The sequence below is a fragment of the Gorilla gorilla genome, chromosome 15 (assembly GCF_029281585.2).
Source record: "Gorilla gorilla gorilla isolate KB3781 chromosome 15, NHGRI_mGorGor1-v2.1_pri, whole genome shotgun sequence".
Lineage (NCBI taxonomy): Eukaryota > Metazoa > Chordata > Mammalia > Primates > Hominidae > Gorilla > Gorilla gorilla.
The window spans coordinates 108,993,290-109,137,468 of record NC_073239.2 but is presented as its reverse complement, the minus strand read 5'-3'; the positions used below and the strand labels follow the sequence as shown (position 1 = coordinate 109,137,468).

The 144,179-nt window shown below is 41.6% G+C and overlaps 3 protein-coding genes across 16 annotated transcripts; 2 read left to right on the top strand and 1 right to left on the bottom strand.

Moving 5' to 3' along the window:
* Positions 1-38,636: 38,636 nt before the first annotated feature.
* Positions 38,637-79,178, bottom strand: CPSF2 (cleavage and polyadenylation specific factor 2). Of its 4 annotated transcripts, none has more exons than XM_019010060.4 (16): positions 78,994-79,178; positions 74,940-74,998; positions 70,240-70,422; positions 67,210-67,369; positions 67,025-67,130; positions 65,884-66,013; positions 63,030-63,145; positions 59,022-59,209; positions 58,075-58,365; positions 46,924-47,024; positions 46,059-46,259; positions 44,743-44,895; positions 43,461-43,686; positions 42,064-42,363; positions 40,098-40,232; positions 38,637-39,692 (listed from the first exon to the last, which is right to left on the bottom strand). In XM_019010060.4, the coding sequence occupies exons 3-16, from the start codon at positions 70,386-70,388 to the stop codon at positions 39,600-39,602; spliced, it is 2,349 nt and encodes a 782-aa protein (XP_018865605.1). In that variant the 5' UTR covers positions 70,389-70,422; positions 74,940-74,998; positions 78,994-79,178; the 3' UTR covers positions 38,637-39,599. The 4 variants fall into 4 exon arrangements, with proteins under 4 accessions (XP_018865605.1, XP_004055637.2, XP_055217238.1 ...); XM_004055589.5 differs by having other exon boundaries at positions 78,773-79,156; XM_055361263.2 differs by lacking the exon at positions 78,994-79,178 and adding an exon at positions 76,754-77,555.
* A 160-nt stretch (positions 79,179-79,338) lies between these two features.
* NDUFB1 (NADH:ubiquinone oxidoreductase subunit B1) lies at positions 79,339-85,101 on the top strand. 2 transcript variants are annotated; one of them, XM_063698132.1, is made up of 4 exons: positions 79,392-79,474; positions 83,200-83,480; positions 83,580-83,724; positions 84,995-85,101. In XM_063698132.1, the coding sequence occupies exons 2-4, from the start codon at positions 83,390-83,392 to the stop codon at positions 85,029-85,031; spliced, it is 273 nt and encodes a 90-aa protein (XP_063554202.1). In that variant the 5' UTR covers positions 79,392-79,474; positions 83,200-83,389; the 3' UTR covers positions 85,032-85,101. The 2 variants fall into 2 exon arrangements, with proteins under 2 accessions (XP_018865606.1, XP_063554202.1); XM_019010061.2 differs by lacking the exon at positions 83,200-83,480 and having other exon boundaries at positions 79,339-79,474.
* A 9,581-nt stretch (positions 85,102-94,682) lies between these two features.
* On the top strand, positions 94,683-142,752 carry ATXN3 (ataxin 3). Of its 10 annotated transcripts, none has more exons than XM_019009801.4 (11): positions 94,683-94,788; positions 104,419-104,583; positions 105,121-105,165; positions 107,426-107,511; positions 107,936-108,002; positions 112,441-112,528; positions 118,035-118,167; positions 118,825-118,991; positions 120,226-120,322; positions 130,204-130,313; positions 136,836-142,752. In XM_019009801.4, exons 1-11 carry the CDS (start codon positions 94,765-94,767, stop codon positions 136,928-136,930), a joined length of 1,077 nt encoding a protein of 358 aa, XP_018865346.4. In that variant the 5' UTR covers positions 94,683-94,764; the 3' UTR covers positions 136,931-142,752. The 10 variants fall into 10 exon arrangements, 9 of the variants coding, with proteins under 9 accessions (XP_018865346.4, XP_018865347.4, XP_063554196.1 ...); XM_063698126.1 differs by lacking the exon at positions 136,836-142,752 and adding an exon at positions 121,821-121,874 and having other exon boundaries at positions 94,696-94,788; positions 130,204-130,295; XM_019009800.4 differs by lacking the exon at positions 136,836-142,752 and having other exon boundaries at positions 94,696-94,788; positions 130,204-132,175.
* Positions 142,753-144,179: the final 1,427 nt, after the last annotated feature.

Below are 144,179 nucleotides of genomic sequence, written 5' to 3'. Positions count from 1 at the left end.
ACCCCAATTATTTTCCATCATAGCACCTATTTATTACCATTCTAGCAATGATCACTAATCTGCAATGGTCCTATTAGTTTACTTGTTTATTGCCAGCCTCTCCTACTGGAATGGAAGCTCCACAAAACCCCAGATTCATCAGTCTCCTTTGCATTACCTCCCTAGCCCTTGGAGGGTGCTCAACATCATACAGGAAATGCTTAATACATTTTGCTTTTCCTTAGAGCAGAAGTTTCATTTCATCTCTTTTTTTAGTTCTTTGGGGATAAAATATACACAACATACAATTTACCATTGTAAGCATTTTTAAGCAGACAGTTCAGTGGCATTAAGTGCATTCACAGTGTTGCCCATCCATCACCACCATCCAGCTCCAGAACTTTTTTATTTTCCCAGACTGAAACTCTGTACCTGTAAAAAGTAACTCTCTGTATTAGTCTGTTTTCATGCTGCTGATAAAGACATACCTGAGACTGGGTAATTTATAAAGAAAAGAGGTTTAATGGACGCACAGTTCCACATGGCTGGGAAGGCCTCACAATCATGGCAGAAGGTAAAAGGCACGTCTTACATGGCGGCAGGCAAGAGTGAGAATGAGAGCCAAGCAAAAGGGAAAACCTCTTATAAAATCATCAGATCTCATGAGACTTATTCACTATCATGAGAACAGTATGGGGGAACCTGCCCCCATGATTCAATTATCTCCCACTGGGTCCCTCCCTCAACACATGGGGATTATGGGAGCTACAGTTCAAGATGAGATTTGGGTGGGGACACAGCCAAACCATATCACATCCCGTTCTCACTCCCCTAGTCCCTGGTACCCACTATTCTACGTGCCACGTCTATGAATTCAACTACTCTACACATAGTTCATATAAATGGAATCATACAATGTTTTTCCTTTGGTATCTGGCTTATTTCACTCAGCTTTCAAGCTTCATCCATGTTGTAAGATGTACCAGAATTTTCTTCCTCTTTAAGGCTGAATAGTATTCCATGTATGGATAAACTGTACTTTGTTTATCCATTCATTTGTTGATGGACAATACATTTTGTTTTGTTCTGTTTTTTAAGTCACAGTAGCTTAGAGTCCTGCCTCTGGCACCTAATTTGTAACCTTGTGCAGGCTATTTAACCTAAGACTCTATTTCCTCCAATGTAAAACAGGGGTAATGTACCAATTACCTTATATAAAGCCCTGGCACAGTCTTACAAACAGGGAAATTTAGCAAATACTGTTTTTCTCTGTGTCTGTCAGAATATTCTCAACTGGCCGAGCATGGTGTCTCACACATCTTTGTAGTTTTTTAGGCAAAAAACTAAAAAAAAAAGAGATATAATGAAACGTCTGCTCTAAAAAATGTGTATTAAGCATTTCCTGTATGATGTTGGGCACCCTGCAAGTTCTGGGGATGTAATCCCAACATCTTGGGAGGCTGAGGCAAGCGGATCACTTGAGCCCAGGAGCTTGAGACCAGCCTTGACAACATAAAAAGACCTTGCTTCTACCAAAAATAAAATGAGCCAGGTGTGGTGGCACATGCCTGTGGTCCCAGCTGCTCAGGAGCCTGAGGTAGGGGGATCACTTGAGCCCTGGAGATTGGGGCTACAGCGAGCTATGATGGTGCCATTGCACTCCAGCCTGGGACAAAATACCCAACTGCTAGGGGATTAGACAATAAGGGGCTTTGCTGTCTCACATAATCAGAAAATCTACCTTAGGGAAGCTCCAGGGTTGGTTCTCAAGGATGTCATTGGAGACCCAGACTCTTTTTCCTTGTGTCTGCTCAGCCTTCCTCAGCATAATGGCTTGGTCCTAAGCTTGTCCTTGTGGTCCCAAGACGATGGTTCCAACATCACGTATGGATATGACAGTATTTGACTAGAGAGGAAGAGCATTTCCACCCAGGCATCTCCTTGAATTAGGGAAGAAAACCTTACCCAGAGGACACCAAGAAACCCCTCCTCCTATGGGTCCCATTGGCCAAGATTAGAGCATATGCGCCCATTTTTGTTGCAAAGGAGGATGGTAATGTCATGTATTTGGCCATGTCAGCCCTCTGCTGGGGGAGAGGAAGAAGGGCTGAGGTGGTGGTACATCCAAGCGCTTCCCTGCATCTTTCTTCCCTCTCCTCTCTGCTCTTCTTGGGTTCCCTTTTCCCGAGGCACGCTCAGGCTCGTTGATTTTGAATTAGGGAGTCCGCACCTTTCTCACAGCTGTGTTATTCTGTTTGAAAAGAGAGGCTGCAGGTGTTGTTTTGTAGGTGTGTGGGCGTTTGGAGAATGAGGCCCAGGACTGTTTGAGTATTGAGAGGATGCGCTGAGGGATAGAAAGAATTAGGCAGAAAGAAATCCAGCTATCGCTGGAGGGAGGAAGCAGACAGATCGCTAAGCAGCGTCGGGGGTCAACAGAGGCTGAGACCGGAGGAAGGGGGAGAAGCCCGGCCGGCCTTAAGCCAGAGCTTCTCTGGGAACAGGCTAAGGAGGACAGAGGGGAGGAAAGCCCTTTTATTTCAAAACCTCAATTTGGCCTCTTCTCTTCCTCCTCATACCACCCTGCCCTTCGTCTCCTCCTTCCTGTTCCTTCTGGATACTGATTAGACTCAAAGCTCCAGCCTCAGGCATGTGGGTGCAGGGAGGAGGTGCCTCTCCTGCTCCTCCTTCTGTTATTAGGGGACTTGTCTGCTCCTAAGCCAAAAAAGGACATACCTCTTTTTTTTTTTTTTTTTTTTTTGAGATAGGGTCTGACTCTATCACCCAGGCTAGAGTGCAGTGGCACAATCTTGGCTCACTGCAACCTCTGCTTCCCAAGCTCAAGTGATTCTCCTGCCTCAGCCTCCCAAGTAGCTGGGATTACAGGCACACGCCACCACGCCTGGCTAATTTTTGTAGTTTTTGTTGAGACAGGGTTTCGCCATGTTGGCCAGGCTGATCTTACACTCCTGACCTCAAGTGATCTGCCCACTTCTGCCTCCCAAAGTGCTGGGGTTACAGGTGTGAGCCACTGAGCCTGGCCTAAAAAAGGACATTCCTTACATGGTAATGAAGGGCCCTGATGAGATCTCAGTGTGGGCAGGGCTGACAGGACCAGCTGAAGCCATCGGGAGGCCCTGAGCTCTCCACTCTCATGGTGGACAGAGTGCATGTGTATATTTCATAAAGACTTATGAAAATAAAAAGACAAGCCACAGACTGGGAGGAAGTATTTCTTTTCTGGGAGGAAATTCTGTCTTTTTATTTTCATAAGTCTTTCAAAGAGCAGAAGTTTTAAATATTGATGAAGTGCATCTTATTATTTTTTTCTTTTATGATTCATGCTTTTTTACCTAATCCAAAGTATCAAAGATTTTCTCCTGTTATTTGGAAGTTTTATAATTTTAGCTTTTACATTTACATCTATGACCTATTTCAAATCAATTTTTTTTTTAGATGAAGTCTCGCTCAGTCGCCCAGGCTGGAGTGCAGTGGTGTGATCTTGGCTCACTGTTAACGCCCATCTTCCAGGTTCAAGCATTTCTCCTGCCTCAGCCTCCCATGTAGCTGGGATTTCAGGTGTACACCACCACACCTGGCTTATTTTTATATTATTAGCAGAGATAGGGTTTCACCATGTTGGCCAGGCTGGTCTCGAACTCCTGACCTCAAGTGATCTGCTTGCTTTGGCCTCCCAGAGAGCTGGGATTGCAGGTGTGAGCCACTGCACCCGGCCTCAAATTAGTTTTTGTTTGTGGCATGTGGTTGTCTGTCCACAGCTTTTAACCTGGAACTAAGTGGCTCTGGATCCTGGGAGCATCATGTAGGCATTGCCTTAAGATCTGCTACGTAGCATGCAGTTAACTGCTTGGTCCTTGTTGGAAAGATACAGTTGGAAAGATACAGTTGGAAACCCAACTTTCATACTTACTGGCCATGGTGGACATTTATTATTCTGTTTCCCAGCATCCGAACCCCTTTATTTTATGGTGAATCTCCCATCTGAAAAGGTGGAGCCTGCCTCCCACTCTAGCAGTTGAAAATGCCAGATTCTGGCAGGGTGTGGTGGCTCACGCCTGTAATCCCAGCACTTTGGGAGGGCAAGGCAAGCAGATCACCAGATCAAGAGATTGAGACCATCCTGGCCAACATGGTGAAACCCCGTCTCTACTAAAAATACAAAAAATTAGCTGGGCGTGGTGGTGTGCACCTGTAGTACCAGCTACCTGGGAGGCTGAAGCAGGAGAATTACTTGAACCCGGGAGGCAGAGGTTGCATTGAGCTGAGATCACACCACTGCACTCCATCCTGGCAACAGAGCAAGACTCCATCTAAAAAAAAAAAAAAGGAAGAAAATGCCAGATTCTTCCAGTCCCTGCCTCCCTCGCTTCTAAGGCACGGGAGCATGACCCAGGCCCCATGTATTCCTTGAATTCAGCCTATGTGTTGACTTTCTCTGCTTGAAAACCTGGGGTGTTTTCTGCTTTCCTGGCTGAACACTCGCTGATGCTGGCTGAGCCCGTGTGCACTGTGATTCAGGCATTTTCATGGCCTTTGTGGCTTCTCTGGCCCACCCAACAACCTTTCTTTTTCTTCAGGTTCATTACAGTATATTTCATATGAAGTGATATTCACTCTTTTTAAGTGTACAGTCCTATACATTTTGGCAAAATTATACAGTTGCATAACCACCCCCACAACTGAGGTATAGACTATTTCCTTCACACCAAAAACTTCCCCTTTGCCCCTTGCAGTCACTCCCCTCTCCCAGCCTCCAGACCCTTGCAACAATTGACCTGATTTCCTTCCTGCAGTTTTTCCTTTTCCAGAATGTTATGTAAATGGAATCATGCCGTGTGCTGCCTTTTGAGTCTGGCTTCTTTTACTTGGCATCATGTTTTTAAGCCATTCATGTTGTTGCATATATAAGTAGCTTGTACCTTTTAACTGCTGAGTAGTAATTCCATTTATTTTATGAATTTATCAGAATTTGTTCATCTTTTCACCAGTCGATGGACGTTATGAACATTTAGGTTGTTTCCAGCTTGGGGTGATTATGAATGAAGCTGCTGTAAACTTTCACATATAGGTTTTGGTGTGCACACATCTTTATTTCCTTTGGATACATACCAAGGAGTTGAATCACTGCATCGTATAGTAAATATATACATATACATAACTTTATAAGGAACTGCCAGTTTGTTTGCCAAGATGGCTGTACCATTTTTCATTTCCACCAGCAATATATAAGAGTTCTAGTTGTTCCATATCCTCACCAGTATTTGATATCATCAGGTTTAAAAAATTTGAGCCATTTTATGGCCAAGAAACATATGAAAAAATGCTCAACATCACTAATGATCAGGGAAATACAAATCAAAACCACAATGCGATATCACTTTACTCCTGCAAGAATGGCCATAATCAAAAAATTAAAAAAAAAAATAGGCAGGGTGCGGTGGCTTACGCTTGTAATCCCAGCACTTTGGGAGGCCGAAGTGGGCGGATCACTTGAGGCCAGGAGTTTGAGACCAGCCTTGCCAACATGGTGAAACCTCGTCTCTACTAAAAATACAAAAAATTAGCCAGGCGTGCTGGTGGGCGCCTGTAATCACAGCTACTCGGGAAGCTGAGGCAGGAGAATCGCTTGAACCCAGAAGGGGGAGGTTGCAGTAAGCTGAGATCACGCCATTGCACTCTAGCCTAGGCAACAAGAGCAAAACTGCATCTCAAAAATAATAAATAAATAAATAAATAGTAGATGTTGGCAGGGATGCAGTGAAAAGGGAACACTTCCACACTGCTGGTGGGAATGTAAACTAGTACAACCACTGTGGAAAACAGTGTGGAGATTCCTTAAAGAACTAAAAGTAGAGCTATCATTTGATCCAGCAATCCCACCACTGGGTATCTACCCAGAGGAAAAGAAGTCATTATACAAAAAAGATACTTGCACACACATGTTTATAGCAGCACAATTCGCAATTGCAAAAATATGGAACCAGCCTGAATGCCCATCAGTCAATGAGTGGATAAATAAATTGTGGTGTATATATATATACCATGGAATACTATTCAGCCATAAAAGGGAACAAAATAATGGCATTCGCAGCAACCTGGATGGAATTGGGGGCCATCATTCTAAGTGAAGTAACCCAGGAATGGAGACCAAACATCATATGTTCTCACTCATAAGTGGGAGCTAACCTATGTGGATGCAAAGGCATAAAAATGATACAGTGGACTTTGGGGACTTGGAGGAAAGGGTGGGAGGCGGCTGAGGGATAAAAGACTACAAATTGGGTACAGTGTATACTGCTTGGGTGATGGGTGCACTACAATTTCACAAATTAACACTAAAGAACTTACGTAACCAAATACCACCTGTTCCCCAAAAATCTATGGAAATTTTAAAAAATTAAAAATTAAAAACATTTTTGAGCCATTTTATAGGTGTGTGGTGATATTTCATAATGATTTCAATTTGCATTTGTCTAATTACAAATGCTGCTGAGCATCTTTTCATGTAATTATTTGCTGTTCTCATATCTTCTTTGGTGAAATATCTGTTCAAATATTTTGGTAATTTTTTATTGGGTTGGTTTTTTTTTTATTTTTGAGTTTTAAGAGTTCTTTATATATTATTCTTACCAGCCCTTTATCAGATTTTTTTTTTACAAATATTTCCTCCCAGTCTGTGGCTTGCCTTTTTATTTTCAGAAGTCTTTCGAAGAGCAGAAGTTTTAAATCTTGATGAAGTTCATCTTATTATTTTTTTATGATTCATGCTTTTTGTTTCCTAAGAAATATTTACCTGACCCAAAGTATCAAAGATTTTCTCCTGTTTTCTAGAAGTTTTGTAGTTTACATTGACATCTATGACCTATTTCAAATTAATTTTTGTGTATGGTATGGATGGAGGGTTTTTGGTTTTTTTGCTTATAGATGTCCAATAGTCCCAGCACCATTGTTGAAAAGACTATGCTTTCTTTGTTGAATTGCTGTGGCACTTATGACAAAAATCAATTGATATATGTATGGGTCCATTTCTGGGTTCTATTTTTGGTTGTATTGATATATGCATCTACCCTTTCACCAATATCAAACTGTACTGATTATTATAGTTATATGATAAGTCTTGAAATCAGGTAGTATGAATCCTACAATTTTGTTCTTCTTTATCAACACTGTTTGGGCCAATTTAGGTCCTTTGCTTTTCTATATAAATATTAGAATCAGCTTGTCAGTTTCTCCAAGAAGCCTGCTGAGATTTTGATTGAGATTGCATTGAACCTGGAGATCAATTTGGGGAGAACTAGCATCTTGACAGTGTTGAGTTTTCAGATCCATTAACATGGTATATATCACTTAAGTCTTTTTTTTTTTTTTTTTTTTGAGACAGAGCCTCACTCTTGTTGCCGAGGCTGGAGTGCAATGGCGTGATCTCAGCTTACTGCAACCTTCGCCTCCTGGGTTCAAATGATTCTCCTGCCTCAGCCTCCCGAGCAGCTAGGATTACAGGCATGAGCCACCATGCCCGGTTAATTTTGTATTTTTAGTAGAGAGGGGGTTTCTCCATGTTGGTCAGGCTGATTTTGAACTCCTGACCTCAGGTGATCCTCCCACCTCAGCCTCCCAAAGTGCTGGGATTATAGGCGTGAGCCACCTCACCCAGCCCACTTAAGTCTTTTTAAAATTTCTCTCATCAGTGTTTTGTAGTTTTCAGTTTACAAATATTGCACATTATTTATCTTTAAGTACTTCATGCTTTTTGGTACTATTGTAAATGGTACCTTTTTTTAAACTTTCATTTCTAATTGTTCATTGCTAGCATAAAAAAATCCAACTAAATAAATATGTAGATTTTAGTATATTTATCTTGTATCCTGCATTCTTGCTACACTGACTTGTTACATCTAATAGTGTCTGGAAATTCTCTGGACTTTTCTATGTAGAAAACCATAGTGTTTATAGTTTTATTTCTTCCTTATTCTTATGCCTTTTATTTCTTTTTCTGATCTCATTGTACTGACTAAGATATTAACTAGGAGTGGTAAAAGCAGACATCTTTGCATGTTCCCCACTCTTTGAAGGAAAGTGTCCAGTGTCTCACCACTAAATGTGATGTTAGCTATAGGTTTTTTTAGATGCTCTTTATTAGAGTGAGGAAATTTCACTTTAGTAAACTCTAGTTTTTATCATGAATAGATGTCCAACCTTTTAGTACATTTCTTTTATGCTTAAATCAGCCAGAGATGGTGTCTGTTTCAAGTAGAAACCCTGACTGATATACCAGCCTTGCAATGTTGGGTAAGTTCCTTAACCTCACCTGATCTGAACAGAAGCCTAATGATGAAAATTTTAAGTCCTCTTAATTTTACCGCCCAAACATAGTCACCATAACAATCTCCAAACGTATCCATTGTGTTGTATAAATAGCTTGACTTCAATTTATTATTTTTCTCCCACTCCACCCTCAGTAACTTTACTGATTATATGTAATTATGTAAATAATATATACCCATTGTAAAGAACCTGAACAGTTCATTAAGATATAAAGAGAGCGAAGGTCACCTGGATGTCACCATCCTGAGATAACCGCCATTAACAATTTGGTGACCATCTATCTTCCAAGCCCCTCTTCATACATGCTCACACATACATATATGATCTTACTTAAATGAGCCCAGGATATACATGCTGTTTTATCCTCGGTGTGTTGCCGCCTCCCCTCCCATCCCACATCAGAACCCCACTTGCCTCTCTCATGGTCCTTTGGATTGACTGGGCTCAGCTGGGTGGTTCCCATATGGAGTTTCTCATGTAGTTGTAATCAGATGTTGGCTGGAGCTGTGGTCATCTGAATTCTCTTCTGGGCTGGATGTCCAAATTGGCTCACTATTGTGACTAGCAGTTGATGCTGTCACCTGGGACCTCTGCTGTAGCTGTTGACTGACGTGCCTACATGTGGCCTCTTCATGTGCCTCAGACTGTTCAAAGCAAAAAGGCCAGGTTCTAAGAGGGAGCATTCCCGGAATAAGAATTTTAAGAAACCCCAACGGAACCTGCAATGCTTCTTGCGACTTGGCTTCAGAAGTCCCAGAACATCACTTCTGACATGTTCTATTGGTGATGCAAGTCATTAAGGCAAGCCTGAATTCAAAGGGAGGAGAATTAGACCCATGTTTCAAATGAGAGAATTAGCAAAGAATTTATGGCTATCTTTAACTTGCCACATTTATCAAACAATATGTATGTATTGAGCACCTACTACCTGCCAGGCACTATCGCAAGTGCTGAGGATACAGAGGTGACAAGACAAAGTTCCCGCTCTTATGGAGCTTACATTTGAGTGTGGGGCCACAGACAATAGAGAAGTGAACAAATAAAGCTAAACAAGCAATATATGGCCAGGCACAGTGGCTCACACCTGTAATCCCAGCATTTTGGGAGGCCGAGGCGGGCAGATCACTTGAGGTCAGGAGTTTAAGACTAGCCTGGCAAACATGGTGAAACCCCATATCTACTAAAAATACAAAAAATTAGACATATATGGTGGCGGGCACCTGTAATCCCAGCTACGTGGGAGGCTGAGGCAGGAGAATTGCTTGAACCCAGGAGGCGGAGGTTGCAGTGAGCTAAGATTGTGCCGTTGCACTCCAGCCTGGGTGACAGAGTGAGACTCTGTCTCAAAAAAACAACAACAACTAAAAAAACAAGCAATATATATATACTTACACACATATATATTGAATTAGCTAATTAAACGTGTCTCCCTTGCTCCGAAGTCCCAGAAGCTTTAGCTATGCTTTGCTTTGGGCACTGTTGCCTTTCTCCCTTGTACTTCGGGTATTGATTTTCTGGTTAGTATATATTTTGGGGGATTGGCCATTTCTATCCCAGCCATCTCTAAGGGCTGCGTGGGAGCAGACTTTCAACAGTGACTGCACAGTGTGGCAGTTCCAAGCATGAGGGCTCTGGAGTCAGATACTGTGGGTGAAATCCCAGCTCTGCCAATCTGCCAACCGTGTGGCCTTGGGAAGTAACTTCATTTCTCTGTGCCTCAGTTTCCCCACCCATAAACAGAGGAAGTGGGGACAATCACAGAACCAATTTCCAGAGTTTTTATGAGAACTAACATTCCTGACCCTCTCACAACAGTGTCTGGCACATTGTGGGTGCTAGATCAGTGTTTGTTGAATGAGTGAACAGCTCTTGAAGCCTCTGACAAACCTGAGTCAGCTCTTCTGCTGCAGGTGGTCCAGCCAGCATGTAGAAGCCGCCCACCCACAGGCTGGCCAGCGCAAGCGTGCACAGGAGCCAGGCTAAAGTGGGCTCCATGGCGCATGTTCCCAAGTGAGCCTTTACAATGGTGATGAGCAGGCATGCTGCACCTGTCATTTCAGGAAAAATAAGCAGACATTCCCCTCAGGGGCTGCAGTGAGGCCAGCTCCACGGCCAGCACATCCCCAGGAAGGCAGACAGGCTTCAGGAGCAGAAGCAGGCCTCACTGATAATTAACACCTCACAGCGAGAGATTTTTTGCCACAGTCAGAGCTTCGTAGTGCAGTGTCAGAATCCAAATCCCAGAACTGCATGGCCCAGGACAGCGACTTAGTCGAGCACAGCCTCAGTTCCTGGTCTGTGAAACGGGAGTGCCAGCACTCGCCCTTCTGGGTGGTTTGTGCCAGCAACATGTTGTGAGTTCTGAGTGTCTCCACACCAGCGTTAAGCTGAATGGCTTACCTCATACGCCTTACAGGCCCGGGGAAGTAGGCTAAGGCCAGCCTGGGAAGATTTGCAGGGAATTAGAGTGGGAGAGAGCAGGATTAGGGCAACCTTCCAACCAGGGGCCCAGTAGCTCCCATCTGCAAAGGACTGGTGCTCCCTTTAGCTGAGAATAGGCACTTGCTGCTCTAAATGTTTACAAATGGTTGACAGGACGAAGAGTCAGTCATGAGGCAGAGAAGCCAGCTGAGGGGATACCCTCACCTAAGGACGCAATACCTTTAAGGCCAGCACTGCCCTGTTCCCCACCTGGCCCTCCTCCAGGACCTCTCACCAGCAGGGTTACAGCCAGCATGCACCAGTTCCGCAGACGATGGCTGGTGTCATCCGGAAATGAGGAGACCTGGCTGGGTCCCTGCCCTGCCACTCACCAGGAGACCTGGGCAAGCCACCTTCCCTTTCTGGGTCTCATTCCTCACTTGTATAATGAGAGTGCTGGGCCAGTGACCTGTTCAGCTGCCTAGATTGCATGCTCTGAGACAGCATGATTCAAATGGGAAGGGAAAGGATTGAGAAGAAAGGATCCATCTGGAATTCCTACCAGGTTTCAAGGCAATAACAACAAAAAAAGAGACCAAATTGTCACCTGCAGAGAAACAGAATTCACAGTTGAACAATGATATGGTTTGGATCTGTGTCCCCACCCAAATCTCATGTTGAAATGTAATCCCCGATGCTGGAGGCGGGGCCTGGTGGGAGGTGATTGGCTCATGAGGGCAGTTTCTCATAGTTTAACACATCTCCCTTAGGGTGCTGTTGTCACGATAGTGAGTTCTCATGAGATCTGGTTGTTTTAAAGTGTGTGGCACCTCCCTCCTCTCTCTCTCTCTCACTCCTGCTCCAGCCATGTAAGACGTGCCTTGTTCCCCTTAGCCTTCTGCCATGATTGTAAGTTTCCTGAGGCCTCCCCAGAAGCAGAAGCCACTTTGCTTCCTGTATAGCTTGCAGAACCGTGAGCCAATTAAACCTCTTTTCTTTATAAATTACCCAGTCTCAGGTAGTTCTTTATAGCAATGTGAGAGTGGACTAACATAAATGAATAAATGATGAATGAATTAACAAATGCATAAAAGAGGAGATGAGGATGATGTACAGGACTGACCGCTAACAAGCAACAGACTTTCCTCCCAAGGACATGCAAAGGATGTAACTCAACTTACCTCCAAAGGTAAATTACAGAATCCACATGAAATCAACACAATCAGAATTATTCAAACTTTTAATAATATAAATAATTTGCATTTATTGAGCACTTACTTTTCCAGAAGACATTGTTCTTTGTGTTTTACAACTATAAGCTCATTTAATCCTTGCAATAATATAAAGTAGGTAATATTATAACCCCAATTTACAGATGATAAACTGAAGCACAGAAACATCTAAGGCTAGTCTTGTAGTCTTGCTTCGGAGCTAATGAGCTAACACTCCCAGTACTGCTTCATGGTAGTCAGAATGGCACTGAGCCCAGAGTATCCCCTGGCTATGATATTACTGAGGAGGGCACTGTTTACCTGTGCCCCCACCTCCATCATTCTCTCAAGAGTCAGAGTCCTCCACACCAAATGGGGCCAGAGAAGTTCTGAGCTTCAGGCCCCCTGGCTTCTCCAGTTAGAAACCCTGGGGTTCCTCACTGTCCTGCACCAACTCTGCCTGGTGCCACCCTCATAAGTCTGCTGGCCACAGGGGCAGTCTGGGACCCAGAGCTTCCTCCCCAGGCACCAGCAGAGGCAAGGCAGAAGCCTTCGCTTCCCTGCAGCACACACAGGCCCGGTCCCCAGCCAGGATCCATACCCCACCACCAGAAGTGCATTCCCTCAAGATCAGGGGTGCCAGGCTTCCTGCAGGATGATCCCACCAGCTCAGAGACCCCCAAGTCTTGCATAACAGCTTAGGGGCCTAGAAGGGTGGATAAGAGTTCCTGTTGAGTTAGGTTCTTCATGTTAGTTCCAGTACTTAAAACTGACTTCAGGCTGTAATCTCAGCACTTAGGGAGGCCAAGGTGAAAGAACTGCTTGAGGCCAGGAGTTCAAAACCAGCCTGGGCAACACAGCGAGACCCCATCTCTATTAAAAACAAAACAAAACAAAAATCTCTGAATTCAAGTAAGTCACAGGCCTTTCTCTGACTACCAAGACACACTCTCCTGGTGAGACTGGAGAGGACTGAAATATCAGGTGAATTCTTCTTTTGTCACACTCTTGTGATTTCAAGCCCACACAATAACTCTAAGGGGTAAATACATTACCATTTCTCATCAACTCTACGACGCACCATTATTTTATATACCACTAAGAAAAGGGAGTGAGAACGTCTAATGAAACTTTGATGTGCAAACAATTGTAACACTTTCCCAGTTTCAGAGGTGCTGTAATATGGGCATATGCGCTTCCTGGAATGGATGAAATGTGGTGTAATCCCTATTTTATGGATTAGGAAACTACAACTTTGGTATAGGTTATTGAGTCAAGTTCATGGGGAAAATAAGGGCAAGCGGTTTTTGAGGTTTTTGCTGTGCCACCAAATCCCATGTCTTCCACGACCTGACCCGCCTTCCTTAGGGGTGTGTAAGACAGAAGAAATGGGCAGGCCATCTTTGCAGAGACACACACATCAGTGATGGGCTATTTATGGGGAATCAGACTTTGCCTCAGGCTACCTTGGGACACTGTAATTGCAGCGAACTCAGAGAGCAGATAGAATGGGGTTGGCATGCAGCAGGCAAGGCCAGGAAGGGATGATTGAAGAGCAGGGAGGAAAGGCAGGAAGAGCCCTGGGAGGAAAGAGAAGAGGGATGGTGGAGCCCTGGACCCCGCCCTCAGCTCTCCCATTCATCAACTGGGTGATCCCTGCCCTGAGCCCCATTAACAGAAGAGGAGCCAGGCATAGTGGCTCATGCCTGTAATCCCAACAACTTGGGAGGCTGAGTCAGGAGGATCAGTTGAGGCCACGAGTTTGAGACCTGCCTAGGCAACATAGTGAAATCCCCATCTCGGAGCGCCTCTGCCCGGCCGCCCCGTCTGGGAGGTGAGGAGCACCTCTGCCCGGCCGCCCATTGTCTGGGATGTGAGGAGCGCCTCTGCCCGGCCGCCACCCCGTCTGGGAAGTGAGGAGCGCCTCTGCCAGGCCGCCCAGTCTGGGAAGTGTACCCAACAGCTCTGAAGAGACAGCGACCATCGAGAACGGGCCATGATGACGATGGCGGTTTTGTCGAAAAGAAAAGGGGGAAATGTGGGGAAAAGAAAGAGAGATCAGATTGTTACTGTGTCTGTGTAGAAAGAAGTAGACATAGGAGACTCCATTTTGTTCTGTACTAAGAAAAATTCTTCTGCCTTGGGATGCTGTTAATCTATAACCTTACCCCCAACCCTGTGCTCTCTGAAACATGTGCTGTGTCCACTAAGGGTTAAATGGATTAAGGGCAGTGCAAGATGTGCTTTGTTAAACAGATGCTTGAAGACAGCATGCTCGTTAAGAGTCATCACCACTCCCTAATCTCAAGTACCCAGGGACACAAACAGGGCCGAAGGCCGCAGGGACCTCTGCCTAGGAAAACCAGAGACCTTTGTTCTCGTGTTTATCTGCTGACCTCTTCACCATTATCCTATGACCCTGCCACATCCCCCTCTCTGAGAAACACCCAAGAATGATCAATAAATACTAAAAAAAAAAAAAAAAGAAATCCCCATCTCTAAAGATACACTTAAAAATGAGCCACATGTGGCGGCACACATCTGTAGTCCCAGCTACTCCACAGACTGAGGTGGGAAGGTCACTTGAGCCCAGGAGTTCGAGGCTGCAGTGGGCTATGACAGCACCACTGCACTGCAGCCTGGGCGACAGGGCAAGACCCTATCTCAATATAAAACAAAACAAACAAAAACCAGAAAAAGCCACGGGAAATCCATTTGAGGAGAATCTTCAATGAGATGCTGAATAACAATGCACTGTAAAAATGATAAAGCATTCTGGCTGGGCGCGGTGGCTCACTCCCGTAATCCCAGCACTTTGGGAGGCCAAGGCGGGCAGATCACCTGAGGTCAGGAGTTTGAGACCAGCCTGGCCAACATGGCAAAATCCCATCTCTACTAAAAATACAAACATTAGCTGGGTGCAGTGGCTGGCACCTGTAATCCCAGCTACTCGGGAGGCTGAGGCAGGAGAATCGCTTGAACCCAGGCAGAGGCTGCAGTGAGGCGAGTTCACACCACTGCACTCCAGCCTGGGGGACAGAGTGAAACTCCATCTCAACATAAACAAATAAATAAATAAAAATAAAAAATAAAGTAAAAATTATAAAGCAGTCAGCAAATTTCAGTTTCCTAAAATAATAAGTAAAAATACACAAACCCAAGCAGCATGTGGGACCCATCTCACAAAAGAAACCCCAAAATGAACTGGAGGATAGAACACTATCACACTTAAAAGAAACCCCAAAATGAACTGGAGGATAGCACACTATCACACTTAAAAGAAACCCCAAAACGAACTGGAGGATAGCACGCTATCACACTTAAAAGAAACCCCAAAATGAACTGGAGGATAGCACGCTATCACTCTTAAAAGAAACCCCAAAGTGAACCGGAACGCAAGTTAAGTTTTTTTGCTTTTGTTTTTGTTTTGAGACGGAGTCTCACTCTGTCGCCCAGGCTGGAGTGCAGTGGCACGATCTCAGCTCACTGCAACCTCCACCTCCCAGGTTCAAGTGATTCTTCTTCCTCAGCATCCTGAGTAGCTGGTGGCACAGGCATGTGCCACCACACCTGGCTAATTTTTTGTATTTTTAGTAGGGATGGGGTTTCACCATGTTGGCCAGGATGGTCTAGATCTCCTGACCTCATCATCTGCCTGCCTCGGCCTCTGAAAGTGCTCAAAGTGCAGGGATTACAGGCGTGAGCCACCGCGCCCGGCCAAGTGAAGTCTTTATTTACTCTCATCTTTTGAAAATTGCCAAAAAGAAATTACGTTCTCTTGCTTGTCTTGTGTGACACAAGTTGTATCTCTTGCAACATCAACCGGAAGCTGTGCTGAAACTCCATTCAGGCTCAATCTGTGTCTCCCTCCCTCCCTTCCTTTTTCTCACCTTGAATTCCCAAAACTTAAAAGAAAACCTAACCTAACCTAACCTTATGAAGGCCTTTCTCACAATTCCTCACATTTCAGAATCTACCCTTTTTCTCTTGCAGGCAGATTTTTGCCCTTTAGAAAAAAACCCAACTTTTTTTTTTTTTTTTTTTTGAGACAGAGTTTCGCTCTGTCGCCCAGGCTGGAGTGCAGTGGCGCGATCTCGGCTCACTGCAACCTCTGCCTCCCGGGTTCAAGTGACTGTCCTGCCTCAGCCTCCTGAGTAGCTGGGACTACAGGCGCCCGCCACCACGCCCAGCTAATTTTTGTATTTTTAGCAGAGATGGGGTTTCACCATGTTGGCCAGGCTGGTCTCGAACTCCTAACCTCATATGATCCACTCACCTCGGCTTCCCAAAGTGCTGGGATTACAGACATAAGACACTGCACCCAGTCTCAATCTACATTTTTTTGACCCTTAAAACTTATTTGATTTCATCCACCATCATAGTTAGCACACCAACCACCTAGGCCCAGAGGCTGCCCACTAGGCGAGGGTGTGGGGAGCATGTTAATACTTCTTGTTCCTGGCATATAAACATAAGCATCAAGGATCTCTTGACCTGTCACAGAGCAGCTGTCAGATTCCTGATTGGGAGGTAGGAATAATGCAAGGTCTAAGTTCTCCCAGTGACTGTTTTTAAGCTATTTCTATGGACACACAAACTTAAGATTTCTCCCCAAACTATCCCTCAGAAAAAGGGAGCTGCCTTATATTCAAGTCCTTACAAAATCTAGCATGTTACAGAAAAAGCTCTCTTGTTATCTTGAACATTAAAATACTAAGAAGATACATTAGTCTGAAGAAAATCAGTCAATGACAATTTGAAATGCTTGTAAAGATGCTAATAATCGCACAATAGAAACAATGAAAAAGGAGACAGAAATACTTAATGCTGATTTAGTCCTTACAGGGAAGGGCCTTACAATTTTGTGAGAAGCTGTTAAAAAACACACACACACACACACACACACACACACATACACAGCCGGGCGCAGTAGCTCATACCTGTAATCCCAGCATTTTGGGAGGCCGAGGCGAGTGGATCACCTGATGTCGGGAGTTCGAGGCCAACCTGACCAACATGGAGAAACTCCATTTACACTAAAAATACAAAATTAGCCAGGCATGGTGGCTCATACCTGTAATCCCAGCTGCTCGGGACGCTGAGGCAGGAGAATCACTTGAACCTGGGAGGCAGAGGTTGCGGTGAGCTGAGATCGCGCCATTGCACTCCAGCCTGGGGGACAAGAGCGAAACTCCATCTCAAAACAACAACAACAACAACAACAAAATAACACACACACTTTTAAAAGACTATAGTGCTTATGATATAGAAGTCATAAATATGTTTCCACAGGAAGAATCATTCCCTGTATTTCTGATGACAGCATCATGTATAGTTTCAAAAGATGTGGCCTCTCAACCAATGTGTACTGAGGTATGAAACTGTTAGAGGACTCCAGGGAATGAGGATGAAGATGCTGATGTCAGCCAGGCACCGTGGCCTGTGCCTGGAATCCCAGCATTTTGGGAGGCCGAGGCAGGCGGATCACCTGAGGTCAGGAGTTCGAGATCAGCCTGGCCAACATGGTGAAACCCCATCTCTACTAAAAAATTTAAAAAAAATTAGCCAGGCGTGGTGGCATGTGCCGGTAATCCCAGTTACTTGGGAGGCTGAGGCCGGAGAATAGCTTGAACCCAGGAGGCGGAGGTTGCAGTGAGCCAAGATCACGCCACTGTACTCCAGCCTGGGCAACAGAGTGAGACTCCATCTTAAAAAAAAGAAAAGAAAAAAATTAATGTCTTAAAAAAATTTTAAGACATTTGGTTTTGCCGGTTGCGGTGGCTCACGCCTATAATCCCAACACTTTGGGAGGCCGAGGTGGGCGAATCACCTGAGGTCAGGAGTTCGAGACCAGCCTGGCCAACATGGTGAAACCTGTCTCTACTAAAAATACAAAAATTAGCCAGGCGTGGTGGCGGGCGCCTCTAATCCCAGCTACTAGTGAGGCTGAGGCAGGAGAATTGCTTGAACCCGGGAGGCGGAGGTTGCAGTGAGCCGAGATTGTGCCATTGCACTCCAGCCTGGGGGACAACAGCGAGACTTTGTCTTGAAAAAAAAAAAAAAGACATTTGGTTTCATCTTTTGAACTATAAATATATATATATATATGGAAAATATCTGATTTGGCAATATTTCTGCTCTACTTAGAATTCTCTGAAGACTTTTTGGTTAGAGAGAACAGTTTACTGCAAATTATCTACCACTATTGTTGTGTGATGTTTTGATTTTTCAAAGTGTTTGTTGGTCTGTCATATTTGATTCCCATCCCCAACAACCCTGCATGGTAAACAGGACACTTATCTCCAGTTTACAGGTCAGAGGAAGCTTAGGTTTAGAAAAATATAAAAACTAACAAACGTTTGTGTGGCTCTCACAGTTGTTTGGTTCTATGGGGTGGGCACTTTTTAGTGAGAACTCTTCTATTGCAAATTTTGGAAAAACCAGCTCAAACTAGCTCATACGAAAAAACAAACAAACAAAGGCCGGGGGAATTCACTGGTTCATATAATAAGTTCAAGAGGTGGATTGAGGGGACCTCAAACAATATCATACTCTCTCCCTGTCTCCTGTGTGGTGACATTCTCAGGCAGGCTGCCCCCAAGATGTGACAAAGAGGCAAAGATGATCACCACCCCCAGGATTGGATCCTGCCAGCTTTGCAGCCTGGTGGAAGACAAGGTCCTCTTCCACCACTGTTTTGGTTTGTTTGTTTGTTTGTTTGTTTGTTTGTTTTTGAGATGGAGTCTGGTTCTGTCACACAGGCTGGAGTACAGTGGCGTAATCTTGGCTCACTGCAACCTCCACCTCCCAGGTTCAAGCGAATCTCCTGCCTCGGCTTCCCAAGTAGCTGAGACCACAGGCGTGCACCACCATGCCCAGCTAATTTTTGTATTTTTGGTAGAGAGGGGGTTTCACCATGTTGGCCAGGTTGGTCTCGAACTCCTGACCTCAGGTGATCTGCCTGCCTCGGCCTCCTAAAGTGCTGGGATTGCAGGCATGAGCCACCGTGCCCGGCCCACCCACCACTGTTTTTAAAGGTCTGGTGCTGGGACTCTTTGGCCTGGCCCAAGTCACGTTCTCAGCCCTGAACCAACCAGGCAGCTCTGCCTTGTGTCTGTCGCAGGCTCACCGCTGGCACTGGGGGTGTGGTCCTTCCCCTCAGTGCAGGGAAAGGATTGGTTTCTCAGAGGAAAACCAGGTGTTGTTACTAGCAGGAGGAGGAATGGATGCTGGATAGGCAGAAACTGCAGATGTCCATTACAGTCACCATGCTCACCATTCAAATGAAGCAAAGCAGCATTGCCCTGGGTCCCATAACCAGATCGCAGACTCCAGATCTCGTGGCCCATTTCTATATGGGTGGAGACAAATTCATTCACATGCCTTAAAATGGCTGAACTGATAGCAAAACTCAGTCCATCAGCTCTCTGGCTTTAAACTCACACTCATTGTCAGAAATCCCAGCTTGCCCCCATCCTACCATGCCTTGCATTTCTGGCAAATCACCCACGACCGCCCCTGTAAAGCAACACCTTTCATTTAGAAAGAACATATTCCCAGGTACACAGTAAGTCAATGGTCGAGCCTCCCTAAGTTCTTCCTTTAGATTTGCTGGGAGGCAAAGGGAAAGCCATCCAGGGCCCAGCCTTGATTTCTACTTCTAAGGTTACCCCAACCGAGGTACTTTAATAGTTCTCCCTGCTTCCCTGTTTGTTTCCATTGCCCCGCTCTTGAGCATCTATCTATCTGTCCAGTTCTGATTGATTGAAGAGACTGCTCTGTCCATGTTCTTACACATACAACTATTCAGTGCCAAGACTGTGCCTGATTTGTTTTTCCTCCCCCAGAGTCCAGCACTCTGCATGTAGGCCACTTTCAATAAACGGTTCTAACTTGCACCAGCCCCACTTTTGGGGTAACTTGAGGGTTAAGAGGCACAATGTAAGATAGACATTAGTCATTTCTATTTCTAGATTTTCTGATAACAGGTTGTTCCAGAGTGGATGGGAGCAGTTCCATAGGCATTGCATAGGAAGCAAATCTGTCTTCGGGCTGTTTTGTTAATCAAAGCATCCTTTGGTTGCTTTATGGTATTTTTTAAACAGCAATTTCTCTGGATGGTGTCCTTCTTTAGCCTAGCTCTTCCCAATAAAAAGCTCTTCTTTTGTATGTCTACATTCTTTCCAGAAGGGGATATTGATGAACTGATATATTTCGTTTCTCTCAAATATTTAAAGGGCCAGGCACAGTGGCTCATGCCTGTAATCCCAGCACTTTGGGAGGCTGAGGCAGATGGATCACGAGGTCAGGAGTTCGAGATCAGCCTGGCCAATATGGTGAAACCCTGTCTGTACTAAAAAATACAAAAATTAGCTGGGCGTGGCGGCACATGCCTTTAGTCCCAGCTACTCAGGAGGCTGAGGCAGGAGAATTGTTTGAACCTGAGAGGCAGAGGTTGCACTGAGCCAAGATCACACCACTGCACTCCAGCCTGGGTGACAGAATGAGACTCTGTCTCAAAAAAAAAGAAAGAAAGAGTTTAAAGGGGGAATTAATGTTTTTGAAGCCCTGCATGAGTTTTCAAAAATCTGTAGGATGGTGCATTTTTAGTAACTCCAACTAATTACCCTTCTTAAGATCAGGCTGAAACCTTTAGGTTTAGCACCATTGAAAACTACCAATAAAACCAATGTATTATGAAGAGAATATGGTTTCAATATGAAAATACCTCCAGGGGACAGCCATTTGTACAAGATTTTCCCTTGTTCAGGTTTGAGGAGATCTATAGTAAATCCATCCAACAAAGGAATGTTCTTTGTAAGTGTTAAAATTATGTACACAGCTTTCTTCTTTGCTGAGAACAGTGAGCTGAATTAATGTAGTATTTGTTTTCTACTCAGTCAATTATGATGGTAATGAGGAAGGGGAGGGCCGTGTGGAGGATGGCAGCTGTGGAGACCCAGAAAGGCACTCTTTTACCAGGTTTCACTTTGATTACCTATTCCCCAGTGTCTTGGATCTAAAAAATACGTGCCCTATCTATTTTTGGCATGCGCTAAGCAGCACAATATATTTGTCTTAGATGACAGAATCATAAGGTAGAAAAAGATCTCATAAATTATCCAGTTTAACCCCACCTGTATTAGTCCATTTTCACCTGCCATGAAGCAATACCTGAGACTGGGTAATTTATAAAGAAAAGAGGTTTAATTGACTCACAGTTCTGCAGGGCTGGGGAGGCCTCAGGAAACTTACAATCATGGCAGATGGGGAAGCAAGCACATCCTTCTTCAAAAGGTGGCAGGAGAGAGAAGTGCCAGCAGGTGAAATGCCAGATGCTTATAAAACCATCAGATCCCATGAGAACTCACTTCCTATCATGAGAACAGCATGGAGATAACCACCCCCATGATTCAATTACCTCCCACAACACATGGGGGTTATGGGAACTACAATTCAAGATGAGATTTGGGTGGGGACACAGCCAAACCATATCATCACCCAAGGTCCATTTTACAGATAAATAAACCACGAGTCAGAGACGGCAGAGATTTGATCCCATAGAAAGTGGGAGCATCAAGCCTTCCAAATATCTAGTCAGTGTTCCTTCTACACCAAGTACTCATCTGTTCTCACTCACCATGACTGCCATTCATTTTGGGTAGCCAAGGCCTACAAGACCCTAAATACTGGTGCCAAAGAAAGTGTACATGTTCTTAAATCATCTCACATAAAACCGTATTTAATATCAGAACTTGTCCAGACTTTTAAAAATGCAATGAATCATGTATTGGAAATGAGAGAGGCATAGATTGGACTACATCGTGATGTCCTCAGAGACAGGGGTCCACTTCATGCAAGGCTAGGCAGTGGGGGACCCTGGGGGAAATGCCTCCAGGCAGTCTCCTCTGCCTCCTGCTCATTCTTCTTCCTCCCCTCTTTCTCCATCACCTCCTCTACTGCCTCTCTTCAGCTCCATTGTATACTGGCACTGAGGACAGAGGAGGTAAGGATTTTTGTGTGACATCCATATCATTTTCTTTCAGCTTAGGTACTCATTGAGGAAAAAGAATTAGTAAAATTCATTGAACATGTGGAAAATTTTCATCGTTAATGCAGACCTGGGTTAGAATCTTTCCTCAGCCATTTAAATATATAGGTTCTTTCCCTTTCTTTCTTCCTTCCTTGCTTCCCTTTCCTTCCTTCCTTGCTTCCCTTTCCTTCCTTCCTTGCTTCCCTTTCCTTCCTTCCCTCCTCCCCTTCCTTCCTTCCCTCCTCCCCTTCCTTCCTTCCCTCCTCCCCTTCCTTCCTTCTTTCCTTCCTTCCTTCCTTTCCTTCCTTCCTTCTTTCCTTCCTTTCTCCCTTTCTCTCTTTCTTTCTGAGATGGGCATCTCACTTTGTTGCTCAGGCTGGTATTGAATTCCTGTCCTCAAGTGACCCTCCCACCTGGGCCTCCCAAAGTTTTGGGATTACAAATATGAGCCACTGCACCCAGCCTCACACACATCTTTAGAAATATATTACTCTGTCAAGACCAGCCTGGCCAACATGGTGAAACCCTGTCTCTACTAAAAATATAAAAATTAGCCAGGCAGTAGTGGCATGTACCTGTAATCCCAGCTACTCGGGAGGCTGAGGCCAGAGAATCGCTTGAGCCTGGGAGGTGGAGGTTGCAGTGAGCCGAGATCACACCACTGCACTCCAGTTTGGGTGACAGAGTGAGACCCTGTCTCAAAAAAAAAGAAAAAGAAAAAAGAAAATATGTTATTCTGCAACTTACTGTCATTTTAACATAAACATCTTTCCAGATTAGTATGCAATATCCATCTCTCAATCTAAACTATTTTAATGTGTTACATATCCTGAATATAGATATACATTATCAGCTCAACTACTCCCCTATTTATGAATGTAGTTGGGCTTGCTATTGCAAACAATGCCGTAATAATGTGCCTAGCCCTGCATCTGCCATATAATAAGCCCAAATGTTAGGTTTCCTATCTTCCTTAGCTATTTTGACACCTTCACAGTCAGAAAGGGAATTAGAATGGACACTGAGGTTAGCAACTCCAAATACCCCACTACTAATTGTTTTGTACATCTCTCCTTGCTGAGTCTGGAAGTTTCCTTGGTTTCTGAATTTGCATTTGGCACTAGTCCTTTCCCTACTTTATTTCAAAGGCAGAGATCTCAAAATGCTACATCTGTCTGGAGTAACTCTAACAGCAGCAGAAAAATGCTCCAGAAGCGGGACAGGTGGAGCAGCATCACGCTGTGAAAGCATTTAGAACAAAGAAAACACCATGCAATTCTGGATTAAACCCCGGCTTTAACTAAGGTGACCATTGTTTCTATTTGAAAGGGTGGTGAGGAAAAGCAAGTCAAAGCCCTAGACATAAAAAGATCCTGAATTCTCAATCCAACGACCAGAGAAGCATGGAGGTTTCCTTTTCATAAGTATAGGAAATACACTCGTCTTGTTTTATGAGTCTCCTTTCAATCTATACAAATGATTCCTCTTTTTTGAATGCCTATTTATTGCCACATTAGGTCTACAATTGTAGTTACTCCCTTGAAAACCTTAATTATCATAGCCCAAGAGTGTGAACTTTGGAATACACAAATATTCGAATCCATATCCTGGCTATGGCTCTTATTTACTAGTGATTGATACCCAGAGAAATGCTCAGCCTCTCTGGGTCTTCACTTACTCATCTGTATAGTGGGGATAACTGGTTAGATCTGGCATGGGCTACTAGCAAAGGATTAAACCAAAGTAATGGATGGTAAGTATATGATGCATTTGTTAAGTGCTCAGTAATAGTGCTCTTCAGTCTAGGCCAGCAACTAAATGGAAACACTGGGCCTAGCGTATTAAAGAATGTATAACGTGCCCTATCACATGGCTTACAATGCATTTGCTGTCCTTTGATTTCCATGGAATTGCCAGTAGAAGTTAATCCTTTGAGAGCACTCCAGAGCTAAGCTGACACTGGCCTCACATCCAAGGAAACCTAAGCTATAGAATGAAGAATTCACCCAAAACGTGAGCACTGGCATTTCTTGGGATATCTGCTTGAGGCTAAAGCCTATGGGTGAGTTTTGGACAGTTCCACAACAGCCCTGCTTGTTCCCATTGTGAAACATATTAAATAATAATTAGGGCTGGGTGCGGTCGCTCACACCTGTAATCCCAGCACTTTGGGAGCCTGAGGCAGTCAGATCATCTGAGGTCAGGAGTTTGAGACCAGCCTGGCCAACATGGCAAAACCCCGTCTCTACTGAAAATACAAAAATTAGCTGGGCATCATGGCAGACACCTATAATCCCAACTACTCAGGAAGCTGAGGTAGGAGAATCGCTTGAACTCGGGAGGCGGAGGTTGCAGTGAGCCAAGATTGTGCTGTTGCCTTCCAGCCTGGGTGACAAGAGCGAAATGCTGTCTCAAAAAATAGTAATAATAATTAGCAATAAGGTAATGAGGAAAGTGACAGTTCTAACAAATCTTTTAAAACCTTGTTCTGTCTTTCCCCGGCTGATCAGGGTCTAATATGGTCTCATAAGTTTTATGAGAGAGAGAAAGAAACCTTTAAAAAATAGGAGGAGGAAAGGCAAATGGAGATAATTAACATATAAAATGCTGGCACAGGAAGCAAATTCTTCAAGCAGTGATGTATTTGGGGATGACAGTGGTAGACTACTGATGCTCTCATTTAGTTGGTAAATGTTGAAGACTTACCTCCTCTTTCCCAAAGAAAGAGAGTTTACTACATGTAGAACACACAAAGCCAGGGCATGACTGGGCATGAAGGAATGCTGCAATTTACCTGATCAGCTTCGTGGATGCTTTTAGTGACCCTGAGCTCATTCCTTCATAAGGTTCTCTCTCTTCCAAAAATGAACCCTACTGCCTACTCCAACCTAAATCAAATACCCTTACTTCCTCTTTGTTATTGTTGCCAGGTCCTTCAACAAGCTAGTTTCTCCCCTCTAGGCCTAAGTCCGTTATTAATGTTCCTAAAAAGTGGGACTCAGGGGCTGGGCACAGTGGCTCACACTTATAATCCCAGCACTTTGGGAGGCTGAGGTGGGCAGATCGCTTGAGCCCAGGAGTTCGAGACCAGCTTGGGCAACATGGCAAAACTCCATCTCTAAAAATAAATAAATAAATAAATACAAAAATCAGCCAGTCTTGGTGATGCACACCTATAGTCCCAGCTACCCAGGAGGCTGAAGTGGGAGGATCACTTGGGCACGGGAGGTAGAGGTTGCAGTGAGCCCAGATTGAGCCACTGCACTCCAGTCTGGATGACAGAGTGAGACCCTATCTCAAAAAAAAAAAAAAAGAAAAAAGAAAAAGAAAAAGAAGTGGGATTTACCCTATTTGCAATGATTTGCTAGTATCCACCATGAAGCATAATTTTATTCACAAATGTCTGCATTTCAGATTACAGAGAAAAAATTGGAAACCATCCAAAAATTGAAGAGAACTGAATAAATAACGATATAGCCACATGATGGAGTATTTGCAGCCATTAAAAGATGCTTTAAAGACAAAAAATGTTTATAAACATGGAAGATTTTTTAAAGACATGATACAAAATTATATACATATTATATAAACATTTCGCAGAAAAAAAGATGGAGATACAACAAAATGATAAAAGTACTACATTTAGTGGCACTTTCCTGTTTGTTTTTCTATGCCTTCTAAATTTTCCATAATGTGCATTTACTACTCGTTAGAGTGGAAAGTAAAATAAAGGAAGAGAGAGTGTTTCCTGAAGGAAGGGCTTTATTCAGGGTCTTTCTTACCAGTAGAATGAAGCAGCACCACCACAACCTTTATTTTAAACAGTGTATTAGCAATTACAGTCTGTTCGTTTCTTAGTAATGTGGCCCTAAGTCCTTTACCTTTTTTGGCTGCTATCTTTATACTCAGCTTATAGTCCAACAAAACCTTTTTTGTAAAACCTAAAATTCTAGACTTTATCTCTCCATTATTTGGTACCATTGGTTTAGAAAGACAGGTGACATTTCATTTTATTAGGTTTAGCCCATTGTCCAAATTTGTCAGGATCCCTTTTGGTACCAACTTTGTCTTCTCATACAAGAGCTACTTCTTCCAGTGGCAGGTCATTTGCAAATTTTCTTAACCTGCCACCAATATCCTCAAATCAGAAATTTATTAAAATGTCACATAAGGTAAAATGAGCACAGAAACTGTCATTTCACACCAGCATAGATCCATCAATGAGCAACCTTTGAAAACAGCTTTGGAAGGGTTAGACACCCACTTCATTAAATCCCTACCCAACCCTCATCTCTCCCTCTTATCCAAAGATTTTATGAGAAATTGTTCAATGACTCTTTGGAACCAACATACAAGCATTCCTGGATAAACATGTTATAAGATTCTCATACAGCCTGTGGATTTTCTTATTTTTGACTAAGGGATACTTGTTTTCTGCTATTCTATGGGAAACAGCATAAAATCAGCAGTAAAGATAAGATTCAGTATCTCTAGATTCATGCATTACCACATTGACCAAACCAGAAAGTTTGCTGTATTTAAATTGTCTTAGGGCCAGGCATGTTGGCTCACACCTGTAATCCCAGCAGTTTGGGAGGCTGAGGCAGGCGGATCACCTGAGGTCAGGAGTTCGAGACCAGTCTGGCCAGCACAGTGAAACCCCATCTCCACTAAAACTACAAAAAATTAGCTGGGTGTGGTGGTGGGTGCCTGTAATCCCAGCTACTCAGGAGGCTGAGGCACGAGAATTGCTTGAACCCAGGAGGTGGAGGTTGCACTGAGCCAAAATTGTGCCACTGCACTCCAGCCTGGGCAACATAGCAAGATTCTATCTCAAAAAAAAAAAACTGTCTTAGAAAATGTCTAAAGATAAAAATGTGTTAGACCTCTATTAGGTCATATGGTATAAATTCCACTGTTATCTAGAGGAAATTATAATACATTGGAAGTTATCTTAAAGGATTCTTATCTACAAGCTAAAAGGATAAATACTAGAGCACTTATTGGTAGGTAACATAGCATGGTAAAGGTACTGATTCACCAGTGGTCAGCTGCGTGACTGAAAAGGCCACTTGGACCCCCTGCCCCAAGAGCAAGCTTCTTTAAATTGCAAAAATGGAGATGATACCTAGCCTTAGGAGATGTACTAAAGACAGAATGAGGCAATTAATAATTGTTAACATATATTAAGGTGCTGTGTGCCACACTCTACTACTTTGCACGGTTCACATCATTTAGTCCTCACATGACCCTAGGAAGTGGTATGATGACCATCCCCATATATTCGACATGCTAAGATATAAAGTGACTGGCCTGATCCACACAGAAAGTGGTGGCCCTGGCTTTTGAAGCCCCTGACTCCAGAGCCTGCATTCTTAGGACTACATCTACAGAGTTAGTATTTATTTTTTGCCTCCCAGCATCCATTTTTCCACCTTTTGGTAATAGATCCTTAAATTCTTAGAGTCCCCCTATCTGTGTCTAATCCTGGTAAGACTAACAATCAGGATGTTCATCTCTCTAGCCATGACAAAAGCCAGGCTGGATTTCCCTCATGACATTATACATGGAGGGACCTGATTCATTCCCTCAGGAATGCCTTGAAAGCCTACTGGGGGAGGCCACAGTGGTTCACACCAGTAACCCAGCACACTGAGAGGCCGAGGCAGCAGGATCACTCGAGCCCAGGAGTTTGAGACCAACTGGGCCACATGGTGAGACTCAGTCTCTACAAAAAATACAATAATTAGGCCAGGCACAGTGGATCAACTGAGGTCAGGAGTTCAAGACCAGTCTGGCCAACATGGCGAAACCCCATCTCTACTAAAATACTAAAAATACAAAAATTAGCAGGGCATGGTGGTGCACACTTGTAGTCCCAGCTACTCGGGAGGCTGAGGCAGAAGAATCGCTTGAACCCAGGAGGCGGAAGTTGCAGTGCGCCAAGATTGGTGCCACTGCACTCTGGCCTGGGCAACAGAGTGAGACTCTATCTCAAAAAAAAAAAAAAAAAAGGATATATATATATATTAGCTGAGCATGGTGGTACATGCTTGTAGTCCCAGCTACTCAACAGGCTAAGGTGAGAGGATCATTTGAGCCCAGGAGGTTGAGGCTGCAGTGAGCCATGTTTGTTCCACTGCATTCCTGCCTGGACAAGAGAGTGAGACTGTGTCTCAAAGAAAAGACTATTGGGCCTGCTGCCTGGATCCAAAGAGCTACCTGTGGTTACTGTCCCAATAAACCCTTTTTCCCTAAGTTAGCTAGAGATCGTTTCTTTTGCTCAAAACTGAAGAACTGATATGTCAAAACCACTACACGCTGTAATGCGTATCATGTGTGAGAAGTGGAGGACTACCAATGACTATAAGCCTCAGTTTCCTCATCTGTAAGTGGAAATAACAGTACCCAAACTGCCCACAACTGTCATGATTAAATAAGACAATGCATGTGAAGTGCTTACCACAGCATTTGGTAGGTAGAAAATACTCCGTGACACCTACTACTGCTAAGTGCTCAGTTATTTTTTAGAAAAAGGGCACTTGAGCAATTATTCCCATTAGGTGAACCAAATCTCTGAAATGGAAATAATTATGGCCAAAGACTCCATTTTCCCACAGGTAGAGATAAGTTTGAATGATTATTATGCAGGTTACCCACAGTTGTTACGTAACTGGACTCCAACCTGAGCTTTCCAAGGAATTACTTGTCCAGGGGCATATTATTCCTCCCACTACAAATTATTAAGATTGAATAGCTGACTGTTTAATAAAAGAACACCTCAGCACTCAATACAGCTAACTTGGTCCTGACACTCCTAAAACTTAAGAGTTAAGTGGGTGGATGATCCAAATGAACTGACAGGCAGTTTTGTTTTGTTTTGTTTTGTTTTTGCAAGGACAGTTATAAAATAATATTAACACATTACTTAAGATCTCTAACTGTGAATGTGTCCTGGCTCAGACAGCATTTCGGATTCAGACGGCTACTCCTGTCATACCCACTTCTCCTCTCAATACTGGCTTTACACCTTCTTCCTTTTCATCTTTTCCTTCCTAACTCCTCTCCACAATGATCATTATTTTGTCTGACGCCTGCTTGAACATTATGTATAAGGCTTAACTTAGAATAGAAAGTCATCAGGAAAACATTTTAACAAAATAAGCAAGACAAAAACCCAAAGACTATACACAGTCCAGGACAGACCTTCAGAATCTGTTTAGTTCACAATTGCTAGAGCACCATGTGAATTGGAATGCCTGTTTTGGCACTGCCATCTGAGCCAAAAGTGCCTTCTTTAAAATTCCCACTGTGGGGTTCAACTGGCAGGTGCTGTCATGGATCGAGGAAAGGGAGGAAACTCGGTCCTCACAGCAGTGATGTACGGTAGGGGGTGAGGGGCAGAGATGGAGCAAAGGAGCCAGCCACGTGGTCAGGAGGTTGGTTAATCACAGGGAAAATGAACAAATAAGCCAATGTATTGAAGACTTTGGAAGTCCAGTTTTTAAATATAGGGTGGAGAAGATACAATTGTGGAAAGGGAGAAGACTAGAATAAACTCTGTGGAGTAGATGTGAAATAGGTATCAGTGTGTACTTGTTTTTAATATATATATGGATGGATGAGGTAACAAGCATAGACGCATATATTTCCAAATTTGTCCACTGGGAGAACGCACAGTGGCAATGCTAGCACAGGGGCAATGAGCACAGCCTTTAGCATCCGGATCTTGGTTTTAAATACCATTCTCCACTAATATGAACCAGGACTCTTTGGAGAAATGGCTGATGTCAGGAGCGGGGTAGGGAAAATAAAAGACGAGCCTGGAACATCTTGTGGTGCCAGAAAGCAAGGAAGTGCTCAATGAACCATGGGGTATGTCCAAAGGACACAGGAGCTAGCTGGAAAGTGCTCTCGCTAGTCAAATCTTGGACAATGGGGGCATCAAAATAAATAACTTACAGATGATAAAACAGGAACCCATGTTCTATACTGATATAAATACTGAATAAATGGGGAAGAAGAGACCCCGTTTCTACAAAAACTTTAAAAATAATCTGGGTGTGGTGATGCATGCCTGTAGTCCCAGCTAACTCCAAAAGCTGAGGGGAGAATGGCTTGAGCCCAGGAGTTTGAGGCTGCAGTGGGCTATGATCTCATCACTGCACTGTAGCCTGGGCAACAGAGCAAGACACTATCTCAAAAGAAAAGAAAAGAAAAGAAAACTACCATTTGGCAATAACTGATCCAGACAAGGATCATCAATGGATGCTAAAAGTAAAGGGTAAAATTTTGAGAAATAGGATATTGACAGTCTCAAAATAGCTACCCACAAAATACGTAATTCCTCATTAATTAATAAGTACCTGTAATAATCATTTCACTATGGATACATATACCAAAACATCATGCTGTACTTTTTAAGTTTATACCAAAAAACAAATACAAGTGGAGAAAATATTAACAGTGGAGAAATCCTGAAAACATCATAACCAACTGTTAAAAATTAACATCACCAGTAATGGAAAAAATTGACATGATGTGCCTCCTGATACAATGCAGAGAAGAAGACAGCATCACCTCTCTGGTATTCCTGCCAAAAATTCACAACCTGAATCTAATCTTGAGGAAATATCAGACAAACCCAAAGTGCACATCATTCTACAAAGTACCTGGCCTGCATTCTTCAAAAATGTCAAGGTCACAAAAAAGGAAAAACCAAGGAACCGCTCCAGATTGAGGAAGACTAAAGGGAAAATGTAACTAAATGCGTGCTTCATCCTGATTGGACTGTGGACCAAAAAAGGAAAGGGTTATTGTAAGGATATTTTTGGAGTAAATGGCAACATTTGAATGGGGTTCGTGGATCAAATGGTAGAATTTTATCAATGCTGGTTTCCTGATTTTAAGTACTGTGGTTATGTAGGAGTGTCCTTGTTTTTAAAAAGTATACACTTAAGTATTTAGGACTAATGGGACATCACAATTGCAACTTAGTAACAAACAGTTCAAAAAATAATGTGAATACATAGCTAGAGAGTGGTATGGAAAATATGGCAAGATGTTAACAATAGAAGAATCTAGGGGAAGGATATACAGGATCTTTTGAACTATTCTAACTTTTCTGTAAGTTTAAAATTATTTCAAAATAGTTAACAAATAAGACAAGTAGTATTTGAGCTGTTAGGAATTTGTCACACTGAGATTTTTGTTGTTTTTGAGACAGGGTCTCACTCTGTCACCCAGGCTGGAGTGCAGTGGCACGATCATTAGCTCACTGAAACCTCAATCTCAAGGGATCCTCCTGCCTCAGCCTCCTGAGTAACTGGGACTACAGGCATGAGCCACCACACCTGGCTAATTTTTCTGATTTTTAATAGAGATGAGTTCTCACTATGTTGCTCAGGTTGGTCTCAAACTCCTGAGCTCGAGCAATCCTCCTGCCTTTAGCCTCCCAAGGTGCTGGGATTACAGGTGTGAACCGCTGTGCTGGGCCTACACTGATTTTTACACTATTAGAAAAATCTCTACTTAACGGTTTCATTATCTTAGGTAAAAGTATTCAATAGAATAGTTGAAATAAATGTGAAGCTTTTCTTAATAGGCAGTAATTAGATAAAATGAACAACATTCTCAATCCTCCTCATGCCACATAATTCTCTCCCTGCAAGTTTGTCTCAAAAAAAAAAAAAAAAAAATCACATATAAGAAAAACCTTGAGAATTTGAATTTGGTTTTTCCTTATAACTGATAAAGAATTTACACAATCTCTTTAGACATTTATGTTTTGATATTTAAATATGAAATTTCAACTATACCATGACCTATGGGTGAAGTTGGAAATTATAGTAACCTTATAACTTCATCATTATCTACATAATTTGATACTTTATAAAACTATAATTCCACTACTTGTATTTTAGTTATAGTTTGATATTAAATAGTTAATGTAAAATTAAAAAATCAACCACGGTAGCAAATGTTTGTCCTGAGAGGGTTTTTAAAGTCCTTTTTCTTTTTTAGGGGGTGTGGGGGGGTCATGTAGTAACAAGTGGCAATGCCACATGAGGCCAAGACCACAATGTGTTTCTAAAATAATTTACAATATTCCTAACAAGCTTATTAAATAGACCTGAAGAGAAATGAAGTTCCAAAAATATTTAAAACAAGGGCAGTGGCAGCACCCTTGGAATAAAGTTTCCCACAGAGTTACGTCTGATAGTTTTGAATGTACAGTATGTGGTTCTTTTTGTTTTTAACATAACAATTGTCAGAGAAAAAAGAAAACACCTATGATATATTGGATATTAAAGTCAACATAACCTCAGAAAATGAGGTAGGAAGGCCTCACGAATCCTTTATATATTCTCCACTTGAAATTATCACTATCAAAAATTTTAGTAGGATCATGGAATCCTTAACAATTTCACAAAAAAAGCACATACACTTTTGGTTCTCTTTGACTATATGGAGAGAGAAAGAGAGATGGATTCATTCATTCAAGACTCAGTGCCGTCTCAACCTCCCCAGGCTCAAGTGATCCTCCCACCTCAGCCTCCCAAATAGCTGGGACTACAGCCACCACGCCCAGCTAATTTTTCTATTTTTTGTAGAGACAGGGTTTTACCGTGTTCCCCAGGCTGGTCTTGAACTCCTGAGTTCAAGCAGTATGCCTGCCTTGGCCTCCCAAAGTGCTGGGATCACAGGTGTGAGCCACAGCGTCCAGCCACGAGGAGAGATTTCAAACTCTCCAAACTTCTATTTTGCTCTTTGGAATCCCATTTTGACTTCAAGAGCTAATATGAAATGGAGTGAATAATGAATGAAAAGCACCAAAAAATAGAGCTGTGTGTGCATGTGCGTATAGTGGTGGGGAGGAAAAGGGAAAAGCCAAGAAGATACCCTCACTTCCAGCAAAGCCCTGGGTTTTTAAATTTTGATAAATTTTTGGTATTTTCCCATAAACACAAACTGTTTCAAGTGAGACAAAAACCAAAGAGGAGGTAAAAAAATAAACATTTGCTTGGAACCTGCCCAAGTGGGAAGATTTGAATGTTCCTTCTCTAGCCGCTCCCCCTGCCCTTTTTTTTTTTTTTTTTTTTTGGAGACAGAGTTGCGCTCTGTCGCCCAGGATGGAGTACAGTGGTGTGATCTTGGCTCACTGCAACTTCCGCCTCCCGGGTTCAAGCGATTCTACTGCTGCTTCAGCCTCCCAAGTAGCTGGGATTACAGGCACCCGCCACCACACCTAATTTTTTGTATTTTTAGTAGAGATGAGGTTTCACCATGTTGGCCAGGCTGGTCTGGAACTCCTGACTTCAGGTGATCCACCCACCTCGGCCTCCCAAAGTGCTGGGATTACAGGTGTGAGCCACCATGCCTGACCTTAGTTCCCATTATTGAATCCAAATTCATTCTACATTCATTCAATGGTTACCAGAAAAAAAAAAAAACCTGCAATCAACCTCTCAATCACTGAATTACTACCCACTGTTTATACCCTTTAAGTGATAATTAGTCCATCAATATTTTAAAGGACAATAATCTTCTGATAAAACTCTAGACTCTTACATTAATCAAAGAAAAGTACAGAAGAAGATAAGATTTACTCTTTCTCCCCCGACCTTTACTGGACACAGTATAGAATAGAAATCAATCTATTTCTCAGCATGCCATTGTCCTAAATAACAGCTGCCATTCTTAGAGAAGATAAACTGAACATATTACTCCTAAGCGAAGTGAATGTACACTAGGGAACCAAAGCAATAATGCAGTGTAGAAGCAACAATGGATTCTCTAAGACTTGGTTCCAATCCCAACTCTGCCTTTAAACAGCTGTGTGGATCTCAAGCAAATCCCTTTCCTTGTACAGGGCCATTCATTCAATACTAAAATAAGTGGGTTGAATTAGATGAGTTCTCTAGTCCCTTTCAGCACTAACATTAAAAGACTCTAAGTTATAAATGTCAACTGCTTTTTACCTCCTATTAAAAATGAGTGGGCTTTTTTGCAGAAATTGGTAAGCTGAATCTTAGGCTGAGTATGGTGGCTCACGACTGTAATCCCAGCACTTTGGGAGGCTGAGGCAGCCGGATTACTTGATGTCAGGAGTTCGAGACCAGCCTGGACAGCATGATGAAACCTCATCTCTATTAAAAATACAAAAATTAGCCTGGCATGGTGGCTCGTGCCTGTAGTCCTAACTACTCTGGAGGCTGAGGCAGGAGAATCTCTTGAACCCAGGAGGTGGAGATTGCAGTGAGCTGAGATTGAGCCACAGCACTCCAGCCTGGGTGACAAAGCAAGATGCTGTCTCAAAAAAAAAAAAAGAAAAAAAAGAAATCGATAAGCAGAATCTAAACTCACATGAAAATGCAAGAGACCCAGAATAGCCAAAACAATCCTGAAGGAGAACTAAAGTTGGGGAACTCACACTTCCCCAATTTCAAAAGTTACTACAAAGCTACAGTAATGAAGACATGTGGTACTAGCACAGATATATAGATCAGTGAAACATAATTTCAAGTCCAGGAACAAACCCATACACTCATGGGCAACTGATTTTAAACAGGGGTGGCAGAAAAAAAATCAATGAAGAAATAGTCTTTTCAACAAATGATGCTGGGACAACTGGATATCCACATGTAAAAAAATGAAACTGGACCCCTACCTCACACCATACACAAAAATTAATGCCAGGAATGGTGACTCATGCCTGTAATCCCAGCACTTTGGGCAGCCAAAGTGGGAGGATTGTTTGAGTCTGGAAGTTTGAGATGACCAGCTTGGGCAACAGAGTGAGAACCTGTCTTCACAAAAAAATTTTAAAAATTAGTCAGGCATGGTGGCACACACTTGTACTCTCAGCTACTTGGGAGGCTGAGGTGGGAGGACTGCTTGAGGCCAGAAGGCTGAAGCTGCAGTGAGCTGTGATTGCACCAATGCACACAAGCCTGCGTGACAGAGTGAGACCCTGCCTCAAAAAGAAAATAATAATAATAATGATAATAATTCAAAATAAATGAAAGACCTAACTATAAGAGCCTAAACTGTAAAACTGTTAGAAAAAAAAAGAGTGTAAATCTTCCTGACTTTAGATGAAGCAATGGTTTTTTAGATAGAAAAAAATTAAGTGTAAACCTTCGTGACTTTGAATGAAGGAATAGCTTTTAAGATATAAAACCAAGGCCAGGCAAGGTGGCTCACACCTGTAATCCCAGCACTTTTGGGGGCCAAGGTTGGTGGATCACTTGAGGTTAGGAGTTCAGGACCAGCCTGGCCAACACGGCAAAACCATGTTTTTACTAAAAATACAAAAATTTAGCCAGGCATGGTGGTGGGTGCCTGTAATCCCAGTACTCAGGAGGCTGAGGCAGGAGAATCACTTTAATCTGGGAGGCAGAGGTTGCAGTGAGCTGAGATCGCGCCACTGCACTCCAGCCTGGGTGACAAAGCGAGACTCCATCTCAAAAAAAAAAAAAAAAAAAAAAAGATATAAAACCAAGCACAAAGAACTGAAGGGAAAAAAACAAATTGGACTTTATCAAAATTAAAAACCTTTGTGCTTCAAACTACACTATGAAGAAAGTGAAAAGACAAGCCACAGAATGGAATAAAATATTTGCAAATCAATATATAATGGTTTAGTATCCAGAAAATATATAAAAAAACTCTTACATCTCAACAGTAAAGATAAACAAATTGAAAATGGACAAAGGATATGAACATAAAGACAAACAAATTGAAAATGGACAAAGGATATGAACAGATATTACTCCAAAATATATAAAAAGTCAATAAGCACATGGAAAGAGGCTCCACATCATCAGTCATTAAGGAAATGCAAATCAAAACCTCAGTGAGACACTTCTTCACCCACACAATGATGACTAAAATTTAAAAAGGGAGTAATAAATGTTGTCAAGAATGAGGAGAAAATGGAACCCTCAAACACATGCTGGTGGAAATGCAAAATGTTGTAGCCACTTTGGAAAACAGCCTGGCAGCTCCTCAAAAGGTTAAGCAGAATTACTGTATGATCCAGCAATTCTAATTCTTAGATATATATCCAAGAAAATTGAAAACATATGTACAAACACACACAAAAAAACTTGCACATGAATGTTCAGAGCAGCATTCTTAACAGCCAAAATTTGGAATCAACTCAAATGTACATCAACGGTTGAATGGATAAGTAAAATGTGGTATATCCATTCGGTGGAATACTATTCAGTCACAAAAAGGGTACTGATACACGTTACAACAGTGATGCACTCTGAAAACATTATGCTAAGTGAAAGAAGTCAAACATAAAAGTTCATATATTGTATTATTCAATTTTTATGAAATGTCCAGAAAATGCAAATTCAAGGAGACAGAAAGTAGATTAATGGCTGCCAGGGGTCATAGGAAGGGGGCATGAGGAGTGACTGGTAGTGGGTATGGTGTTTCTTTTTGGAGTGATGAAAGTGTTCTGGGATTATATAGTGGTAATAGTTGTACAACTCTGTAAATATACTAACACCAATGAATTGTACACTTTAGAAGAGTGAACTTTATGGTATGTAAGTTGAATCTCAATTTTTTTAAAAAGCCAAATAGCTCACCTTAAAAAACTGATTTCCTCACTTCTGTTTCAGGCCACCCAAGATATTTCTAAAAATATAGAAATGTTTACAATGATATTTGACATTTATAATCCTACAGCAACAAATACTACAATCAAATTTCTTTTTAACCAAATTATTTGCAGATATCAGTTGATAGTCCACGTTATACCTATACTTGCTTCTAAATAACAAAGATCTGAAAATTCCATCTACAGTCATACCACCCTGAACGCGCCCCATCTCATCTGAAAATTCCAGAGTTCATGATTTATCTCACAGTCATTTTTAAAATTTATATTTTCTGAAGTAATTGAAGCTAAAACAAAGTCTTCATTTGAGAAATTTTAGTAATATTGTCATCTAGAAACAGGTAAAAGTATTGCTCTTGCAATGATTATTATTTAGCACAGCCATCTTAAGGCAATACTTTAAAATTTAATTCCTGTTCATAGGACAAGGTGAGGCAAGAAACAATTTTTCAGTACTGGTATTCATATTGGTCTGTTCTCACACTGCTATAAAGAATTGCCTGAGACTGGGTAATTTATAAAGTAAAGACGTTTAATTGACTCACAGTCCCACAGGCTGGGGAGGCCTCATGAAACTTACAATCATGGTGGAAGGGGAAGCAAACACGTCCTTCTTCACATGGCAGCAGGAAGAAGCGCCGAGCAAAGGGGGAAAATTCCCTTACAAAACCATCAGATCTTGGGCCAGGCGCAGTGGCTCATGCCTGTAATCCCAGCACTTTGGGAGGCCCAGGCGGGCGGATCACCTGAGGTCGGGAGTTTGAGGCCAGCCTAACAAACATGGAGAAACCCTGTCTCTATTAAAAATACAAAATTAGCTGGGCGTGGTGGTGCATGCCTGTAATCCCAGCTACTCGCGATGCTGAGGCAGGAGAATCGCTTGAACCCAGGAGGCAGAGGTTGCGGTGAGCCAAGATCGTGTGCCATTGCACTCCAGTCTGGGCAACAAGAGCAAAACTCCATCTCAAAAAACAAAAAAAAAAAACAAAAAAAAAACCACCCATCAGATCTCATGAGAACTCACCATCACAAGAACAGCATGAGGGTAACCACCACCATGATTAAATTACTGCCCACTGGGTCCCTCCCACAACACGTAGGGATTATGGGAACTATTAACACAATTCAATTTGGTGGGACACAGCCAAATTGTATCAGTATTACAATACAATATGTAAACCAGATGCTTTAAATCATAAAACAAATTCAGATTTTCGTTCCCCTGGAATATAAATAGCATTATAGGGCTTAATCTACACAGTAATAAAAGTTTAAGTGAAATTTTTCCAAAGCACTAAAAAGAAAACATACTCTTTATATTTGCCTTTTGTAACATTGTTTTGTTTATCTCATTTTCCATATCAAAAGTCTGTAAACTTTGCATTAACACTATCATCTACAATAGTAGCTTTGTAAGCATTTGAAATAGAATGAAATAGTAATTCGAGTCTGATATTACTGGGTTGTTCCACACATAGTTAAATAAGATCGATCCTTCCAAAAATCTAAGGGTAGGCTAGTTGTGGTGATTCATGCCTGTAATCCCAGCACTTTGGGAGGCCTAGGTGGGTGGATCGCTTGAGGTCAAGAGTTTGAGACCAGCCTGGCCAACATGGTGAAACCCTGTCTATACTAAAAATATAAAAATTAGCCAGGTGCAGTGGCATGTGCCCGTAGTCCCAGCTACTTGGGAGGCTGAGGTGGGAGAATCACTTGAACCCTGGAGGAAGAGGTTATAGTGAGCCAAAATCTCACCACTGCACTCCAGCCTGGGTGACTCTGTCTCAAAAAAAAATTAAAAGCAAAGAAGAGGACTTAACCATTTGAGAAATAAACATCAAGGTCTGCCATTCTAAAAAAGCATTAATGGATTGCAATAGTTTCAATAGTTTACATGGTTTTCACTCTTTAAGTTCAATGAAAATTGCATATATTGTTTTTACTCTTGAACACAGTGGTTAATACTGTATCAGGGTGGTTAGTCACAAGAAAGACGCAAACACAGAAAGGATAACCTTATCCAACACTTCAGTATTATTTTAGTAGCAATGTGTATAAAATCCAACCACTGCTTGGGTGACCTTAGGAGACAGCAAGCCTAAGAGATGAAAACATTTACACCTTTTAATTAAATTACACTGTCACCACATAAAAGTGTGAGGTTCAACATTTGTTTTCTTAAAAAACAGAGCACTAAACAGTTTAACACAGGAGCTAACTTACAGCTAAGATGTTTCTAAAATGTATGCAGAACCCTTAAGACTATACTGTATCAAGTAGTTCTTTTGAATTATGTATACTCAAATGATGGTGTTATAATTTACATTGAAATGCCACAACAAAATCTTGATAAAACAAGATATAGGAGAAATAAAAATTAATTTCTGAACCAAATGTGTACTACCTTACCCTAGAGTAAATCACTGGGAAATACAGGCAGAAAACAGATATCCTGCCTGTGAAAACAATTGCATATTCAAACTGGAGAGAGTCATAGCACGTATGCTTTTAAAAATAAGCTTCGAAAAACTGTTTTATCAGTTTTGTTTTTTTTTTGGAGCATGTCTTTTCTAAATAATTCTCACTTATCATTCCAGAAAATATAACAAACAGTTTGTAAGAACTCATGCAAAAATGTTTCTCTAAGGCCATAAATTGGTTTGCTAAGTTGCATTGTTTTATTCAAGTAAAAAGCCCTTCTAGAACAAGGAGTCTGTAAAGAAAACCAATCACCTTCAACTCTTGGGCCTGTACACCTGTTAGGAGCTCTATCACTCTGAAAGCCAAAAGATAGAATGCTCATTTGAGCATTTGCAAAATGTCCTCTATTTATATTTTTAAAAATCTAATACATGAAAGTTTTTCTGGCAGATTCTTTTTGTATGTTACAAAACAAAACATCAAAAGCTCAGAGTAAGATAAGAATCCCTTTTTCTTAGAAAGGTCAAGCAGATACTTCTTGACATCATGTCCTTTATACAATGGCATATTGTTCATATAAAAGGTCTCTTATCCTATAAAAATCTTGACAAAGGCAGCCTTCTAATCCAATGCGTCCAGTTTCCGTCTAGAAACCAAATAAAAAAAATTCTTTAGTACATTTTCTATTCATTAATATGCAGACATAATAACTGAAATATATGAAATAGATTACTTTATGATTGGTCAGGACATGGGTTGCTCTGATTCACAGCATATGGATATAATATTGAAGTCATGAATTTTACATAGACATAAATGTCAGAAGATTCAAATAATTAAAATTTACAATAAAATTATATATCATTTCTTCAAGAGTCTTTCATAAGCCTTCAAGTCAATAAGACTTCTGTAAGCCTTCGAGGTCATGATCATGAATACAAATTACTGATCTTCAGTTTTGTGAAAATACCAATCAAGAATTACAGAATTTCAAAATGACAAAACATCAGACGTATGTGTTCAATTTAGCCCTTATTGAAAACACACTTACTCTGCGGACTGCTACTTGATTGTTGCAAACAAGTACACCTCCTACAAATTCAGCTTGAATCCCCTCCCGTAAGAGAACTTGCTTGAAGTCTGACAGCCTTGGTTCATTCATAAAAACTGACTGATGTCCAGGAACCTTAGATAAGGTCAAAGGGGAAAGAATAACTTCAAGTAAAACACCAGACATACAACTGTACTGAATAAAGTAAAATACTACATTATCTCTAAGAGATTTTCTATTATTCCCTGAAGTCCTTTGACAGATCATTTCAAGACTGTAAATCACATTCCAAGTTGTTATTCTAAATTTTACCCCATTATTTAACATTATTTAACAAAGCCCTTCACATTTTCTGTTTCACAATCAGTTTTGTTAGTCATGCCTCATCATAACAGAGACGTTTGGTAATGTTAGGCTCTTCACTCACCCACTTGCGTAATGGGGTCAACTAGAGTGCCATGGGCAGGACTGAACCAAAAATTCATTTTCTAGATCCCAGTCATTTGCTTACTTCAAAAGATATTTCCTCCCCAATCCCATTTTCCCTGTCCCTCCTTCCTCAGAGCAAATGTAATGGATGCCATAGGTTCTACAATCAGTAATGAAAGTGGTTCTTGCCTAATGCTGCTGCTTTCTGCTTTGACATTACTTTGAAGAGCATTAGCTTTAGCACAGAAGAAAAAAATATTCTTATTCCTCCTCCCAATTTTGAGGGTTGTACTAGAAGGGAATCCAACAACAGAGGCTGTCTCTCTATTCTTAATTTCATAGTAGGGCTGAAGACATCACTTGACATGCATGTAGGATTCATAGTTTTAATATTTTTCCAAGTTTAATTACCTAGAATCTTGCTAGTTAACTAGATACCTCTCAAGAATATGTAAATGCTAGACTAAATTATATCTATACTTAAAGATTTCTAACTATATCAAAACCAAAAGTTATTTGAACTGAATAACATAAAAAAATGGAGGTATGACTATTGGCTGGGTGCATTGGCTCACGCCTGTAATCCCAGCACTTTGGGAGGCTGAGATGGGTGGATCACCTGAGGTCAGGAGTTCAAGACCAGCCTGGCCAACATGGCAAAACCCCGTTTCTACTAAAAGTACAAAAACCAGCTGGGCCCAGTGGCTCATGCCTGTAATCCCAGCTACTTGGGAGGCTGAGGCAGGAGAATCGCTTGAACCCGGGAGGCGGAGGTTGCAGTGAGACAAGATCACACCACTGCACTCAATCCTGGGCAACAGAGCGAGACTCCATCTCAAAAAACAAAACAAAACCAAAAAAAAAAACAGTATGACTTTCTTAGAAAACTATAAATCTCCTGACTGGAAGCAGGCAGGTGATCCTCACAATCATCACACTTAAAATTTAAAAATCCAGACCAAAAAAAAAAATCATGAAACAATTATGTACCTTAAAAGATTTGCTAAAGATATGTTATTCCTTAGCTATATAGAATTAATATATACACAGAGACATACACACAGAAGCATGTGACAAGTTCTCTTTTTTAAAAACTCCAAAATCAGCCCAAATGTGAGACATATTTTATGTTCAAGACAGGGTCTCACTCTATCATATAGGCTAGATGCAGTGGCACAATTGTGGCTCACTATAGTCTCGAACTCCTGAGCTCAAGCAATCCTCCTGCCTCAGCCTTCTAAGCTGAGATTACAGGTGCACGCCACCATGCCGACTAGGTTTTTGACAGGGTGTCCCTATAATCAGGCTGATCTAGAGCTCCTGGCCTCAAGCAATTCTCCCACCTCGGCCTCCCAAAGTGCTGGGATTACAGGCGTGAGTCACTGCCCCCAGCTGACATATATTTTAAATGGTTAAAAATATAAAAGGTTCCACAGACCCACTTAGTTTTAGAAGGGGGGAAAAAAAACCAAAAGACATGAAAACTAGAAGGATGACAAATTCAGGAAGAAATCAAAAAAGCACATGCTTTTTTTACCTCATGAGGTGGCAAGGGTTCCAAAGTAGGAATGATCTCACTTTCTTCACCTGTTTCTTTTTCATCATCTCCGAACAGACTTTTCATGGCCTTTTGTTGTGCTATAACGCTAGAATCTGAGGGAGCTTCCACTTGCATCTCTGAGTCTTCTCCATCATCCTTTAGTTCTCCTTCTTCTAAAATAACCCCTGTGTCCACTTTGGAAACTCTCATATCTAAGACACCATCTATCCAAGCTAATTCAGCATCTTTTGCCTTACAAAACTGAAGAGAGCTGACAAGTGAGTCTTTTAACCTCACCTAGATATGCAAAGGAGGGGGAGAGAAATAAAACCCACAGAATACATATTAACAAATTAAATATAACCTATTATCATTTTCTACCTCTGGTAATATGTTAAAATTGGAAAATCTTTCACTCATCTGAGTCCCACAATGACCTGCAATGACCTCATTACCTGCAGATCATTGGGCCCCTGCCTACTTTCCAAAATAGAGATTCTTAACCCTGACTACAAAATGGAATCACATGGCAATTAAAACAAAAAGTATATCAGAGCCTCATATCCAGTGTTTCTAACATAACTGGTAAGATTAAGACCAGAACACTGAGTCCCTCTGACCCTCACAAAGCTCCCCAGATGATTCTTACGTGCAGTCAAGGTTGAGAACCACTGATCACTCCCATCCTCTAGTACTTGGCATACTTCAGTAGGTACTGAACTGCTTGTCCTTTCCTGAATATACCACAGAATTTCACATCTCCATATTCTTGGAAGGTTGCTTCTTCTTACTCTGCCCAGAATAAATTTCCTGCCTGGTATGTGCACATCCATTTCTTCCAGATATAGACATCACTCTGGCCTTAAACTGACACCATCTCCCATTACCAGACAAAATTTATCTCTCTACTGTGCTAGTCCTATATTTGGTATCCATCTCCATTTGTTCCAATTAGGAGTAGAACCTTGATATCCGGGAATTCTTCTAAAACTTTTGAATTCTTAATCATTTTCCTCACCTCTGTACTTTTGCAAATATGGTTCCCTCTGCCTAGAATGCTCTTCCCCCCCTTTCCTACTCTGTCTGTCCTGACAACCCATCTAAACATCAGTTAGGATTAGTTATCACTTCCTGTAGGAAACCTTTTCTAAACCTCTAAATGTGGGTGGTTTCCCCTCTTGATACTCTCATAGCATCCTGTACTTCTTCTCTCAGTGGCACAACAACATGATAAATGGTATTTCCTTGTTCTAAGCCCCATAACCTATGAGGTCTGCTAGGGCAGGAGACCATCCATGTCTGTCTCACACATCTCTGTATTTCTAATATTATCTGTCCTAACCTGCAACAAAAAGTACTTATTTCTACTCAGTGGCAACTCCTGGCATGTTTACCTGGTAGATGTGAGTTTCACTAGTGGCATCAACTGTTTCATGTAGCTTTGGCATGTACACTTTAATATCTTTCCCACCAAAGGCACGACAGCACTCTGCCAGATCTTGACTGGCCTCTGGTGGGCCATGGACGATGATCAACTGTCGTGGTTTCATCTGATTAATGATTTTTTTAATGGAATCCCCATCAGAGCGTCCTTCATAGTCTATGTAGGTAACCCGGGCTCTGTAATTAGATATGATTATTCAAGATAACTTTTCTCATAATTCTAAAAAAAAAATGGCTTTTATCATGTATACAATATATAACACTAGGATTTGAGAAATACACGTGTTATAGTATCTGTATGATTTATTTATTTATTTATTTATTTATTTATTTATTTATTTATTTATTTTTCTGAAATTGGGTCTCACTCTTTTGCCCAGGCTAGATCGCAGTAGCATGATCTTTGCTCATTGCAACCTCTACCTCCCAGGTTCAAGCGATTCTCCTGACTCAGCCTCCCAAGTAACTGGGATTATAGGCATGCACCACCACGCAGGGATAATTTTGCATTTTTAGTAGAGATGAGATTTCACCATGTTGGCCAGGCTGGTCTCAAACTCCTGATCTCGAGTGATCAGCCTACCTCGGCCTACCAAAGTGCTGGGATTACAGGCATCAGCCACCGTGCCCAGCCCTATCTGTATTATTTAGATTTTATCTACACCCAAAAATATATACTAAATGATATTACTGGACAAATAAAAAACTTTGTTCTCTGATGACTTAAAAGAAATTCCAAAATGATCACTTACTGGTATTATTTAACTAAGTAGAAAGCGGGAGAAAAAAGGTTTCTAACTACTTCAGATCACAACAGTATTTTCCAGACATTAGGGTCTTAGAGATGTTTAAGTCAAGGAGTATATTTTATGAAACAAGCAGTTACTCAGAAAAATTAAACTGTGAGTCACACTATTCCCTTTCACCTGCTTACAGAATAAAAAGGCCAAAAATAATTTTTCTTCATATAAATGTACAATTTAATGTTACAATTTAAGCATCCCCCACCACCACCAATTCAATTACTTTGGCATTCAAATACCATTAATGAAGAGAAAATATCATGCCACCATACTTCACAAGTCTCTCCATACAAAAATAAATTAAATTTTAAAAGCACAAACTTACTAAAGAATATTCAGAAATTTTGCTTGAAATAATGTAAATTATATAATTCAAATGCTTGAAATTTTATCTTATAATCTATTTTCAAAATGTCACAAAAGCACTTACTTTATTTCAATAGACTCTGTTGTAGAAATACATTTAGTAGGAACATCAGATAAATCCTGATCCATAGGTTCATCTCCATTTGTCAAACCAGATTCTAATTTGCTTTTTTCTTCTTCAGTAGCTTGAAGCTCTGGCACTAAGAAATCCTCTGGTCTAAATAATAAGTCTCTAATTAGAAGCAGTAAAAAGCAAGCTAATACTACATAACATATATGACTAGTAGGTGGCATAATTTTTGGAGTCCTCACGTATCTCAAGATTTAAATATACATTTCATCCAAAGCTGATGTAACTTCATATCAATTACCAGATGGCTGTATGTATTGCGTTTTTTGTTTTTTTTTTTTTGAGGTAGAGTCTCCCTCTGTCACCCAGACTGGAGTGTGGTGGCGCCATCTCGGCTCACTGCAACCTCCGCCTCCCTGTTCAAGCAATTCTCTGCCTCAGCCCCCAGAGTAGCTAGGATTACAGGTGCCTGCCATCACGCCCGGCTAATTTTTTTGTATTTTTAGTGGAGATGTGGTTTCACCATCTTGGCCAGGCTGGTCCTGAACTCCTGACCTCATGATCCACCTGCCTCGGCCTCCCAAAGTGCTGGGATTACAGGCGTGAGCCACCACACCTGGCCTGTATCACGTTTTTCTTTTTTTATTTTTCACACAGGATAGTAGTGTTTTCAAATTTGCAATTACAACATGTGATTGCAGTTGTTTTTCTAATAGTCAGTATAGATTTTGTAGATTTTTCCATGATTTCACTCATGCTATCTCACATTCCTCTTAATCTCATAAAACTTGTATAATACTTAAGACATAATCCATTGGTAATGCAATCACCAGCCATCCAAAGTTCTTTTTTTTTTTTTTTTTAAACATAGAGATGGGGGTCTCACTATATTGCCTGGGCTGGTCTCAAACTCCTGAGCTCAAGTGATCCTCCCATCTCGGCCTCCCAAAGTGTTGGGATTACAGGCATGAGCCACCACGCACAGCCCCAAAGTTCTTCCTATCCTACATCTTCCTCTCTTTTTAAGTGGGGAAAAAAAGTCTTGATCACGTGATCATGTTTTTAAACCTTTACAAAACTAAGTCATAAACTGCCAGTTTTCTCTCAATATTCTCTAGATGTTTCTCAGCATCTCTATTTTTATGTTTCAAGTTACAAGTCTTCTGTGTCTTCAGGCTGAGGTACTCAGAAGCTAACCCCATACATGTGACTAGAAAGATCAAGTGAAAGATCAAGTTCACTGAAATGAAATGATAACACAGTTAATACCTCCAATTTGTAAGAGAGAAAAGTTTGTTTTGCTCACATACTTGATAATCTCTCCGTATTCATCCCATTTAATTCTTTCTTCTGGGGCAGGAAACATAGGATAGGACTTTTTTGCCTGTTTGAAAAAACTTCCTTTACGACTGCCTTCACCTTTCATCATCAAGTCATGCTTCGTCTTATGAGCTGATGGCTGGTCAATATCTTCCTCAATGTCACTCTCATCACTGGAATCTATATCTGCCCTAGGAGGATTTTAGAATAGATCAAGGTCATAAAGTTTCAAAGATATTTTAAATTAATATTTATCCATTTATTACTGAATCCACACTCAATATTATTAATTCAATATTAAATGATAATATACAGTTATGTCGGTAAACAACAATAGACCACATATACAACAGAGGTCCCATAAGATTACTGTACCTTTTCTATGTTTAGATACATTTAGATACACAAATACTTAACATTGTGTTACAATGGCCTACAGTATTCAGTACAGTAACATGCTGTACAGGTTTGTAGCCTAGGAACAATAGGCCATATCATATACTCTGGATACACAGTAGGCTATACCATCAAGGTTTGTGTAAACATATATCCTAATGTTTGCACAATGACTAAATCCCCTAACGACACTTTTCTCAGAACTGTCCCCATCATTAAGTGATGCATGACTGGAATAACATTCAACATTATTGGACTGACATTTTATAAAACATAACAAATAAATGCATAATAATATTAGCACTGACAGGATCTGGTACTCTAGACATTTGAAAGATGTCTGTAACAAAATTAAGTCTTACGAAAATTTAAAAATATTTTCAATGAAACATTTAAGTCAAGGACACATTCTTCTCAAATTGCATCCATAAATTTATAATCTGTCTGAAAATGACTCACTCTTTTGACTGCTCAAGCTTTTTGGCAGCTTCTTTCTTTAGTTTCTCTTTTTCCAAGTATTCTTCAAGTTCTTTCCCTTCAAGCTTCACACGTTTCCTCAACTAAAAAAAAAAAAAAGACAAAAGGAAATGTTAATATCAGGGGGTTAAAGCAGTGGGATATGAGATACATCACATCTCTAAATTGCTCCATCATCTTTAAACTGATTGTTTCCTCTGAAATTAATCAAGTTTCCATTACATACAATTATAGGTCCTATTTAGATTAGTATTAAAATTGAGCTGTCACACATCATCTAGAATGGGTTTAATTTAAATCAAACTGGTTGGCCAGGCACAGTAGCTCACACCTATAATCCTAGCACTTTGGGAGGCCAAGGTGGGAGGACTGCTTGAGGCCAGGAGTTCAAGACCAGCCTGGGCAACATAGGTTGACTCTGTCTCTAGGAATAATTTAAAAATTAGCTGGGAGGCTGGGCACGGTGGCTCACACCTATAATCCTAGCACTTTGCAAGGCAGGAAAATCACTTGAGTTTGAGACTAGCCTGGGCAACATAATGAGACTTTGTCTCCACATTAAAAAAAAAAAAAGCCAGGAGTGGTGGCATGTGCCTGTAGTCCCCGCTACTCAGGTGGTTAAAGTGGAAGATCACTTGAGCCTGGGAGGTCAAGGCTGCAGTGAGCTGTGCTCACACCACTGTACTCCAGCCTGGGTGACAAAGCGATACTCTATCTCAGAAAAAAAAAAAAAAAAAAAAGCCAGGAGTGGTAGCATGCACCTGTAGTCCCAGCTACTCAGAGACTGAGTATTACTTGAGTCTGAGACTGAGGAACACTTCAGTCTGACAGAGCAAGACCCTGTCTCAATCAACCAAACAATCAAACTGGTTAAAAATCACCAATCAGGAAAAGAAAATACAGATAAGCATTTTTATAATTTGGAGTAGGTGAGGCCCAAAAGCCATAATGGGAAACATAAATAAATACAGCAACATGAATAAAGAAAATCTCCCTTTGACATTTTAAATCTCATAAAATAAGAAACTGAAAAGAAAAACAAAAAAGAAACAAAAATATTTTCAGCACTATGACCAATAAAAACGATTTTTTCCTAAGAGCTCTTCCAAATTAGTTAAGAAAAGGATGATCAACACATGAAAAAGCACAAGATACTTAAAAAGGCAATTTACAAAATAAGAAAGACAAATAACTACTGGCCATGAAAAGATCCTTAATTTTACTAATTTTTGAAAAGCACAAAATATAAAAAACAATTGTTTTCATCTATGAGATTGGCAATGCCATACATGGGGAAAGAGTACCTTCTTCCATTATCTGTTGGAAAATTAGTGCAACTATGTTAAAAGGCAATTTGCTAACATCTAAAAATAAAAATTTGTCATTTGACACAGTATTTCTACTTCTAGGAATTTATCCTACTGAAACAATCACAAATGTGTAAAAAAAAAAAAGTACATTCGTACATTGCAGCAATGCTTATAATAGTAAAAAACTGGACAAAATTTTAAAATCCATCAAAATGGAATGATTAAATCAGTAGTTCTCATATATTTATCTCAGGACTACCTTAGACTCCTAAAAATTAGAGAACCCCAAAGAGCTTTTTGTTTTTGTGGGTTATATTTATCAATGTCTACCTTATCAGAAATTAAAACTGAGCAATTTTTAAAATATTTATCTGTTCATTTAAAAAATAATAAAACCAGCAGGGCATGGTGGCTTATACCTGTAATCCTAGTACTTTGGGAGGTCGAGGCAGGCAGATCACCTAAGGTCAGGAGTCCGAGACCAGCCTGGCCAACATGGTGAAACCCCATCTCTACTATAAATATAAAAAGTAGCCAGGCATGGTGGCACATGCCTGTAATCCCAGCTACCCAGGAAGCTGAGGCAGGAGAATCGCTGGAACCTGGGAGGTGGAAACTGCAGTGAGCCATGATTGCACCATTACACTCCAGCTTGGACAACAGAGTGAGACTCCAGCTCAAAAATAAATAAATTAATAATAATAATAGGCCGGGCGTGACGGCTCACACCTGTAATCCCAGCACTTTGGGAGGCCGAGGCGGGCAGATCACCTAAGGTCGGGAATTCGAGACAAGCCTAATCAATATGGAGAAAGCCCATCTCTACTAAAAATACAAAATTACCCGGGCATGATGGCACATGCCTGTAATCTCAGCTACTAGGGAGGCTGAGGCAGGAGAATCACTTGAACCTGGGAGGCGGAGGTTGCAGTGAGCCGAGATGGCACCATTGCGCTCCAGCCTGGGCAACAAGAGCGAAACTACATCTCAAAAATGAAAAAATAATAATAAATAAATAATAAATAAAACCACATGGCAACATTAACAGATTTTTACAAAAAATAATTACATTTTCCAAAGCAAAAAAAAGACAGTGGGAAGAACGGCATTTTTTTTTTTTTTTTTTGAGACAGGGTCTTGCTCCATTGCCCAGGCTGGAGTGCAGTGGTGCAATTACAGCTCACTGCAGCTCAATCTTCCAGCCTCAAGTGATCCTCCCACTTCAGCCACCCACCACTCCCAGCTAATTTTTGTATTTTTTTTGTAGAGACCGAGTCTTGACATGCTGCCCAAGCTGGTCTCAAACTCCTGGAGTCAAGCAATCTGCCCTCCTCAGCCTCTCAAAGTGCTGGGATTACAGTCATGAGCCACCGCACCTGGCCTATAGCATTATTCTATATTTTTGCAAATCTCTTTAATGTCTAGCTCAACAGAAGACAGCTGGATTCTCACATTTGCTTCTCCATTCAGTCTCTTGCAATATGTTGTTTTGGTTAAAGTATATGAAGAAAATCCAGGCTTATACACATGTATAGTTGGAAAGGGAAAAATACGTAAATAGTCCTTTCATGGATATTATTCTTTGATACTACATTAAAACTCAGAAAGTGGTAGTTTCTTCAAGGTTAGTTTTAATGCAGAACCTGAAACCATACTAATAGACTTTTTGTACTCCGTTGCGTTAATTTTTTTTTTTTTATGTATCTTACACTCTTGTTTTTTGTTTTGTTTTGTTTTGTTTTTGAGACAGGGTCTCACTCTGTTGCCTACGATGAGTGCAGTGGCATGATCGCTGCTCACTGCAGCCTCGAACTCCCAGGTTCAAGCAACCCTTCTACCTCCCAGCCTCCTGAATAGCTGCGACCACAGATGTGCACCACCATGCCCAGCTGATTTTTTATTTTTTGTAGAGACAAGGTCTCGCTATGTTATCCAGACTAGTCTTGAACTCCTGAACTGAAGCCATCCTCCTGCCTCTGCCTCCCAAAGTGCTGGGATTACAGGCGTGAGCCACTGTGCCCAGCCCGTATTTTAAATTTTGAATGGATCTTTTAATTTGTGCATTATTTTCTAACATAATTAATTGGTTATTTGGAAAATACTAGTTCACCAAGTTATCCAGATCTTACAAATGTTGACAATATTTTTAAAATCACATTTGTAAATATCACCACCAATCTTATCAGAAGTCTTTTCAGTTTAAGTTGTCAATCTCACAGTGCTGGCTATAAGTTTTCCAAAATTCTAAATTTTCATTTGAAAATTAGAATTTTATCAGATTTAAGACAACAAATGCTGTCAATTGTTTTCTTTAGAGTGACAGGCTCAATGTATTAATTTTCAAGAAAATGTCTGCCAAATACCCAAATCTGAATAACCCTGTCATTATTTCACATAAAAATGGTGTTCCAGACTGGGCACAGTGATTCATGCCTGTAATTCTAGCACTTTGGGAGTCGGAGGTGAGAGGATTGCTTGAGGCCAGTTCCAGACCATATGGGCAGCGTAGCAAGACCCAGTCTCTACAAAAAAGAATTAAAAATTACAGGTGTGGTGAAACACACCCGTAGTCCTAGCTGGTAGGAAGGCTGAGGCAGGAGGGTCATATGAACCCAGAAGTTCAAGGATGTGGTGAGCCATGATTGTGCCTCTGCACTCCAACCTGGGCAACAGAGACCCAAACTCAAAAAAAAAAAACACACACACACAAAACAGGGCCTGGTGCGGTGACTCGCGCCTGTAATCCCAACACTTTGGGAGGCTGAGGCAGGTGGATCGCCTGAGGTCAGGAGTTCGAGATCAGCCTGGCCAACATAGTGAAACCCCATCTCTACTAAAAATATGAAAAAAAAAAATTAGCTGGGCATGGTGGCACACACCTGTAGTCCCAGCTACTTGGGAGGCTGAGGCAGGAGAATCGCTTGAACCCGGGAAGTGAAGGTTGCAGTGAGCTGAGCACTCCAGCCTGGCGACAGAGCAAGCCTCCGTCTCAAACACAAGAAACAAAAAAAATACCAACAAAAAAAAGGTGTTCCCAGAAAAAAGTGGCTAGTTTAACTCACAACTCATATAAACATACAAGTGTTTTTCTTGGAGACAGCCATTGTACTTTAGTACACAACGCAAGTTCTTTATTAATACTTCCCATCTTGTCACCCAAATTATTTTAAAAAATCTTTTACTAGGCCAGGCGTAGTGACTCATGCCTGTGATCCCAGCACTTTGGGATGCTGAGGCAGACGGATGACAAAGTCAGGAGATCAAGACCATCCTGGTTAACATGGTGAAACAATGTCTCTACTAAAAATACAAAAAATTAGCCAGGCGTGGTGGCACACACCTGTAGTCCCAGCTACTCAGGAGGCTGAAGCAGGAGAATCGCTTGAACCCGGGAGGCGGAGGTTGCAGTGAGCTGAGATCGTACCACTGCACTCCAGCCTAGACGACAGAGCAAGACTCATCTCAAAAAAAACAAAAAAACTTTTACTGAAAGAACTTAGTAATATTAGTAACTTTTACTATTCCCTCAAGGACTTTTTTTTCTTTTTTGTAGAGACAGGGTCTCGCTATGCTGCCCAGACTGGTCTCAAACTCCTGGCCTCAAGCAATCCTCTCACCTCAGCCTCCCAAAGTGCTGGGATTACAAGCATGAGCCAGTATGTCTGGCCCCTCAAAGACATTCTCTTTCAAATTTCTATTGTTTAATATACCTTTATACTTTGTAGAGGCAGAGTGTTGCTATGTTGCCCAGGCTGGTCTGAAACTCCTGGCCTCAGGTGAACCTCCCATCTTAGCCTCGCAAAGTGTTAGGAATAGGCATGAGCCATGACGCCCAGCCTCTAAAGGACATTCTTAAGTGAAACTAGCATTTTTTTTTTTTTAATGACGTGTACGGTGGTGAAAAATGCAGTGGCTACTAGTGGAGTTTTAGGCCAAGGTGTAAGCACTTTATGCACCACTGATCTTACTCATCAGTACAAATGTAGGCACAGTGAAAAGGCAAATATCATCTTACCAGTATTATGAAAAATAGTTTTGGCTTTGTGGACTCCCTGAAAGGGTCTCAGGGACTCCCAGGCGTCCTCAAACCACACTTTTGAGAACCACTAGATTAAATAATCACAGCACACATATACGATGTACTATTATAAAATTACTAAAAAGCTTTCATTTATTTATCCAAAAACATTTAAATGTTTGTAATATACCAGGTACTATGTAAGGTAGACCTATATCTTCTTACATTGTTCAAGAAGGACTCAAGTGAAAATACAAGTCTCAGGATATGTGGAATACATAATAATTTGGTCCCATCTCTCTCTCTCTACATATATATATATATTTTTTTTTTTTGAGAGGAGGCCTTGCTGTATCGCCCAGGCTTGCCTTAAACTCCTAGGCTCAAGCAATCCTCTTGCCTCAATAGCTGGGACTACAGCCACATGCCACCACACCTTGCTCCCATCTCTTTAAAAAAATAAAATAAAAACCAGGTATTAGTATATCAATAAGAAAAAAAAAACCCAGAATATATATGCTTCAAAAATGTCAACAGTTATGACAATTAAATGCAGTATGTAGTCATGGATGCGAACCTGGACAAAAAAGGAAAGGGTAATTATAAAGGACATTGTGGTCATCGGTAAAATGTGAATGCTGAATGGGGTCAATGGGTGAACTGGTAGGATGGTATCAATGTTGATTTCCTGATTTCAATGAATGTAACATAGTTTTGCTGGAGATTGCCCTTGTTTTTAGGTAACACACACTGGCAATATTTAGAGATAATGATAAAATATTTGCAATTTTTCTTCAAATGGTTCAGAAAAAGTAATACTGTGTTTATGTGTATATAAGTGATAAAGCAAATCCAGTAAAATATTGACAATTGGGGAATCTGGGTATAATATTTTTGTAACTTTCCTGTTTGAAATTTTTTCAAAATTAAAAATAATGGAAAAGGGGGAATCTGTCTGAAACTATTCTAGTTCAGGGGCTGCCCAGTGGGGTAAGGGGAGGGGAGACAAGTAAAAACAAAAAAATTAAACCAAAATCAGATTATTTTCATGTATAAAATAAATGGGTGATTTACATGTTTAAGGCCAGGAGCAGTGGCTCACACCTATAATACCCGCACTTTGGGAGGCCAAGGTGGGCCTGTTTGAGGCCAGTAGTTCAAGACCAGCTTGGGCAACACAGCAAGTTCCCATCTCTATAAAATTTTTTTTAAATTAGCTGGGCATGGCGGCACATGCCTGCAGTGCGAACTACTTGGGAGGCTTAAGCAGGAGGCGTGCTTGAGCCCAAGAGTTCAAGACTGCAGTGAGCTATGATCATGCAACTGCACTCCAGCCTGGGTGACAGGGAATGACATGACCCTGTCTCAAAAAAATAAAAAGTTAAAATAAAAAAATAAATACATGTTTATATTTAGCATCTCACATTTGCCTAATAACTTATTTGAAAATAAGTTTCATTCAGAAAATAGTGGGTTTTTTTTAAAAACAGTTAGCAACCTACATAGATGCCTTTTACCCACCAATAATCTTTAACAAAGTATTTACCTCTGTGATTTAGTTTATGCCTGTTGCTATAATAAATTTTTATCTCCATCTTATTTTTCATTTAAAATATGTAAGATTAATGGCTTATTCAGAAACAGATTTCTAGAATAACCAACTCAAAAATATTTTTCTTCCTACTCCTTCACCGTATTACCTCCAACTTACTCCTTTTTCTAATCCAAATCTACTCCAACCTATTAATCCTTCGTTGTTCATTTTTGCTTTTTCTAAATGAGTAAGACTTGACTTAGAAGGGCATTAGATATAGATGAAAAAATACCATACTTGGTAAACTTTTCTTATCTAACATAATCAGAAATCTAGTTTATTCCATATTCACTTTTTTGATTATTCATGAATTCAACCAATGCACTCACTGAAGACCTCCAATATGTCAGGCACAGTTCTGGGTGCTAGGGATACCAAAAAACAAGGGCCTTTTTCTCATGGAATTCATATTCTAGTTGATGGTGGGAAGAGGAAGACAACAAAAAAGAAATACATCAGATGGTGATGAGTGCTAGGAAAAATACTTCAAGTAAGGTGATGGGCAGCTAAACCAGGCAGGTATTTTAAATCTGTAGTCAAATGCCTACCTGAGGGGGTTAAACCTGAGGCCTGAATGACCAGGAGCCAGCCATGCGCAAAGCCAGGAAAGAACACTATAGGCAGAAGAACAGCTAGTACAAAGATCCTGATGCACTGTAGGGCATAGAGAAAGTGGAATAAGCTAAGGTCAGAAGGTAGGTGGGGATTAGATCATGTGGGATCTAAGAAGCCTGCGTAAGTAGCATGGATTTTATTGAAAGAGAAGAAGGAAGGCTTTGGAGCCATTTAAGCAAGTGAATGACATGAAATGATGAATATTTAAAAGCTCTCTCTGGGAGCTGTTATCCAATAGGTACAGAGTTTCAGTTTTGCTACATGAAAAAGTTTTAGAGATCTGTCATACAACAATGTACATATAGTTAACACTACTGTACTGTACACATAAAAATGGTTAAGATAGTGAACTGTATGTGTTTTTGTTTGTTTTTTGAGATGGAGTCTCGCTCTGTCACCCAGGTTGGAGTGCAGTGGCGCGATCCTGGCTCACTGCAATCTCCACCTCTCAGGTTCAAGCGATTCTCCTGCCTCAGCCTCCCGAGTAGCTGGGATTACAGGCGCCCACCACCACGCCAGGCTAATTTTTTGTATTTTTAGTAGAGACAGGGTTTCACTTTGTTGGCCAGGCTGGTCTCGAACTCCCGACCTCGTGATCCGCCCGCCTCTGCCTCCCAAAGTGCTGGGATTACAGGCGTGAGCCACCACGCCCAGCCCTCTATTTCTTTTTTTACCATTTCTATTTTTTATCTTAGTTGGATCTGCCCAACATGCCACAGAAATATTCTATTTCTCGATCAGGGTACAGGCTAGACAGGTGCATTCGATTTTTGTAAAAGTTCATCATGCTATACACTTAACGTAGGTTTCGGTACATATTACGCTTCAGTGAACATTTTTTAAACTTCCAAATTTTTGGCTTGAATATGTGGGAAGTGCTGTCTGAGATAAGAGAACAGTATTGGGAGTAGGGGAAGAATAAAAATTGTTTTGGATGTGATCAAGCAGAGGGAAAACTGCTAGATAATGAAGATAGGAGGGATAACTGCAAAAGAACTATCGCTAAGAAGGTGAGAAAGAAAAGGTCCCTGAGCATCAGCATTAGTTATTAAAAAGGTCAAAAACTTAACATTTGATGTTTTGGCTGTTTCTCATTTCTTTAGCATGCTTCTAAACATCATTGTCTATTTTTTTCCAAACTTAAACCATTTTTCTTTTACTAATTCCTCAAATGGTTTATTAGACCTAATTGAATTTCTAGTAATTAAAATTTTCAAATTCAGTATTTCCTATCTGATGAAATTGTTTCAAGTATTTCTGAGTTCTTTTAACCTTGTATTTCTGAGCTACTAAATAACCCCAAAGACACCATTTTACTTGGCTATACTTGCTCAGAATCCTTGCTCAACAATTTTATAATTATAGTACATATATCTCAGATTTTAGTTACTGATGTTATGATTTTCTTAAGTAGAGTTGTTAGACAGATATCTCTACCACATAGCTTTTAACAAACTAAACTTTCCTTAAAATGACTGCTAAGGGCCAGGTGCAGTGGTTCATGTATAATCCCAGCACTTTGGAAGGTGGAGTGGGTTAGGGGGTGGGGTAGGGACAGCTTGAGCCTAAGAGTTTGAGGGTACAGTGAGCTATGATGGTGCCACTGCACTCCAGGCTGGGTGACAGAGTGAGAGTCTGTCTCTAATTAAATAATTATATGAGTGCTACAAAGACAAAATGAGAAGCAGCTTTATGATACTGCTTTATGTTAAGGTTTGTTACAGCTCTATGTTAAGGTTTAGTCACCTAAACCTTTGTACAACTCTGGCAGTTATTAACCATCCCACTATATCAATTGCTACAAACTTTAATGATATACTAATTTTGAAAAATCGATAGATTTGATGGGCTGGTTATTAAGCAAATGATCTTTGGGTATACTGGTTAGTGAGCTAATCGTCTTGTTCCTATAACAGGAGATAAGGCAGCAAATGCAGATGCAGAATCAAGTTAGTACATTTAGTGGTGGAAAGATAAACGAATTCCTGACTCACTGCTTTGACTTCTATGTTAAGTTTGAGACAAGATCATGTGCTATGAATGAAGGCTGAGAGTGAGCTGTAGGATGTTTGAGGAGAAAGAAGATATAAAATTACCTTACCGTGAGAAAGGGAATATCCTATCAAATGCTGAGTACTGGTATAGGGTCCCCTTTTGAGATGTGAAGTTATGAATGTGAAAACAAATCTGTCTACACCATAGTGTTTAACTTCAGAAACATAAAGCTCCTTAAGTACAGGCAGAAACCAAGCAAATGGTTTAACTAAGGTCAAAGCCTTTCCAGGCAACTAAAACAGAAGTGTAGGAGAGTTAAATGTATTTGCAAAATTTTGATTAATTGTGGACCACTGAGTTTAAGGCTGGAAGGATGATGGACTGTAAAACGTGAGGTTCACGAACTGAAAGTCCCAATGGAACCGAAGAGTTGTTGTCATGGGAATAATAGGGAAAGTCACCTGTAAATTCAGAATGATATGCTTGAGGTGGAGAACTGGAGACCGTTCAGCCATAAGAAGGTTACAGGCAATGACCACAGGAGCAGATAGCATGATAGCAGGAATGGATGTCTGAGGTAAGACGAAGGAAAAGATTAAGAAATCAGGTGTCAAGTAACTGAGAAGAACCAGACAGATCATACACATGGATGCTAAAGTCAATGAGAATAAAGTCCTGAACACAAGTGGACAGGAAGACTGTGAATCAGGGTCAAATGATGAATAACAGAATGACCAAGAGATCATTAAATGTCAGAAACAAGGAGGGGTCAGCATATCAGCAGGTCTGAAGGCAAAAACTGCAAATGGAAGATAAGTAGCTAGGAAGCTGCAATACAGAGCAAGGAAGACATGTACTCCATTCAAAGTACATGAAACACTGAAAGAAAGAGTAATTACTTCAGGGGGCTACAGGATAAAGAACGTCTTTAGGAAACAGTCTGATTTAAATTAAGCAAGAGACAGGAAAGGAACCTTTCACAGATTGAGAAAACACTGTATATGCTTGCCCTCTGGGTAAACTAGAGGGTACCACGGAAAAGTTTAAGAATGAGAATTTCTTTTGAGACCACCCATGGCAACATAATGAGACAACGTCTCTCCAAAAAATAAAAATAAAAAAATAGCCAGGCATGGTGGCACATGTCTATGGTTCCAGCTACTTAGGAGGCTGAGGGAGGAGGATCCTTTAAGCCCAGGAGTTTGAGGCTGCACGGAAGTATGATAGCACCACTACACTCTAGACTAGGTAACAAAGCAAGACCCCATCTCAAAGAAGAATGAGAACCTCCAGTTAAGGAACTCTGAAATGTGTGCTATTAAAGGCTCTCTTCTACAGTAATTTTTTTTTAAGAGATGGGGGGTGGGACTTGGCACGTTGCCCAGGCTGACCTCAAATTCCTGGGCTCGAGTGGTCCTTCCACCTCAGCCTCCCGAGTAGCTGGCACTACAGCACACACCACCACTCCTGGCTCTCAAGAGTAATTCTGATAAAAATCCTAAAACAATTTCAAGTTTTATTTTTGGTCACTATTTTTTATACATCATGCACAATGTATCCCCCAAACAGTTTTAAGATAAAGTTCACATACAAGTGCTTACCTCTATTTCTGTAATTTTTTCAGAAGGATTATCAATTAGGAAACGTGCTAAAGTCCCAGGAGTAGTTCTGTAGGTTAGAATGATTGAGTTTTTAGGGTCCTGACACCACTGAATAAAGAGATCCCTTGAAAATCCACATTCCAGGTCAGGTTGGCTGGCAAGTACAACTTTAGGGCTAGGTACTCGGGCCAAGTCAGAAAGACCATGACATAAAGAGAGATGGCGAAACTGAAACGGATTATTTCTTTTGTCTTCAAAACATCTCATCAATTTATCACTCATCCATTCTACCTAATATGGGGGGAAAGATGACAAGAATTAGAAATACTATATTATAACTTCAACATATTCTGTAATAGTCAAGGAATTCAAGTTCTATCTTTTACCCCCACTGGTTGCTTAAATTTGTACTGTTTTGACAAGCAACTTATTTTCTGCTTCCATTTCCCATTAGATTATCCCACCCTCACTTTCATCCCAAAAAAAACCAATTTTGCATTATATTTCACATATAAATCACCTTAAGTCTTTTTGAAAAGGCAAGGTATATGTTCTAAATGAAAATCTTACTCCCAAAGATTGCTATTTCAAGGCAAAAAGCTTATTTAAAAGAAAGAACAATGAATTCTAACATGCCAATGCTATGAGGTAGGTTCTATTTTTGTCCCCATTTTACAGACTGGGATACTAAGAGTTAGAAGGGAAGCAATTTGCCTAATCTTTAAAACAGGGACACAATGGAAACTACTTAATAGAATAAATAGGGATTAAATGAAATAATACATGTAAAGCACACAGGACAGTAAATGGTTAATGGCAAGTTATCATCTTATTAACAATCTCTTCAAGAGAAAAATAAAATCCAAAAAACATTTAAGACACCCACTTCCATAGACCCAATCACTGTAGCAAACTTCTTTATTACAAGTGACAACATGAGAACAAACCTGGGACTTAGAAAACTCCACCACATTGTAACTGACATTATTTAGGAGTGCCAATGAGTAAACACCCAATCCTGCATCTTTAGTCCTCCAAATCTGATCAAGAAGTTGAGCAAGTTCCAAAACTCTGCCTGCTGTGTCCACTGCTATTAACACATTTCCATCACCTCGAAGTGTTTCCAGGACATTTGCTAGAAAACAAGAATGTAAAATCCCCATAGAACGTAACAATACTATGCTACAAAATTAAAGATAATTTTATCTCCCTGTTTTTATTAGAAAGACTATAATTTACAAATAAGCAACTACTAGGCCAAGTACAAAATGAAGGAATTTTGTTCAGGTCATTACAACTGCTTTTGATTATGTTGAATATCTCTTCATATATTCAGTGTCATTAACTCTCAATCTTTCTTCATTAAAAAATTATAAATCAGTAGTCCTCAACACTTTATACATCATAATACACATAGAAAATGGTGTGTGTATCACTGAGAAAATTGTATGACCAGACCAAATGTAACCAGCCTGGTGTTTCCGGGCTACCCTGGTCTCGCCTATCCACCCCAGTGAACTCCGTTATGATGAATTCCCAAATTTATATACATACATATATACACTCACATAATTATATATACAGCCATCCCTCAGTACCCATGGGTACTGGCCCCGGGACTCCCACGAATACCAAAACCATCAGATGCCCAGGTCCCTCAAATAAAATGGTGGCCAGGAGCAATGGCTCACACCTGTAATCCCAGCACTTTGGGAAGTCAAGGCAAGAGGATGGCTTGAGTCCAGGAGTTCAAGACCAGCCTGGACAACATAGGGAGATCCCATCTCTATAAAAATAAACAAATTAGCCGGGCATGGTGGCACATGCCTGTGGTCTTAGCTATGTGGGAAGCTAGAGGGAGACTGCTTGAGCCCAGGAGTTTGAGGCTGCAGAGAGTCGTGATTGTGCCACTACACTCCAGCATGTACAACAGAGAAAGACTTTGCTTCAAAAAAACAATATATCTGCATATAACCTACGTACATCCTCCTATATACTTTAAATCATCTCTAGATTGCTTATAATACCTAATACAGTGTAAATGCTATGTAAATGGTTGTTACACTGTTTTTTTTTTACTTATATTTTTTTAAACTATTGCATTATCTTCTTTTATTGTTTTTTCAAATATTTTCAATCCACAGTTAGTTGAATCCTCAGATGTGGAACAGCAGCTACAAAGGCCAACTATGTATGATACATAGTTTGTATGTATGTATGCCTATAGAATAAAATATAGATCATATTCCCTTCCAACAAGTATATCTTTATGGATTTCCTTCCTCTAGATGAAAGTCCCCTTGGAAATATGTGGTAAAACTGAACTCTAGCAAAACTAAGACTTAAAGAGCCGCTACTTTTTTTGTTTTTCAGTTTGTTTGTTTGTTGAGACAGGGTCTCGCTCTGTCACCCAGGCTGGAGTGCAGTGGTGTGATCATAGCTCACTGCAGCCTCAACCTCCTGGCCTCAAGCAATCCTCCCACCCCAGCCTCCCAAGCAGCTGGAACTACGGGCCTGTACCACCACGCCTGGCAAAAATTTTCTTTTTTTTTGTAGAGATGGGGGTTGCGGCCAGGCATGGTGGCTCACACCTATAATCCCAGCACTTTGGGAGGCCAAGGCAGGCAGATCACGAGGTCAAGAGATCGAGACCATCCTGGCCAACATGGTGAAACCCCGTCTCTACTAAAAATACAAAAAATTAGCTGGGCATGGTTGCACACGCCTGTAATCCCAGCTACTCGGGAGGCTGAGGCAGGAGAACCTTTTGAACCCAGGAGGTGGAGGTTGCAATGAGCCGAGATCGCACCACTGCACTCCAGCCTGGCAACAGAGCGAGACTCCATCTCAAAAAAAAAAAAAAAAAAAAAAGAGATGGGGGGTCTCACTATGTTACCCAGGCTGGTCTTGAACTGCTGGCTTCAAGCCATCATCTTGCCTCAGCCTCCCAAAGTGTTGACCATTGACCACAATGTCAGGCGTGAACCACAGTGTCTGGCTTGAGCTTCTCAAAATTGGTGCAACACGGTATATTATTAATAGTTACACTTTTAGTGGCAGGGCGCGGTGGCTCACGCCTGTAATCCCAGCACTTTGGGAGGCCGAGGTGGGCAGATCACAAGGTCAAGAGATCAAGACCATCCTGGCCAACATGGTGAAACCCCGTCTCTATTAAAAGTACAAAAATTAGCTGGGCATAGTGGCGCACGCCTGTAATCCCAGCTACTTGGGAGGCTGAGGCAGGAGAATCACTTGAACCCGGGAGGCAGAGGTTGCATTGAACCGGGATTGTGCCACTACACTCCAGCCTGGCGACAGAGCAAGACTCCATCTCAAAAAAAAAAAAAAAAAATAGTTGTACTTTTAAAGTAGATGAACTAAAAACAATGGTTGAAAACATGTTTAAAAATGGAATCCAATTTTCCCTGCTGAAATCCCTTATAGCTTATTTAAAAAGAATATAAGGCCGGGTGCAGTGGTTTACGCCTGTAATCCCAACACTTTGGGAGGCTGAGGCGGGAGGATCACCTGAGGTCAGGAGTTCAAGACCAGCCTGGCCAACATGGCGAAACCCCATCTCCACTAAAAATATAAAAATTAGCTGGGCATGGTGGCGCATGCCTGTAATCCCAGCTACTTGGGAGGCTGAGGCAGAAGAATCACTTCAACCCGGGAGGTGAAGGTTGCAGTGAGCCGAGACTGTGCCACTGCACTCCAGCCTGGGCAACAGAGCAAGACACCATCTCAAAAAAAAAAAAAAAAGAATGTAAGATGAAGCAAGCAGCAATGGCCTACTATATTAAAGTGTAAAACACCCAAAATTAGTGGAATATTTATACCCTCATTTATCCACTTAGCTCTTTGTTCATTTTTCTTTTTTTTTTTGAGACAGAGTCTCGCTCTGTAGCCCAGGCTGGAGTGCAGTGGCCAGATCTCAGCTCACTGCAAGCTCCGCCTTCCAGGTTCATGCCATTCTCCTGCCTCAGCCTCCTGAGTAGCTGGGATTACAGGCGCCCGCCACCACGCCCGGCTAATTTTTTGTATTTTTAGTAGAGATGGGGTTTCACCGTGTTAGCCAGGATGGTCTCAATCTCCTGACCTCATGATCCGCCCGCCTCAGCCTCCCAAAGTGCTGGGATTACAGGCGTGAGCCACTGAGCCTGGCCTCATTTTTCTTTTAGAGTGTATTTTTCTAATAGATTTGTACGAGGTCTTTACATACAGACATATGCCAGTGAGTGCCAGGGATAGCTAGCTATGTACTGACTGGCAAAAAGAAGCCAATCTTTACACACTGTTCCACAAAAGTTAAATTCAAACCAGCTAAGTTTCTTCTTATACAAAAACTGATGGTCACGTAATATTTTTTTCAAAAATACTAAAGTTAACCAATCTCTTATGACCAAGAAAAGTGCTAAACAGAATACAGTCATTCCCACTACCATGCATTTCCACAGCTCCTTGAAAAGGACATTATACATTGGGTACAACATTCACGATTCTGGAGACGGATAGAGTAAAAGGCCAAACTTCACCACTGTGCAACATATGCATTAAGAAACCTATACTTGTGGCCGGGCGCGGTGGCTCATGCCTGTAATCCCAGCACTTTGGGAGGCCAAGGCAGGTGGATCACCTGAGGTCAGAAATTCAAGACCAGCCTGGCCAACATGGAGAAACCCTGTCTCCACTAAAAATGCAAAAATTAGCTGGGCGTGGTGGTGCACACCTGTAATCCCAGCTACTCGGGAGGCTGAGGCACGAGAATCACTTGAACCCAGGAGGCGGAAGTTACAGTGAGCCGAGATCGCGCCACTTCACTCCAGCCTGGGTGAAAGAGCGAAAGTCCGTCTCAAAAAAAAAAAAGAAACCTGTACTTTTATGTACTTATATTCCCTAAATATACAAAAAGTTACAAAATAATAATAATAATAAGGACGTGAAAGAATACGTACTCAGAAGCTGCTCATCTCTCTGTTTTCTTCTAGGCTGTACATATGTAGCATTGAATGAATCTGTGATAAGTAGGGAAGGCCTGCTTAGCATTTCCAGGGAACATCCATTTAAATGGCTATAAGAAAGTTTAAGAAGAGGAATATTTTATATCATTTCAAGTAAACAATAATAGCTTCTCTTACTTAAAAAATAAGCAGCTTCATTTATAAGGTGTTCCCTCCTCTAACTATAAAAGTAGACATGCTCATTGATAAGAAATCCAGTAACTTCAAAAAAGTATAAAGAAGAAAATAAAAATCTTCCAGAGTACCACTACTCAGAGATAACTGACATAATATTTTGGTGTACATCCTGCTAACCATGTAAGTTTTTCTATGCACATATGTATTTTTTTTATTTTTCTTTTTGCCCTGTCTTATGGTAAGTACTGATACACATATGTATTTTACAAAGCTGATATCCCATATACATTCCTATACGCTCAGTTCTATATCCTTGTTTTTACCCAGGACATAAAAATTTTTTTCTAAACTAAATGTTTAACAGTTATAAAAACATTTTATTGTATCTACACTGTATTTGATCCTTTCCCTTTACTGATATTTCGGTCACTTATTTTTGCCATTATAATCTTTCAAAGAACATTTTTTACAAAAGCTTCAATTGCATTTCTGATTGTTTCTTTAGGTCACATTCCTAGAAATGTATTTACTGTTAATACATAGTACTGCTAAAAGGCTTTCCAGAAAGATTTAACCTCATCCAGAAAAGTTTAGTCAAAAACACTGACCAATTCTACATACTTCCCAGAAGAAAATCACCATTTAAAAATAATTTTGGACTAGGGCAGTGGCTCATGCCTGTAATCCCAACACTTTGGGAGACAGAGGTGGGCAGATCACTGGAGCCCAGTAGTTCAAGACCAGCCTGGGCAACATGGCAAAACCTCATCTCTACTAAAATTACAAAAATAGCCAGGCATGTTAGAGCGCACCTGTAGTCCTAGCTACTTGGGAGGCTAAAATGGGAAGATTGCTTGAAGCTGGGAGGTCGACACTACAGTGAGCCGTGATTGTGCCTCCAGCCTCGGCGACAGAGTGAGACTCTGTTTCAAAAAAATATATAAAAATATAAATAAGAATAATAATAATTTTAATGGTATCTAACAAAAAAAGATCATTTAAATTTTCTCTTTTTTGACTTTATAACTTTTGTCCATCTTGCAACTGGTATATTTTTATTAATAAATTAATACTTGATCTTATATATATGTTGTAAGTTTTTGGGCAACTTGCTGCAAATATTTTCCTACTTTGATTTTTTTTTTTAATTTGTTGTCTCAGACATTTGAACCTGTATGTCATCAAATCTATCAAACTTTTCCTTTGTAACTTGGTTCATTATTTTTATGCTTACAAAGTCTTTTCCAAATCAGAGATCAGACTCACCAATATTGCTTCATTTCTATTTAGTTCTAATCCATCTGAAATTTCTTTTGTTATATAATTAAAAGGACACAAATTGATTTTTTTCCAAAATGGTTGAATCCTTCAATACCATTTACTCAAATAGCCATGCTGCAGTTTGCCATGGTTACTACGAGACTGAACGAAGGAGGACGAATGCAGAAATGAAAACTTAAAACAAAAGTAACTATTTTAAAGGAAGGGGTCAGGAGAAGAAGAAGAGAGCTCCCTGCTTCTAGTGAGCAAAGGGAGCCGCCTTCAGCTTCTACAGCCCTTCATATTTATTGGGTAGAAAGAGCAGGGAGGACGAGGTAACAATTGGTCAGCTGCTTAATTGATCACAAGTTCACATTACTGCTTACAGGCTTCAGATGTGTCTAATCACAAGAAACACCTGCACCTGAGGCCTGACTGCCCTCAGCATTCCTTCTGGGTGGCAGACACAGTTTGTCAGTTTGCCAATTTTCTGCATTTATGAGAACAGTTTGCTGTTTACTCATATAGCCTCCAGTGGTATACTGAGTTGAACACGACCCTCACTCTTTTGCCCTGCAACATAGCCATCCTTTCCTCATTAATCTATGGTTATAAGTGTCTAAAATTCAGTCTATTTGTCTTAAATATTTCTTAATATAAAGATCCTGAGACTATTGTAATGTAACACAAAATAGCTATGAACTTAATGTACAGATAAAACAAAACGAGCCTGTAAGAGACTAAACACCAAAATATTATATAGTAATGCTCTGAGTGCCACATGAAGTGTGTAAAATCATAACTAGAATTGAGTTCCCTTTCAAAGGGACTAACTTTAAACATACAGGGCAGTTATATTAGATGGTAATTACATTATGTGCAAGGCAACTCCTGTTTCTAAAACTATCAGATCTCATGAAACCCGTTCACTATCACAAGAACAGCATGGGAAAGACCCAACCTCATAATTCAATCATTTCCCACCAGGTCCCACCCACAACATGTGGGAATTATGGGAGCTACAAGATGAGATTTGGGTGGGGACACAGAGCCAAACCATATCACGTTACAAAACAAAAGAACAACCCATCCACAAAGTTGTGTTAAATAGCAGGTCAAGAACATGTAATTTAATACGTAAAAAATTCATCTCCTTTGCAACATCTCCAGGGAGATACCCATTTTGTAGAGTGTATACTTAACCTGTAAATTTTTAAAATCTCTTATGTCTTATACCATACTTTCCCCCTTACTATGCAAATAATTAATTTTGAAAACATTCCCTATTTGACGGTTTTAAGTTGCTCTAAATTTCTGGTAACCAAAACAAAAACCGTGTTTCTTATTTTTTCTCCGAAGAATAAAATAATACCAATTGCATTGCCTTTAGCTTTTCTCTTGATATACCTACATCTCCCTCTTGTGGTTGAAGTCAACTGCATAAACAATTTCTTCTTCTCCATCTTTGACTATTTTCCATATTGTTCCACCTATCATATGACCAGCTGGCAGAGGTGTGATAGACAGGCCATGTCCTTTACCTATGTCAACAAGATAACAATACTCAGATTTCTTTTACAACCCTAAAGAAAGGTTATTTATTTCTCAACTATAATATTTTAATGGGTAATACTGTATATGCAATAATACAAATTTCAAAAGTAAAAATGCATATAGTGAAAGCAGGCTTCACTCTCCTGTCCCCCGGCTACTCCACTCCCTCACTAGAGGCAAACATTCTTGTTACTATATTATGTAATCTTGTAGAGTTATTTGTGCTTATAAGTACAAGGCTAGAGATTAGATTTAAAAGCTAGTACACTATTAAATTATTTAGTATGAACTAGCAAATTTTAATGTGTATTTTGTATATACAATTACCAAATGTTTCCATTTTTGCTAACGTCTAAACTAACAGAATAATTTAAATCTCATTGTGCTACAGAATTTATCCTACAGAAAAATTAACTAGAAGCAAAACTGTTGAGACTGTTGTTATTTCTGGGCTAAATCTTCAGAGTCCATTATTGCACCATTTTATCAATGCCAGGATTCATATCTATGAAAATATCTAATACAATTATCTCTGTAGATGATAAATATAGACTTAGTATAGGACTTCCTAATTCAATAATAAACTTTTTAACATCCAATGCCAGAATTCATTATCTATTCTGCTGCCATAGCACTTCATTTACCCCAATCACTACATTTAGCCATCTCAGCTACTTTGTTGCCTCAATCTAACTGTAAGCTCTGAGGAAGAGGAAATGGCCACATTATCTTTTGTTTATTGTACACAGTAAACACTAAATGAGTTTTTCCCAAGTTAAATATGAAAAGGCCTGAGCTATTAACATTCTGTTAGCATTTATTCTGAAATATTTTAAAATTCAAATGGAAGTTAAGAGTTCTGTATCAAGGCAGAATGTGCTAATTTTTTGATTCTTCAGACCATAATGCCTATAATTTTCTCTCTGAATTCTCCTCGGTATTTTCCAGCAAGTTAAACCCCATTCGTCTAAACACTTACTACTGGAAATTCTTTTTACCTTTCAAATTCACAATCTGAGAGAATTTTAGCTGCTGTATTTTATCAAAGGCTGCATCCACATCATCTAATGTAAAGAGTGTAAAATCTTCTGTATTGTGTCGAGACTAAAAGAATAACACAAATAAAGGTGAAAAACAATCACTGAAGGAGTGCTAACAAAATTTTTTTAATTGCTTAAATTACCTGATAAAGATCATACATGAACATCTGTCCCATTTTATAAACAGGAATGGTTGCATAGATAGCACAGTTCAGACCCAACTTTCCAACAGCATACGGGAGGGCACCAAGGTGGAGAGGATCAGGGTGAGACAACAGCACTGCATCAATCTGGTGAACATGCCTACAAGAACACAATCCAAAGGACTACTTCTTGAATCTTTTTAAGGGTAAAGACAGAATATTCAAAATTATTCACCAATTCTGGATTGAAGACTACGCTGGGGCAGAAGAGCAAAACTAAGAGCTAAAATTATGATTACCTATGAATTTCAATTATTACTACCTGTGCTCTCCATAGCTACAAAAAATGTGGTATAAGGTACACTTAAATATATGGTGTGTACACATATTTTAAACAGAAAAGAAGGCCATGTGTGATGGCACGCACCTGTAATCCCAGCACTTAGGGAGGCCAAGGCAGGCAAATCGTTTGAGCTCAGGAGTTCAAGATCAGCCTGGGCAACATGGCAAAACACCGTTCTCTATAAAAAATACAAAAAAAAAAAAAAAAAAAGCCAGGGGTGGTGGCATGAGCCTGTAGTCCCAGCTGCTTGAGGGGTTACATGGGAGGATCACTTGGGCACAGGAGGTTGACCTTGATGAGATCATGCCACTGCACTCCAGTCTGGGTGACAGAGTGAGACCCTGCCTAAAAATAAAAACAAGAACAAAAACAAAAAAGAACAGTAGACACCACAAGTAAGTTGATTTTTTTTTTTAGATGGAGTTTTGCTCTTGTTGCCCAGGCTGGAGTGCAATGACGCAATCTCCGGCTCACCACAACCTCTGCCTCCTGGGTTCAAGCGATTCTCCTGCCTCAGCCTCCCGAGTAGCTGGGATTACAGGCATGTGCCACCACTCCCAGCTTATTTTGTATTTTTGGTAGAGATGGGGTTTCTCTATGTTGGTTAGGGTGGTCTCGAACTCCCAACCTCAGGTGATCCGCCCGCCTCGGCCTCCCAAAGTGCTGAGATTACAGGGGTGAGCCACCATGCCCGGCCGTAAGTTGATTTTTAATAGCTATCCTGCATACTATTTTTTTTCTTTTGGAGATGTAGTCTTGCTCTGTTGCCCAGGCTGGAGTGCACTGGCGCAACCTCGGCTCACTGCGACCTCCACCGCCCGGCTCAAGCAACTCTCCTGCCTCAGCCTCCTGAGTAGCTGGGATTACAGGTGTCCACCACCACACCTGGCTAATTTTTTTATTTTTAGTAGAGACACACTTTCACCATGTTGGCCAGGCTGGTCTTAAACTCCTGACCTCAGGTGATCTGCCCTCCTCCACCTCCCAAAGTGCTGGGATTGCAGGCATGAGCCACCGCATCCAGCCTCACTTAACTCTTTTTGTTTTTTTTTGAGACGGAGTTTCACTCTTGTTGCCCAGGCTCTAATGCAATGGTGCGATCTTGGCTCACTGCAACCTCCGCCTCCCAGGTTCAAGTGATTCTCCTGCCTCAGCCTCCTGAGTAGCTGGGATTACAGGCATGCGCCACCATGCCTGGCTAATTTTTGTAATTTTAGTAGAGATGGGGTTTCACCATCTTGGTCAGGCTGGTCTCGAACTCCTGACCTCAAGTGATCTGCCCGCCTCGGCCTCCCAAAGTGCTGGGATTACCGGCATTAGCCACTGTGCCTGGTCACAAACTATTAATTTAAGTTCAAGAACTCAGCTTAGAATTTCAGAAGTTATTATTGGCTGGGCATGGTGGCCCAGGCCTGTAATCCCAGCACTTTGGGAGGCCGAGGTGGGTGGATCGCCTGAGGTCAGGAGATCGGGACCAGTCTGGCTAACATGGTGAAACCCTGTTTCTACTAAAAATACAAAAACTTAGCCGGCCGGGTGGTGCATGCCTGTAATCTCAGCTACTTGGGAGGCTGAGGAAGGAGAATAACTTGAACCCTGGAGGCGGAAGTTGCAGTGAGCCAAAAGCACGCCAACTACACTCCAGCTTGGGCAACAGAAGTGAAACTCCATCTCAAAAAAATAATAATAATAAAAGAGAAGAATTTCAGAAATTATTAAGGAGAGGATATTTATATGGCCACATACTTATAATGGATTTTTGTCCCAGCTTTTTCGCATAGTAACCACAGACAGTTTTGCTAATTGAATAGTAAAACTTCAGTTAATCAAGGAAGCATATGTTCTGACTGACACAAGAAATTAATAAAATGGTTTGGATTTTTTTTCTCAAGTTCTAAAGTTTTTTAAATATTTAAGTCCTCTTTTCTTGCAAAATTAGTATAATACTGCAAACATCATTGATTTTTTATTTTATCTTATTTTTTTTTTGAAACAGAGTCTTGCTTTGCGCCCAGGCTGGAGTGTAGTGGTACGATCTCGGCTCAGTGCAATCTCTGCCTCCTGGGTTCAAGCAATTCTCCTGCCTCAGCCTCCCAAGTAGCTGGGATTATAGGTGCACACCATCACACCCGGCTAATTTTTGTATTTTTAGTAGAGTCGGAGTTTCACCATGTTGGCCAGGCTGGTCTCGAACTCCTGAACTCAAGTGATCTGCCCACCTCAGCCTCCTAAAGTACTGGGATTGCCAGCGTGAGCCACTGTGCCCAGCCCATAATTGATTTTTTTTTGATGAATCAGTATCTCATGGTCATTCTGAGAACCAGCTGACAATGTTAAGCATCAAAAGATGTAGAAAGTAAGCTAATGTGATCTGACCACAGAACTTTCACATGGAAAATGTTTCCTCTTCTCAAATTCTTATGTATTCTTGTTCTTTCCAAAAATTAGCATGCAAAAATTTCTACTGAAATCCATTAGCTTAAGATTTTGCTGAATTTCAACAAGCAAAGCTTATAAGTCAATCAAAACTTTACAAGTTAAAATGTCACTATAGGTTTTTGGCATAAGTAAAATTAAGCCTTTTGCTATAAACTAGTGTAAAAATGCAGTATTTATCACATCGAAATGGTATTACAGTACAGAAAAGTTGATTTAATAAAAGCATAGAATTATGAAATGTAACTTACTTCCTCAGGGAATCAATAATATCCATAGAAAAGTGCTCATCCCAGCCACAGTCCAATAAAAATCTAAACTCATCAACTTGGAGAAGATAGCAAAGGGCAGATTCTTCTTGGACCCCAGAAAGGGTAGTTAATTTGATAATAGACGTCATTTTTTTTGGTCCAGAAACAGCAAGCTAGAAGGGTCTTTCAAATGAAATGAAAACATAATTAAACATAAAAGCACAGTCTGGCATATATAATAGACAAATTGATTAAAATTATTTCAAATCTTTAAGTGCATAGAAATTCCATTAACACGAAAAGCAGTTTACAGGCCCATTTCCATCATTGCCAAGTTTACTTTTTTTTTTAAGTGAAAGCAAGTTTATTAAGTCACTGCCAAGTTTAAAAGCACAAAGATAATCTTAGACACAATGAGCCCTTTAGTGGCTCCCTAGTGGGGTAGTGAATGTTACAATCAAATAGACCCATATATGAATCTACTCTTATGTGATCTGAAGCAAGTTAATTAAACTTTCCTCACCTATGTATCTCAGTCTATAAAACATTAGTATTAGTATACATGTAAAAACGATGTTGAAGTATTTCAAATAATGTATAAATTACCTATAACAGATACTACTGCATCCAAGTTCCTCAATAAATAAATGTTTAGGAATTAATGAACTCATCCTTCAAGGTGAATCTCTTCCTCTTTTATCTTGCTTTGTGATGGCACTAATTTCACTGTATTACAATGATTAGTTTACATGTCTTTCTCTCCCATTAATTAGACCAGTGGTCCTTAAATAGACCCCCTTGAGAATCTGACAAAACCTATGGACCCTCCCCCTCCCCCACCAACTCTCAACACACCCAAACAAAAAACAAGAGTACATATACACGTAGAAATTCACAAACTTTTCAGGGAGTTTAACATTAAGAACCCTTGCATTGGAATGTGAGCAACTGAAAAACATAGGTAGCATATGTTTGCAACTCCCTAAATAGAACCTGATGCATGCTCCAACATATATCTGATGGAATGCAAATTGGGATGCCTACTACATATATTTCAGGAAAATATAACATGAACACATCTACAGGCCAGGCACGGTGGCTCACGCCTGTGATCCCAGCACTTTGGGAAGCTGAGGCAGGAAGACTGCTAGAGTTCAGGAGTTTGAGACCAGCCTAGGCAATGTAGTGAGACCCTGTCTCTACAAAAAAAAAATATAAGAAAACTGGCTGGTGGCATGTACCTGTAGTCCTAGCTACTCAGAAGGCCAAGATGAGAGAATTACTTGAGCCCAGGAGTTCGAGGTTACTGTGAGCTATGAGTGCGCCACTAGACTGGGCACAGAGTGAGACCCTAGAGTGTACCCTAGACTGGGCAACAGAGTGAGACTTTGTATCTAAAAAATAAATAAAATAAAATATATACATTTTTTAAAAATGGGATTTAGAACCTGGAACTGTGTGCTATTAAGCAGAAGTTATGAAAATATTCATTAGCAAAGTTCAACTCCACAGCAACATTTCAGATTTTAGCTTCCTAAAATAAATGAGCTTTTCCTGGCTAACTATGCAAGTAGGAGAGAAGGCCACCGAGTTATCTAATAATTTCTTACCACTACTCAAGGCCATCAACAAACTAAGGTAAACTGAATATCCACCTTTCATAAGAGGCTGACAGGGGCTGCTAAACCCACCACATCTCCCAGCCTTGTTTATCTGAGTGACAGCCAAAATCACAAGACTGCTAGGTTATCAATTATCAACGATGTGTACATCTCCCAGTAAGACCTAATCCCCTACCTCTTCTCCCTCTCAAATCCTTTCAGGATGCTCTCTGGAACTGTGATCATACTCACCTGTAACTGCAACTGCTTCTCTGAAAATTCTCTTCACCTGCTTGTCTTCCCAGGTACCTGGCTGTTCCCTAATCATACTCTTCCTCTTACGGACTTCTCAAGGTTTTTTGTTGTTGTTGTTTTAACTTCTTGTACCCCCTGTACTTGAAAAGCAAGAGGTATGTGTTCCTTGCTCCTCACTGCAGCTTCTAAACCATGTCTTCTCTTTCCTCCTTCAAATAGTCTAGTCCCATTAAAGCTCTTGCCACCCAGCAGTTCACTATTAGTCTTCCACATTTCCTCTTCACTATGGCATCTATTAACCTGGCCTCATTCACTGAGGACTTTTACATGACCCGTTGTTCCTCTCAGTAACTTCAATACTGACCTGTTGGTTCCTTGACTTCCTCAACTCCAATAATAATTTCACTTCAGCCACCCACCCCTACGATTACACCCTAGACCTTACCACTACCAGTAACTGTTCTACTTTCAAAATTTCACTTCAAGCATCTCATTCTCTAATACCTTACTTACTCTAGTATTCCCATTGCAAAAATCCTCTGGGCTCAGTGGTATCTCTCTAATTCGCTGACTACTTTTTCCCTATCCATGACCCCCTCCTGTTTTTACTCAGGTCCTCACCTTCAATTCATGATCTGTTAACATTATTTGCAAACACTCAAATGTCTTGCTCCTCTAGGTACTTCTCTCTACTAGGCTGGCAAAACCCCAGTCCTGATTAACTCCAATCGTGCGTGGGTGGAGGGGGGATGGGATATGGAGGAGAATTACAGCTGTGCTATTTGCTTTTTTTTGAGACGGAGTCTCACTCTGTTGCCAGGCTGGAGTGCAGTGTCACGATCTTGGCTCACTGCAACCTCCATCTCCCGGGTTCAAGTGATTCTCCTGCCTCAGCCTCCCGAGTAGCTGGGATTACAGGCACCTGCCACCACACCTGGCTAATGCTATTTGCTCTTTAAATTCATGGCGAAAGGCCTCAAACAGGCCGTAAGTATTACCCCTCAATCTGACTTTTCTTAGTAGGTTGACTTTCAATTTCTGAGACTACTACTCCACACCTCCTCCTCTTTGTTCAAAGATCACCCATCCCTCCCTCCACCCTAGTCTCAGCTGATAATCTCATTTCATTCTTCAATCAGAAAATAAAATTAGACAATAATTTCTCATTTTCCAGATACTACATCTATTAACCTATCTGCATGTACACTGTTGGGTCTCCTGTTGTATAGAATAGACCTGCTCCCATCCAAGGCCAATCCCTCTATGTGTGCTGTTGATCCCATTCTTATTCACCTTCTGAAAGACTTGACATCTTCAGTCATTCGCTCTTTCCCCTGCATCAACGTATCACTGATGTACCATTCCCACAAGCTTATAAAAATACTCTAGAATTTCCCAACTTATAAGAACCCTCTCTTAACCCTTCAACCCCCAACAACCACTACATCATTTTTGGGTTTCCCTTTCACAGCAAAAGTTCTCAGAATATTTGTCCACAGATATATCTCCACTTCTTCACCTCCCATTTGCACTAAGTCTGAGAAGCCAGAGAAATGTCCATTGGCTTAAGTTGTATAGAGGTTTATCAATGACCTTTATAAAACACTTCCAGTGATATACTTTCATAACAACTCATTATATTTCTCAAATTTTCTTCTCTCTTCACTGTGACCAAAACCTCTAACTTTTATATATATTTTCCCTGTCTCTAATTTATTCTGAGTCATTCTCAGAGGTAGTCATTCTCTGACCACCCTAAAGTCCTTCTTCACATCCATTACAACATCATTCTATTTCCCTCAAAATACTTAGTGCTCTCTAATTGCTACTTATTTATTTACTTGCTTTGTCTGTCACCTTCTTCCCTCCTGTGCCCACACTGGAATGTAGACTCCATGAAGGTAAAGACCTTCTCTGTTTTCATCACAGTTACATTCCAGCGCCTCCACAGTGCCTAATATACAGTGGTAGCCGATAAATGTTTCTTAAAGGAAGGAATGGGGCATGGCTAGTATTAAATAAGTTCACTGTCCTTACCACACCATAAACCAGAACCCATCCACATGTATTTGCCCTTGCTTGGGAGAGCTCTCTGAGTACAGGAGTTGGCTTGATCCATTTTTTTATCCTTAGTACATTAGCACATCCCTGCACATAGTGGTTGTTCAATAAATAACTGTTGGTAAGTTAAAATTTAAAATATATTGACTTGTTTTTGTTTCCTGAAACAGGATCTTGCTCTGGTACCCAGGCTGGAGTGCAGTGGTGCAATCATGGCTCATTTGCAGCTTCAACCTCCTGGGCTCAAGTGATCCTCCCACCTCAGCCTCCTGGGTAGCTGGGACTACAGGCACGCACCACCACACTCGGCTAATTTTTTGTAGAGACAGGGTTTCACTATGTTGCCCAGGCTGGTCTTTAACTCCTGGGCTCAAGCGATCCACCCACCTTGGCCTCCCCAAATGCTGGAATTACAGGTGTGAGACAGCACGCCTGGCCTTCATGTGTTCTTATTTGGGGTACAAAGACATTAATTCTCTATTTGATGAAAAACATTTATAAATACAATTTTGGAAAGTACCTTGGAAATTATCCCTGTCAAAAAGCTTACTGTACCACAATTATATTAATGGCCTAAGGGAAACTCTTTTCTACTTAAGTCTTCCTTAATTCCCACTTTCTTCATTTAGATTATGAAGTAACATGCAAGGTATCTTGCAGCTAGAACTGAGTAAGTTCATATTAAAACTGTTTTGCAGACAGACCAAGATTTCAACAGATGAAAAGATATTTTCACTACAATTATTCATAAAGCTATATCTTTATCAAACATTCACTACTTACTGATATCTTAGTCGTATATATGATGAAACACCAGGAATTCTGAAGAGTTCTTTATTAATCTAAAAAATAAATAAAAGCCTTATGAATGTGGTATTATGATTTCATTCTGTTTATAATTATGGTGTTTAATTTGTATCTTGCCCTAAGGCATCAGGAGCAGCAGCAAGTAGTATAATACGTGGTCCTTTTTTAAAAAAGAGATCTGTCATAATTTTAGGAATCTTAAGCTTACATAACAGATAATAAAAGACATAAAAATATTTAGGAAGTTTTTTTTTTTAAGTTGACATTACCTTATGTTATTGAGAATCATAGAAGAGGTGGGATTTAAGATTACTCACTAAGGATTGGTAAGACATGGATAGAAACAAAGAGAAGGTACTCAAAACAGAGGAATAACAGGAGTAAAGGAATACCAGAGATCTCAGATCTCTACACTTTTGAGTAAGTTTTAAAGTACCAGTGAAAAAACTAGCCTGGAAAACATTCACAAAAGCAAAAAATAAAAGATAAGGCCTAATGAACAGAAAGGGGCCAGATAATGAAAGGCCTTGGAAACTGTGAACCTAGTCCTGCAGGCAACAGAAACATTTTAAGACTCATTATCAAGTAGAAAGACGGCATGATACAGGTAATTCTGTATTTTGGGGATATGAGCTGGTGTGTATGATTGATGAGATGATACAGAAAGCAGGGAGATAAAAAGCGAAAGTATTTAGTGGACCAACCCTTCCTAACGTTGCTGATTCTATCTTGTGACCAAATTTCTTCAGTCTCAAATTGTATTTTACAGCTCTGCGACATGAATATATTAGTTGTTATCTAAGTAACCAAGGCTTGAAATGCTACATGCTGATTCTTCACTTCTGGGACAGTCTATTATTACCAGCTCCTGATTATTCTTCCCTCAGGAACGCTTTGCACATCATTCCCTTTCTATCCCACTGCCAGTACCCTAATACAGGAAGGGCCTCACTACCTTATGTTTGGGTTTCTCAGTTTCTCTGCCTCCAGTCTTTCCTCCCTTCATCCAACCTAAACATTGCTGCCAGATTCATCTTCAGAAATACCCTGCACCTATTACCCCTTGCTCAGAAATCTCTGAAGGCTTCTTACTGCTTGAGAAAAGACAAACCAAATGCCTTAACTGGCAATGGAGGTTGCCAGGAAGCCACCCTGACATCACTGCTCAATGTCTTCAGGCCCAGCTCATGTTCTACCTCCTTACAAATTCCCACATCTAGTCTAGACTAGAAAAGCTCTGTCAACAGACATAATGCGTGCCACAAATGTACTTTTTAATTTCTTCATGGCCACATGGAAAAGTGAAAAAGAAACGGGTTAAATTTTAATGTATTTTATTTAACCCAATAGAACCAAAATATTATTTCAACATGTAATTATGTTGAATATTTTACATTTTCATACTAAATCTTCAAAATCCACTGTGTATTTTATATTTACAGCGCATTTCAAATAGACTAACCACATCTGAAGTGCTCAATAGCTACATGTGGCTAGTGACTACCATAACAGTGCAGATCTAGACTCCAGACCATAAAAACCAATGCTTTACACTATAGAGCATCAGGTTGTCACCCCTAAAGTGCAGGTTGGCACCATCCTATGTTTATGTACATGTCTCAGACTAAGTTTTAATAGTATTGCCAACCATTTACTCTCCCAGACTAAAAACTCAAGTCACCTTCTTACCATTAACTTAGCAGTCAGCAGGTGAATCCCATTTGACATTTACTTAGTGTCTCTCTGACCTCCTTTATGTCCTGCCTCCATGGAGGCCCTCACTGCCTTACCTGAATGATTGCCAATTTCCTTTCATCTAGTTTTTCTGTTCCCAGTTGATCCTCCATATAGCTGTCAGAGACCATCCTAAAAAAACAAATATCCTCCTGCTCACTCCTTGCACAAAATATCCACTGGATTCCTGCTAACTACTGAATAAAATCTAAACTCCCTATTGGAAACCAAGATCCTTCACAAGCTGATCTTAACCTACCTCTTGCTTCACCAATCACTCGTGCACTAAATGCTCAAGCAGGTTGATTATCCCACTCTCCCTAAGTATGCTAAAGCTTCTCAAAGCTCTGTATTCCTGTACTGAATCCCGAAATTACCTCCTCCTTTTGAGCTCAGCAAATTCCTTTTGATGCTACATGACCCAGCTCACATATTTACTCCTTTATAAAGCCTTTTTGTTGCCCTAGGCAAAGTTAGTTATTTTGTTATAAAGGAGGCACATAAAGTATTTGTTGAATGGATGTTCAATGTATAGAGGAGTAAAAGTGATCATCTTTGTATATCCAATACCAACTTCCGTGGTCAAGGCAGCATAAATGGGTACTGCAAGAAGGAATGAAGCCTCATCATATCATAAATTCCTTCAGAGCACTGGTTTTGAAAGATACTGCTTCATCGCAAATATCTCACAGTTACTTGCCCTCTTAATAATAATCGTGCATGTTGCCGGGCGCAGTGGCTTGCGCCTGCAATCTCAACACTTTGGGAGGCCGAGGAGGGCAGATCACTTGAGCTCAGGAGTTCCAGACCAGCCTGGGCAACATGACAAAACCCCTTCTCTACTAAAAACACAAAAAAGTAGCCGGGCGCGGTGGCTGCGCTGATGACCCCAGCTACTTGGGAGGCTGAGGTGGGAGGATTGCTTGAGCCCAGGAGGCGGAAGTTGCAGTGAGCTGAGATGGCACCACTGCACTCCAGCCTGGGGGACAGAGCGAGACCCGGTCTCAAATAATAAATCGGCCGGGCGCGGTGGCTCACGCCTGTAATCCCAGGACTTTGGGAGGCCGAGGCAGGCGGATAATCCTGGCCAACAAGGTAAAACCCTGTCTCTACTAAAGCTACAAAAAATAGCTGGGCATGGTGGTGCGCGCCTGTAGTCCCAGCTACTCGGGAGTCTGAGGCAGGAGAATCACTTGAACCCGGGAGGCAGAGGTTGCAGTGAGCCGAGAATCGTGCCACTGCACTCCAGCCTGGGGGACAGAGCGAGATCCCTTCTCAAAAATAAAAAATAATGACCGTGCATGTTGATGACAACTAAGGTCAACTAAGCAAAATCCAAGGGAAAACAGAGGAGTTTGGGTTAGCCCTGGAGCTCACTGAGTGGGGAAGGCTCTTCCCGGTCAGTTGAGGGAGAGCCCCAGTTTCATACTGGGGTTGCAAGGACGGGCATGGTGGCTCACGCCTGGAATCCCAGCACAGGCCAAAATGGGAGGATCTCTTGAGCCCAGGAGTTCGACACCGGCCTGGGCAACATAGTGAAACCCCGTCTTTATTAAAAAAAAAGAAAAGAAAGAAAGAAAAAAGAAAGGGGTTAAAGGGGTTGTAAAATTAAAAATTAGGGGATGGGTATAAATGATAGCTCAGGTTCGCCTGGTCACAGGAGGCCAGACTTGCCGGGGTTACAATCTGACCTCTTGTTTTCTAAAGAGCACGTAAAATAGTACGAAGTCAAAAAAGAATTAGAACTTCGCAGTGATAGTGGAAGCGCTGGAGGGCGATGGCGGGAAGGCGCGAAGGGCCAAGACCCTTTTAGTACAGTGTGGTACAAACATCCGAAAGGTCTCTGGAGTCGATGAACTAAAAGGACGCCTAAGCGGTGTCCAGAGCTTAGTAACCTCGTGGTCTCTCAACCCAAAACGACGGGAAGAGCCCGAGCGGGGGAGGCTAAGAACGCCGTAGCCACGAAGCCAAGGAGCTAAAGCTGGCGTCGGTTTAACTCCTCCAGCGCCAAGAGATGAAAGGGGAAGCAGAGGGAAGCAGAAAGGAGGGAGGAAGATCCCGGGAGGGAACCGTACGGGCTGCCGCAAAACAGCTGGGAGCTTGAAACCCCTGGAGAAGTCACTTCTCTTTCCCTCGCTGACCACTTCTGCCTGGAACGACCGGGAGTCGCAGCCGAAGCGGCGGGGGCGAGCCCTCGGGGGAGACCGGGTCGGAGTCGGGGCCCCGCGTTCCCGGAGGGCCAATGACGCCGCCTTCGCCAGCCCGAGGCTCGCTCCTTTCTCCCGCCCTCACTTGCCTCGTCAGGCCTCCCCCAACGCCGTCCACTGCCCTTCCCAACCCCTAGGCGAATCCAGGTTCAAGACGTAGAAAAACCGATGCTGGGTCAGCAACACCAGAGACTACCGGCCGGCAGAAGCCCCACAGTGGCGGCCGCCATTTTGGAGCTGGAGACTAGCGGCGGAAACGAGGAGGACCCAGGGCGAGACCATCTCCGGGGGGTGGGCACGGTGCTGTGGGAAGGCGACGGCGGTCACGCCTGCATGCCTCGTCTGTCTGGAGCGAAATTTTATTCAGAAATTATTGGTAATGTTTGGAAGCTAAAAAAAATGAGAAGAGTCAACCCTGTGGAGGAAAAAGTAGTATGATTTGCTGGCGTCACCCCTCTGCTCCGTGCGGGCGCGGCGAATGGCAGGTCCCGAGGTCGCAGCTTCCACTGGCGCGGGTTGAGTTCCCTGTTGCCCTTGGTCTCGGGGTCGCTGTCGGCGCTGAGGCTGCAGGTGGGTTTGGGGAGCCCGGGGGACCGCCGCGACGACGATCACGGCGACGGTGGCGGGGAGGGTTCTAGGCAAGCCCTCGGTGCTGTGCATGTGTGGAGGGGTGGTCTGGGCTTCCCCGGGGCTTCCGAACGAAGGTGACGGGAAAGGAAAATGGGGTTTTCTTCGGGTGGAGGATGGGATTTCCGGGCCGGAGCTTTTGGAAAGGGTTTTCTGAGGCTGTCATAACAGGAAAACGTCCCTAGAGATGTGACCCATTGACCGCCCGCTAACCGGACTGGAGAGGAGACCGGCCCGGATCCCACGCCTGGCCTGAAGCAGGGAAGACGCTGCCTCCCCTCCGCGAGCAGCTTACATTCGTCCAAGTTCCAGCCTTCTGTCTTCTCGCTAACCTCGCTCTCTTCCAAATCGCAAATCCTCTTGAGCCGACACCGTTGCGCCTAAATGATGCGCTTACCCTTTTACTTTGCTTTTTTATTTTTGAGACAGAGATTCACTCTTGTCACCCAGGCTGGAGTGCAATGGTGCAATCTCGGCTCACTCCAACTTCCGCCTCCCGGGTTCAAGCGATTCTCCGGTCTCAGCAGCCCAAGTAGCTGGGATTACAGGCGCCCGCCACCACACCCGGCTAATTTTTTGTATATTTAGTAGAGACGAGGGTTTCACTATGTTGGCCAGGCTGGTCTCGAACTGCTAATCTCGTGATCCACCCGCCTCAGCATCCCAAAGTGCTGGGATTACAGGCGTGAGCCACCGCACCTGGCCCGCCTTGCCTTTTAAAAGACAAAAGTATGGCCAGGCTTAGTGGCTCACGCCTGTAATCCCAGCACTTTGGGAGGCCTAGGCGGGCAGATCACGAGGTCAGGAGATCAAGACCATCCTGGCTAACATGGTGAAACCCTGTGTCTACTAAAAATACAAAAAAAATTAGCTGGGCGTGGTGGCGGGCGCCTGTAGTCCCGGCTACTGGGGAGGCTGAGGCAGGAGAATGGCGTGAACCCGGGAGGCGGAGCTTGCAGTGAGCCAAGATTGCGCCACTGCACTCCAGCCTGGGCCACAGAGAGAAAAAAAAAAAAAAAAAAAAGAGCCGGGCGCGATGGCTCACGCCTGTAATCCCAGCACTTTGGGAGGCCTAGGCGGGCAGACCACCTGAGGTTGGGAATTCAAGACCAGCCTGACCAACGTGGAGAAACCTCGTCTCTACCAAAAATACAAAATTAGCTGGGCATGGTGGCGCATACCTGTAATCCCAGCTACTTGGGAGGCTGAGGTAGGAGAATCCCTTGAATCCGAGAAGCAGAGGTTGCTGTGAGCCAAGATCGTGCCATTGCACTCCGGCCTGGGCAACAAGAGCGAAACTTCGTCTCAAAATTTAAAAAAAAAAAAAAAAAAAAGGAAAGAAAAAAGTATGAATTGTATAAGTATGCCAGTGTAAGAGGAGAGGCAGAAATTCAGTCTACGTAGTCCTAGCACAGGTTAGTGCTAAGCACTTTTGTTGGCAATAATGTATTGATTGTCTTTCTAGGATGTTGTCATATGTCTTCTTAGTCATTGTACATGATTTATTAGTTTAGTCCAAATGCACACAGGTGTATTTTGAATTCATCTGTATGCACGAATTTTTACAGAAAATTGGCAATCCAACTATGTTTTTATTGAATTAGTGCAATTTATTTTCCACATGATGACTATTACAGGTTCAGTATCCCCGATCAGAATGTTGGAAATCCAAAATGCCCCCATATGTGAAACTTGGGGCCACAAGTTTGAGACCAGCCTGGGCAACATAGCAAGATCTTGTCTCTACAAAAAAAAATGTTTAAAGAATTTTTTTAAATTAGCACCTGTAGCTCCAGCTTCTCAGGAGGTTGAGGTGGGAAGATCATTTGAGCTCAGGAGTTCAAGACTGCAGTGGACTATTATAACTCCACTGCACTCCATCCTAGGTGACAGAGCCAGACTATTTAAAAAAAAAAAAAACAGTTTCATATAAGATTACCTTCAGGCTATGTGTATAAGGTATATATAAAGCACAAATGAATTTTATGTTTTAATTCGGTCCTATCCCCAAGATAGCTGATTATGTGCATGCAAATATTTCAAAATCAAAAAATCAAAAACACTTCGGGTCCCAAGCATTTCGGATAAGGAAAAACCTATAGTTCTATTCCTCCTCATCTACCTTCTGGAAACTCAGCATTTAAAAGCTTTTAAGTACCATAAACATCAATTCAGGAAGGGGTTTCTTAGGCATGGGCTATAATAGCAGCCAGAGCTGTAGAGTGAAGCTGAATCTGAACTCCAGCTCTGTACTTAATAGCTATTTGGATTAAGCTGTTTTCTTATCTGTAAAATGTAAATAATAGTTATTTCACATTACGTATAGAAATATATGGTGGCTCTGGTACCTAGTAACCTAGTAGTCTTTTTTTTTTTTTGAGACAGCATCACGCTCTGTCGTCCAGGCTAGAATACAGTGGTGTGATCTCAGGTCACTGCAACCTCCGTCTCTTGGGCTCAAGCAATCCTCCCACCTCAGCCTCCGAAGTAGCTGGGACTACAGGCATATACTACCACACCCAGCTAATTTTTTCATTTTTTGTAGAGACAGGGTTTTGCCATGTTAACCAGGCTAGTCTCAAACTCCTAGGCTCAAGCGATCCATCCGCCTTAGTCTCCCAAAGTGCTGTGGTTACAGGCATGAGCCACCTAGTAGTCACTCTATAAAAGTAAATTTTCTTCTCCCTTTGCCTTTTTTTTTTCTTTCTTTTTTCTGAGACAGAGACTCGCTCTATCCCCCAGGCTGGAGTGTAGTGGCGTCATCTCAGCTCACTGCAACCTCTGCCTCCCGAGTTCAAGCAATTCTCCTGCCTCAGCCTCCTGAGTAGCTGGGACTACAGGCATGTGCCACTACACCCACCTAATTTTTGTATTTTTAGTAGAGACGGGGTTTCACCACGTTGGCCAGGCTGGTCTCGAACTCCTGACCTTGTTGTCGTCCACCCACCTCAGCCTCCCAAAGTGCTGGGATTACAGGCGTGAGCCACTACACCCGGCCCCTTTACCTTTTTTAGAGTAATTTATATTCATATCTACAGTGACATTATTGAATATAGTTTTCTTTTTTCTCATATCTTTTAATTTCCTTTCTAAATTTAATTTTCAGTAATTACAGCTTTACCTAAAAAATTCCATTTCTGGCAAAATTGTATTAAATTTGTTTTTGCATTGTGAGAGGTTCTAAATATGTTTTACACAAGTAAAAGTCCTAAATGAGAGCCAGGTGCAGTGGTGTATGCCTGTAGTCCCAGCTACTTGGGAGGCTGAGGCAGGAGGAATACTTGAGCCCGGGAGTTGAGAGCTGTAGTGCCTGTGAATAGCCACTGCCCTCCAGCCTGGGCAACATAGCAAGACCTTGTCTCTTTTACAAAAAAAAGTTCCAAAACAACATGAGGAGGGTGCAAACAATCAGCTGTTGCAGGTAGAATTTTTTTACATACCATCTCTGTTTCTCTGCTCTGTATCGTATCACATCACTATTGAAGCTAGTAGTAAAATGTAATAAATAGACCCAGTGCAGTGTAATTTTATATTAATCATTGTCCTGTATGTAATCTTCATCAATTAGATTTTAAAGTATTATACTACATTCTGATGCCAGGCAAACAAAGAGGCTTATTAGGCTTTTAACATCTATTACATCTATGTCTATCATCTTCTTGTTTCAGATGCAATTTATTTATTTTATTGAGATGGAGTCTTGCTCTGTCACCGAGGCTGAAGTACAGCGGCACGATCTTGGCTCACTGCAACCTCCGCCTCCTAGGTTCAAGCAATTCTCCTGCCTCAGCCTCTCCAGTAGCTGGGATAACAGACGCGCACCACCACACCCGGCTAATTTTTGTGCTTTTAGTAGAAATGGGGTTTCGCCATGTTGGCCAGGCTGGTCTCGAACTCCTAATCTCAAGTGATCTGCCCACCTCAGCATCCCAAAGTGCTAGGATTACAGGCATGAACCACTGCACCCGGCCCAGATGCAATTTAAAAGCTATTTCAAAAAAAAAACAAAAAAAGCAGTTGTATTTCTGATAATTTTTTTTTCTTTTAGCTATTATGGTGAACTTACTTCAGATTGTGCGGGACCACTGGGTTCATGTTCTTGTTCCTATGGGATTTGTCATTGGATGTTATTTAGACAGGAAGAGTGATGAACGGCTAACTGCCTTCCGGAACAAGAGTATGTTATTTAAAAGGTTAGTCTGCATTTTTTCAAACCAGCAATTGGCCAAATTTGGGGAATATTCTTTTTGATATGTGCCAAAAATAAATAGAAGGGGTAATTTTTCCCCCTTGAGGACTTAGATTCAAATGATACTGTTTTTACTCTTGTTTGTTATTGAATCTTTGGATAAAACAGTATGATTACCTCTAGAATTTAAAGTCTTCATTTAATGAATAGGCTGTTTCAGGTCTTTGAAAGTATCGTCTTTTTTTAATTCAAAGTGCATTTTAATACAGAAACAGTTTAAAAGTAGCTGACCAAAGCCTAGCTTATATACAGCTTCCACATATATTGTCATATATTATCTTACTTAAGACATGCTATAGCTGAGATAAATAGTAATAACAGCAGCTAGGTGCTGTGTTCTTAGCAGCACTACCTGAGAGCTTTAGACCTGGTGGTAGAGTGATAGCAACTGGCAGCTGCCTGGTCCCATTGTGCCTCTAGAGATGGCTCCTCTGGCAGCAGAGAGTTCCAGTTAGCAAGACAGGATGCCTGCCAGTGGGCATACAGCTGGGTAGGAGGAAGCCTGAGGGGCAAGAGAAGTGAGCAGCATCCACAGTGGGTATGGAGAGATGGTAGAAGTGATTCACAAATCAGGGATTTCAAGAAAGAGAAAATAAGCTGGAAAGGGTTTAGAAAACATTTCGAATGAACTCACTGAGCAGAGATAATAGCTTTCATATAAAGATAAACTAAGTAATTACAATTCTTTAACCCAGAAAAATGAAGCTAACAATATGGTAAAAGTTAAAATCATGAATGAAAAGAATACATATGATGAATCTAATATGTAAGTTTTTTAAATGGATCAGTGTAATAGAAAATAAAATACTGACCGGGCACGGTGGCTCACACCTGTAATCCTAGCACTTTGGGAGGCCGAGGCAGGTGGATTCCTTGAGGTCAGGAGTTCGAGACCAGCCTGGCCAACATGGTGAAACCCCGTCTCTACCAAAAATATAAAAAATTAGCTCGGTGTGGTGGCACACAGCTGTAATCCCAGCTATTTGGGAGGGTGAGGCAAGATAATCGCTTGAAGCCAGGAGGTGGAGTTTGCAGTGAGCCAAGATCGTGCCACTGCACTCCAGCCTGGGCTACAGAGCCAGACTTCGTCTCAAAAAAAAAAAAAAAGAAAAGAAAATGAAATATTGCAATCATTCTTCTGACTTCCCCTTTTATCTCGTATCACAGTTTTATTTACAGTTTTTCCATTTCTTCCTTTTTTGCTTTCCACACAGGGAATTGCAACCCAGTGAAGAAGTTACCTGGAAGTGAAGACTGGCTGGATTATCAAATGTTCACATTTTAAAGTTCTGAGAGAAATAAAAACATGAAGAATCTGAAATGTCTTTCTTTTTATACAAAGGTAGCCCTTCTGGTAACAAGCATACTTAAAAAATAATTATTAGGGCCCAGCGCGGTGGCTTACACCTGTAATCCCAACACTTTGGGAGGCTGAGGTGGGCAGATCACCTGAGGTCAGGAATTCCAGACCAGCCTGACCAACATGGTGAAACACCGTCTCTACTAAAAATACAAAAAATTAGCCGGGTATGGTGGTGCATACCTGTCCTGTCAGGCAACAGAGTGAGACTCCATCTCAAAAATAAATAATAAATAAAATAATAACTATTAGGTACCTGATTGTATACCGTGGTATTAAATTTATAATTAACATTTAATTTGCTGTATCTCATTTTGAACCACAGTATTATTAAATCATAGAGCAAATTTTTTATCGTATATTTTTCAAAAAAAATTTCAGACCTTGTGCTTCAACGGGACTTAAAAAGGATGATGCCAAGATTTTATTTGATAAAAATCACATACTGAAAATTTTAAGTGACCTTAGCTTTGGCAAAGCTTTTTCCTTTTTCCAAATGTAGGATACACACAGGAAGCAAGGATTTTTAAAATACAACACACAAAACATGAATTAATTTAAAAAATAAGTTGTACTTTATCAAAATTTAAAATTTTGCTCTTCGAAAAACACATCTAGAATGTGTAAACAATCCTTATAGCTTAAGAATAAACAACCTAACTTTTTTTTTTTTTGAGACGGAGTCTTGCTACGTCGCCCAGGCTGGAGTGCAGTGGTGTGATCTGCAAGCTCCGCCTCTTGGGTTCCCACCATTCTCCTGCCTCAGCCTCCCGAGTAACTGGGACTACAGGTGCCTGCCACCACATCTAGCGAATTTTTTGTATTTTTAGTAGAGACTGGGTTTCACCATGTTAGCCAGGATGGTGTTGATCTCCTGACCTCGTGATCCACCTCAGCCTCCCAAAGTGCTGGGATTACAGGCGTGAGCCACTGCGCCCGGCTTCAACAACCTAACTTTTTAAATGGGCAAAAGATTTTAACAAACACTGCCAAAAGAGATAAGAGGATGGCAAGTAAGCGCATGAAAAGATACTCAACATTAGTAGTCACTAGAGAAATGGAAATTAACAGCAAAATGAGATGGCACTACACACCTATTAAATGGTTAAAATTAGGCTGGCTCACGCCTGTAATCTCAACACTTTGGGAGGCCGAGGCGGGTAGATCACCTGAGCTCAGGAATTCAAGACCAGCCCGACCAACATGGTGAAACCCCATCTCTACTAAAAATACAAAATTAGCCGGGTGTGGTGGTGCATGTCCGTAATCCCAGCTACTTGGGAGGCTGAGGGAGGAGAATCACTTGAACCCCAGGAGCGGAGGTTGCAGTGAGCCAAGATCATGCCATTGCACTCCAACCTGGGCAATAAGAGCAAAACTCCGTCTCAAAAAATAGATTTAAATAAGTAAAAATAAAATGGTTAAAATTTGGAAGACTGACTACCAATTGTTGGCAAGGATGTAGAGCAGCTAGAAGGCACACTGCTGGCAGGAATATAAAATGTAGCCACCAGTGGTTGTCCCACCTTGGAAATAAGTTTAGCAGTTTCAGGTAAAACACACCTACCACTTGACCCAGCCATCCCAGTCTGATTTATTTACCCAAGAGAAATGAAAGCATATATCCACACAAAGACTTTTACATGAATGTTCATAGCAGCTTGATTAGTAACAGCCAAAAATGAGATAAATGTCTATCAACATAGGAATGGATAAAGTGTGTTGAATCCATATCATAGACTACTACCCAGCAATGAAAAGGAATGATCTATTGATACATAATATGGATGAATTTCAAACTAACAGTGCTGAATGAAAGAAGCCAGATAAAAAAGAACACATGCTATAGGATTCTGTTTATATAAATAGAAAATGTTATAAACAGCAATCTGCAGTAACAAAGCAGTTCAGTGGTTGTCTGAGAGATCAAGGTCTGGAAGGTGTTGAAAAGAATTACAAGGAAGCTGGGCCAGGCACAGTGGCAATGCCTGCAATCCTAGCACTTTGGGAGGCCAAGGTGGGCAGATGGCTTGAACCCAGGAGTTTGAGACCAGCCTGGAAAACATGGTGAGACCCCGTCTCCACTAAAAATACAAAAATTAGCTGGGTGTGGTGGAGTGTGGTGGGTAGTCCCAGTTACTCAGGAGTCTGAGGTGGGAGGTCACCTGAGCCTGTGGAGGATGAGGCTGCAATGAGCCGTGATTGTGCCACTGCACTCCAGTCTGGAAGACAGAGTGAGCCCCTGTGTCAAAAAATAAAATATAAAATAAAAACAATAGAGAAGTAAACTCTTTTAAAAATATTCCTTTGCCTTCAATATATGAAAGAGGAGATTGATGAATAATACTTGAAAAATCTGTAATCAATTAGGAAGAGCAGAATATTTTTAGAAAGGACAAAAATAGCACCAATCAGAAACATTAGGTTGTATTTCTTTTGTTTTCTTTGGTTTGTTTCAAGCATATATACTTTATTGCAAGCAATATTACACCTAAGTCTTTTGTCCTTAAGGGATATATGGAGAGTTTCAACACAATGCTGTTGTGTGTATTTTTTTCTACCTCCCTTTCCTGGAAATACGTGTGGTATTTTTTATGAAACATAAATTGCTAATGCCAAGATCTGTAATAGTAAATTGGATTCTCTCTTGATTCATTTTTTATAACACAATATCATCAAGATTCAGTTATCAATTTTTAAAAACATAGCCGGGCACGGTGACTCACATCTGTAATCCCAGCACTTTGGGAGGCCGAGGCAGGTGGATTGTTTGAGGTCAGGAGTTTGAGACCAGCCTTGCCAATATGGTAAAACCCCATCTCTACTAAAGAACAAAAATTAGCCAGGCATGGTGGTGCATGTCTGTAATCCCAGCTACTTAGGAGGCTGAGGCAGGAGAATCACTTGAACCCGGGAAGCAGAGGTTGCAGTGAGCCAAGACTGCACCACTGCACTCCAGCCTGGGCGATAGAGTGAGACCCATCTTAAATAAACAAACAAATAAATAAGTAAATAAATTGCCAAGTTCTACTACCTCTTCTTGGAAGCCAAATTTTATTAATTGTTTTAGGTAGGATTGAATTTAGGAGAAGATTACAATGAAAGGATACCATTTAGTTACCACTGATTTGTGTTGCAAGTCCGAACACTTAATACTCATCATAATTTTTAAAATGCCAAACATTTGAAATTCTGTTAAACTATTTCATTTTGGGTAACAAAATTCATGCGAGTTTGGATTTAATAGGTACAGTGTTCAAGAAGATGGAAATAGCTCTATGCAATCTCTCTTGTTAACACAAGATTTCTTTTTTTTGTTTCTTTTTTTTTGAGACGGAGTTCACTCTGTCGCCCAGGCTGGAGTGCAGTGGCACAGTCTCGGCTCACTGCAAACTTCGCCTCCCGGGTTCATGCCCTTCTCCTGCCTGAGCCTCCTGAGTAGCTGGGACTACAGGCGCCCGCCACCACGCCCGGCTAAATTTTGTATTTTTAGTGGAGATGGGGTTTCACCTTGAGCATGCCTACATTAAAGCACCATTACATCATACTGGAAGTATTACTTTATATACTACTGAACTATCAGCTTTTGAGGGGGCAGAGGAATCTTACTCTTTTTTTTTTTTTTTTTTTTTTTGAGATGGGACTCTCGCTCTGTCGCCCAGGCTGGAGTGCAGTGGCACGATCTCAGCTCACTGCAACCTCCGCCTCCCGGGGGTTCACGCCATTCTCCTGCCTCAGCCTCCCAAGTAGGTGGGACTACAGGCGCCTGCCACCACGCCCGGCTAATTTTTTTGTATTTTTAGTAGAGATGGGGTTTCACCGTGTTAGCCAGGATGGTCTCGATCTCCTGACCTCGTGATCAGCCTGCCTTGGCCTCCCAAAATGCTGGGATTACAAGCGTGAGCCACTGCGCTCGACCTTTTTGTTTTTGTTTTTGTTTTTTTTTTGAGACGGAATTTTGCTCTGTCACCTAGACTGAAGTGCAATGGCGCTATCTCAGCTCACTGCAACCTCTGCCTCCCAGGTTGAAGTGATTCTCCTGCCTCAACCTCCCGAGTAGCTGGGATTACAGGCACATGCCACCACACCCAGCTAATTTTGTATTTTTAGTAGAGACGGGGTTTTGCCATGTTGGCTAGTCTGGTCTCGAACTCCTGACCTCAGGTGATCTGCCTGCCTTGGCCTCCCAAAGTGCTAGGATTTGAGCTGCCATGCCCGGCCAACACAAGATTTCAATGAAGAAGATTACAGAAAAGGTGAGTAGCCTAAGATGACATAGAAAGTGTACTGGAAGTGCATCTATGTGGTCTATTCTGTCTCCATGAACTCTTTCCTGATTAGCTCAGTAACTTCTCTCTCTCCTACTGAATTATCGGTAATTTTTTGTGACAGTCAATCAAAAAGACTTCATGCATTAATTCATTGCTCTATAGCAACCCTTGACCCAAAGAGTAAGATTCCTGCACTTTGGGAGGCCGAGGCAGGCCGATCACGAGGTCAGGAGATCGAGACCATCCTGGCTAACATGGTGAAACCCTGTCTCTACTAAAAATACAAAAAAATTAGCCGGGCATGGTGGAGGGCACCTGTAGTCCCAGCTACTCAGGAGGCTGAGGCAGGAGAATGGCGTGAACCCTGGATGCGGAGGTTGCAGTGAGCTGAGATCACGCCACTGCACTCCAGCCTGGGCGACAGAGTGAGACTCTGTCTCAAAAAAAAAAAAAAAAAAAAAGAGTAAGATTCTTCTGCCCCTCAAAAGCTAACAGTTCAGTAGTATATAAAGTAATACTTCCAGTATGATGTAATGGTGCTTTAATGTAGGCATGCTCAAGGTGTAGCGGTGGCACAAAATACTTTTCCTTAGTGAACTTTCCAGAAGTAAAAGGAAGAAGCTAGTATGACTAGAGTCTGGAGTGACTGGGGCAGAGAGAATTTGGGGAGAACAGAACAGGACAGGTGGTTGGTCCAGATCACAGAGCTTTTCAGGCCAGCAATAGGATGGCAATAGGAAGTCACTGAAGGATTTTTTTTTTTTTTTTGAGGCAGAGTCTCACTCTGTTGCCCAGGCTGGAGTGCACTGTTGCCCAGGCTGGAGTGCACTGTTGCCCAGGCTGGAGTGCACTGTTGCCCAGGCTGGAGTGCACTGTTGCCCAGGCTGGAGTGCACTGTTGCGATCTCATCTCACTGCAACTTCTGCCGCCCAGGTTCAAGCAATTCTGCCTCAGCCTCCCAAGTAGCTGGGATTACAGGTGCCCACCACAACACCCGGCTAATTTTTGTATTTTTAGTAGAGATGGGGTTTCACCATGTTGGCTAGGCTGGTCTTGAACTCCTGACCTCAGGTGATCCACCTGCCTCGGCCTCCCAAAGTACTGAGATTACAGGCATGAGCCATTGCACCCGGCCATCACTGAAGGATTTTGAAGTAAGAGTTGTGTAATCATTTAAGAATCCCTGCCAATGTAAGTCCCCTGAAGGTGGGACTGTTTGTGTTTTTCATGGTTATAGTCCCAGGGCCTGATATGCAGTTATTCTTGTTAAACAAAAGAAAATCTTGTGAGATTTGCATTTTTGGAAGATCACTGACAGCACCATGAATTAGACATATTGAGACTGGAATCAGAAGACCAATTGAAAGATCCTTGGACTAGACTACACAAGATACCAAGAGGGCTTGAACTAAGTAGTAGCAATGAAGACAAGGGCAAGAGAGAGTTAGGAGTGGATTTATAGCATTTGAGGACTGATTGGAATAAGGGGTGACGTGGAGAAGTTGTGGGAAGAGAATAAAAAATGATTCCCAGATACTTGGTGCTATGATCTGAATGTTTGTATCTTTCCAAAATTCATTTGTTGAAATGTAGTCCCCAGTGTGTTGGTTTAACAGATGGGGCCTTTGGGAGATGATTAGATCATAAGGCCAATCCTTGTGACTGGGATTAGTGCCCTTATGCAGAGAGGAAGCTTGTTTGCCCCTTTTCCCCTTCCACCATGTGAGGACAAAAAAATGCACCAACTATGAGGAATGGGCCCTCATCAGACACTAAATCTGTTAGAGCCTTGATCTTGGACTTCCTAGCCTGTAAATTTATTACAGATCTGTAATAAATTTCTGTTTATAAATTACTCTAAGATATCTTGTTAAAGCGCCCCAAAAAGACTAAGACCTTCGACTTCATTAATTCATTTGAAAGACATCAACTACAATTTAAAAAAACAAAACAAAGACAGAAAAGGTGGTTTGCAATTTTTTTCACTTCATGAGACTATGATTTATTTCCCTGGGTAGGCCACACAAATCCTTAAGAACATGGACTTTCCCCCATACAAGGCTGTGAACTGTGCACACAGAGATGCTCGATAAATGGTACCGAATCCTCTCCTTCAGCACCTGGTCCTCTCTGGCAGTCTCCATTCCCTTACCTCTCACTGCCCCCTCTGCTTCTCTGAACCTGCAGTCCCCAAAGTCACCAATGGTCTCCATAGCAACAAAATTTAGTGGGCTCTTATACGTCCTTATATTGCTTGACTTCTTGGCAGCAACTTACACTGACTACCCCTTGAAGCATCCCCTGCCCAGGCCTTCCACAATGTCACACTCTCTTGCTTCTCCTCCCTCCTCCTTGTTTATTGCTTCTCCTATCCTCACGGCTCAGCTCTAGCCCTCTTCTCAATCACTTCCTTTTCCCTAAAATAATTTTATTCACTCCTATGGTTTCAGTTACTTTTTTTTTTTTTTTTTTTGAGACACAGTTTCACTCTGTTTTCCAGGCTGGAGTGCAATAGCACGATCTTGGCTCACTGCAACCTCTACCTCCCAGTTCAAGTGATTCTCCCGCCTCAGCCTCCTGAGTAGCTGGGATTACAGGCATGAGCCACCACGCCCGGCTAATTTTTGTATTTTTTGTAGAGATGAGGTTTCACCATGTTGGCCAGGCTGGTCTCGAACTCCTGGCCTCAAGAGATCTGCCTGCCTCAGCCTCCCAAAGTGCTGGGATTACAGGCATCCACCACCACAATGGCCTTAGCTACCTGTTTTTTAATGACAATTCCTCATTGAGTTCAAAGCAGCCTCCTGAACTTCAGACTCGGTATCCAACCATTACTCAACATAATTACTCAAATGTCCACAGACATTTCAAATTCAGTATCTCCAAAATGTAAACTCTATCTTATTCTCTTCCCAAAACCTTGCTGCTCCTCCCATGTTTCTGCTCTCAATACCACTCCTGCCACAGTGGCTGCCCAGGTCACAAACCCAGAAGTCACCTTCACATTTCTGTCTCCTACCTTCCCCAATCCCTCATTGTGGTAGGAGTTATTAAGAAATTATTTTAGGCAGATAGAGAGGAAAAGGGGTCCTTGAAAAGTTTTTGTCTCTTGAAGCAGCTCCTGAAACGTTTCCTGTCTAGCATAAAAGCCCTGACTTTTAGACCCGAGCTGGCAACCTTTAATATGCAAATGCCGGCAGTTAGAAACTGGGTCCACCAACACGGTGATTCCCACCATCGTCCTCTTGCCCTTGTTCTCACATGTGCCTGGCAACATGGCCACCCCCACATATCCCCACCTGAGTAGAACATCATGGCGCCCTGCATTTGCATATTAAAAGACTAGGGTGGAATGGCCAGTTTTATTAGCGGGCTACATGAATGACATGCGTGGTCAAACCAGTCCCCCGAGCCCTATGCAAATCAGACACCGCCTCCTGCAGCCTCCTCCTATAACTGAATGGTATCTCCCACGCACTCTGGGTCTCCTCTCTCAGCTTTGGAGCACCCATCCCTCTGTCTCTGTACAGGGGAGCTGCTTCTTTCTTTCTTCTCCCTTCCTTCTTGCTTATTAAACTCTACGCTCCTTAAAACCACTCCACGTTTGTCCATGTCGTTTCATGTAATTCGACTCAAGACGAAAAAGGCTAGTATTCCTCCACTCGGTATCATCACCACATTCTGTTGAGTCTCTTTACGTCCAAAGAATCTCTCAAAATGGCGTATTTCCATCTTTAAGACACTCTCTTAAACCACCATCGTCTCTCCAAAGATTCCTTCAATAGCAACTGCTTTTTTCTGCAGCCAGTGATCTTTCTAAAAGACAAACATGACCACATGTCTTCTTTTAAAATATTTATATAGCTCCCCACATCCTTTAAAAGGTACACTTTGGCCAGGTGCGGTGGCTCACGCCTGTAATTCCAGGACTTTGGGAGGCCAAGGCAGGTGGATCACCTGAGGTTGGGGGTTCGAGACCAGCCTGGCCAACATGGTACAACCTCTTCTCTACTAAGAATACAAAAATAGTTGGACTTCGTGGTGCACGCCTGTAATCCCAGCTGTTTGGGAGGCTGAGGCAAGAGAATCACTTGAACCCAGGAAGCAGAAGTTGCAGTGAGCGGGGAGATTGTGCCACTGCACTCCAGCCTGGGGGACAGAGAGAGGGCCGTCTCAAAAAAAAAAAAAAAAAAAAAGTACACCTTAATCTGGTTTCAAGGTGCAAGATCTGCACCTATCCTTCCATTTAAGTTTCATCAAACCGCTGCTACCTCCCCGTCTCCCACACAATTTATGGGACTTCTAAGTTCCCTCTAAAGGGTCCGAACACCTACACTGGTAACAAGCCACCTGGATTTGAATCCTGGCAAGACGACTTACTATCTGACCTTGGACATTGTGCTGTTCTTAACCTCTCCGTACCTCGGTTTCCTCATGTGTATGAATAACAGCAACACCTACATCAAAGTTTGCTGTATTAAATTTGATAATATATCCAAAGCATTTAGAAAAGTTCCTAGCTCATAGAAAGCCTTATATAAATATTAACTATCATTTTTTTTCTTTTTTGGGGTGGTGGGGGAGCGGTTTCGCTTTTGTTGCCCAGGCTGGCGTGCAATGGCACGATCTCGGCTCACCACAACCTCGGCCTCCCGGGTTCAAGCGATTCTCCTGCCTCAGCCTCCCGAGTACCTGGGATTACAGGTATGCACCACCACGCCCGGGTAATTTTGTATTTTTAGTGGAGACGGGGTTTCTCCATGTTGGTCAGGCTGATCTCAAACTCCCGACCTCAGGTGATCCGCCCGCCTCGGCCTCCCAAAGTGCTGGGATTACAGGCGTGAAGCACCTCGCCCGGCCTGGCTATCATTTTTATACAAGCGCTAGGTTTTGGGAGAATGTAATGATGGCTTTTTTCTTACTAAACTTTCAGTGCAGGAGGAGGAGAAAGAAAGTAAATAGTTATATAAACACAGTAGAAAGTCAAAGTGGAAATCAAAAAGAACATAGAACCCAGGTGAGCGGTCCAGACCTCCCCCCAGAACCTAAGAATCCATAGAAATGGGTGGGAAGCGGAGAAGATCCTCCAGACAGCAGGTGGCGATGTAGCATCCCCCAGAAGGCCCGCTAACAGAAGCTAGGAGGACGCGCTACCAAGGTCACGTGTCCCCGGCGTTCACTCGCTCTTAGCTTCACGTCACTCGCATCCTCGCGGGTGATTGGCCTGCGTGCGGCACGTGGGCGGGGTACCGGGGCGGGCCGGGGAGGGGCGGGGTGGGCGGAGGAGAGGGGCAGGGGGCGGAGCTGGAGGGGGTGGTTCGGCGTGGGGGCCGTTGGCTCCAGACAAATAAACATGGAGTCCATCTTCCACGAGAAAGTGAGTGTCCGCGTTCGGTGGGGAGCTGTCTACCGCGCGGTGGCGGGCGTGGAGCGCGGCATCACCGCCTCTTGGAGGGCTGGGTGGGGCCCGAGTCGCCCCCATGCCGATCTCGCCCGGCGAGGGGCGACGCCGCAGCCTCCCGCCTCCTCGGCTAGAGGAGGGGAGCATCACCTACGCCCCTACTTCCCTCGCGGCCCCCGCCCTGGGAGCCGGGAGGGAGTATGGGCGGGGCCGGGGGCGTCTCGGGACACGGGAGTGGGGTGGCTCCCAGTGGGTTTGCTTCTGCCTTTCTCCGTCACTTTCCATCGCTTTTCGGAGGATTCCTTCACCCCTCCCCAATCCTTCCCTCTCCCTAGGGTCTAGCTAGAGTCATCTCTGGGACACCTCCCTCAACCCCTCCTACCCTAATCCTGGCAGAATTAACTTTTCCTCCTCCGGACTGCTCAATTCTATATTGGAGTCTTCCCTACACGTAGATCTTTGGGGTCTTGTTCGTGTCTTTCCCCTGCACTAGGTCCGCGAGCCTCTCGAGGGAGGAGACCTTGGCTCGCCCACTGTAGGGCCTGACATTTAGGAAGTGAAGTAGGAAACCCGGCGTGCCCCTAAACAGGGAAGTCGTCACAAGAGGTTTTATTACGGGATGTTTGGGTTTGGTTTCTTTTGGTACTCCCATCTTTCCGGAGCAGGCGGCCAGCTTTGTTTTTAGGTATTAGGAGTAGACTGGGATGATTTTGTTGTGGTCTGCCTAGCCTGCTGTCCCTTTAACTCTTCCGTGACCATGCACTTGAAGATACTGTTTGTGATATGTGAAGAAACTCCTCGTTTCTCTCATACTATTATCCAGCCGTTTGTGTGTGAGTGAAGCCTTCCCCAGGACAGCTTTGGCACATGGTATCATGTTTCATAATAGTTTCGTGTTTGGAAAGAGTTGCTGGTAAGGCTATTATTTAATAGGAGGAGCAAAGGGTTTTTGTTTTATTAAATACTTATAAATGATCATTTATCCCAGACATTTAAAATTCACACACACACAACAAATAAAGCAAAGACAAAAGAATACATTTACCAAATGTAAATCTGTAGCATAAATTTTTTTTAATTTTTATTTTAAAGATGGGGTCTCATTCTGTCACCCAGGCAGGTGTGCAATGGAGAGATCATGGCTCACTGCAGCCTTGATCTCCTAGGCACAAGCGATCCTCCCGCCTCCGCCTCCAGAGTAGCTGGGACTACAGGTGCATATCGCCAGGGCCAGGTAATGTTTTTGGGAGAGACGGGGTCTCGCTGTGTTGCCCAGGCTGGTCTCGAACTCCTGGACTCGGGTGATTCTCCCGCCTCAGCCTCTCGAAGTGCTGTGATTACAGGCGTGAGCCACTGTGCCTGGAACAAATTGTTAAGTATAATGCTTTTCATTGTAGAAAACATCTCGGAAACTTTTGAAATAGGCTGATGTTCAGTGGGGGAGGAAGGACTCAGTCGTATAGTTGTCACCAATTTTTTGACTTGATTGACATGACTCGTAAATCATAGACAATAGAGATTTGGTTGCTTGGCTGAGTAGAGTGCGTGAAAAATACACACGTACTTTTTTTTTTTTTTTTTTTGAGATGGAGTTTGGCTCTTGTCACCCAGGCTGGAGTGCAATGGCGCCATCATCGCTCACTGCAACCTCCGCCTCCCCGTTCAAGCGATTCTCCTGCCTCAGTCTCCCCAGTAGCTGAGATTACAGGCGCCCGCCACCACGCCCAGCTAATTTTTGTATTTTTAGTAGAGACAGGGTTTCACCATGTTGGCCAGGCTGGTCTCCAACTCCTGACCTCAGGTGGTCCGCCCGCCTCAGCCTCCCAAAGTGCTGGGATTACAGGCTTGAGCCACCGCACCCGGCCATATTTTTGTTATTAATTTTCAAAGGCTTTGGTGTGGGACCACATTTCAACATGGAAGGCCTTAAACATGTTCCACACTACTTCCTGAGAAGTAGACAAGATTTTTAACAATATTGTTACCTAGTTGGGACACATTTCTACTGACCCATGGGATGAAAAAAAGCCGGGTGCTAGCCTAGTGAAAATCTACTTACCCGAAAGAAATACCTCTTAGTCTGGGTGCAGTGGCTCACGCCAGTGCTTTGGGAGGCCCAGACGGGCGGATCATGAGGTCAGTAGTTTGAGACCAGCCTGGCCAACATGGTGAAACCCCGTCTCTACTAAAAATACAAAAAATTAGCCAGGTGTGGTGGCAGGCGCCTGTAATCCCAGGTACTCTGGAGGCTGAGGCAGGAGAATTGCTTGAACCCGAGAGGCAGAGGTTGCAGTGAGCCGAGACCGTGCCACTGCACTTCAGCCTGGGCAACAGAGCGAGACTGTCTCAAAAAAAAGAAAAGGAAAAAAGAGTCCCTCTTAATTATCAGCATGTGTATAGGCCTACAGATACTTCAGAAACACCTTTACCATTATCATCAACTTGTATCTACATAGCATGTGAAGATTCAACAATTTAGTTTTTTGGGCGTCCTCAAGAGTATGCACCTATAACCATATGGCCCAATTGTTAATCTCCTATACAGTCCATTCTGGGAATGTTTGGGCTTACTGTGCCATTTTTCAGTTCACTGCCTTCCCCTCTGCAATATACCTTTAACCCTTGCTAGGTCCTGGGTTTGGAGAGCCAGAGAACCAACTTTGGCCCTAAAGAAGCTGTGTAGGTAGGAATATCTGCCTACAAAGGGCCTTGCAACCATTTCCTCTTGGAACCTTGGTTTCCTCTTTCTGAGTAGTCACTTTGAGTACCCTTTATTAAGTTAGAATGTAAAAACAGTTTCTCACTGATATATCTGCAGTGCCTGAGAGAGGGCCTGGCACAGAGTAAGTACTCAATAAATATTTGAATGGGGCCGGGTGTGGTGAGACCTGTCTCTACAAAGAATGAACAAAATTAGCTGGGCGTGTTAGCACATGCCTGTAGACTTGGGAGGCTGAGGTGGGAGGATTGCATGAGTCTGGGAGGTCGAGGCTGTAGTGAGCCACGATCGCACCACTGCACTCCAGCCTAGGGGACAGAGCAAGATCCTGTCTCAAAAGAAAAAAAGGTATATATTTGAATGGATAAAGAGACGGCTTTGAGTTTCTGAGATATATATGGTGCTGTTTATCTAAAGTAAACAACTTTTCTGTAAATGTTTTAAGGCTTTGCAGGCCAGCTGTAGTCTCTGTCACACATTCTTATTTGTGCATGTTTTTCCCAACCATGTAAAAATGTAAAGTGCATTCTTAGCTACTGGGGCAGGTTGAATTTGGCCCATGGGCTAGAGTTTGCCAACCCCTAACTTAAACCTTTGTACTAACTTTATGACCACTACTGGATTTTTGTTGTTGTTTGTTTTAGTTCTGGTGCCTGCTTTCTTTTTTTTTTTTTTTTTTAATCCTCTTGCTGATGTTTCTTGGTGCAGTCACTGTGCCATTTGTATTGGTGCTTTTAATGTAATGCAAACTGGTAATATCTGAACTTGCTGGGGTTGTACATAAAATTATTGAAAAGATTGAAAAGATGCTGAGCATTGACTCTGGCATTCATTATGCCCTTTTGTGATTGCTGGATTTTAGCCATCTTTAGGACATTTGAGCTTTAGGAGAAGCCAAATTCTGTATAAATGACTTGAAGTGCTAATAGCACAGGTTTTGAAACCTCTGCATGGGTTTGAGTCTCAGCTCTGCCTTTTACTACCTGTGTGATCCTGAGCAAGTTACTTAGTATCCCTGTCCTCTAGTTTCCTCCTCTGTAGTGTGGGGATAATAACATAGACATAACCTGAGAGTTAGAGTGTAGAGAAGGCTCCCTGGCAGATAGTGCTGTAGAAGTACTGGCCATTGCCATTACTCAGATGCTTGTGTTTGCTGAACCTCCTAGTAAGGGCTCGGAGAGCACTAAGAGGAGGTGAGAAATGCTGCTAGATTGACAGCTTGTCCCCAGATAGCCCATTCCCGAGAGCACCTTAGGTTTATACCTGATTTGTGTTGTAGTTAGTAGTGTCTCTGGTAATTTGAACTAGTTTCAGGTTGGTCTTGAAAACCTGGGGAGGTTGGGGGTAAACGATTTGGTAGCAGTTCTCTTTTGTGATTTTATACATTATCTTTGTAGAACTGCAGTTTGCTAATTCTCTGAGCCCAACACAATGAAGTCTGGGCCTAAAATCATAGGATTTCTTTTTTTTGTTTTGTTTTTAATTTATTCCCTCCCTCCCTCCTTTCTTCCTTTTCTTTCTTTCCTTCCTTCCTTCCTTCCTTCCTTCTTTTCTTTCTTTCTTTTCTTTCTTCAGAGTCTCACTCTGTCACCAGGCTGGAGTGCAGTGGCACGAACTTTCTTCGGAGTCTGACTTTGTCACCAGGCTGGAGTGCAGTGGCGCAAACTCAGCTCACTGCAACCTCCGTCTCCTGAGTTCAAGAGATTCTCCTGCCTCAGCCTCCCGAGTAGCTGGGACTATAGGCGTGTGCCACTATGCCCAGCTAATTTTCTTATTTTTAGTAGAGACGAGGTTTCACCATGTTGGCCAGGATGGTCTCGAACTCTCGACCTCGTGATCCACCTGCCTCAGCCTCCCAAAGTGCGGGGATTACAGGCGTGAGCTACCACGCCCAGCCTATTTTTTATTTTTTGAGGCAGAGTCTCTGTCACCCAGGCTGGAGTGCAGTGGTGCAATCTCAGCTCACTGCAACCTCCACCTCCTGGGTTCAGGTGATTCTCCTGCCTTAGCCTCCCGAGTACCTGGGACTACAGGCGCCTGCCACCACACGTGGCTAATTTTTATATTTTTAGTAGAGGCGGGGTTTCACCATGTTGGCCAGGCTGGTCTCGAACTCCTGATCTCAAGTGATCAACCTGCCTTGGCCTCCCAAAGTGCTGGAATTACAGCCATGAGCCACCATGCCCAGCCAAATCATGAGATTTCAATACCGCTGAACTTTGATTATGGCAAAGTGAACATCTGCTTTGATTAAAGCTTGATGAGAGAGGTGGCTGGGGATAGTTTGAGATAGGGGCAAGGCAGGAAAATGCATAATCTTAGGTGGGCTCATTGTCATTGTACAATTCTTTGGGTCCGTGTGGAATTTGATCCGTCCTATGACTTAAGTTATGTTTATTTTTGTTTTTATTTTTATTTATTTTGTGTCTTTTTGAGAGACATGATGTTGCTCTGTCACCTGGGCCAGAATACAGTGGCACAATCTTAGCTCCGTGTAGCCTTGAACTCCTGGGCTCAAGTGATCCTCCCACCTCAGCCCCTCAAACAGTTGAGATTACAGTATGAACCACTGTGCCTAGCCTTAAGTGATTTTTAAATTTGTACTGAACAGTTTGTCCTTTCCTTCCATTAAATCATATTAGAAGTACAGGACTTGATATTTCCTGTAGCAATACAGTTTTTCTTTGATGAAGTTTCATTTCAAGTACTTATTTTTCATAATTTAAAGCTATTTTTTATAGAGAGAATTTTAATCAAATATTTGGATGTCACTATTGCTACATATGGTATTAAGTATGGTGACCATAGTTTGTAAACTCCAAACTGACAGCAGGACAGGAAATTTGTGTTAGCAAAGGCTTTTTTCTTACTGTTTGAATTTTTAAAAAATTAGATACAATACAGAGAGGAGCACACAAATCATTAAGAGTACAGCTCAGCGAATTTTCACACAGTGAACATGTGTAAACAGCAAGTAACAAAAGATTTACCTGCATCCTATAACCTCCCATTATTCCCTTTTCTAGGTACTGTCTCTCCACTGCATTCCCGCCAAAAATAACCACTATGCTGAATTCTGACATCATAAATGAGTTTTGCCTGGTTTTGAGCTTTTGTGACTGGAAGCGTACAGTGTATATACCCTTTCGATTCTGTCCTCTTTAGTTTACCATTGTTTGAGAAATTTATCCATACTGTTCCAGGTAGTTGTAGTTAATTCATCCTCATTGTTATCTAGTATTCTTTTGTGAGTAAACACAATTTCCATTCTACTGTGATCCCAGCTATCCATTTGGGTCGTTTCCAGTTTGGGGTCCATTACAAATAGTAATGCTATCTGTAATGCTATTTTGTATTACTACAAATAGTAATGCTATTTGTAGCACAAAAATACTGCTTTTGTGAACATTCTTATACATGTCTTTTGATGAATGTATGTTTGCATTGCTGTTGTTTACATTATGTACCTAGTAATGGAATTGCTAGATCATAGGAGATGTATATATTAAGCTTTAGTAGATGCATTATGTAATTATTAGTTATTATTGGTTATACCAATTTATCCTCTCATCAGTAGTATACAACAGTTTCTGTATCTCTAATCTCCAACATTTTAGCCATTTTAGAGTTTGTGTACTAACACATTGTGGTTTTAATTTACATTTCCCTGATGACTAATAAAGTTGAGTACCTCTTTTGTGTTCTTTATAGCCATTTGACTGTCTTGTGAAGTGCTTGTTTGTCTTGCCTATTTTTCTTTTCTTTCTTTCTTTTTCTTCCTTCCTTTCTTTCTTCTTTCTTTCCTTCCTTCTTTTCTTTCTTTCTTTCTGTCTTTTTGTCTTTCTTGTCTTTCTGTCTTTCTTGGTCTTGCCCTGTCACCCACGCTGGAGTGCAGTGGTGCAATCTCAGCTTACTGTAGCCTCGACCTTTTTGGGGCTCAAGTTATCCTCCTTTCTCAGCCTCCGAAGAAGCTGGACTACAAGCACGCACCACCATGCTCAGTTAATTTTTTATTTTTTGTAGAAATGGGGTTTCACCATGTTGTCCAGGCTGGTCTCAAACTTCTGGGCTCAAGTAATCCTCCTGCCTTGGCCTCCCAAAATGCTGGGATTACAGGCATGAGCCACCGCAGCCAGCCTTGGCTATTTTTCAAAAGGATATAAGTAGAACATCTGTATATCCCTTCAATTTGCATATTATTCAGTAAGAGTTGCACTCTGGTAGTAGAAATATAGAAGGAGGAGAAAGAAGTGGAAACAAAAAGTCTATTCTCATGAGAAGACTTGGGGGATAGTGTTCTCTCTAGCTCCAAGCTACTTATTCCTTACGAAAAGTTGAAGATAAACTTATCTCAGACTGAGGCTGTCTCAATGCTGTCTTCCTATTCCATTATACACATATAACCCATATTTTTTTCACCAGCTGAATTTTGCTCCTAGAAAATTGATTCATCAGGAAAAATATCCGTCTTGCAAGGTGGTTCTCTTTAGAGTCTGCTGTGTGACATAGCTCAGGACAAATTGTGTGATGTCAGATAGATTGGGTTAAGGAATAGACCTTATTGGGGAAAGAGAGAACTTGGAGGGCCAAGGTTAGCAGGAGAAGGAAATGTTCTCTCATCTGCCATCAATTCAGGGAGGGGCAAACCTGGTGTCTGTGTTCACAGGGAGGGATCCATCCATCTGTGATTCTCCCTTCTTATCAGGTAGCATGGGAAAGCTACACTGTTGCGGGGAGGAGGGTCACACGCAGGCTACTTAGTACCAGGCACCCTGGACTTGGATTCAGGTTGCCAGTTGTGTGAGAAACTGCCCAGCACCTGAAGGCCCTGAACCCATGAGAAGTTGTACCTACCTCCCATGAGGAGGAATCCTGTCATCCCATGGGAGCTGAGCTTGGGTGCAGTCCCTCTTGCTGGCTTGTCCAGGAGTGAGCTCCAGGGTTGTTTGGGACAGTTCTGCTCATTGCTTTACACTGTGTATACGTTATCTGTAGAGTTCCATGAAGAGAACTTCAGCTCTGTAACTGCAAGTTTTAACAGGGAACAGAATTTTTCTCACCTGTATTAATTCTTAAGATTTGAAGTTCTATCAACAAGCATTTAGATTGTGTGGAGATTTTTTTATTTTTATTTTTGGAGACAGAGTCTTGCTCTGTTACCCAGGCTGGAGTGGCAGTGGCATGGTCTTGGCTCATTGCAGGCTCTACTTCCTGGGTTCAAGCGATTCTCATGCCTCAGTGTCCTGATTAGCTAGGACTACAGGTACACACCACCATGCTGGCTAATTTTTGTATTTTTAGTAGAGACGAGGTTTCACCGTATTGGTCAGGCTGGTCTCGAACTCCCAGCCTCAAGCAGTCCACCCACCTCGGCCTCCCAAACTGCTGGGATTACAGGTGTGAGCCACCATGCTTGACTGACATCATCATGTTAAAAGAATAAATGTTCTAGGGAGCTGGGCACAGTGGCATGTTTCTGTAGTTCTAGCTGCTCGGGAGGCTGAGGCAGGAAGATCCCTTGAGCCCTGGAGTTCAAGTCCAGCCTGGGCAACATAGTGAGATCTCTTTTTTTAAATAAATAAATAACTGTTCTGGGGACTAAAATTTCCTTTCACCATTAGTAATTTACTGTAGAATCTCCAAGAATGAACTTATTTTAGGTACTGAAAATGAGGGAGACTAAATGTTTTATACAGTAGTTTTTAGTAAAATATGAGATTTGATGCATTTGATAGATGATAATGTTTGTTTAAAATAATTCTTAAATTTTTGATCATGTAATTATAGTTTCATTAATGGTAGATTTGTAAAATAAATGTTAACAAATGAAAATGCATGTACCTATGTTAATTATCCTTATCTAAAGCTGAAAGTTCAGTTCAACTATGTTAAAACATAGTAGGGGCCGGGCAGGGTGGCTCATGCCTGTAATCCCAGCACTTAGGGAGGCCAAGGTGGGCAGATCACGAGGTCAGGAGATCGAGACCATCCTGGCTAACATTGTGAAACCGTATCGCTACTAAAAATACAAAAAATTAGCCGGGCGTGGCGGTGGGCGCCTGTAGTCCCAGCTACTTGGTAGGCTGAGGCAGGAGAATGGCGTGAACTCAGGAGGCAGAGCTTGCAGTGAGCCGAGATCATGCCACTGCACTCCAGCCTGGGTGACAGAGCGAGACTCCATCTCAAAAAAAAAAAAAGTTGGCCAGGTGTGGCGGCTCACACCTGTAATCCCAGCACTTTTGGAGGCCGAGGCAGGTGGATCACAAGATCAGGAGTTTGAGACCAGCCTGGCTAACAGAGTGAAACCCTGTATATACTAAAAATACAAAAATTAGCCAGGCATGGTGGTGCATGCCTGTAGTCCCAGCTACTTGAGAGGCTGGGGCAGGAGAATCACTTGAACCCGGGAGGCGGAGGTTGTGGTGAGCTGAGATTGCTCCACTGCACTCCAGCCTGGACAACAGAGCAAGACTCTGTCTCAAAAAAAAAAAAAATTAATGATTAAATTATTTAGGGGAGCCGGGCGCAGTGGCTCACGCCTGTAATCCCAGCACTTTGGGAGGCCGAGGCGGGCGGATCACGAGGTCAGGAGATCAAGACCATCCTGGCTAACACAGGATGAAACCCCGTCTCTACTAAAAATACAAAAATTTAGCCGGGCGTGGTGGCGGGTGCCTGTAGTACCAGCTACTCGGGAGGCTGAGGCAGGAGAATGGCATGAACCCGGGCGGCGGAGCTTGCAGTGAGCCAAGATAGCGCCACTGCACTCCGGCCTGGGTGAAAGAGTGAGACTCCGTCTCAAAAAAAACAAAAAATTATTTAGGGGAAGATACTATACAATTCTGTTTAACAAGTCACATTTTAATTTTTTCTTTTGGAAATATTAGCAAGAAGGCTCACTTTGTGCTCAACATTGCCTGAATAACTTATTGCAAGGAGAATATTTTAGCCCTGTGGAATTATCCTCAATTGCACATCAGCTGGATGAGGAGGAGAGGATGAGAATGGCAGAAGGAGGAGTTACTAGTGAAGATTATCGCACGTTTTTACAGGTACTGACTTTAAACTCACTAAGTCACATTTCTTTTTTTTTTTTTTTTTTTGAGACGGAGTCTCGCCCTGTCGCCCATGCTGGAGTGCAATGGCGCGATCTCGGCTCACTGCAACCTCCGCCTCCCGGGTTCAAGCGATTCTCCTGCCTCAGCCTCCCAAGTAGCTGGGATTACAGGCACACGCCACTATGCCCGGCTAATTTTTTGTATCTTTGTTAGAGATGGGGTTTCACCATGTTGGTCAGGTTGGTCTCAGACTCCTGACCTTATGATCCACCTGTCTTGGTCTCCCAAAGTGCTGGGATTATAGGTGTGAGCCACCACACCCGGCTTACATTTCTTTTAAAAATGTGGATACCATTTAGAAAAGGATGGGCCATTCTTCCTATAGGGATCTGACTGGTGAATTATAACTGTGCTGTTAACTTTGGAAATGGGAATGCACAAGATGTTGTTTTAAATATGCACGCTAATGACAGTTTGTATCCTTCTTTCCCCACCCCCACCCTTGCTTCAACTACCTGTCAAAATTAACAGCAGCCTTCTGGAAATATGGATGACAGTGGTTTTTTCTCTATTCAGGTAAGTAGTCACAAGCATGTACTATGTGTTGCTTACATCCCAGGCACCGTTTCACAGCCTTTCAATAGTCACTGTAACAAGGCGACCTTCGGAAGTTCTTCTGTCTACAGAGTATAGATTATACTCTAGAGTACTAGATTTTTTTTTTCTTGAGACAGAGTCTCGCTCTGTCACCTAGGCTGGAATGCAGTGGCATGATCTTGGCTCACTGTAGCCTCTGCCTCCCGGGTTCAAGCGATCCTCCTGCCTCAGCCTCCCAAGTAGCTGGGATTACAGGCACCCGCCACCACACCAGTTAATATTTGTATTTTTAGTAGAGATAGTGGGGTTTCATCGTGTTGGCCAGTCTGGTCTCGAACTCCTGACCTCAGCCTCCCAAAGTGCTGGGATTACAGGTGTGAGCCACTGCACCTGGCCAACTAGAGTACTAGATTTTGATATAGATAAACAGGAAAGGATTGTAGAATCTTCATATTAGAGTGGGGCATTTAAAAATTCCTTCTTGAGAAAGATTAATTTGCATCTGGATGCTAATAATAACCTTAATTCTGGCCGGGCGTGGTGGCTCACACCTGTAATCCCAGCACTTTGGGAGGCCGAGGTGGGCGGATCACGAGGTCAGGAGATTGAGACCATCCTGGCTAACATGGTGAAACCCCGTCTCTACTAAAAATACAAAAATTAGCTGGACGTGGTGACACGTGCCTGTAATCCCAGCTACTCAGGAGGCTGAGGCAGGAGAATCGCTTGAACCAGGGAGTCGTAGGTTGCAGTGAGCCAAGATCGCGCCACTGCACTCTAGCCTGGTGACAGAGCAAGACTCCATCTCAAAGAAAAAAAGAAATCCTTAATTCTAATAAGTCACAATGTCTCAAACTTACCATCTGTTGGGTAAATTTGAGAAAATGCAATACCTTGCTGCCATCCTTTTAAATCAGCCTACCAGACTGGATTTCCTTATTATGGTTTGTGGTTTTTGATTCTTTTTTTTTTTAATGTATAGCTCTCTTTGAATTCTTTGGTGGTTATATATATATGTACTTGCAAGATTCTTTTATCTGTGGGTCTTTCATTCTTTTTCTAACACTGTGAGTTGTATCCAGAGTACTTTCGGAACCTCTCCTGAGCAACCTATCTCTGCAGATATCTTTGTTTATGTTTCCCTTGTACTGCCCTCCTGGACTCTTCCTCATCCACCAGCATTTCCATCTAGTGCTTTACCGTGCCACTGCTAACAGGTAATGGCTACTGCAGGGCTGAAATCAGAGGCCAGAGTAGGCCCAGCACTTGGCGTTTCCTATTTGTGCCTTGCTGCTGTTGGTGCCTGTTCATGTGTGCCCACTACCTTGCACTCAATTTCTGTCTTTGCTGGTACCTGGCTCACTTGCTTCTTTGTTGGCTACCTTGGAGGGCAGATAGTGAATTTTCAGAAATTTCCCTTTTTTTGTCAGACAGATTGAAATAAACAGGTTTGCATTTTGTTTTTTCTACAAGTGGCAAGCCCATGACCCTAGAAGTCTGACATCTATGGAACCTTCAGTTTAAATGCCCAGGGAGAACTTATTTTGGTAGACATGATTTCTGACATTGCAGGTAGCAAGTTGAATATAATTTTTCTAAAGTAGCACCCACAGCAGCCAAATTATCAGATGTATATAGTAGACTAGTTTTAAGAAAAGCACTTATGGGTAGAATATACATCTGGATTTTTGAGGCAGTTTTATTTAGGAATTGTGTGGTTTTCTGGAACATCTCAGAGACCTGGTATGAAAAGCACTCTTCTAATATACATGTGTATTTTTTTATGGACTTAGTGATATATCTATACACACACACTTTTTAAAACCTATAGCCGGCTGGGCGTGGTGGCTCATGCCTGTAATCCCAGTACTTTGGGAGGCCGAGGCGGGCGGATCACAAGGTCAGGAGATTGAGACCAGCCTGGCCAAGAAGGTGAAACCCTGTCTCTACTAAAAATACAAAAATAGTTGGGTGTGGTGGCGTGTGCTTGTAATCCCAGCTACTCGGGAGCCTCAGGAGGAGAATCGCTTGAACCTGGGAGGCGGAGGTTGCAGCGAGCCGAGATCGTGCCACTATACTCCAGCCTGGGCGACAGAGCAAGACTCCGTCACAAAAAAAAAAAAAAACCTATAGCCTTCTAGAGAAATTTATATATGAAGTACACAACTAACATAGCTACACTTCCTAAATTTGGAATGGAGTGGTTTAGCTTATGAAAAGTTGCTATTTTTCTTAACAGGTTATAAGCAATGCCTTGAAAGTTTGGGGTTTAGAACTAATCCTGTTCAACAGTCCAGAGTATCAGAGGCTCAGGATCGATCCTATGTAAGATTTTGTTTTGCATTTCATACATTTCTTTTCCCAAATTTGATTTTTAAAGTTGTAATTTCTTAAAGAAGAGAAATATATTTTGAATACTTTTGTTTTGATGTTCCCTGTTTCATTCACTCAGACTTTCCTATTTCACCTTTGTGATGTCCATGAGCATCTGCCCTGTAGCCTTCCTGGCACCCCAGTGTCTGTGGCAGCACAGAGCTGACCCATAAGTGGTGCATGAGGCCATCTTGTGGCACAGCATCACTAAGCTGCTGCAGAGACGTTCATATGGTTGTGTGATCTTTTAAAAACATCAGTGACACTTAACTGTAAATATAATCTTAAATTATCACAAATTTTATATAATATTTGCCAGTAGACAACATAAATATGAATTCAATATTTCAAGTTAATATTGTGTTTTCTTTTTTAGAAATGAAAGATCATTTATATGCAATTATAAGGAACACTGGTTTACAGTTAGAAAATTAGGAAAACAGGTAACATTTCTTACCCTTCCTTGTCTTTTTTTCTTATATTGTACCCCATTTAAAACTGAAATGTGGGCCAGGTGTGGTGGCTCATGCCTGTAATCCCAACAGTTTGGGAGGCTGAGGTGGGGGGATCACTTGAAGCCAGGAGTTTGAGACCAGCCTGGGCAACAAAGGGAGGTCCTGTCTCTTAAAAAAAAAAAAAATAAATAAATAAAAAAAACAAAGAGCCAGGCATGGTGGCTCACATCTGTAATTCCAGCTTACTTGGAAGGCTGAGTCAGAAGGATCACTTGAGCTCAGGAGTTTGAGGCTGCAATGAACTATGATTTTGTCACTGTACCCCAGCCTGGGTGAAAGAGTAAGACTGTTCTATAAAACATAAAAATAAAAAAAAATATTTAAAAATTAAAAAAAAAAAGGATTGCTGACTTTAAAATTAGGAAACTGACCAGTAATGTGTGTGTGTGTGGCATGGTTTATCCTTCTTGATAGATAGAAATTTGTCATTTTAAAAGATAATATCAGTTTTCCTTATAAATTTATTTGTGACAAGTATATGCAATTTAACTATATCATAAGAAAAATTCTATATTAAAGATAATACAAATGTGGTTACTTTTAAGTGGGTTTTTATGTGATGACTATGTTCTGTCAGTTAATTATTACATTTATAGTTTTGTATTTAGCATAGTGCTGTCACAAAGCCTGAAATAGTGTCAAGCATGAATAAAGCATTCAATTATGTTTGCTTTAGTGTAAGATTATTCATTATGATTCCAAAAGCCATGTAATACATACGTCTACAGAAAATCACTTCTATTTTTTAAATAAAACATGAAATATGTCTTGAGCAAGCTATTTTAAGAAACAATCATTTAACATCCTTGTTATTAGAATTTTGAATCTTTGAAAGAGGGTTATTGAAAACCAGCTAGGACAGTAAAAAAGAATAAACTAGTGATACACGCAGCAATATGGATGAATCTCAAAATAATTATGCTGAAAGAATAACCCACAAACAAAATACTACATGCTGTATGGTATCATTTATTAAAAGTCTAGAAAAGTGCAGATTCATCTGTAGTGATGGAAAGCAGATTGACCTGTGGTTGCCTGGGGACAAGAAGGCTATGGAGGAGTGAGAGGGGAGGGTTACAGAGAGGCACGGGAAACGTGGCAGTGATTAATGTGTTCACTATCTTGGTTGTAGTAATGGTTTCATGGGAGTACAGTATACAAATGTCAGAACATTCCAGAGGCCAGATGCAGTGGCTCATGCCTGTAATCCCAGCACTTTTGGAGGCCAAGGCAGGAGGATTGCTTGAGCTCAAGGAGTTCAGGACCAGCCTGGGCAATGGCAGAAGACCCCATCTCTAAAAAAAAATGAAAAAAAAAAAAAATTGGCTAGGCGTGGTGATGCATGGCTGTAGTCCCAGGTGCTAGGGAGGCTGAGGAGGGAGCCCAGAGGTCAAGCCTGCAGTGAATCATGATTGTGCTACTGCACTCCAGCTTGGGTGACAGAAGGAGATCCTGTCTCAAAAAAAAAGTTTCAAATTGTGCACTTTAAATATGTCCAGTTTATTATATGTCACTTATACCCCAATAAAGCTGTTTTTTTAAATGTAAATAAAAGCCAAAAAAGGTATAAGTCAAGAAAATATATTGAATTAAATCTGTAAGAGATAATTCAAAAACAAAAACCCTATTGTTATCTTTTAAGTCACCCAAATCAAATTTGGGAAAAGTCACCTACTTAGCTTCATCCTAAGTTGGTTCTTTCTTTCTTTCTTTCTTTCTTTTTTCTGAGACGGATTCTTGCTCTGTCGCCCAGGCTGGATTGCAGTGGCGGGATCTTGGCTCACTGCAACCTCTGCCACCTGGGTTCAAGCAATTCTCCTGTCTCAGCCTCCCGAATAGCTGTGTCTACAGCCACGCGCCACCACACCCAGCTAATTTTTGTATTTTTAGTAGAGACGGGGTTTCGCCATGTTGGTTAGGCTGGTCTTGAACTCCTGACCTCAGGTGATCCGTCCGTCTCTGCCTCTGAAAGTGCTGGGGTTACAGGCGTGAGCCACCATGCTGAGCCCTAAGTTGGTTCTTTCTTAAAGTTCTTCCCGAGGAGCCAAGAGCAAGTTAAGGAGATGTAACCTAGAAGCTTACAGTGGAGGCTAGCTGGGTGCAGTGGTTCACGCCTGTAATCTCAGCACTTTGGGAGGCTGAGGCAGGGAGATCACTGAGGCCAGGAGCTTGAGACCAGCTTGGCCCAACACAGTGACACTTTGTCTCTACAAAAAAAAAAAAAAAAAAAAAAAAAGGCAGCTTACAGCAGTAGAGGCTGATGCGAGTGGGAATCACCTCTAGGTAAAAACCAGTGTAGCGTACTGCTGAGATTATTTAACCTCTGGGTTTTATTTATGTGTTTTTATAAATTATGATCCAGTATTTTTTACTTTTTTTGTATAAAGTAAGCACTGAATTTTTAAGGTTGTATTAATTTGCAAATAAATGTCTATCTTATTATTTTGAGAGATTTAAAAAATTTTAGTTCTTCAAAATTGCATTTTCACATTTTGAATTACGTTATCTTTGACAAATACAGAAGATGTCAAATTTTGGTTTATTTTCTTTGGTTCTAATTTATATTTTTGTTTAAAACTATATTTTTCACTATAGACTCTTTCTGTCTCTCGAGGTCTCTGTATAATGAAAAAGAAGGCTGGAAAAAGTATTAACATTGTCAAAATCCAGGAAAAGTAGTTGGTCATGATATTGATCGTTAACTTTAGAAACTTTTTGTATCTTGTGGGTTAAATTAGGATTACTATGTGGTAGTGATAAATGATGTTAATTAGGGCCGAGTGCAGTGGCTAACACCTGTAATTCCAGCACGTAGGGAGGCTGAGGTGGGAGGATGTCTTGAATCCAGGAGTTTGAGACCAGCCTGTACAACACAGTGTAAGACCCCTTCTCCACACAAAAAAATTAGAAAATTCGTCAAGCATCTTGGTGCACACCTGTAGTCCTAGGTGCTTGGGAGGATGAAGCGAGAGAATCACTTAAGCCCAGGTGTTCGAGGCTGCAGTGAGCTATGATTGCACCACTGCACTCCAGACTAGATGACCATCTCTTTTAAAAAAATGTGTTTATATGTTATATGTGATAGTGCTTTTAAAAAACATTTTTAAATTATAGAGACAGGGTCTCACTATGTTGCCCAGGCTGGTCTCAAATTCCTGGGCTCAAGCAATCCTCCCACCTTAGCTAACCTCCCAAAGTGCTCGGATTATAGGCATGAGCTGCATGCCCAGCTAATTTAGTGATTTTTAAAAACTGAGTTGGTAATTATAAATTCTCTTCCTGGAACTTCTGACTTTCTCACAATTGGAATCTTTTGACAAAAATTATCAGTAATGGGAAAACTTTGTGTAGTTGTCATTTTTCCTCCCATCAGTATGATAGATATGATTGGAGTTATGTTGGACTGATATTTTGAAAAAAGATTTAATTATAGCTATTAATAAAGACATTTAAACTACTGACTATGCATTTTTATTCTTTTGGGAGGGTTTAATGTTTATAGTTTAAAGCAAACTGTTGTTTTTAAAAAAGTATTTAACAGGGCCGGGCGTGGTGGCTCACACCTGTAATCCCAGCACTTTGGGAGGCCTAGGCAGGCGGATCACAAGGTCAAGAGATCAAGACCATCCTGGCTAACATGGTGAAACCCTGTCTCTACTAAAAATACAAAAAAATAGCTGGGTGTGGCGGCGTGCGCCTGTAGTCCCATCTACTCGGGAGGCTGAGGCAGGAGGATGGCGTGAACCCGGGAGGCGGAGCTTGCAGTGAGCCGAGATCGCGCCACTGCACTCCAGCCTGGGCGACAGAGCAATACTCTGTCTAAAAAAAAAAAAAAAAAAAAAAAAAAAAAGAGTATTTAACAGAGGCCAGGTGCAGTGGCTCATGTTTGTAATCCCAGAACTTTGGGAGGCTGAGGCGGGCGGGTCATTTGAGGTCAGGAGTTTGAGACCAGCCTGGCCAATGTGGCAAATGTGCTGTCTCTAACTAAAAATACAAAAATTAGCTGGGTGTGGTGGTGCGGACCTGTAGTCCCAGCTACTTGGGAGGCTGAGGCAGGAGAATCGCTTGAACCTGGGAGGCAGAGGTTGCAGTGATCCGAGATCATGCCACTGCACTCCAGCCTGGGTGACAGAGTGAGATTCTTCTCAAAAAAAAAAAAAAGTATTTAATAGTGATAAATCTGCAGTATTCTCTTGTAGTTTTTAAGATCATATTATTCAGTCAAAGAAAAGAGCTCAACTTGAAATACTTCCAGAGTTTAAACAATCTTACTAAGCTTTGATGGGTCGTATCTATTCTTAACATGTGAAACTTCCTTATTACCTATAATATACACTAACTTAAATATTGACAATTTTTTTTCCAGTGGTTTAACTTGAATTCTCTCTTGACGGGTCCAGAATTAATATCAGATACATATCTTGCACTTTTCTTGGCTCAATTACAACAGGAAGGTAAGTAAAGGCTGAACATCTTGTAATGTTACCTTTTGAAGTAGTTAAATAACCAGGCACATTAGATGACAGTGTGATAAAACTGTTTTTCTGGCAGTGGCAGTGAAACAATCTTTAGTTTTGACGTGGTGATAGGCTGTGATTTGGGTGATGCTGTTCAGTTAGAGTTCTCACTGACACCTGGCCCTTCGTCTTCTGAGGATGCTGCTTTCTTTGGAGCCCTTCTAAGTAATGGCTTTTTCTTTTATACATCACATATCACACGGCTGAGAGGAGGGATAGATGTTTTTCTTCTTTGCCTCTTCTAGGCCACTGCTCTTCCTTATAAACTCCAGTTTCTTTGAAATACATGCCCCTAACGGCTGGGCACGGTGGCTCACGCCTGTAATCCCAGCACTTTGGGAGGCTGAGGCAGGCGGATCACGATGTCAGGAGATCGAGACCATCCTGGCTAACACGGTGAAACCCTGTCTCTACTAAAAATAACAAAAAATTAGCTGGGGTGTGGTGGCGGACACCTGTAGTCCCAGCTACTCGGGAGGCTGAGGCAGGAGAATGGCGTGAACCCAGGAGGCGGAGCTTGCAGTGAGCTGAGATCGCGCCACTGCCCTCCAGCCTGGGCGACAGAGCGAGACTCCATCTCAAAAAAAAAAAGAAAAGAAAAAAACAGAAATACATGCCCCTAGATTAAACTGTCCCTTGTCCTTTTGCACTCATCCACAAGTCGCTTTTCATCAGTGATTTTAGGATCTGACTTGTTGTCTTTTTCTCTACTTCAACTACTTTTATCATTCTTAATTATTTCTGTATCGTCAATCAATCCAGTACCTGCCTCTTAGTTTCAAAATCACTTACTCTTGCTTAGCTATTACCAGTAATCATAACCACTGTCAAATCTCAATTGCAAGCATATTACTCTTTAACTACCACCTCCTATCTTTAAACCATGTTTTGTCTGTTTTTTTTATTCCAGCCATTCTTTAAACCCTACTGTGGGGCCCAAGCATTTCCTTTATACGCATTCTTCCTTTCTTCTACTGCTTATTTTCTGTAATCTGTCATCATAATCACTCCATTGCATTCTTCAACGTGTTTCCCCTCTCTCCCTCCATCATACTTGAATGACAAAAATTTCAACCCTGGTTAAACCAAATCTTGGCCTTGTCCATTCCTGTACCAGAGTAGCTGGACGTGGCTAAAAAATAACATAAAACATGATGATTAGTTTTACTTTTTTCTTAAATGATCTATCCATCCATTCACCCATCCATCTGTCTATCAAAGTGACTAGGCCTGTCTCTGAAGCCCAGGCTGGAGTGCAGCAGCCTAATCACAGCTCATTGCAGCTCCAAACTCCTGGGCTCAAGTGATCCTCTTGCCTTAGCCTGTTGAGTAGCTGGGACTACAGGCTTGTGCTACCACACCTAGCTAAGGTTTTACTTTAAATTTATTATAATCACAAAATTCAGATGAGCCTTTAGTGCTGTCTGATATTTCTACTATGTTTTCTTAGTAAATCTATGTACCACCCTCCAAGATGTTTATAAAAAATCATGTACCACTCTCCAAGATGTTTATAAAAAATAATGTGCCACCCTCCAAGGTGACTAATTTCACAGCTTATGTCTTTAAACCTTTAAGCACTTTCCTCTCCCTTACACACCTTCCTTATGGCTTTCCATTACATTCTGCTGAGAACGTAGAAGCAATTAAAATTATGTTCTTTCTACCAGCAAATTTATCAATTTGCTTATATCTTCACCTGTGCTTTGAGCCTATTTGAATAGATGAATGGTCCCCTACCTCTAACCAAAACCAGTCTCTCACTTGTGGGCTGGATCCCAGCTCCTCTCACCTACTCAAGGTGTTCCTGCTTTCATCTCTCCACTCTCTTATATAATCAGTTCCCCCCCCTTTTTTTGTAATATTCCTGTAAGCAGTAAAATAAGCTTTTTATTTCCATTGATTAAAAATAAAAATCCTCTCTTAATTCCATGAAACTCCAGCTGCCTCCCCATTTTTATTTTTTCCTTAGGATTGTCTCTAGTGTGCCTTCTCCTTTTCTTGAACTCCGCCTCCTCGGTTCAAGCGATTCTCCTGCCTCAACCTCCCGAGTAGCTGGGATTACAGGCGTGCACCACCATGACCAGCTAATTTTTTTTTTTTTTTTTTTTTGAGATGGAGTTTCCCTCTTGTTGCTCCGGCTGGAGTGCAATGGCGTGATCTCGGCTCACCGAAACTTCTGCCTCCCGGGTTCAAGCGATTTTCTTGCCTCAGCCTCCCGAGTAGCTGGATTTACAGGCATGTGCCACCACGCCTGGCTAATTTTGTATTTTTAGTAGAGATGGAAGGGGTTTCTCCATGTTTGTTAGGCTGGTCTCCAACTCCTGACCTCAGGTGATCTGCCCACCTCGGCCCCCTAAAGTGCTGGGATTACAGGCATGAGCCACTGCGCCTGGCCCCGGCTAAATTTTTTTTTTTTTTTTTTTGTATTTTTAGTAGAGACAGGGTTTCACCATATTGGCCAGGTTGGTCTCGAATTCCTGGCCTTGAGTGATCCACCTGCCTCAGCCTCCCAAAGTGCTGGGATTACAGGCGTGAGTCACCTTGCCTAGCCATCTTTTAGTAATGGTATTTGGAGATCACAATTTGAGTGCTGGCATGCTTATTGCTGCTGGGTTTGTTATGTAGTTATTGTGAATTCACATTTAGGAATATAGGGTTTTTAATTCTTTGATTTTAGATACTTGTATCTTTTTTCTTTTATATTTAAAACCTTGGTTCCTGATGATATCCCTTCTTAGAAACCCTGTCTACCTTTGGCCTCCAGCCCACCATGCTGTGGTTTTCCTAACTTGTTGCCTGCACTTTTCAGATTCCTTTCATGGATCTTAAATATCATCTGTAAATAAGATCTATGTGTCAATAATTACCAAACTTTTATCTTTAGTCTTGACATCTACCCTGAACACCTAGCTTTGACTAACTCCTAGCTTTGGCATCTCCACTTGGAAGTCCAAAAAGCGTTTCAAACTGAACATGTCTATGAAAGACTTATTTTTTTCTCTCTATCCATGCTATCCATCAGGTTTTCCATTTCCATAAGGGTGACTCTTGTACTCTGGTTCCTATATATTATACCGACAGAGCAGCTCAGAGTGCTTCTTAACCAGTGTAAGGCCTGTTATGTCCCACCCTCACTCTTTGTCCTTCAGTGGCTTCCCAGCACACTTAGAATAAAATCTGAAGTCTTAGGCTGGGCGTGGTGGCTCATGCCTGCAATCCCAGCACTTTGGGAGGATGAGGGGGCAGATCACTTGAGGTCAGGAGTTGATGAGACCAGCCTGGCCAACATGGTGAAACCCTGTCTCTACCAAAAAATACAAAAATTAACTGGGTGTGGTGGTGTGCACCTGTAGTCCCAGCTACTCGGGAGGCTGAGATAGGAGAATCACTTGAACCCGGGAGGCAGAGGTTACAGCGAGCCAAGATCATACCACTGCACTCCAGCCTGGGTGACAGAACGAGACTGTCAAAAAAAAATTAAAAAAAAATAATAATAATATGTGAAGTCTTGAATAAAACCCAAGATCTTTACCGTGGCCCCTGAACAGGGCAGAGTATCCATTCTTCAGACACTCTTCATAGAATACCATGGTGAGCTGGCATATTTATTATACAATACAGAAACAATTTTACTGGCAGAAAACACATTAAACCGTCTAAACTCTGAATACAGTTGTCCTCATAAAAAATGTTCAATGTACTATTTTGAGGTTTTCCATTAATAGTTCTTATAATCTTTGTCCCATTATGTGTTAATCCAACAAAGGATATCCAATAACAAACACCAAAGTTTAAGAAAAATGTGCTAGGCGCGGTGGCTCACACCTGTAATCCCAGCACTTTGGGAGGCCGAGGTGGGCAGATCACCTGAGGTCAGGAGTTCGAGACCAGCCCAGCCAACATGGTGAAACCCTGCCTCCTCCTAAAAATACAAACATTAACCGGGCATGGTGGTGGGTACCTGTAATCCCAGCTACTCAGGAGGCTGAGGCAGGAGAATCGCTTGAACCTCCTGGGAGGCAGAGGTTGCAGTGAGCTAAGATTGCACCACTGCACTCCAGCCCGGGTGACAGAGTGAGACTCCATCTCAAATTAAAAAAAAAAAAAAAATTAATGATAGAGAAACTTAAATCAGTTAGATTGTTTTAGGTATAGCCCATCCTTGGTTTTTGTGTGTAGCATCTAGCTTGGGGAAACCCTGGATTTCTGGAATCATATTTATACACAGTCACACTAGACTAATGTAATTCTTTTGGGATGCAAACCACATGTTTGACACCTTAAATAGCTTTTAGGTATTTGGCTTCCCAGCCCCTATTTTTAGTTACAAGGGGTGTACATGTGTGGGTCAGGGTGGGGGTAGCTCTTTCCACAGATGATTAGTTTTAGCCATGTTACTAGTTATTGCACACATTATCTGTGTCCTCACAGCAGCCCTGTGAGTAAGTGTATTAGGGTTCTCTAGAGGGACAGAACTAATAAGATAGATATATATATGAAGGGTAATGTATTAAGGAGTATTGACTCATATGATCACAAGGTGAAGTCCCACAATAGGCTCTCTGCAGGCTGAGGAACCAGGAAGCCAGTCCAAGTCCCAAAACCTCAAAAGTAGGGAAGCTGACAGTGCAGCCTTCAGTCTGTGGCAAAAGGCCCGAGAGCCCCTGGCAAACCACTGGTGTAAGTTCAAGAGTCCAAAAGATGAAGAACTTGGAGTCTGATGTTTGAGGGCAGGAAGCATCCAGCATGGGAGAAAGATGAAGGCTCAGCAAGTCTAGTACTTCCACACTCTTATTTCTGCCTGCTTTATTCTAGCTGAGCTGGCAGCTGATTAGATGGTGACCACCCAGTTTGAGGGTGGGTCTACCTGTTCCAGTTCACTGGCTTAAATGTTAGTCTCCTTTGGCAACACCCTCGCAGACACACCCAGAAACAATAATTTGTAGCCTTCAATCCAATCAAGTTGATAATATTAACCATCACAGGAAGGTACTAGTATCATATGTTTAACAGTAGAAACCAAGACAAATGCAGCTAGGAAGTGGGAGAACTGGGATCAGATGCAGGCAGTCTGATTCTAAATCAGTTGCTGTTACCCACTCCTTTACTCTGTCTCTGACAACAGTAAGTGAGTAGCCTGCTCAGTCAAGTACTATATTAGTAGGGCCCTTTACAGACATATTTATTTCTCACAGTCACTCAATGAGACGGCTCTTCCAGTCTTACAATGGAGAAAGTGAGGCTCAGAGACTTGAAGTAACTTATCTTAGACGACTTTACTAGTAAGTATAAGAATCATTATTTGGACTAAAGTCTTTCTGAATCCTCAGCTTGTATTTTTTTCCAGTGTTCTGTGCTGCCTTTTTATCTACTAGTGTTTTACATCAATTTTGAATCTCTCTACTAACTGTTTAGGTTGATTTTTGCCTTTTTTTTTTAGGTTATTCTATATTTGTTGTTAAGGGTGATCTGCCAGATTGCGAAGCTGACCAGCTCCTGCAGATGATTAGGGTCCAACAGATGCATCGACCAAAACTTATTGGAGAAGAATTAGCACAACTAAAAGAGCAAAGGTAAAAATGAGGCCTGCAGTATGGAATATATGATAGTATTTCATTATGAGAATTAAATTTTCATGCTTAGATTGAATATGTGGTCCTTGTGTTGTTGGCGACTCTATTTTGGACCTTATATTTTAGTGAAGTTTATTAGTTTAAACTTGAATCAACTCTTTGAAATACGTAAATATATTAACTTAGTTAGCTGGTATGGTATATTCCTAGCACTTCGGGAGGCTGAGGCAGGCTGATTGCTTCAACCCAGGAGTTCGAGACCAGCCTGGGCAACATGGCAAAACCTTATCTCTACAAATAGTACAAAAATTAGCCAGATGTGGTGGTGTATGCCTATAGTCCCAGCTACTTGGGAGGCAGAGGAAGAAGGATCACCTGAAACTGGGGAGGTAGAGACTACAGTGAGCCATCATCACACTACTGCACTCCAGCCTGGTCAAGAGAGTCAGACCCTGTCTCAAAAAAAAAAAAAAAGAAACGGAAAAAAAAAACTTAGTTGGATTCAAATTGCAACACAATCATTATATTACTAGAGCTTATTTGCCAGAAAACATTTTAAGTTTTGACTTACGTAAAGCCTTTACATTACAAATGCCTTTATGTTATGTCTAAAATAGAAGATTGGTTGCAGTTATTACCAGTGCTTTTGTTCTTTAGAGTCCATAAAACAGACCTGGAACGAGTGTTAGAAGCAAATGATGGCTCAGGAATGTTAGACGAAGATGAGGAGGATTTGCAGAGGGCTCTGGCACTAAGTCGCCAAGAAATTGACATGGAAGATGAGGAAGCAGATCTCCGCAGGGCTATTCAGCTAAGTATGCAAGGTAAAGACATTCTGATGTGTGTTGTATTCATTGCTGAAGAATTGATTCCAATTATTCTTAGATTTCATGGAAGTTAATGTACTCTTAGAGGTGTTTTGATAATTACTGCAGAAGCAATAGCTATATAGTGGGCTTTCCCTTTAGATTTCTTATAATGGAAATCACTTTTTACAACCTATATTTTATTAGGAGTAGTTATATTTTTACTCCTGGTTATTTTATTTGGTTTCAACACTGTACTAACACAATAGTAAATTGTGGTGTTAATCTTTGTGGGTATCAGTTGACCCTTATCCAAATCAGCTGTTTCATAAATATGTGCCATTAGACACTATGGAAGGGCCTGGACAGGGAATATAAACTGATTTTACAAAAACCCAACATTTATTGGCTATGCAACTTAAACCGTAAGCCCACTTTGGTGGGCCCAGTTTTTTAGTGATATAAACTATCAATAGAGAAAAGCGAAAACATATCCCCTAGACAATCTAGGCAAAGAAAAATGTTAAGACATAGCTCGAAGTAGCTTAATTAAAAGTTTGAAGTGGGTTTTTTGTTTTATTTTTTTCTAACTCATATGTATTTACTTCTACTTTCTAATGAAATTATTTATCAGTTGATTTCCTTATATATCTAAATAAAATTGAAATTCCATTAATGGGAAGATTATTTTTATCCTGAACTTTTCTTGCCTCTATGCATGCCTCTGAGTACTCCATATGGTGTGCAATCCCATTTTTGATTAATAGAGTCCTGCTGGATTAGCAGGGACAGAAATCAGCTTTAGATTTCTTTCTTTTTTTTTTTTTTTCTTTCTTTTTTTTTTTTTTGAGTCAGAGTCTCACTGTCGCCCAGCCTGGAGTGCAATGATCTTGGCTCACTGCAACCCCTGCCTCCCAGGTTCAAGCGATTCTCCTGCCTCAGCCTCCTGAGTAGCTGGGACTACAGGCGCCTACCACCACGCCCAGCTAATTTTTTGTACTTTTAGTAGAGGTAGGGTTTTGCCCTTTTGGCCAGGCTGGTCTTGAACTCCTGACCTCAGGTGATCCACCTGCCTTGGCCTCCCAAAGTGCTGGGATTACATGTGTGAGCCACCACGCCCAGCCAGAAGAGTAGAATATTCTTAAAGAAAAAACGTTTTAAAGGCTTACTCAAATGAGTATAAACAAACATATTGTTGCTTGAATTGGTAAATACAGTGATTGGTTTTTGTTCTGTTGTGTTTTGTTTTCAGGTAGTTCCAGAAACATATCTCAAGATATTCCACAGACATCAGGTACAAATCTTACTTCAGAAGAGCTTCGGAAGAGACGAGAAGCCTACTTTGAAAAGTAAAGTAGTTGGTACAAGTTAAAGTAGCATGTTTAATATTTGCTTTGGCTATTTTGTCTATTTGTAAATGGTTACTGCCTGAATCCTGTGAATATTTGAATGTATTTTTTAAAAATTTACAGCAAATAGGACGGGCACGGTGGCTTACGCCTGTGATGCTAGCAGTTTGGGAGGCCAAGGCGGGCAGATTGCCTGAGGTCAGGAGTTCGAGACCAGCCTGGGCAACACAGTGAAACCCCATCTCTACTAAAAATACAAAAGAATCAGCTGGGCATGGAGGCATGCGCCTGTAGTCCCAGCTGCTTGGGAGGCTGAGCCAGGAGAATTGCTTGAACCCGGGACGTGGAGGTTGCAGTGAGCCGAGATCGCACCACTGCCCTCCAGACTGGGTGACAGAGTGAGACTCCGTCTCCAAAAATATATGTATATATATATATAAATAAAAATAAAAATTTACGGCAAATAACATGAAACAAAAAAACGTTGCCCCAATACCGGATAAATTTTTTAAACTGAGTGAAGGAAACCTTATAAAATTTCATTTATTAAAAGAAAAATGAAATTAGGACAAGGCAAGAAGAATGCCTATTGATCCTTTGGATGTACTTCTTGCTTACCTGATTAACCCTGCAAAATTCCTCTACCAATCAGTACGAACAACAGCTTTGGAGGTATGGGAGCGCATTCCCAAATAGACGTGGTAGTTCATTTAGCTGCTCATGGCCGCTTCAGGCAGTCCTGTAGGACTGTTAGCATCAGGGGAATGGATGCAAACCATAAATCTGGATCAACTCCTAAAACCTTACCTTGTGCCCAGCCTTGTAAGTGCTTGCTAAATAGGAATTCCACCATATGAAAATACATTCTTTTCAAGTAACTATCATTCAGACTTTTGTCCCCCACTTTTTTTTTTAAAGAAAAATAAAAGGCTGGGCACGGTGGCTTACGTCTGTAATCCCACCATTTTAGGAGGCCAAGGCAGGTGGATCACCTGAGGTCAGGAATTCAAGACCAGCCTGACCAACATGGTGAAACCTCATCTCTACTAAAAATACAAAAATTAGCCGGGCATGGTGGTGGGTGCCTGTAATCCCAGCTACTTGGGAGGCTGAGACAGGAGAATCGCTTGAATCTGGGAGGCAGAAGTTGCAGTGAGCTGAGATAGCGCCATTGCACTCCAGCCTGGGGGACAAGAGCGAGACTTCGTCTCAAAAAAAAAAGAGAAAGAAAACTTCATGTTAAAGATTACAAGATAAATAATCAGACCCACTGATCCTAGGTCAGAAAACAGAGTCATAGCTGAATCTGACTTACTATTTGCTGTATTTCATCCATTCTGAGCTGCACATAGTTTCACATTTCAATGTCTCTGAAATTGAGAAGCATCTTACAATCATAATTGACAGTATATTAGCAGCACCTATAAATATTGGCTCATTCTACATTTGATGGTATAATGAAGAAAATATTTACCTTTTTTTCTGTTTTGTTTTTAAGTCACAACTCAGAAGTAGATGAAGGAAAATTCTGATCAGCTGACATCCTCTTAATGTGAGATATTTCTAGTCTTTATTCAGCATAGATTAATGGCTAATTATATGTTAAATTTCAAAGTAGTGCTTATTAGTGCTTTTTACTTTTAAGTTTCAAAATTAACTTTTTTATTATAATAAACTCCAAATTTATACAAAAGTAGAAAAACTAGCATACTCCTGTTTATGACCCAGATTCAACAAATACTAGCACACGGCCAATCTTGCTTTTTTTTTTTTTTTTGAGATGGAGTCTTGCTCTGTTGCCCAGACTGGAGTGCAATGGCACAATTTCTGCTCACTGCAACCTCTGCCTCCTGAGTTCAAGTGATTCTCCCACTTCAGCCTCCCAAGTAGCTGGGATTACAGGTACACACCACCATGCCTGGCTAATTCTTGTATTTTTAGTAGACACGGGGTTTCACCATGTCGTCCAGGCTGGCCTTAAACTCCTGACCTCAAGTGATCCACCTGCCTCGGCCTCCTAAAGTGCTGGGATTACAGGCATGAGCCACTGCGCCCAGCCCAATCTCATTTTATAATACTCCCATCTCCCATTCTTTCCACTGTCCCACCTGCAAGTTTGGATTATTTTGTAACAAATCTCAATCATCATATTATTCTATAACCATTTTAATATGTGTCTCTAAAATATATTAGCTTTATTTTTAACATAATTAAATGCTATTGTCATAAAATAATAATCATAATAATTAATTGTAATTCTATATCATCAATTATCTAGTTAATGTAAAAAATAAATCTAAGGCCAGGCGCGGTGGCTCACACCTGTAATCCCAGCACTTTGGGAGGCTGAGGTGGGCGGATCACCTGAGGTCAGGAGTTCAAGACCAGCCTGACCAACATGGAGAAACCCCATCTCTACTAAAAATACAAAAAATTAGCCAGGCGTGGTGGCGCATGCTTGTAATCCCAGCTACTTGAGAGGCTGAGGCAGGAGAATCGCTTGAACCCGGGAGGCAGAGGTTGCGGTGAGCCGAGATCATGCCATTGCACTCTAGCCTGGGCAAAAAGAGTGAAACTCCGTCTCAAATAAATAAATAATAAAAAATAACTTAAATCTACTTAATTAGAAAAACTAACATTCTAAAAATTTTATTTTAAGAAATATCAAAATTGGCTGGGCACGGTGGCTCACGCCTCTAATCCCTACACTTTGGGAGGCTGAGGTGGGCGGATCACCTGAGGTCAGGAGGGTCAGGAGTACAAGACCAGCCTGGCCAACATGGCGAAACCCTGTCTCCACTAAAAATACAAAAATTAGCCAGGCATGATGATGGGCACCTGTAATCCCAGCTACTCAGGAGGCTGAGACAGAAGAATCGCTTGAACCCGGGAGGTAGAGGTTGCAGTGAGCTGAGATCACCCCACTGCACTCCAGCCTGGGTGACAGAGTGAAACTCCACCTCAAAAAAAAAAAAAAAAAAAGAAAAATATAGAAATTAAAGCATACATGGCCAGGCGTAGTGGCTCATGTCTGTAATCCCAGCACTTTGGGAGGCTGAGGCAGGCAGATCACTTGAGGCCATGAGATCAAGACCAACCTGGCCAACATGGCGAAAGCCTGTCTCTACTAAAAATACAAAAAAATTAGTTGGGCATGGTGGTGCACACCTGTAATCACAGCTACTTTGGAGGCTGAGGCAGGAGAATCGTTTGAATCCAGAGGTGGAGGTTGCAGTGAGCCGAGATTGTGCCACTGCACTCTATCCTGGGTGACAGAGCGAGACACTGTCTCAAAAAGAAAAAAAAAGGCCGGGCGCGGTAGCTCATGCCTGCAATCCCAGCACTTTGGGAGGCTGAGGCAGGCAGATTACGAAGTCAGGAGATGGAGACCATCCTGGCTAATACAGTGAAACCCGTCTCTACTAAAAAATACACAAAAATTAGCTGGGTGTGGTGGCAGGCACCTGTAGTCCCAGCTACTCTGGAGGCTGAGGCAGGAGAATGGCATGAACCTGGGAGGTGGAGCTTGCAGTGAGCAGAGATCACACCTCTGCACTCCAGTCTGGGTGACAGAGCGAGGCTCTGTCTCAAAAAAAAAAAAAGAAAGCATACTCTCACCTCCTTCGGTGACTGATATTAGTATCTTGGCACATTCTTTTTCTGTGACATATACACACTTACCTTGTAAGTGTTGTACTCATTTCCTATGACAGTAAATAGTCTTTGTAACAGGCTGCATGATATTTCATAAAATGAATGGATATGGCATAATTTATATGTGAGCCTTTTGAATTCTGCTATTATAATTAACATTGCAATGAACAATTCTTATATTGCCTCTATGCCTCAAATGTCTTATCATTTCTTCTAGTTTTTCTGAGGATGTCAGATTATTGAGTTAAAGGATATGAACATTTTTAAGGCCTTGGAACAGATTTCTAAATTGCTTTCCAGAATAATTCCCATGTGATACTTTCACCATGTTTATTTCAGACTTTTTTTTTTTTTTTTTGAGACGAAATCTCACTCTGTCACCCAGGCTGGAGTGTAGTGGCATGATCTCGGCTCACTGCAACCTCCGCCTCCTGAGTTTAAGCGATTCTTCTGCCTCAGCCTCCCAAGTAGCTGGGGTTACAGGCAAGTGCCTCCATGCCTGGCTAATTTTTGTGTTTTTTGTAGACATGGGGTTTACCATGTTGCCCAGGCTGGTTTCGAACTCCTGAGCTCAGGCAATCTGCCTACCTCAGCCTCCCAAAGTTCTGGGATTACAGGCGTGCACCACCGCACCCGGCCATCAGAGTTTTTTTTGTCAAAATAAAATGGTCTAAAGACATACATCATAGAGAAACTATAATACAAAATTTACAGGTATATCTAAGAAAAGGAAAGTATATTTAAAGCATAAAAATAAACCGCTCTTTTACTTAAAATTTTTAAAAAACTGGATTAAAAATATGAAACTTCCAACAAATTGAGCTTTTTTTTTTTTTTCTTTTTTGAGACGGGGTCTCGCTTTTGTCACCCAGTCTGGAGTGCAGTGGCGCGATCTCAGCTCACTGCAACCTCCACCTCCCTGGTTCAAGCAATTCCCCTGCCTCAGCCTCCCAAGTAGCTGGGATTACAGGCGCATGCCACCACGTCGGGCTAATTTTTTTTGTATTTTTAGTAGAGAGGGGGTTTCACCATGTTGGCCAGACTGGTCTCGAACTCCTGACCTCAGGCAATCTGCCAGCCTGGGTCTCCCAACATGCTGGGATTACAGGCATGAGCCACTGCACCCGGCCTGAACTTTTTATAGTAGTAAAGATAATTCAGTAATGTCCAATAATGACTAAGTAAGTTATAACAAGTACAATGTCAGCAATAACTAGTGCTTTTTAGTAAACAGGGTCAGGCAACCTTGTACCCTTTTAAAAATGTTCGAATATCGATATACCTCCTTCCTAATTGGTGGAGGATTGATTGAGGAGGAAAGTGTGCAGTGATGGTTACCAGCTTCAGCCTCTTGGCTTGACTTTGCAAATACTGGTGAGAATTTGGAAAGAGCTTGAGAATATCTTACATAGTCACATGTTGCTGAGAAGAGTTAAGAACTAACTTCTTGATGTTCATTTTTAACAATGGCTTGCATTCAAAACCTTATAGAGCTCATTAGTAGGAGCTAAGAAGCTAATATTTGCCTTTCACTAAAATTCCTGATTACTTAGCCTAGGTAGTTCGTTCTCTCTCTAGGTTCTGTCTTTGGGAGCTTGGCTCTAAGGTTATCAAGCTAACTCTTTCTTCCCTCTCACCCTTCCCAAATTGACCCTGGTGCTGATTTGTTATTCATACGATTTTCTAGTTTTTCTTTTCCCTTTTTGAGTATTTGAAGCTTCATACTGAATATAGTAATCATAGTATTCATGCATAAAGAAAATCATAAAGTAATTGCATAAATGCATAAAGTAATCATAGTTTTCATGCATTAAAAAAACTAGTTTCGGCTGGGCGCTATGGCTCACGCTTGTAATCCCAGCACTTTCGGAGGCCAAGGCAGGCGAATCATCTGAGGTCAGGAGTTTGAGACTAGCCTGGCCAACATGGCGAAACCTCTTCTCTACTAAAAATACAAAAAATTTAGCCGAGTGTGGTGGCGGGCGCCTGTAATCCTAGCTATTTGGCAGGCTGAGGCAGGAGAATCACTTGAACCTGGGAGGCAGAGGTTGCAGTGAGCCGAGGTTGTGCCATTGCACTACAGCCTAGGCGACAAGAGCGAGACTCCATCTCAAAAAAAAAAACAAAAAACAAAAAACTCCCTATTACAGATTCATAATTTATGAGTCATTAAATAATATTTTCAAGCCATGACATTTTTTCCAGCAGTAGTCTCTAAATCTGTTTTACCATCATAAAACCCCAAGCAAAACTCTACTACATCAGCTGTGTCACTGTAAAACCTGCCTTAACTCACATAAGCATGAAATTAAGCAATGTGTGTGAAACTATTTTATAAACTGTAAAGTATTCCATACATACATGTTGGCAGTTATTAATGTCTTCTCTAGGTGTGGCTTTGAAATGGATGCAGATTCTTTCTGTTACAAAAAACATAAGTTGCAAATGTTCTATAACAAGGGGAGACACAAATATCTTCATGGACATGGATTGCTATGAGTGTTTGATTGCCTAATACTTGAGCCACCACTTCAGTGATACGGTATAATTTATCAAACAGTGTTGAGAAACAGAAACTACTGGGGATGTTTTAAAGAGGAAAGTACTTAATATAGAAATTAGGTTTACATAATCTTAAGAAAGGATGAAGGTGCAGCTCTTAGCCAGGCCTCCAGAGTACCACAAATCAACTTGCAGGAAGAGCTGTAACCACTGCCCCAGTTGGGACAATGGGTAATGAGGATATTAAATTTAAGAACATACTGCTATAGCAATGATCTTTGGCATAGAAAGCTGCCACCACAATTGCCTAGAGATGGGAACATGAAGTCTGGCCCCCATTGCAACAGCAGTGAAGCAGAATTTTGGGACTGGCATCTCCCAAATGGCTTTGCTTGCCACCAGAGAACAACCAAAGTGGAGGGAGATGGCTAGGCCTCATTTCTGCCTATTTTATTTTATTTTTTGCGACGGAGTCTTGTCTGTCGCCCAGGCTGGAGTGCAGTAGTGTGATCTTGGCTCACTGCAGCCTCCGCCTCCCAGCTTCAAACAATTCTCCTGCCTCAGCCTCCTGAGTAGCTGGGATTACAGGCACCCACCACTGTGCCCAGCCAATTTTCTTATTTTTAGTGGAGCTGGGGTTTTGCCACATTGGCCAGGCTGGTCTTGAACTCCTGACCTCAGGTGATCTGCCTGCCTCAGCCTCCCAAAGTGTTGTGATTACAGGTATGAGCCACCATGCCTGGCCCATTTCTGCCTTTTTTTTTTTTTTTTTTTTGAGATGGAGTCTCACTCTGTTGCCCAGACTGGAGTGCAGTGGTAATCTTGGCGCATTGCAACCTCTGCCTCCCAGTTTCAAGCAATTCTCCTGCTTCAGCCTCCTGAGTAGCTGGGACTACAGGTGTGTAGCACCACACCTGGCTAATTTTTGTTTTTGTTTTGTTTTTTTTGAGACAGAGTCTCACTCTGTCACCCAGGCTGGAGTGTAGTGGCATGATCTGGGCTCACTACAACCTCCGCCTCCCGGGTTCAAGCAATACTCCTGCCTCAGCTTCCAGAGTAGCTGGGATTACAGGTGCGCGCCAACACACCTGGCTAATTTTTTTGTATTTTTAATAGAGATGGGGTTTCACCATGTTGGCCAGGCTGGTCTCGAACTCCTGACCTCGTGATCCGCCCGCCTCGGCCTCCCAAAGTGCTGGGATTACAGGCATGAGCCACCGTGCCCAGACAATGTTTGTATTTTTAGTAGAGACAGTTTCACCATGTTGGCCAGGCTGGTCTTGAACTCCTCACCTCAGGTGATCCGCCTGCCTTGGCCTCCCAAAGTGCTGGGATTACAGGCGCAAGCCACTGTGCCTGACCCGTTTCTGCTTTTTAAAGCTCATGTGAGCACTTAATTTGTAACCAGAATCCTACTTGTAAAACAATCTAAGACATGTAGCTTTTAGTTTTGTAACCTCTATAATATTGATGGCACAGTGGGAGTGGATGCTGAGTACCACTTGAACATGTTCCACCTCAGTGTCTTCACAGCTGGAAGGTGTCTACATTGTTTCAAGGTGGACAATTGATTTACTTCTCATTTTTCATAAACTAAAAGTAGAATAAAGGCTATTCCTCTAAAATTGCTATCTCACCTGTCACTCCCTTGCATTCTCACATACCTTCTTGAGTGGAGGGGAAGAGGGCTTGGAGTGATAGCGGATGTGCCAGGAATTCTCCATAACTCAGTCCGTCCCTCTTGTGCTATGTTGCAGCATCAGGATTTGCTAATGGGAGGATACTGCCCTTACGTGCATCATTAGCCATGCACACTAAGGTCTTACACCTACACACAGGTCAGTATTCTGGCTCAGAGACCAACAGGGAGAAATTGCAGTTCTCATTAGTTGAACTTTCTTTATTGTTCACAGTTTTAAAACACAAAATTGAGAGGAACTCTATAAAAAATGTGCCATTCTATTAATAATTGTTGCTGGTAATTTAAAAATCCTGGTTCCTTTTCAAATTCTTATATACCTTTTTTTTTTAAACACTTGATCTTAGCCGAAAGACCGAGAAGCAATCTTTTTTTTTTTTTTTTTTAACCTATAGCTTCTCAATGAGATTGTCAGCCGTTTGTAAGTTTTGGTTTTTGGTTTTCTGTGTTTGTATTTACATATATGAAATATAGATTGAGTATCCCTTATCCAAAATGCTTAAGACTGGAAGTGTTTTAGATTTGGGGTTTTTTAGGATTTGTGAATATTTGCACTATACTTACCAGTTAAGCATTCCAAATCCAAAATCTCAAATCTGAAGTGCTCCACTGAGCACCTCTTTTGAGTATCATGTTGGTGCTCAAAAAGTTTCTGATTTTGGAGCATTTGGATTTCTGATTCTCGGATTTAGGATGCTTGACCTGTAATTTCAGATTTACATAAAAGCAGAAATAGTACACAGAGCTCCTTATATCCTTCACCCAGATTCCCCAATTATTGGCCTTTCTGAACCATTTGGGAATAATACGCAGATATGACTTTCCATTATGTCTCAGTTGTTCAGTGTATATTTTCTAAGTACAAGAATATATTCCTACATATTTACATCATAACCGTCATGTTTAAACATTTTAAAATGGGGATTTGTATTACATTGTTTCTCTTTTTGAAAAAATTACAGAGGAGCTTAATGCAATCAGTATTACTTAAAATCTGATAATGTGTGTTAAATAGTAGTTTTCATTTATTTCATTTATCAAGTGTTCAGTGAATGCTTACTATGTAACAGCACAGTTATCAGCACTGGGGAAATAGATGAACAAGATAAGATTTGCACTTTCATTAGCTTACATGCCATAAAGAGGGAAATAAAGAGAACACCAGATGATGATAAGTTTATGCTGAGAATTAAAATGAAGTGATGAAATAATGGGAATGTCAGGTGGCTACTTTTGGTGGGACGGTCAGGAAAGGCATCTCTGGGGAGATAAATTTTAAGCTCAGACCTGAGTGAAAAGAATGAGCCAGCCATGGAAACATTATGTTAACTCACATGGTAGTTTGAAATGCTTTATCTGATCAAAGGTACTTATTTTTGGTGACTTTCAACAATATTAAGGGTCTATAAACCAACACTCATTTGCATAAGAATAACTACCAGTGAATCTTTTTGTATGATAGGTTTTTTGTTTGTTGTTTTTTGAGACAGAGTCTCGCTTTGTCGCCCAGGCTGGAGTGCAGTGGCGCGATCTTGGCTCACTGCAACCTCTACCTCCCCGGTTCAAGTGATTCTCCTGCCTCAGCCTCCCAAAGTAGCTGGGATTACAGGTGCCTGCCACCACGCCTGGCTAATTTTTGTATTTTTAGTAGAGATGGGGTTTCACCGTGTTGTCCAGGCTGGTGTCAAACTCCTGACCTCAAGCCATCCACCCGCCTCGGCCTCCCAAAGTGCTGGGATTACAGGTGTGAGCCACCACTCCTGGCCATGATAGGTTATTTTGTGATGAAAATACCTACCTCTTAATTTGTCTGATAAATTTAAATTTTATGTCTAGATTTCCTAAGATCAGCACTTCCATATTTTAAAGTAATCTGTATCAGACTAACTGCTCTTGCATTCTTTTAATACCAGTGACTACTTTGATTCGTGAAACAATGTATTTTCCATATGAATAGTTTTTCTCATGGTGTATTTATTCTTTTAAGTTTTGTTTTTTAAATATACTTCACTTTTGAATGTTTCAGACAGCAGCAAAAGCAGCAAAAGCAGCAGCAGCAGGGGGACCTATCAGGACAGAGTTCACATCCATGTGAAAGGCCAGCCACCAGTTCAAGAGCACTTGGGAGTGATCTAGGTAAGGCCTGCTCACCATTCATCATGTTCGCTACCTTCACACTTTATCTGACATACGAGCTCCATGTGATTTTTGCTTTACATTATTCTTCATTCCCTCTTTAATCATATTAAGACTCTTAAGTAAATTTGTAATCTACTAAATTTCCCTGGATTAAGGAGCAGTTACCAAAAAAAAAAAAAAAAGCTAGATGTGGTGGCTCACATCTGTAATCCCAGCACTTTGGGAAACCAAGGCAGGAGAGGATTGCTAGAACATTTAATGAATACTTTAACATAATAATTTAAACTTCACAGTAATTTGTACAGTCTCCAGAAATTCCTTAGACATCATGAATATTTTTCTTTTTTTGAGATGGAGTCTTGCTCTGTCACCCAGGCTGGAGTGCAGTGTCGCGATCTTGGCTCACTGCAAGCTCCTCTTCCTGGGTTCGTGGCATTCTCCTGCCTCAGCCTCCTGAGTAGCTGGGACTACAGGCGCCCGCCACATCACCTGGCTAATTTTTTGTATTTTTAGTAGAGACAGGGTTTCACCGTGTTAGCCAGGATGGTCTCAATCTCCTGACCTCATGATCCGCCCACCTCGGCCTCCCAAAGTGCTGGGATTACAGGCGTGAGCCATCGCGTCCGGCCAGAAATCATGAATATTAGTAGGTGAAAAATAAACACATTTTACCACCTGGAAAATGAAAAATACTTGAGTATAATCTAAATAACAATGGGAAGTGCAGAGTTACTTTCCAGGTCTCGGTTTAAATATGTCTTAAACTTTGGCCAATTAGTAGTAGAAGTTGAGAGAAAAAGTAACTATCTGACAAAGAAATTATAAGCAGAATATATAAAGAACTCTTAAAACTGAATAATCAGAAAACAACTCAATAAAAAGGTGAAGGATTTGAAAAGATATTTCACCAAATAAGACATAGGGATGACAAATAAGCACATGAAAAGACTCTCAGCATCACTAGTCACAGGGAAATGCACGATAAAACCACAGTGAGATACCATGGCACCCCTGTAGGTATGGCTTTAATGAAGAAATAAAACTGACAATACCAAGTGTTGGCAAGGATCCAAGCAGCTGAGACTCATATACTGTTAATGGGAATGTAACAGTGTACAGCTTTGAAAAACAGTTTGGCATTTTTTTGATAAATATATACTTAGCCATGTGATCCAGCAGTCCCAATCATGTATATATAACCAAGAGAAAAGAAAACTTAGGTTCACATAAAAACTTATATCAAATGCTTATAGCTGACCAGGCATGGTGGCCCATGCCTATAATCCCAGCACTTTGGGAGGCCGAGGTTGGCAGATCACCTGAAGTCAAGTGTTCGAGACCAGTCTGGCCAACATGGCAAAACCCTGTCTCTACTTAAAATACAAAAATTAGCCAGGCATGATGGCGGGCACCTGTAGTCCAGCTATTCAGGAGGCTGAGGCAGGAGAATCATGTGAACCCGGGAGGCAGAGGTTGCAGTGAGCCGTGATCGTGCCACTATACTCCAGCCTGGGTGACAGAGCAAAACTCTGTCTCAAAAAAAACAAAACAAAAAAAAGGCTGGACACGGTGGCTTACGCCTGTTATCCCGGCACTTTGGGAGGCCAAGGCCGATGGATCACCTGAGGTCAGGAGTTCAAGACCAGCCTGGCCAACATGGTGAAACCCCATCTCTACTAAAAATACAAAAATTTGCTGGGCATGGTGGTGGGCACCTGTAATCTCAGGAGGCTGAGGCAGGAGAATCACTTGAACCCGGGAGGTGGAGATTGCAGTGAGCCAAGATTGTGCCATTGAACTCCAGCCTGGGTGACAAGACCGAAACTCCATCTCAAAAAAAAAAAAAAAAAAAAAAAGATTATAGCATCTTTATTCATCATTGCCCAAAATTACAAACTGCGTAAATGTAGACCTTCATTTAGTTAATGAATGCACAAACTGTGGTATATCCAAACAATTGAATAAAAAAAGGGATGAATTGGTACTTTTTTCTATTCCTCCTGTTTAAGTACAGCCAAAACACCTCAACATTTGTATAAAACATGAGCTGGGCCGGGCACGGTGGCTCACACGTGTAATCCCAGCACTTTGGGAGGCTGAGGCGGGTGGATCACCTAAGGTTGGGAGTTCAAGACCGGTCTGACCAATGTGGAGAAACCCTGTCTCTACTAAAAATACAAAATTAGTCGGGCATGGTGGCACATGCCTGTAATCCCAGCTTCTTGTGAGGCTGAGGCAGGAGAATTGCTTGATCCCGGTAAGCAAAGGTTGCAGTGAGCTGAGATTGCACCATTGCACTCCAGCCTGGGCAACAAGAGCAAAACTCTGTCTCAAAAAGAAAAAAAAACCATTCAGCTGAATCTCAAAGGCAGAGAGAAGACAGACTGGCTAGGGACCTTGGAACCAGAGGAGCAGTGTGGTGGGGAGTGGACTGGATTTTCTTTTTGCCTCATATCCTGGACTTGGTGCTGGAGAAGCTATGGGCTCAGACCAAGAGAAAACCCCATGAAAAGCCTGCTCTCTCTAGCCAAAAGAGGCAGCCTAGCAAGATAAAAACCTTTAGATAATAAGCACTTGACTCCAGTCAAACAAAACAGAATAAACTGGCCCCATTCACCCCTGTCAGCAAAGGCCAAGTGGGAGCCAAGATATGTACCCCAACCTGGAAGTCATAAGGTACACTTCTCCCCTTTCCCAGCCAAGGTGGTGTTAGAGAAGGCTGACTGGGGAGCTGGGATTTTCATTCCCTCCAGGAGGTGATAACACTCCTTTCACATGGTGTCAGTGGTCACAGGGAGGCTGAACTTCCACCCAATAATACATAGGCATCTCTCTGGCTCCTATATGGGTGATGTTGGAGAAGAGGCCGAGTAGAGAATCCAGACTGTTGCTGACACCCAGCAGTAACAAGGAGACCTCCACAATGTCCGTCAGGCCACGTGGAGATCAGTAACAAGGCACTGCTCTCCCTCCCAGTCAGAGAGATGTCAGTGGAGGACTAGGGGGCTAGAACTCCCATGTGCGTTCAGCAGTAATCCCCATGACCGCCACTCCTTGTCATCACAGGCCTTGAAGAAACCTGGACTTCCACTCCCCTCTGGTTGTAGCGAGGTGGCACTCCCTTTTCCCTGCTGCCAGTGCTGTGTCAGAGGAGGCTTGCTCAATTGGAAGATGTAAATAAGATTCACATTCTCATAACATAATACCCCAAATTTTCAAGATTTAATTGAAAATCACTAAGCTGGGCATGGTGGCTCACACCTGTAATCCCAGCACTTTGGGAGGCCAAGGCGGGCCGAACACTTAAGGTCAGGAATTCAAGACCAGCCTGGCCAGCATGGTGAAACCCTGTCTCTACTAAAAATACAAAAATTAGCTGGGCGTGGTGGCACATGCCTGTAATCCCAGCTACTGGGGAGGCTAAGGCAGGAAAATCACTGGAACCTGGGAGACGGAGGTTGCAGTGATCCAAGATCACACTAGTGTACTGCAGCCTGGGCAACAGAGCAAGACTCCATCTAAATTTGTGTCAGGATTCCCAGAAGGAGATGAGAAAGGGTGGGGCTGAAAAAAATTGAGGAAGAAGTCATGGCTGAAAATTTCCCAAATTTGGCAAAAGTCAGAAACCTACAGATTGAAAAAGCTGAATGAAGCTCAAATATGATAAACTCAAAGAAGTTCACACAGAGACACATCACAGTTAGATTTCTGAACACTGCAGACAAAAAATGAAGATCTCGAAATTAGCAACAAATGACCTTACCTAAGCAATTTGAATGACAGCAGATTTCCCATCAGAGATCATAAAGGCCAGAAGGAAGGGGTACATACAACATTTTTTCTAGTGCTGAAAGAAAAAAACTCTAGGCTGGGCACGGTGGCACACACCTGTAATCCCAGCACTTTTGGAGGCTGAGGCAGGCAGATCACCTGAAGTCAGGAGTTCGAGACCAGCCTGGCCAACATGGGGAAACCCTGTCTCTACTAAAAATACAAAAATTAGCCAGGTGTGGTGGCGCACACCTGTAATCCTAGCTACTTGGGAGGCTGAGGCAGGGGAATCGCTTGAACCTGGGAGGCGACGGTTGCAGTGAGCCAAGGTCACGCCACTGCACTCCAGCCTGGGCAGTTGAGCGAGACTCCATCTCAAAAAAAAAAAAAAAAATTATCCAGGCTTGGCGGTGGGCGCCTATAGTCCCAGCTACTTGGGAGGCTGAGGCAAGAGAGTTGGTTGAACCCAGGAGGTGGAGGTTGCAGTGAGCCAAGCTCATGACACTACTCCAGCCTGGGTGACAGAGCGAGACCTTGTCTCAAAAAAAAAAAAAAAAAAACAAGAAAAAAACTCTAAACCCAGAGTTACATATCCAGTGAAATATCCTTCAGGAGTGAAGGGAAAATTAACAGTTTGTCTTCAGGAGACCTACCCTAAAAGAATGGCTAAAGGAATTTCTCTAAACAGAAAAGAAATGATAAAAGAAGTAATTTTGGAACATCAGGAAGGAAGAAAGAACAATAAAAAGAGTAAAATATGGGTAAACACAGTAGACTTTCCCCTCCTTTTGAATTTTCTAAATGGTATGATGGTTGAAGCAAGAATTATAGCACTGATTTGGTTTTCAATATATATATTGGAAATATTTAAGGCAATTATGTTACAAATGAAGGAGGGTCAAAGGATATAAAGGGAGGTAACCTTTCTATATTTCTTTTGTACTGATGCAGGCACTTTGGAAAATAATTTGTTTAAAAACTGAACATACCCTGACCATATGACATAGCATCTATACTCCTGGGCATTTATCCCAGAGAAACAGAAATTTATTTATTTGTTTTTTTTTAGTATTACACTCCGTAAGTGCTGTAATACTAGCACTTAGGGAGGCCGAGGCAGGCAGATTGCTTGAGCCCAGGAGTTCAAGACCAGCCTGGGCAATGCTGCACAGTCAAAAAAGAAAAACAAACATTTAGAAAACTATTTTAAAAGTCTTTAATTGCTGAATGCCTCTTTGGCTAATATTTGGAAGATCATTATTATTATTATTATTTTTCTTTTTTAGGCAGTCTCGCTCTGTCACCGAGGCTGGAGTGCAGTGGCGCCATCTCGGCTTACTGCAACCTCTGCCTCCCGGGTTCACGCCATTCTCCTGCCTCAGCCTCCCGAGTAGCTGGGACTACAGGCGTGTGCCACCATGCCCGGCTAGTTTTTTGTATTTTTAGTAGAGATGGGGTTTCACCATGTTAGTCAGGATGGTCTCCATCTCCTGACCTCGTGATCCGCCCACCTCGGCTTCCCAAAATGCTGGGATTACAGGCGTGAGCCACTGCGCGCAGCCTGGAAGATCATTATTTAGTCCTACAACTGACACATTGTTCCACTGACGCAATTGCCCAGGCTGGTCTTGAACTCCTGGGCTCAAGCAATCTGCCTGCCTCGGCCTCCCTAAGTGCTAGTATTACAGGCTTGAGCCACTGTGTCCAGCCAAAAATAGAAATTTATATTCTCACAAAAACATGTACATGAATGTTTATAGCAGCTTTACTTGTCATAATCAAAAACTGGAAACAACCAAAATGTCCTACAGTGAAACAAACTGTAGTACATCCATAGCATGTAATACTCTACTGTCAGGATTAAAAAGAAACCCACTGTTGGCACAGGCAGCACCGTGGCTGGATCTCAGGGGCATTATGCTGAGTGCAAAAAAGCCTCAAAGGGTCTTACACTGTATGATTCCACTTGTTCAACTAAAAATGACAGCTGTATAGAGATAGAGAACATATTATTGGTTGCCACTAGTTAGAGAAAGTGGGTAAAAGAGAGGTGGGTGGGAATATAAATCGATAGGAGGGAGATCTTTGTGGTATTATAACACTTCTATGTCTTGATTGTAGTGGTGGTGGTTACATGAATACACGTGTGATAAAATGCCATGTAGAACTACATATAATGTTGTGCCAATGTCAATATCTAGGTTTTAGTTTGATCTTTAGTTACATAAGATGTAACTATTGGGTGAAATTGGGCAAAAGAGTACACGAAACCTCTCTTAAATATCTTTGCAACTTCCTTTGAATTGACAGTTTTTCAAAATAGAAAGTTGGGTTTTTGTAAATACATGAATTGTTGATATACACAACAAATCTCAAATGCATTATGCTAAGTGAAAGAAGCCATATTCAAAAGGCTACATACCTACTGATGCCTTTTATATGACGTGCAGGAAAAGATAAAACTGTAGGACAGAGAATATACTGGTGGCTATCTGGGATTAGGAATTGGGGATTGACCACAAAGGGGCAGCATGGGGGAATTTTCTGGGGCAGTGGAATGGTTGTGTATCTTGATGGTGTATTTGTCAAAATATATAGAACTATAAAAGTAAATTTTTGCTTTATATGTATTAAATCAAAAAAAGAAACTCGTGCTCAAATAGAAATACATTTTCTGAGAACTTACCTTTTGATGACTTTGAGAATTTTCTGGAAATTTTAAAGAAATGTGGTTTTGTTTCCCAACAGGTGATGCTATGAGTGAAGAAGACATGCTTCAGGCAGCTGTGACCATGTCTTTAGAAACTGTCAGAAGTGATTTGAAAACAGAAGGAAAAAAATAATACCTTTAAAAAATAATTTAGATATTCATACTTTCCAACATTATCCTGTGTGATTACAGCATAGGGTCCACTTTGGTACTGTGTCAAAGAGATGAGGAAATAAGACTTTTAGTGATTTGCAAACAAAATGATGGGAAAGTGGAACAATGCGTCAGTTGTAGGACTAAATAATGATCTTCCAAATATTAGCCAAAGAGGCATTCAGCAATTAAAGACATTTAAAATAGTTTTCTAAATGTTTCTTTTTCTTTTTTGAGTGTGCAATATGTAACATGTCTAAAGTTAGGGCATTTTTCTTGGATCTTTTTGCAGACCAGCTAATTAGCTCTCGCCTCAGGCTTTTTCCATATAGTTTGTTTTCTTTTTCTGTCTTGTAGGTAATTTGGCTCACATCATGTAATAGTGGCTTTCATTTCTTATTAACCAAATTAACCTTTCAGGAAAGTATCTCTACTTTCCTGATGTTGATAATAGTAATGGTTCTAGAAGGATGAACGGTTCTCCCTTCAACTGTATACCGTGTGCTCCAGAGTTTTCTTGTGTTGTTTTCTCTGATCACAACTTTTCTGCTACCTGGTTTTCATTATTTTCCCACAATTCTTTTGAAAGATGGTAATCTTTTCTGAGGTTTAGCGTTTTAAGCCCTACGATGGGATCATTATTTCATGACTGGTGCGTTCCTAAACTCTGAAACCAGCCCTGCACAAGTACTTGAGAATAAATGAGCATTTTTTAAAATGTGTGAGCATGTGCTTTCCCAGATGCTTTATGAATGTCTTTTCACTTATATCAAAACCTTATAGCTTTGTTGCAACCCCTTCTTCCTGCGCCTTATTTTTTCCTTTCTTCTCCAGTTGAGAAAACTAGGAGAAGCATAGTATGCAGGCAAGTCTCCTTCTGTTAGAAGACTAAACATACGTACCCACCATGAATGTATGATACATGAAATTTGGCCTTCAATTTTAATAGCAGTTTTATTTTATTTTTTCTCCTATGACTGGAGCTTTGTGTTCTCTTTACAGTTGAGTCATGGAATGTAGGTGTCTGCTTCACATCTTTTAGTAGGTATAGCTTGTCAAAGATGGTGATCTGGAACATGAAAATAATTTACTAATGAAAATATGTTTAAGTTTATACTGTGATTTGACACTTGCATCATGTTTAGATAGCTTAAGAACAATAGAAGTCACAGTACTTAGTGGATCTATAAATAAGAAAGTCCATAGTTTTGATAAATATTGTCTTTAATTGAGATGTACAGAGAGTTTCTTGCTGGGTCAATAGGATAGTATCATTTTGGTGAAAACCATGTCTCTGAAATTGATGTTTTAGTTTCAGTGTTCCCTATCCCTCATTCTCCATCTCCTTTTGAAGCTCTTTTGAATGTTGAATTGTTCATAAGCTAAAATCCAAGAAATTTCAGCTGACAACTTCGAAAATTATAATATGGTATATTGCCCTCCTGGTGTGTGGCTACACACATTTTATCAGGGAAAGTTTTTTGATCTAGGATTTATTGCTAACTAACTGAAAAGAGAAGAAAAAATATCTTTTATTTATGATTATAAAATAGCTTTTTCTTCGATATAACAGATTTTTTAAGTCATTATTTTGTGCCAATCAGTTTTCTGAAGTTTCCCTTACACAAAAGGATAGCTTTATTTTAAAATCTAAAGTTTCTTTTAATAGTTAAAAATGTTTCAGAAGAATTATAAAACTTTAAAACTGCAAGGGATGTTGGAGTTTAGTACTACTCCCTCAAGATTTAAAAAGCTAAATATTTTAAGACTGAACATTTATGTTAATTATTACCAGTGTGTTTGTCATATTTTCCATGGATATTTGTTCATTACCTTTTTCCATTGAAAAGTTACATTAAACTTTTCATACACTTGAATTGATGAGCTACCTAATATAAAAATGAGAAAACCAATATGCATTTTAAAGTTTTAACTTTAGAGTTTATAAAGTTCATATATACCCTAGTTAAAGCACTTAAGAAAATATGGCATGTTTGACTTTTAGTTCCTAGAGAGTTTTTGTTTTTTTTTTTGTTGTTGTTGTTTTTTGAGACGGAGTCTTGCTATGTCTCCCAGGCTGGAGGGCAGTGGCATGATCTCGGCTCACTACAACTTCCACCTCCCGGGTTCAAGCAATTCTCCTGCCTCAGCCTCCAGAGTAGCTGGGATTACAGGCGCCCACCACCACACCCCGCAGATTTTTGTATTTTTGGTAGAGACAACGGTTTCATCATGTTTGGCCAGGCTGGTCTCGAACTCCTGACCTCAGGTGATCCGCCTGCCTTGGCCTCCCAAAGTGCTGGATTACAGGCATGAGCCACTGCGCCTGGCCAGCTAGAGAGTTTTTAAAGCAGAGCTGAGCACACACTGGATGCGTTTGAATGTGTTTGTGTAGTTTGTTGTGAAATTGTTACATTTAGCAGGCAGATCCAGAAGCACTAGTGAACTGTCATCTTGGTGGGGTTGGCTTAAGTTTAATTGACTGTTTAGATTCCATTTCTTAATTGATTGGCCAGTATGAAAAGATGCCAGTGCAAGTAACCATAGTATCAAAAAAGTTAAAAATTATGCAAAGCTATTATACATCAGGTACTGCCATTTACTGTAAACCACCTGCAAGAAAGTCAGGAACAACTAAATTCACAAGAACTGTCCTGCTAAGAAGTGTATTAAAGATTTCCATTTTGTTTTACTAATTGGGAACATCTTAATGTTTAATATTTAAACTATTGGTATCATTTTTCTAATGTATAATTTGTATTACTGGGATCAAGTATGTACAGTGGTGATGCTAGTAGAAGTTCAAATAAGCCTTGGAAATACCACTTTCATATTTTCAGATGTCATGGATTTAATGAGTAATTTATGTTTTTAAAATTCAGAATAGTTAATCTCTGATCTAAAACCATCAATCTATGTTTTTTACGGTAATCATGTAAATATTTCAGTAATATAAACTGTTTGAAAAGGCTGCTGCAGGTAAACTCTATACTAGGATCTTGGCCAAATAATTTACAATTCACAGAATATTTTATTTAAGGTGGTGCTTTTTTTTTTGTCCTTAAAACTTGATTTTTCTTAACTTTATTCATGATGCCAAAGTAAATGAGGAAAAAAACTCAAAACCAGTTGAGTATCATTGCAGACAAAACTACCAGTAGTCCATATTGTTTAATATTAAGTTGAATAAAATAAATTTTATTTCAGTCAGAGCCTAAATCACATTTTGAATGTCTGAATTTTTGCTACTATTTTTTAAATCATGCTAGTGGCGGCTGGGCATGGTACCTCACGCCTGTAATCCCAGCATTTTGGGAGGCCGAAGTGGGTGGATCACGAGGTCGGGAGTTCAAGACCAGCTTGGCCAAAATGGTGAAACCCCATCTGTACTAAAAACTACAAAAATTAGCTGGGTGCGGTGGCAGGTGCCTGTAATCCCAGCTACCTGGGAGTCTGAGGCAGGAGAATTGCTTGAACCCTGGCGGCAGAGGATGCAGTGAGCCGAGATGGTGCCACTGTACTCCAGACTGGGCGACAGAGTGAGACTCTGTCTCAAAAAAAAAAAAAAAAAAAAAAAAAATCATGCTAGTGCCAAGAGCTACTAAATTCTTAAAACCGGCCCATTGGACCTGTACAGATAAAAAATAGATTCAGTGCATAATCAAAATATGATAATTTTTAAATCTTAAGTAGAAAAATAAATCTTGATGTTTTAAATTCTTATGAGGATTCAATAGTTAATATTGATGATCTCCCGGCTGGGTGCAGTGGCTCACGCCTGTAATCCCAGCAGTTCGGGAGGCTGAGGTGGGCGAACCGCTTCAGGCCAGGAGTTCAAGACCAGTCTGGGCAACATGGTGAAACCTCGTCTCTACTAAAAATATAAAAATTAGCCGGGCGTGGTTGCACACACTTGTAATCCCAGCTACTCAGGAGGCTAAGAATCGCATGAGCCTAGGAGGCAGAGGTTGCAGAGTGCCAAGGGCTCACCACTGCATTCCAGCCTGCCCAACAGAGTGAGACACTGTCTCTGAAAAAATATATATATATATATATATATATATATGTATATATGTGTGTATATATATATGTATATATGTGTGTATATTTATGTATATATATATGACTTCCTATTAAAAACTTTATCCCAGCCGGGGGCAGTGGCTCATGCCTGTAATCCCAACACTTTGGGAGGCTGAGGCAGGTGGATCACCTGAAGTCAGGAGTTCGAGACCAGCCTGGCCAACATGGTGAAACCCCATCTCTACTAAAAATACAAAACTTAGCCAGGTATGGTGGCGGGCACCTGTAATCCCAGTTACTTGGGAGGCTGAGGCAGGAGAATCGTTGAAACCCAGGAGGTGGAGGTTGCAGTGAGCTGAGATCGTGCCATTGCACTCTAGCCTGGGCAGCAAGAGTAAAACTCCGTCTTAAAGGTTTTTTTTTTTTTTTTTTTTTTTTAATCCGGAAACGAAGAGGCCTTGGGCCGCTATTTTCTTTTTCTTTCTTTCTTTCTTTTTTTTTTTTTTTTTCTGAGACGGAGTCTAGCTCTGCTGCCCAGGCTGGAGTACAATGACACGATGTTGGCTCACTGCAACCTCCACCTCCTGGGTTCAAGCGATTCTCCTGCCTCAGCCTCCCAAGTACCTGGGATTACAGGCACCTGCCACTACACCTGGCGAATATTTGTTTTTTTTAGTAGAGACGGGCTTTTACCATGTTAGGCTGGTCTCAAACTCCTGACCTCAGGTGATCTGCCTGCCTTGGCCTCCCAAAGTGCTGGGATTACAGGTGCAGGCCACCACGCCCGGCCTTGGGCCACTGTTTTCAAAGTGAATTGTTTGTTGTATCGAGTCCTTAAGTATGGATATATGATATATGTGACCCTAATTAAGAACTACCAGATTGGATCAACCAATCATGTCAGCAATGTAAATAACTTTATTTTTCATATTCAAAATAAAAACTTTCTTTTATTTCTGGCCCCTTTATAACCAGCATCTTTTTGCTTTAAAAAATGACCTGGCTTTGTATTTTTTTAGTCTTAAACATAATAAAAATATTTTTGTTCTAATTTGCTTTCATGAATGAAGATTATTGACATCGTTGGTAAATTCTAGAATTTTGATTTTGTTTTTTAATTTGAAGAAAATCTTTGCTATTATTATTTTTTCCAAGTGGTCTGGCATTTTAAGAATTAGTGCTAATAACGTAACTTCTAAATTTGTCGTAATTGGCATGTTTAATAGCATATCAAAAAACATTTTAAGCCTGTGGATTCATAGACAAAGCAATGAGAAACATTAGTAAAATATAAATGGATATTCCTGATGCATTTAGGAAGCTCTCAGTTGTCTCTTGCGTAGTTTAAGGAATGTTTTCTGAATTTTTTTAATGCTTTTTTTTTTTGAAAGAGGAAAACATACATTTTTAAATGTGATTATCTAATTTTTACAACACTGGGCTATTAGGAATAACTTTTTAAAAATTACTGTTCTGTATAAATATTTGAAATTCAAGTACAGAAAATATCTGAAACAAAAAGCGTTGTTTGGCCATGATACAAGTGCACTGTGGCAGTGCCGCTTGCTCAGGACCCAGCCCTGCAGCCCTTCTGTGTGTGCTCCCTCGTTAAGTTCATTTGCTGTTATTACACACACAGGCCTTCCTGTCTGGTCGTTAGAAAAGCCGGGCTTCCAAAGCACTGTTGAACACTGAGGATTCTGTTGTTAGTGTGGATGTTCAATGAGTTGTATTTTAAATATCAAAGATTATTAAATAAAGATAATGTTTGCTTTTCTATTTCCTTTTGAATTTGTGTTTATTGTTAATTCATAGCTATTCAAAGTGTGATTAGAGCTGGCCTTGGTGGCTTGCATCTACAATTCCAGCTACCCAGGAGGCAGAAGCAGGAGGACTGCTTGAGCCCAGGAGTTCGAGGCTGCAGTGAGCTATGATCTTGCCACTGAATTCTAGCCTGGGCGACAAAGCAGGAAAAAAGTATGGATGGAGGACCAGCAGCATCTGTATCACCTGTGAGTCTTTCAGAAATGCAGAGTTTCAGGCCACACTCGGACCTACTGAATCAGAACTTGCACTTTTTACAAGATCCCCAGGACACTAAAGTATAGAGTGAAGCTTGAGAAGCGCTGTTGTGTGGATTGTTCTTAACCAGCTGCAGTGATGAATATGAATAACGCAGGCCAGCACAGTCCATTGATATTCTATTCCAGCTTACTGCCTGCCAAAAGGTCCATTATTACTGGATCCTCAGTCTTTTCCAAGAGAAGCTAAGAATTCCAAATTTTTATTTGAAATATATTTTTTAAATGTTTGTTCAACTGGCCCAGTGCCAGTGGCTCACGCCTTTAATCCTAGCACTTTGAGAGGCCGAGGTGGAAGGATCACTTGACCCCAGGAGTTTGAGACCAGCCTGGGTAACATAAAGAGACCCCATCTCTATTAAAAAAAATAGAGACAATGCTGCCTTGAAAAAGTCAAATAAATGTTTGCTCAACTGATTTTTAATACTGAGGGCCAAACAAAGCACATCGGTAGCAATTTTTAAGTGCTGCTTTTCCTCATTTTATCCAACTCTGGACACCAGAATCCAAATGTAGTGATTGGAATCCACCTAGACTGATTGAGGAATATATTGTCCTCAAATTTTATGAGGGTTGACTATTCATTTTAACTTTAATTAGGATTGGGCACAAATTTTGAAACATAATAACATTACAGGACCGGGGCCCAATCCAGACCCCAAGAGAGGGTTCTTGGATCTTGTGCAAGAATGAATTCAGGGCAAGTCCATAAATTGAAAGCTAGTTCATTAAGAAAGTAGAGGAATAAAAGAATGGCTACCCCATAGGCAGAGCGGCCCTGAGGGCTGCTGGTTGCCGTGTCCACCCCCGTCCCCCCCCTCCCCCCGCTTTGTTGTTGTTGTTGTTGTTTAAGACAGAGCTTCGCTGTGTCATCAGGCTGGAGTGCAGTGGCATGATCTCAGCTCACTGCAACCTCTGCCTCCCGCGTTCAAGCAATTCTCCTGCCTCAGCCTCCTGAGTAGCTGGGACTACAGGCGTGCACCACCACGCCCAGCTAATTTTTGTATTTTTAGTAGAGACGGGGTTTCACCATGTTGGCCAGGAAGGTCTCAATCTCTTGACTTCGTGATCCACCCGCCTTGGCCTCCCAAAGTGCTGGGATGAGCCACCTCGCCTGGCTGGTTA

Excerpts from the sequence above, each read along its gene's own strand:
- CPSF2 (XM_019010060.4), bottom strand. The coding sequence starts at position 70,388 with ATGACGTCTATTATCAAATTAACTACCCTTTCTGGGGTCCAAGAAGAA. Across the intron at positions 59,210-63,029 it reads GAGAGATGAGCAGCTTCTGA|CAAATGTCCTGGAAACACTT; the intron begins GTACGTATTCTT and ends CTTGTTTTCTAG. Across the intron at positions 44,896-46,058 it reads GAATACGGAGAGATTATCAA|ACCAGAGGATTTCTTAGTGC; the intron begins GTATGTGAGCAA and ends CTTATTATTTAG.
- NDUFB1 (XM_019010061.2), top strand. The coding sequence starts at position 79,339 with ATGATTTGCTGGCGTCACCCCTCTGCTCCGTGCGGGCGCGGCGAATGG. Across the intron at positions 79,475-83,579 it reads TGTCGGCGCTGAGGCTGCAG|CTATTATGGTGAACTTACTT; the intron begins GTGGGTTTGGGG and ends TTTTTCTTTTAG. Across the intron at positions 83,725-84,994 it reads AAGAGTATGTTATTTAAAAG|GGAATTGCAACCCAGTGAAG; the intron begins GTTAGTCTGCAT and ends CTTTCCACACAG.
- ATXN3 (XM_019009800.4), top strand. The coding sequence starts at position 94,765 with ATGGAGTCCATCTTCCACGAGAAA. Across the intron at positions 118,168-118,824 it reads GCACAACTAAAAGAGCAAAG|AGTCCATAAAACAGACCTGG; the intron begins GTAAAAATGAGG and ends TTTGTTCTTTAG. Across the intron at positions 120,323-130,203 it reads CGAGAAGCCTACTTTGAAAA|ACAGCAGCAAAAGCAGCAAA; the intron begins GTAAAGTAGTTG and ends TGAATGTTTCAG.